Source organism: Protopterus annectens, chromosome 7.part0, assembly GCF_019279795.1.
Source record: "Protopterus annectens isolate FY-2018-M chromosome 7.part0, PAN1.0, whole genome shotgun sequence".
NCBI classification, from domain to species: domain Eukaryota; kingdom Metazoa; phylum Chordata; order Ceratodontiformes; family Protopteridae; genus Protopterus; species Protopterus annectens.
In genome coordinates this window covers 1,058,505,082-1,058,649,260 of record NC_056739.1, presented here as the reverse complement: position 1 = coordinate 1,058,649,260, position 144,179 = coordinate 1,058,505,082, and the positions used below count along the sequence as shown (strand labels likewise).

The 144,179-nt window shown below is 39.7% G+C and overlaps 1 protein-coding gene across 1 annotated transcript; it reads right to left on the bottom strand.

Moving 5' to 3' along the window:
• Positions 1-32,334: 32,334 nt before the first annotated feature.
• SELENOK (selenoprotein K) lies at positions 32,335-90,112 on the bottom strand. The gene is made up of 5 exons (XM_044077613.1): positions 89,574-90,112; positions 57,977-58,067; positions 57,804-57,878; positions 48,298-48,387; positions 32,335-32,994 (listed from the first exon to the last, which is right to left on the bottom strand). Exons 1-4 carry the CDS (start codon positions 89,590-89,592, stop codon positions 48,303-48,305), a joined length of 270 nt encoding a protein of 89 aa, XP_043933548.1. The 5' UTR covers positions 89,593-90,112; the 3' UTR covers positions 32,335-32,994; positions 48,298-48,302.
• Between the last annotated feature and the right edge of the window lie 54,067 nt (positions 90,113-144,179).

Sequence of the window (144,179 nt, the reverse complement as noted above, 5' to 3'; positions counted from 1 at the left end):
ACAGACACACATGCCATCTAATGGCGATGCCTGCTCTGGTTGTTCTTGCTGCCTAATCCACCGTGTTATGTAACAGGTGCATGAAGAAGTTGGTGATATTGGACATCAACAATAGAGTAGATTAAAGTTGCTTCTGTAACTCTAGCATAATGTTTTTTTTTTCCAGAGCAGATAACGTTTGTTGAGCAAGATCCCTCTGGAACCTTATCATATGTGCAATGTAGTTCACAGTGTGGACAGCAAAGCAGCTGGAAGCATACACCTGTTTCTTCAGTCTATCCATAGCCTGGCACTCCTTGTTCCATGGATAGCTAGATGAAGAGGCTTCAGACAACTCTTTCTTGGCTGCTGCTACAATTATGATGGAATCTAGCAGGGAGTTGTAGACAAGAAAGGCTTGTTTTTAGGAGGATGTCAGGACTGACTTGCATGTGTCAGTTTTCTGCTATGATTTCCTCTCAGCTAGTTCTTCAACTTGTCAGCAGGAGGGACCATCCAGGATACAGGAAGAGTTATTCTGTATGCTTCAAACAATACTGGTTTGTCCTAAGAGTTGGATTCATTTGGCAAAAATACCTTCTGTCCCATGAACTCCAGGATCTCTCTGATGGAAACATCCCTAGCAGGGTATTGTGGGGAGGCCTCTTCATCATCTGAATCAGTATTCAATTTACTGACTCCACTGGCGAGTCTAGATGTATCTTCTTGCAAGTCTTCTTCTTAGATGGTTCAGGGGATAAGGCCAAGGACGGTCTCTGTGCTAACACAGGAAGTTTGGGTTCTATGGAATGAATATTCCCAGATAATACCCATGGAGAAGACAAACCCAATGAGTGAGGGTCACAGGGTGCAATCGTAGTTGACGGAACCTGTGGTGCCACCTTGCACGGCAATGAAAAGCTCCTTCCCAGTGCTCAGAAAGATGCCCCAATCTCCAAGGGGACTAAAAATACTACACCTATGGTCAGATCCAATTCTCCAAACAAAAAGTGTAAAAAGTGACTCAGGTAGAATCCTCCAATCAGACTGAGTGGCCAGTACTGAGGAAGGGATCAGCGTCAAGGTCTTAAAGGCTGATGTCTCCAATAGAAGGATTGGAGCTGTCCATCTGATTCCTCTGCTCTGACATCAGGTCCCACAAGGCCTGAGCCAGATAAGTTATATCCAAAATCCCTGGAGCTGATGATATATGGATCAGCAATTCCTGGCCCACAGGATCCAGTTGATCATATGGATTCAAAGGGACTGGATATAATTATGAACTGGTGAGGGAACCTGGATAGGATGAAATACACAGATCCAACTGGCTTTGGAACTCATGGAGTTGGAATGACTTCCATCTGAATCTGGGTTTTCAGGAACATCTGCAATAGGTGATCCAAACTGACTTCTGCGGCACTTTTATATGATTTTGAAACCTTGAAAATGGTTTCTCACTTCTCTTGGGAGAACTTTATATAGTGATAGGAGCTACTACTTCTGGATCTGGAGGAGGGTATAGGCTGATATCTCAACCATGTGGTCTTCAAGCCTTGGGTACCAAAGTATCGGATGGAAGCTTCCTAAACTCTGAATCCTTGGTTTTCAGAATTTTTTCAGTAGACTCTGGCTCTAGAGGAAGAAGCTCTATGACTATGAACTTATTTCCCCCATCAGAAAGGGCCCTGGGCCTGGGCCTAAAGGCAGCATAGATGTTGCTTAAAGAGACTGAGATGTGCAACCCCTAGACAGACCACACAAAGATCATGGTGATCTTCAGGGGAATGTTATGCCCACATTTGAAGCATTTCTTAAAGTTGGTACCTTTCTCCACTTCATCAGTTCCCAAAAGCAATATCCAGCAAACAATACAGCTAAAAAGAAAAAAAACTCTACTTTGATTTAATAGGATAGATATTTATCTTCAGTAAGAATACTCTCTCCTAAGGTCTATAAAACTATACAGACACACAAAACAAGTTTTATAAGATTAACGTTAACTATAAGAAGGATACACAAGTAGAACTTCAGTAAATAACCCTCTATAAATGGAATAATTTGACACCAACTCTATAAACTAATGCTACAGGCAACAAAACACAAAATGGCACCATGGCCAAGAATGGAAGGGCTGAAAAAAATTAAAATGTTATATTTTAAGAGAAACCCTAACTACATCAAAAGTCAAAACTGCAATAAAGAAGGTCAAATGCCCACAGTCAGCTACTACACTAATTTTAATTAAAAAGTAAAAAGTGGAGTACTTATATGCAAAGACCAATCCATAAAGCTCACAGTGGGAGCTCACTTTGGCTTCAAGAAAGCTCTGAAGCTTTTGGCACCCTAATCACTGCTTTTACGTTTCCCTTTTCAAGCCCCACAGTAGTTAGGGTGTGTGGAAGGTGCCCTGAAATGCTGAAAGCTTGCCAAAGATCATATTCGTTGCAGGATATAGCCTATATAGCTTAGCTTACTTCACCAATGACCTAAATATTGAACATGATATAGTATCTTCTAAATCATACTTTTATGGAATAGGAAACGAGACTTGAGAAGAACAATCTAGACCTTCTTCCTCAGTATAAGAAAGCTCTTCCTCCACAGAAGATGAGGGGACCATTACTTCATGGAATGTGAACACACTAGGGTAGAGGACTAGACAGACTGGAAAGCTCTGGAGACCCTGGCTAAAACTGTTTCATTCCTCTTTGGAATCTTTCAACAGTCTGCCATGGGAAGAGGGGATCATGGTGTTTATTTATTTATTTTTTTTGAGACTTTTTTCTTGGGTTTTCAAGCCAAATATTATTGGAAGATTTGGATGTCTGGAACTCTATGAACAAGCCTGTTACCAAAATCTGAGGCATTCTGTCCTCTCCATCGGTCAAAATAAAGCAGGATCTTCCCTTCTCAGCTAATGGATGACTTCCAGGCTGAATGGACGAGTTGGAATGCTGGCCCTTAGTGGCTTCCACAGAGCATCACCAGTGGGACCAGGAAGATCAGACTTATGGTCTGAGAGTTTAGAGACTATCACAGAGTCCCAGACCATATTAGAGAAAACAAATATTTCCCTTCTAAAGCCTCTGTACAGACTTATATTTTTTTCAACTAAAGTGGGACTTCGAAAGAAGATGAAAATGAGTCAGTAGCCATGGATACTCACGCCAAGATCTTCCAATGTCAGTCTTAAGAGTCTAAGACTACTAAACCTAGTACAAATTGTTTTAGGTGTCAATGACAAACAAATGTCAAGACCATATGTCACAATTTTTTCCAAGGCAGAACATGCAGGCCATGGGGAGGTGCTTATATGATTTCTGCTTACCACACATACATTTCCCTGTCTGACAAACATAAGATTGAATTATACTAAAGTTTTCAGTTAATAAAAAAAAAAGAAGGTCCTGAACGTGGTATTTATTTGCCCACAAAACTTTATTCACAGGCAGACTGCCAGCAGTGAAGACACTGAAGAGATATTTGACTAAATGCTTCAACAGGAAAAAGTTCTAAAAGTTTGATGCTCATACATTCTATTTATAACCAGTGTGCTCTCATGCTTTAGCAGATGTATGGTGCATGAGAAAGGCACACAAAAACTTTAGCATACTGGCTGAATGTCTGATATGTTTGGCAGGCTACAGCTTGTATAGCCTTATGCTACTGCAACCATAACCTAATGATGAACACCACCATTTTTTCAGAGTCACAAGTTATTTCATAGACATCAATTAACTTGCAGACTACCAATTTAAAGCTGACCATGCTGTTTTAACTCACGATTGAGGGCTTTGGTGGGAGTTTGAGGGGACACCTCCCACAGGGTATTGCATCTTGTTACTGTCTCAGCCAAACCTAACATTCAAAGAGATGGTGTGAAGTTGCAGTAGTCATGTACCCCCTCCTGAGATCATACTCATCTCAATCTCAAACCTTTTAACATTTGTTCCATATCAGTACCTATGTGGCAACTGCTCGTTCCCCACCAACAAAATGACCCCACACTTTCTCCAGCTACTGTTGGATTACCTCAATCATAGTCTACTTATTTGCAAATATTAGCACTAACTTTACAAATGGCAACCAGTTTTTTTTTTTTTTTTTGGAAAGGTTTCCCACTGAGAACCATCATGCACGACAGTTCACTACAATCTACCATGGGTACCAGGCATTGTTAACTGCAGTTCTTCATACTCTTGAGTACAAGAACTGATTTGGTACCCATTAATTTACTTGTTAACTGGCTTCTCTATCATCAATTTCTTTCAAACCTGATGCCCAACTGTATTCTCCACTTTTTTGTTGCTTTTATTCTCACATCAGTATTGTATTAACTACCATACTAGTAGGTTCATAGGTGTTTACTAGGCTAAAGACCACAAGGGCCTTTTTAAGACTAGCCATGCATCCCAAATCTCTGACAAGTTCTGATATCATTGATAAGTGTAAGCAGGGATTTGGGAGATAAACATTTACAAGCAGGGGCCTGGGAGATTAACCATTTACAGGTTGCCCGTGTCCATTACAGAAATAGATGCCAAACCAGGGATGAATTATGTTCCCCATCCAGCTGTCCAAGCTGCACCTGAATTGGGTAAGGGAGGAACTCTATTTCACATGGATGAGGAGCCTACTCCATAGACAGGGTAGTCCCCGGGATACATACCTGTCTCTCCATCAGATCCTATTTGTATCACAGGCAAGGTTAAGTCTTCAGAATGGGTAACTCCGATGAATACAGTGGAACAATGACTTCCTTGGACTTAGATGCCATACCCCTGTTTATAAGTTGTGTAACATAGAATGATTTCCTCACCACTGTAGACAGGTGATGGGCAAAGGCTAAATTACTGTGTGTGTCCCCAAGTCCCTGACTACTGGGTCAACTCTTAAGGGGTGTCTTATCAATATGATAGTTACCAGGGGTAGTGAATTCCCAAAGGATACTATTATGCATTTCTTGGCATTTCGTTTTAGACCATGGCTCTGACACCAGTGGTTTGTTTGTGCCCGCCTCTTCTGGAGAACATTTGTGTCAGTGTGGGATTCAACAACAGTTCCCAATTTGCAATCATCTGCAAATTTACTCAGCCAGAGACCACTGACATTAGTCTTAACTTCAGAGAAGTAAATGCAAAAATGAGCTGACTAAGGACTGATCCCAGAGGGACTCCACTTGTGATTGCCCTCATTGTAGAGGTGGACTCCCCAATTCTAACTTCCTGGGCCCTGTCTGTGAGCCAGTTGGCTATCCACCAGGTGACATACGGGTTTGTATCCAACCTCCTGAGTTTGTCAACAATGTCCGAGTGGGGTATTGTATCAAATACCTTGGCCAGGTCAAGGTAGAGCAGTGTGAACCATTTTTCTCTCATCCATTGCTATGGTTACCTTCTTAAAGAAGACTACCAGGTTGAGTAGGCATGATCTGCCCTTAACAAAACCAAAACTAGGTTGGGTCCAGTGTCTGGAGGTTTACTATATCTGTTTATCATTTCCATGATAATTCTCTCCATGGCTTTACATACAAGACTAGTGAGATTTAGTGGTCTGTAGATGGCCCATGTTTGTGCAGAGGGATGACTGCTGCTGTTCTCTATTCATGAGGCACAAAACCTGCTTGAAGGCCACAGTTAAATAGTAATTTCAGAGGCCCTGATAGGTCAGGTGTCATGCTATTTAGAAGGCATCCTGGGATATTGTTTGGGCCCATTGATGCAGTGTTCTTGGTCTTTGAGAGAACATTAAGGAACTGTTCCTTAATGATAGCAGGGGAGGTATATTTCATGGTATTTCCTGAGGGAAGGTTGAGGGGGTGAGACGGGTAAAGTTGGAGCTGAATTTATCAGCCAGGAGGTTTGCTATATCTTCTGGGCTCCTTACAGGTGGCTCCATTTACAATGAGCTCTGCACACAATTATGTGTTGCCTTTGAGGTTGCAGAAATAGCTAAAGAATGCTTTGTGATTGTCCTTGGCCGGAGAGGCCAAATTTACCTCAAATTTGGCTTTGGTATACTTTATTTGTTCTCCAAGTTGTTTTAGTTTGATGAGAGTGCTTTTATTCTGTTGGGTGCTGCACCTCCTAATGTTCGCCATAATTTTCTTCCTTCTGTTATACAACTGACTGATTTGTGATTCCACAAGGTGGCTTATTTTTTTTTTAGTTAGTTCTGTGCTTTTTCCTGGTGGGTACAGTTGCCTCTATGCAGCTATTAACATGCTCATAGAGTGTTACTATGAACAGTTTTGCATAGGCAGCAGTGTTCTCAGGGTTTATGGGGGCTTGAAATTTTGCCAGGTTATCAATTAATACCAGGTGGTCAGCCTTAGAGTAGTTCCTGAATATTACAGGTTTTGCTAGGGGTCCAGGTTTTATTTTTATTTCAAGAGAGACCATTTTTGTGGTCTGACCTTACCAGGGAAGACATTATAGCAGGGGGTGTGCAGCACTCTCCCATATTAATAAGGACCAGATAGAGTATGGTTGCACCCCTACTTGGTATACTGACCATCTGGTCCAGGAAGTTTGTGTTTACAAACTCCAGGCATCTCTGTGCCTGTATGTTTGGTGTTGTACATGATTCCCAGTTAATAGTGGCATAATTAAAGTCACCCATGAATATGGTATTGGGCTGGATGTTTAAGTTTAAATACATGGTATGGGTTTCCTACGTCATTGAGGGGGGCCTATGGCTTGTAAGGAAGTGGTATTGGATTTTGCCTATGGTGATTTGAACATGGAATAGCTCAAATGCATTGTCCTGTTTAACTAGCCTTGAAGTGCATTTATTTTTGATGTAAACAGAGACACCACCACCTTTAGTCCCTGCCTGTGAAGTAGCTGGTCTAAATGTGTAGAAGGCATTATAACCTTGCACTGTTAGTGTGCTATTCATGGCTTTAAACCATGTCTCAGTGACCTCACAGATGTCAACATTCTCTAGGGTGAAGACAGCTTCTAGGGAGTGGAAGTTTTTTTGTTTATGCTCCTAGCATTGAGCAGTAATACACTGTCTGAAACTGTTAGCAAAGTATGTTGTATGACCTCTCTTTTACACTGTATGTAAATGAATTCACCCAGGCTCTGTCTGAAAATGTTAATTACCCAGGTATACAAATACACAAAAAATAAAATAAATTTGGATTATGATCAGTCACCTTGACATTGTCAACAGACTGAATTGTGTGGAAATGTGGTCACGTGCACTTATGTTTGAGTACTGTCAAAGTGGTAAGGCTGGTTGAGCAGTTAAGTGTGGGTTTTGGATTGTAATTCTGAATACCTAGGATATACTGAAACTTTCAGCATTACAGGGTGGAAGAGTTGGTGAGGGAATGTGAGTTAGGGTTACATTAAGGGATAGGGAAGGTGACAGATTTAGTGTTATATTTGTTGTTGCATCTGGTATATATATGCTGAAATTAAGTTTGTTTCAGTTGCTAAAGCCAAAAACATTTTGTATATACTGGAAGTTTTTGCATTATGGGCTGTGTGCCTGTACACTAGGGTTAGAGTAAGGGCTAAGAGGACATTTTTTGTTGTCTTTGTCTTGTCTAGTGTCATTTCAAAAGTTTTTCTAAGGAAAATTGCTTGGTTGGGGTTAGCACACATTATTAAGGATAGGCATGGAAACCCCCATCCTTGCTAATGTGCATTAACCCAACCCTGCCCATAATCCAAACTCTACACCTTACTTTAGGAAAAGCCCATGACATAACAATATCACTACTCATAAAAAGTGAGACTGAGTTTAGTTTTAAAGCTTTGGTTCATGGAGCTCAAAAGGAAACGTTTTTTGGTTTTGATGTTTCAAACCTTCTGTAAATTGCTTTTTCAAAATACTAACTAGCATCAGTCAGCTGTGTTTTGATTCTTTTGCATTTCACTCAATAGATGACAAATTCAAGGTTGTCAGATGTGAATAATATTGATTTTTTTAACAAAGGAAATATCAATTGCATGGAATGTTGACACTGCATTACACAATGTGATTTGTTGACCATTTTATTTAAAAAGTCTGAGGCATGTGACAGACTGTATTGATGCATTTTGTTTACTGCTAATTGTGAGGGGAACGGATTGTGCAGTGTTTGAATGTGCACCTATAGGCTTTTTTTCTTTCTTTGCACTCATGTCATATATGCCAAGTCTGGGGTGCATGGGGCCCACCCCCTACAAAAACACTTACAGATGTTTACGTGCTGAAGTTTGTATTTAACAGGTGATTTTCTTTGTTCAGTACTGTGTGCATCTGAGATTATGTCATGGCAATATTTTTTTCTATAAATTTTTTTTTAGGTTCATTGTGTATGTACTCTCAGAGGACACCCACAGGGGTGAAGGTATCCAGAATAGTACTGAGGAAGATTACAGGACAAGAATCAGTAATGGTAGAGGTTATAATGCAGATGTATTAAAGCCAAAAGGACTGCACGCTGTGGAGTTGCTCAGGGATAAAAAGGAAAGTCTAATGTTGCAAAGATCGACACACTACTGAAGTGTGGAATACAAGAAATATGAACCAGTAAGCCTGATGTGGGCAAGAGTGAGATAAGAATAGGCATTGACATCTGGTTGAAATGGGTCAGTTTGCATCAGGAGAATTTTGTAGAAGAAATAGAGTAGTCAGCATTTAATGAAAGGGTGTCAAAAAATCCAAGATTGATTACAACTCTGACCCTCTCAGACACCAAGGCAATCATTCAACAATACAAGTTTACACTCCAATTAGAGATACCGAAGAAGAAGTTAACCAGTTTTGTGAGTATCTGCAGCATGCTCATGGAAATAAAAAAAATATTAAATTCACCACAGATGATTGGAGTGCTAGGTTGGTATTCAAAGCGCGACTGGAGTAACATGCACGTTTGGCCTTTGACTATGAAATAAAGCAGGAAAGTTCTGCAACTGCAATTCAATGAACATAGGAAATCCTTAACAGCCTAAGAAATGGTTTTACACAAGGATATCAAATACCAAAATCAGACTGACTATATACTTTCACTGAGAGAACAGTTCTATACAGACACCAAAAGCGGGTCCGGGCCGGCTGTATAAGCTAGTATCCTGACGCCAGCACTTTGCACATGATGTCAGCCGACGCCCTCATCTTCTCCAGCCTTTCTCCATTCTGATGTCAGTGCCCAGCCCAACCCACCAAAAATGAATGCAATCAGGAAGACACAAATACACCTCACAAATAAGAGAAAAGAGGGATAGGAGAAACACAACACATTATTATTACTGAAACATCTACATTTATGGTAGGTGTACACAACTGTACTATGTTCTTCGTGGTTTCACTGTTGCAGTCATAACTGTAGGTGTGGAATGTCAACTGTGTGTAGATGTGGAATTTTAGATAGAAGAAAGGGAGGCAAGAATATAGAGGCACAGCAGAGGCAGTGTGTGCCCTAGACTTATAGAAGACAAGGGAGTCAATAGTGCTTTGGAAGCCTGGAGAGAACTTAGAAAGTAAGGGAAGATTGTGCAGCTTGGAAAGAGCTCTGCAGGAAAGTTGAAGTGAAAGCAGCTGCAAAGTAGTAGCTTGACTTCTAATGGTAAGGCTGTTTCCTTAGCAGCCTGAGTGTAAATAAATCTGATTCTGAGAAAGCTCGTTTTAATGATAGTTTGTTTATAGATTGGTTTTCCAAGAGAACATTTCTGAAACAACAAACAATTGGTTAGACTTAGTGAAATCTTTAGTCTTTTCCAGTAAAATCGTAGGCCTGCCTGTGCAAATCCAATGAATGCCTTTCTGTAAAATTTATTCTGAGGATTTGGAAAGATTAACTGAAGGTGAATTGTCTGATTTACTTTACCTTTCGAAATCACAAAGGGGCATTGGAGCTAAATTGGTCCTCAATGGAGAAGGTGAATGATGGACTTGAAGGCTCGTTCTACAGCTGTGAGAGCTTGCAACCTGAGGGGTCTCTCGGCAGAGAGACACAACAAAAGAACAGCCTTCCAGGATATCCAGCAGCCATATCTGCTAGTGCAGCAGGCCTGCAAGGAAAAAAAAGTAAGTTTCCAGAAAACATAAGGAGGATCCCAGGTGAGGGGAAAGAGGGGTCCCTTGAGTAAGCAGGCAAAAACCCTCTCAAGAACTGCTTCACCAAACAGGAGGAAAACAGGAGGTGATCAGCCAGAAGTAGCCAGACTCAGCAGAAGCATGTAAAGAAATGGAAGAAAAGGAAAGTCAAAACTAGATAAAAATAAAGGAAAGAGAAAGCTGTAAAGAGAGAGGAAAGTCCCTGTCCCAGACCGAGCCCGGAAAAGCAAAATAATAGAAGCATAGGAACATACCAAGGTATAAACCTAGTCCTTCATCCAAATAACCCGCTTCCAGGCCTAAAAGAAGTTAGAGAATTTCCAAAACACTAGCTAGAAGAAATCAAAAAAAACTTTGGGTTTTGAACTAGGTAAAAAAAAGGGTCTTGAGATGCTTGGTAGTAACTAGGTGTGATGCTGGGAGAATAGCGTAAGGGACCAGTGGAGAATCTGCTAAGGTGGAGTGAACAGAAGCTTTCAGGCGAGGCCCAAACCGTCGAGGATACTTTGAACTGTCATCAATCCTGTTTTATCTTCAGTAGTACCTTCTTTCTTCAGTACCCGGAGAGGTAGAGGCAGAGGAGGGAAGGAGGTGAGGCTGGAAGGTATCTCCTCCTGCTTCTCCAGCTGATGGGATCCATGCTGTTTTGTGGAAGGACCTGGTGCGTGTGCGTAAGTAGCTGATGATTGAGATGAGGCCGAAAAGATCTATCTGGGGACATCTCCTCAGGGGACAAGTCCAAACTTGAACAATCCTGTGTCTAGCATCCTATCGTGAGGATCTGTAAGGTTTCTGCTCAGGCTTCCCGCTAAGAGATTCTGTTTCCTGGAAATGATTGAGATTGAGACGTAGATTCAAATTTAGAGAATTTGTAGTCTGCTGCCCACAAATTGCAAAGGTATGAGGGTAAATGAAATGGAAATGGATGCCCCTTGTGTTGTGATGTAGGCTCAGCACTAGGTTGTGGTTGTAAAATAAAAAGGTTTTGAAGGCTAATTTATTTGGGGTTGCCAGCATTTATTTCTTCAGATTGATGTTGGATTGATGATGGTCCTTGTGGGTGGTCCCTGGCTCATGTCTCTCTAGAATGTAGTGTCCTCCTGCAATAATCCAGGCCCCGTGGTGTCTTTTGATAGGTTGTTGAGGAGACGGAAAAGGTTTTCCTTCTTTTAAAGTGCAAGCCCTGGACCACCAGAGGAACTCCTTCGAGGCAGCTGATCAGAGGAATCAGATCCCAGTAGTAAAAGAAGATGAACAAAGTCAGATATTGAAGCAGAAGATCTTTCTCTGCTGTCTGCCTGAATAAGGCAGTCGTCCAAAAGGGGTAAATCTGGATCCCTGAAGTCTGCAGTAAGCCACTATTTCCAGGAAACAGCTCTATGGCTCTCTCATGGCAGAAAGAGCATCCACTTGAATTAAGGCCTCTGACCATTGAAGTTTTGGCAGATCTGGCCAACCGTGAGTCCTTGGGCAAAGTGTGAAAGTGGAACTTGTAACCTTTAAATAGGTGAAGAGTCCATTGTCTAGATGATCTGTAGGTCTGGCCTTGACCATGACCGCCTCTGCTGGTCTATATCTTCCCCTGAGGTCCTCAGAGGGAGAGGGGCAAAGAAATCCCAGCATCCTAATCCTCATAAGGGGAAAGGAATAGTCCTACCAAGAAATGGAGTTAACTATGGCTCCTAAGTTAAGCTGATCATACCATTTAGAATTAAAGCAAGTCTACTGACCAATCACACAGTTTTGACAATATTTTGAGTAGTGGAGGTGAAAAAAGAATTTATGAGCGACCCCTAACCGGGAAAAGCCAAAAGACACAAACAAACATTTGGTAAATAGGACACTAGAAGGGCTATGAAGTTTGTGATACTGTCTGGAAGCAGTAAAAAAAATATATATATATATATTCTGAGCATAATTACGTTTAAGAAACAAAATGGCTGTGATGAAAGGAGATACTGCCAGCCCAGCTAGCTGGAATTTTGTAAATAATTATATGTCTTTGGTGAATATCGAAATGATTTATACAAGATGCTTATGTTACAGTGTATTAGAACTGTAGGTCATGTGTATATCAAACTGCTTGTACAGATGTGTATGCTGAACAGGGGTTTGTAAAGTGCTGTTTGAAATCTAACCACAGTGTGCCCTACTGAAAGAGAACAGAAATATACATGCACTACACTATTGTAACTGTGTAAATCTAGACATTTTAACAGCAGAAACTGGGATACAGGAGGTTAAACTCAGTCTAGTAAATTTTAGAAAAACAACTGAAATTAAATGACTTTATTGCTAGGCCATAAAAGGTGGTATCCTTCAGTTTGCAAGTGCAGCAAGAGACTGTGTCCATACTAGGAAACTATCTGCATTGCCTTTAGGGTGAATTAATCACTAATCTTGGAAGCATGAAGGAATACAAAAAACAAAATCCAGCACCCTGAGTAGGTGTAGCAAAAAAATGATTTATTATCAACCAAGCATGAAGGAATGCAATTGTTTTATGACTTCCAGCATCTGCCACAGATCTGAGGAGAAGCCTTTGTCTGTATATCTTTACAGGTAGATGTTAAATACAGCCAGCTTCATCAATGGTTGTTTGGCCTGGGAACTAGCAATCAGATGACAGGAAATTATGTCATTCTGCAAGTTCTCAGAAGTAACATTTTAGATTTTAATTTGAGAAGTCTCTTAGTAAGATAGAGCATGGTCTTGGACCTGACAACAACTAGAAGATCCAGTCACCACATTGGCCTTGCTCTATTAGTAATTTCTTAGGTTATAGTACAACTCTACTAGATACAGTCAGGAATATAGTAAAGCTTAGTTTAGTTGATTTTCTTTGAGACTGTCCTGCAATGCTATTTTAAACATTTCCTCAGGTTTTTAACTCTGATGTCACTGTGCATATATATTTAGTATTGCCTTGTTCTTTTATAATTTATTATTAAATATATTTAAACCTTTCATTGTGGCTGATTTGTGTAGAGATATAGTTTTGAGAGTACTTGCATATTTATTTGGTGACACTGTGTGGGCCATTCCTAATAGCCTTGCTCTTGGTCAATCCACCATTTGTGTTAATAGTAATATTACACAGTAAGATTGGACACCCTTTGTTAAGGGCCTTAAAGTAGCTGATGAGTTGATTGGTGGCAGTGGTAACTACCTTAAAGTCTGGAGAAGGAGGCATTGCTAGTAAACCTGTGCCAGCCTCTCCATGGGGTGTGTGTCAGCTACTTGGGCAGGGACATGATGCACTGGTTGGACAGAGGGTGCTGGAGGTCTTGGTTGGTCACTCAGCTGAGATCTTAACTCTATAGCTGTGGCAGTGGGGAGTCTTATTGGGGATCTGGAGAAAGAGGAAGAGGCAAACCCCAGACTGACTGTGGTCTCTGTGTGCTCTTAAGGGAAATTGCACTTGATGCATAGAGCTGCATCTGGAAATACTGTGTGTGTACTTGTTATCCTCCCAGTGAACATCCCCCACTGCCGCCAGTTGTGAAAATTGAGGCTCCATGATTATTGGTCCAGTGGTGGGGTGTCACAATGGCAGTCTACAGAAGCTTTAGAAGTCACAGAGAAAGGGATGGCAAAAGGCAATGGGGTATGGGGAAAATATGTTAAACTGAATGCAGTCTTTTCAGAGGGTAGCAAGAACAGAGGAAACAAGAATTTAGGAATACAGCAAGCACTACAAGAACAGGGGATGAGGCACAGTTAAATAAGCAGTGCAAACAACTGGAAGAAAGACAAGAGATATTGTCAAGAAAGCCATTGATATTAATGGAACCTTCCAGGTGAAATGAGCATGATAAAAAGATGGAAGGGACCTCACAGAAGATAAGTGGCAGGAATTCATATGGCAGAAAACTAGACTGCCTAAGGAAAACCCAAACTAATATATGGATAAAGGATCTTGACGCTATTAATACACAATTGTTTTCTAATCTACATCCAGTCCTGGAGAGTAAGTTTCCTAGAAAGTGAAGTTAAATGGGCCTTAGAAAGCCTTGTTAAACACATGGCAGCAGAAAGTGCTAGAATTCTAGTTGAATTGTTGAAAATAACACTGGCCATTGGAAGGGAATATATCAACCTCCAATTCCACCCCCCCAAACAAAACTCAACTACCTGAAGAACTGCATCTGGTTTAACATGCTACCAAGAGAAACTTTTAAGATATTGCATGCTAAACTCCAGCAATATGGGCCAAGAACTGTCAGATGTACAAGATGATTTTTAGAAAGGGTAAAGGCACAAGAGATCAAATTGCCCCATTCACTAGATAATAGAAAGCAAGAGGACTTCAATAAAAAATACTTCTGCTTTACTTACTACTCTAAAGTCTGTGACTATGTGGACCATAAACTGTACCAAGTTCTTAGAGCAACTTTGATACCAGGGCAACTTATTTATCTCCAGAGGAATCTGCATACTGACCAAGCAGCAACAGTTAGAACATAAAATAGAATAACTAAATGGCTCAACATTGGGAAAGGAGTGCAGTGCTGACCATATCATGCAAAATGCTAGGTTAAATAAATGAGAAGTTGGCATCAAAATTTCCACAGAAATATGAATTTAAAGTATGTTGACACCACTTCAATGGATTAAAGTCAGGAACAGTTAAAAGGCTCGCCTGATGCTGGTAAAAGTAGAAAGCACAGAAGTTAATTTGCTGCTCAACAAGCTAAAATTATTTTGTATAGCACTGAATTTTTAGCAAAAAGATTTTTTGGGGGGGGGATATATTTTCCTTTGCTCAGAGATGAAATTAAAATACATTTGCTTCTAGGAAAGAAATGTTATTCCATACAGACCTTTTGACAATTGTCATACATATGCATGCAAGAACTAGATTATAAGGTTGTGCAACACAAGAATTTATTTAACTGTGGAACTGGAGGAAACTCTTGCAAATCTGTGTACCACAAAATGTTGCAGCAACAATTAAGATGTAACATTTTCCCTTAACTGTTATTAGCACTCTTAGCCATCTAATAGCCAAATATTTGTCCAAGCAGGGAAACAGAAAGGCTAAAAGCATAACAAAAAATCAAAATCCAAGGAAGATAAAGCCACATCATCAGATTAACATTCACTCATCATTCCCTCTTATAAATTAAATTTGACACTGGCACCATGTGGCCAAAAGGTTTATTACACGAATGCACAAAAACTTCCTTTCAAACCGCACAGCACAACTATGTTATAGCCATATTTTAAAAATTCAATTAAAACATGTGTCTTTATTGTGCAGATAATTTAACATGTTTTGCAAAAAAAAAAAAAAAGTAATAAGTAGTGAAAAAAAACACATAATTTAACCCTTTTAAGTTGGGAGGGTGGCCTAATGGTTAAGGTGTTTGCCTTAAAAACACAAGGTACAGGGTTTGAGTCTCACAAGGGATAATTGGGCTAGGCTTAAAATGGCTCGCAAGGGCAGTTAGCCTAGTACTAACCTATGGAGCTAAGTGTTCACAGGCTACTACCGAAATGTTATCATTTATGCCTGAAGGGTTAGGAGCCATTTAGTTCAATTTGCCAGTGAAGCTCCCTGGCTTCAAGCCTGGCATGCCAATTAAATCTGGGGCTACCCTTTCCAAAACAAATTTTTGGCAACATTAGACTTTGGTGGTGGGAATGAAACTTTGTAGTTGACTCAAGTTTTGAAATTACATTTTGCAATATTTGAGATCTCTGACTTTTCTTTATTTTATGGACGGAGAACTCTAAATATGTTGGATGAATGTCTGTTATATCAACCAGACTGCAATCTTCTTGAGCTTTGTCAGTGAGATGGATAAGGACAACATGAACTTTCTAGATGACTTGAACAAGAATTGTGATGTGGGTTTCTTCAACTCCACTATTTACCATAAACAACTTATTCAAACAGTTTACTTCATTTCAACAGCTCACCCCCTGGGGCAGAAGAAAAATATTGGGAAAGGGCTACTGGTAAGATTGTTCAGGTTGGACTCTTAACAGCACAGATTTCTGGAGTGTGTGAATTTTTAAAAACAGTGTTTTTAGATGGGGGTAATTACAGACTTTGATACTTGCTACAAAGAGGGATGGATGTTAGGCTTACAAAATAACTATGCTTGATCAAAAATCCATCTAATTTACCCTGTGACAAGAAAGAGGAAAAAGATTTTTCTGGAACTATGGTGCTGGAATACAATAGTAGAAGCATGTATGTTAAGGATATCTTTACAAAGAATTGGTCTTTCATCTCTGGCACCTACAGGTTAAGTGATAATTTTGGCAATGAGCCAAGGTTTACTTAAAAAGTCTCGTTTGAGATTAACAAAAATGTTAAAGAAATTTTCAATAGGGGTACATACAGATGTGGATCCTGCAACCACTGCAAGTTCATTTCAGACATGGAAAACATTAATGTGGAAGGATATCCACATATTACCCCAGTGTAGTCCAAAGGGGGTAGTATATTTGCTGCAGTGCTCCTCTTGGCCTTGGCATGGCATGAGTAAATGCTGAGGAAAAATAATTTATCATCATCTATATGCTGTATATAAAAACAGTGATTTGACCAATGCCTTGCACAAGCGCCCTTATAAAGTTTTCAGTTTTTGTTTTGAAAAGGGTAGTCCCAGATTTAAGGGGGGAGGAATTGGCATGCTAGGCTTGAAGCCAGAGAGCTTCATTGGCATACAGAATTGAACACCTCTACTCCCCCCAGCATAAATAAAATAGCCTGTTAACATTCAAAAGGGCTACATTATTATTGTTTTACTACTTTACTTTTTTATACAAAACTTTTTTTTTTCTGTGCACAGATAATTTAACGTTTTAACTGAATTTTGAAAATTTGGCTAATGTATTTTGTGTGTTGTGTAGTTTGAAGGAAATATTTGTGCATTCATGTAATTAACTTTTTGGCCATATGGAGGCAGTGGACAGATTTATAAAACAGGAAACTGTGAATGAATGCTTAAACTGAAAGTTCTGGTTTTAGGTTTGAAATGATAGTGCTTGTTAAACTAGTGATGAGTTGTTATCAATCTCGCCTTTATTCTCACTGATGGGTCAGATCCACTTTATCAAATCTGTCTCAGGCATTTCAAAAGCGAGAGGTCTTCAGCAAAGCTCATGGGCATCTGTTCTTAATCATAATGCAACTTCCTAACTTCCCCAGATCCTGTATGCCTCGCTGCAAGCTCTGGGCTAAGTGATTTTTATACTATTAATTGTTATACTATTGTTACAGTTAAAAACTTGCTTTTAGGCTACAATTTCTCCATTTCTATCCTTACCCTGTCTTTAAAATATGTTGTTTCCCTTGTTTGCATCCATTTAAGTTAGAGGACATTTAACCAACGTCCATTTTAGTTAGATGTTTTTTTCTCCCCACTCTGTCTATTCCCTTATCATCCAGTTTATTTAGAGGACGATTATTTAAAAAACGTCCTATTTCTGTGTCCGTTTAAGTTAGAGGACTATTGCTAGTATTTGTGTGTGTGTGTGTGTGTGTGTGTGTGTGTCTCTTCTCTCCTCTTTATTACGTCTCAAAAGGAAGGGGAAGCCTCTTTGCTTCAAAAAGTATGAGGAATGTGGAAAAAAGATGCTCCTTAGCGAGTCACACAGTGTGTGTGTATATTGCTTGGAGCTTCGTCATCTACAAGAATCCTGTTCAATTTGTCATGGGTTTAATCAGGGGGCACTCATGGAGTGCAAGAGCAAGCTTATTCTAGTTGTTAAAACCCCCCTTTTCTCTGGCTATATCTCCAGAATTATCTTCACCAAAGTCAGAGAAATCTCAAAAACATGCTTCTTCAGCTCTGAAATCTTTGGAACAGAAGTAGAAAGCACCTAGACTGTCTGCTCCAATGGAACCTTCGGAGCAGACAGCTTAAATTGGATCAAAGACTTCCTCAAAGCAATCAGAACCCTCAACTCTGAAGTCTACCTTGTCTGAACTCTCAGCTCCAAAGACTTTGTCAACTGAATTTAGGTATAGGAGCTGATCTCCTTCCTTGGAGCCGATCCCTTCTCGGCTCCCGCTGCCTTTCCTTACAAGGCCAGGATCTCCTACCCTTTCTACCTAGTCCACCAGAAGTCTGTCTGATGAAGATGTGGAGAGGGTGGTGCAGAGGCTGCTAAAGACACCGGCCTTGGCCAAATTATTACCGGATCTGAACCCAAATATATTGGATCACACAGTCTTCCCCACTGGCACCTGCACCTGCTCCTTCTCCGATCCATATCTCTGTTACGGAGATGGAAGATTCTGGCAACCAGCTTGTGTCCATCCAATCCAGGACTCACAGGTTCCTTGGATCCAGTATCTTCCCCAAGTATTTCTGTCCAGACAGTACAGGGAACCTCTGGGAGCAGACCCTCTCCAGTCTGGTCCACAGAGCCAGTCTGGATCTCTCTGGATCTGACCCTGCCACTGGAGGATTTGGCACAGGTGAATTCTGCTCCTACCTCTGTACCGAGCTTCTGTCTTCTGCCCTAGAAATGCCTTCGGCTCCAACAACCCATTTGTTGGAACCGGGGTGCTCTTCGGAGCTGGGGCAGACTGCCTTTGAAGTCAGGAGGAGGGTTTTGACTACTCCCCAGTCTAAGACACAGTCCTCCTTGGATCTTCCTCCTAGTTCTGCACAGATGTCTTTGGCTTTTCACATACCCTCTTCACAGGACTGCAGAGACTCCAGACCTCAGGATGTCCAAAAGGGAACTGCCCCTCTTCTGGAACCTTTCCAGAATATCTCACAAAGGAGGTCCCTTGGAAGAGGGTCTGCAAAAGGAAACATTATCACTTTTGATACTGACCTCGACAAAGCAGAAGGATCTCCACTGTCACCTCCTGAAGGTGTCTCTTTTGGAGACATCCTGGAAATAAAGCAGAGAGGTGAGTGGCACTCCATATCCCCTTCGGCTGAGGAGTCAATTTACCTGAAAGCCTTTGGGTCTCGCTCTTCAACTTCTTGGGTGACCCCTCCTTCCAATTAGATTGAGTTAATTTCTCAGAAGGCTTGGGAGACCCCAGACTCCATAGAACCTACTCCTACGAGGCCAAATACATTACATGCCCTACAGACAAGACCTTTTTGACAAAAGGTGTAGCAACTGATGACACGGTCGTGGTGGCAGCTACCAAAAAGGAGCTATCCGAGATCAGTTCCTCTATCCATCCTCCAAAAAAAGGATTCCAGGACCATGGATAGGTACAGGAAGCACATATTTTACTCAGCGACCTTTGTGTTGTCGTCACTGAATTATCTTACCCACTTCACAAAGGTACAGAGACACTTGCTAAAAGAATCAGACTTCCTCTAAGGAGCTGTAGCTGACAGACAGAAAGTCAATGCTCAGCTCGCCACCCTCAATTCAGCCATCAAGTCATCCATGAGGCTTACATCATATGCAGCAGATGGAATGAGTAGGGCAGCGGGTTCAGGCATCTCTCGCAGGAGGCAGGCCTGGATGCACCTTTGCAATTTCACAGAGCCCTTCAAGTCTTACTGTTAATGCCCCTTTTGATGGCTCTTCTTTTTTTGGCCCTAAGGTTAAATAGACACTTTCCAGGTGTGAACAGGAAGGCAAGACCAAGCTGCCATTGGGAGTGCATTTGTTACCAACTACTAGAACCTTCCCCAAAGGTCAGAAAGGTAGTGTGAAAATGTGGTTCAGAAAGTCACAAAGGATACACAAGTTGAAAGTTCCCCTACAGGCAGAGGGGGAAACAATAATGGAAGACGCTTCCCTCATGGCAGGGGAGGCCCCTAAAATCTGGGTTCCAGAGAATCTTTCTTTGGTAGACCTTTCTAGTGCTCCTGAAGGAGTGTCCAATTTCTCGCCTCTGGAGGCAGTAGGGGGTTGATTGTCCCTGCACGGTGAAACCTGCCAAAAGTTAACAAATGACAAGGGAGTGCAAGACATAATATCCAGAGGATACATCAACCCCTTCACCTTTCCTACTCACATAAACAAGTCACTTCCAGACATTCCACCCAATCAAAAGGAACAAGCAACATTAGAAATCAAAATGTTGCTTAATCATCCAGGAAGTCCCCGCAAACCAGAGAGGCTCCAGAACTTACTAGATTCTTTTTAGTTCCACAGAAAATGGGACTGGAGACCCATTTTGGACCTCAGCAATCTGAACAAATCTGTAAAGAAAACCAAATTCCAGATGGTAACACTGCAGTTGATACTTCCATTCCTGGGAAAAGAACTGGATGTGCTTTATAGACCTTCATGATGCATACTACTACATTTGAATGGAAAAGCGATCCAGAAGGTACTTGCACTTTCAGCTAGGAGCCAGTCACTTCCAGTTTCGAGCTCTGCCCTTTGGTCTCACTACAGCCCCCAGTGTGTTCACAAAATGCATGGCAGTAGGGGCAGCTCACCTGAGATGCTGAGGATTCGAGTGTTTCCATATCTGGATGACTGGCTCATAACCACCCCCAATCAGGCATCTTCTACTACCAGCCAGTGACTATATGCTTAATCTCTGTTCCTCCCTAGATATTACCATAAACTTTGAAAAATCTGCTCTAAATCTATGTCAAAACTTAATCTTCATAGGAGCAGGGATAAATGCAATTACATTGAAAGCAAGACTCTTTCAAGACAGGATAGACCATCTCCACCATCATGTAAGATTGGTAATCAGGAAGACGCGAGCCTCTGCAAAACTGGTTCTTTAAGTATTGGGGAAAATGGCTGCGTCAACAGTGCTCGTAACTCTAGCTCATCTTCATATGAAAAAACTTCAATGGTTACTTTCTGCACAATGGTCTATTCTGGAACTTTCAACGTCATGCGAAATCATAACGAATTCCTGCAAAAAGGATCTCCATTGGTGGATTCATTTTTCTCTTACTGTCAAGGACGTCAGTTCTCCTCCCCTCAAACACCAGGCCACAGTGACCATGGACGCTTCTCTGATGGGGTGGGGTGGAGCATTATCTAGGGAAGACAGTTCAAGGCATCTGGTAGAAACACGAGGCTCATTTGAACAAACATCCTGGAGATGAGGGCGGTGCTATTAGCATTGCAAGCATTTCAAGATGCACACCCTCTAGGAATGACAGCAATATAGTCAGAGGATACGTCTGTAGTCCGGTACATAAATGGGGGGAACTAGATCTTACCCCCTTTGTCAAGAAGTTCTGAGGGTTTGGCAATGGGAAACAGCTCAAACTGCTTTCTGATAGCAATGCGCATCCCAGGGAAATCCAAAGTGATTGCAGACAAATTGAGCAGAGCCATTCTATGGCCACACACGAGTGGTCTCTCAGTCAGAAAGTTACATAAGAGATCTTCTGAAAATTGGGACAGCCTTGCTGTGATCTCTTTGCATCACCCACCAATGCCAAATGCAGCAACTATTTTGCTCAGAGTCCTTCCATGGGGGTGTCACCAAAGGATGCAGTTGTTCATGATTGGCCTCTGGGACTTCTTTATGCCTTTCCTCCAATCCCTCTAATGCCCAAGTTTTTACAGAAAGCAAGTTTGTTGGAGATGACAATAGGTTCATAGGTTCATACTAGGCTATCTGCCCAAGGGCATTTATAAGCCTAGCCCATAGTTATTTGGCTTTCGCCACCCCTTTAGTTTGAATAAAACTATGCCTATTATTTTGCTGTGCCTCTGTCAAGCAGTGACACTGAAGTAATCCCTGGGGTATATCTGCGATCCCCCATCCATTGGTCAAGATTCCTCTTGAACAAGGCCAGCGAGGTGCTCTGCCTCACATGTACCGGGATTTTGTTCCACAGCATAGGGAGTCTCTGGGTGATGAATCTGTCCCTCCAGCATGTTCTATTAATAACCGTGTCAAGGTTTAAGTCTCTGTGGTTCTGAGGGATCTAGATTTTTGAGGTGAAGCATATTCATCAAATCAGGGTTTGACATGGCCTTATATGTCAGGCACAGGTCACCTCTGAGCAAGCGGTATGAGACTGAATAGAGCTGGAGTTCTTTCAGTCGGGCAGCATAAGACATATTTTTGAGACCCTTTATCCTTTTGGTGAGGAACTTTTGGGGCCTTTCCAGCTGCTGCAGGTGTCTGGTCAGATGCATTCGAATGGGGCATTGTACTCAATCATAGGTCTAATGAGTGATGAGTACAGGATGACCTCCCTTGATCTAGATGTGAATCCCTTCATGATCAGGTGGGCAATGTAGAAGGTTTTCCTAACTACTTTAGCAACATGAGTGTCAAACGAAGGCTACTGTCAACCTGGGTCCCCAGATCCCTGATGACTTCTTCTGTGCTCAGTGGATTGCCACCTATATGGTAGCTAGTAACCTTGTTTTTCCCGAAGGGTATGACTATGCATTTCTTGGCATTTAACTTTAGGCCATGGCTCTGGCACCAGTTATCCGCTTCTGTGAGGCCCTTCTGAAGGATATCTGTGTCAGATGTGTTTTCGACTATGGCCCAGTTTGCAGTCATCTGCAAACTTTGTCAGCCATAACCCTCCTGTGTTTGCTTGTACTTCAGAAAAGTAGATGCCGAACAAGAGTGAACCCAGGACTGAGCCCTGTGGGACACCACTTGTGACAGGCTTTGAGTCTGACATGGCTCCAGCAACTCTGACCCTGTGGGTTCTGTCACTTAGCCAGTTTGCAACCCATCTTGTGATGTATGGGTTTACATTCAAGCTGATGAGTTTTTGATGATACCCGAGTGGGTATTGTGTCAAAGGCCTTTGCCAGGTCAAGGTAGGCTGTATGGACTGCCTTTCCTCATCAATGGCCTTGGTGACTGTCTCAAAAGTCAACCAAGTTTAAAAGGCATGATCTGCCTTTGACAAAGCCAAACTGGGTTGGATCCAAAGTCTGCAAGTTCCCTATGTCTTTATTTATGAGTTCCATTATGATCCTCTCCATGGCTTTGCAGATGAGGCTTGTAACGGTAATTTCCAGGGTCGGTGGAGGCACCGCCCTTGTGAAGTGGGACCACAGTTGCCGTGCGCCACTCCTTGGGTACATATCCTGAGGTGAGGCTAAGATTAAACAGCTGTCCTAACTGCGGGTTTAATTCCTCATTGAGTTCATGGAGCACACAGCCGGGGACACCATCCGGTCCCATGGATGCTGTGTTTTTTGCTTTGGAGAGAGCAGTTCTCACCTGGGCGTTGGAGATGTTTGGGGGGCTACAATCCTCTGGTATAGATATCTCTCCTTTTGGGGGGGAGGGGGGGGAGAAGTTTGCACTAAACCTGTCAGCCAGTATGTTGGCAATGTGTGTAGGTTCAGTAATCTTCACACCATTTTGAACTAATTCTGAGCATATCTGGGAGTTTCCTCCTAGGTTTCTAACATAGCTAAAGAAGGCCTTATGATTGTCTTTTGAATCCTTGGCGATTTTTCTCTCAAAATTTGCCTTGGATGATTTTATGAGAGCTCTTAGTTTTTTACTTATAATGATCAATAATCCTGATTGCTCCTAATTGGCCTCATCAAATCTGGCTTTCCTTTCTTCAGCCTCACCTTCAGGAGGAACCATAGATTCTGGACCCTTCTCCAGACCTTCCGACTCCCCCATCAGGAATGGTTCATCCCAACCTGGACAATCTCAAACTAACAGTTTGGCTGCTCCAGTTCCCCTGATCACCAGGTTTCCTCTCCAAACAAACATTTTATCTTCCCATAAATCATTTACACAAAACTTGCACAGATGTTCCATCCCTGGTAGCCATCATATTGACAACACACCCCTTAGAGCTGACCCAGTAGTCAGGGACTTAGGGACACGCACACACAGTAATAGAGCCTTTGATCATCACGTGTCTACAGTGGCGAGGAAATCATTCTATGTTGCGCAACTTATAAACAAAGGTATGACATCTAAGTCAAAGGAAGTCATTGCTCCACTGTATTTGGCATTCATCAGACTTAGCAAAGGGTGCATTGTACTCGGTGCTATGTACCTTACCAGGTATATCCAACAATCGGAACGTCCAGAGTTTCCTCACTAAAAAAAGAGAGAGCAAGTAATATGTCCTATGCAGAGTGCCTCAAGGCCCTATCCCTGTATTACCCATTCTAAAGACTTAAACCTTGCCTAGGATATAAATAGGACCTGCTGGACAGAGGTACATATCCCAGACACTACCCAGTCTATGGAACAGGCTCCCCATTCATGTGAAGCAGAGTTCCTCCCTAACCTAATTCAAGTGCAACTTGTACATTCATCCCAGGTTTAGCACCTATGTCTGTAATGCAAACAGGTAACCTGTAAATGGTTCATCTTTCAGGCCTATGCTTACACTTATCAAGGGTATCAGAACTGTCAGAGATTTGGGATACATGGCTAGGCTTAAAAAGGCCCTTGTGGTCATTAGCCTAGTAGACACCTAAGAACCTATCAATGGAAGAGACTGGTTGCACAGGACAGTGATAATAGACCCTTTTTCTGTGCCCATACATTTTATTCTAGAATTTTTGGCAAAACTTTTCAATGAAGGAGCTGCTGCAGCCACTATTAGGATTCAGTTGGCAGCAATTTCAAATTTCCATGTAGGAGAAAATGACTCTGGAATTAAATGTCTCACAGACTGTGTAAGGTTTTCTTAAAAGGAACTATGATAAGGCCCCAATACAAAAAAATCCAACTCTGCCCTGCGATCTGAATCTCATCTTGTCAAACATGATCTGTCCTTCCTTTGAATCATCAGCTACATGTAATTTGAAATATCTGTCCTGGAACACTATCCTTTTAGTGGCTATTACTTCGGCCAAAAGAGAGTTTCAGAATTGCAATCTTTTGTCTACCAAGTCCCCATACCTAGTTTTTCATAAGGACAGACAATGCACTAATCTCGCTTTTCTTCCAAAGGTTGTGTTGGAAAGTAATCTCAATCAAATCTACTGAGCTGCAGGTTTTCTTCCCAAACTTTCAAAATAAAGGAGAATATTCACTGTGCTTTTATGTTCAGTTACATTTCTACTTACATAGAACTTCATAAATTAGGAAATCAGATACGCTCTTTGACCTTTTCTAATATCAGAGTAAGAACTAGTCACAAAAGTTACCTATTCCAGGTGGCTTACACTATGTATATCTTACATTTACAATTCTAAGAATAGAGCTCTTCCTAAATATGTTATAGCTCATTTGGCTAGATCAATAGCCACATCTGCAGCTTTCCAAGTTAGATTATCTTTGGATAATATCTGTGCTATAGCAACGTGGGTGAAATCTCATATCTTTATTACTCATTACAAAGTGGATTTGGTGTCTGGGAAGAGAGCCTCTTTTTGGTTCTGAGGAATACACTCCCATGAGCCACCCAAGAGTCAGGTTGCTTGGGATGCAGTCCCATCAGTGAGAATAAAGGTGCGATTGACAACAAATAAAGAATTTATGTACTTACCATAATGTTCCATGTGTGTTACCCACCTCAACCTTTATTCTCACAACCCACCCTCCATATTCCCTGCCTTTTCTCCTGGGAGAACTGGTAGTAATAACTGGGTTTGACAGGTCTCTATAGCCTCAGAAATAATGCTTTGGTTTATTATATATATATATATATATAGACATAAAAGCAAGTATCCTTATATGAGTTGTCAGGGGCAAACAAGATCTGAGAAAGTTAGGGAGTTGCGTCATGGGTAAGAAAGGATGACCATGAGTTATGCTGATGACCTCAAGGTTTTGAAATGACAGATACAATAGACTGGATCCGACCCATCAGTGAAAACAAAGGTCAAGATGGACAACTAACATGGAACATTATGGCAAGTATATAACTTTTTTGTTGTTGCTTCACCTCCTTTGGCTGGCATTTTTTTTTTTTATGATTTTAGCCACCTCAGGCTGCGCTAAGCAAATTTATCCTGCATGCCTCTCTGCTTGCCTTGTACAGTCATAGCTGGATGGGGTTATCACGTGTTGCTAAAATTTCTAACTATTTAATGATGAAATCAGTCTGAGGTTTATATTATACACACAGTATGTTCCCCAATTGCCCATTCCATGGCTTGTCAAATTTATTATTCTGCTTTAAATGCTATAAAAATTTACTATAGATAGGCAGCATGCTAGTGCAGTCACATGCTTACTAATGCTACCACTTGTTTTTAAATCAAATACAGTTGTTAACTCTTCCTATCTTTAAGCCACTGAAGTGGTATGTGCATGTGTGAGAAACCTCTCTCTGGCAATTCTGATTCCAGCTTCTCAATCTAACTTAGGACATACCTAAATAAATTAAGTAAGGTGACAATATACAGCCTTGTTGCATACTTCCTCCAACATGAGAATGATCTTCTTTCTACATCTACTTCTGCAGTTGACAGCACTCTTTATGGTGAAATAAAGAACTTTTCTTCTTTGATTACACATGCACAATCATTCAGAGCTTGACTAGGAATTTCTGATAATTACTTTAACTGCGAATACATCTGGGTAGACCGCTCATTTACTTTCTTCAGTACCCAAATGCAGTCTACATTATTCTAGGTGGATGATGGACAAATGTGGGATTATTTCTGATGTACCTAAATCCATTAAGCTGCATTTCCCAGTGGCCTCCGTTTCAAGTACAGAATCTGGAGTTTTTTGCCCTGGGTCTCTAGATTATGATTGGTTCATAGGAAGTTACTAGGCTAATGGCCCTCGGGCCCTTACAAGCCCAGCCAAGTTTTACCCTTATTTCCACAATCAGCACCTACTGCCCCTGTCCAAGAGGGACACAGGTGTAACCCCTGGGGTGAATTTATGGTTATCCATCCATTTAACTTACAGAGATGCAGCATTTCCAATAAAGCAAGGTCAGAGACCACCTTGCATGCAAGGCAGAGATTGCCTCTGAGTAGTCTGTATGAAACAGAAAAAAGTGAGTCATTTCAGATGATCCACATAGGACAGATGCTGAAGACCTAGAATTTTCCTTGTGAGGAACCTTTGTGGACTCTCCAATTGCTGCAGGTGCTTGGAAAAGTGCATACCAAAAGGGGAGCTGTACTCAATTATTGGCCTGATGATGGAAGATTACAGGGAGGTTATCTTTTTTTTTTTCTGGAGACAATGCCCTTACTTATGAGATGGAGCAACACAGAATGCACTTAACACTGTGGAGACATGGCGGTGAAAGGTGAGGTTGCTGTCAACCTGAGTGCCCAGGTCTCTCATCACTGAGTGAGTATTTAAGGTGTTGCTATTGATGTGGTAGTTAACAGGAGCATCGTCCTTACCGAAAGGGATGATGAAAAAGTATCAAGGCCATGGATTTGGCATTAATCATTTAAGACCCTCTTGGAGGATGTTGACATCATTTGGAGATTCTATGACAGCTCCAATTTGCAGTCATCAACAAACTTTGTCAGCCACAAACCTTGAATTTTTGCTTGTACTTTGGAGAAATAGATTCCACACAGAGGTCCCAAGACTAATCCCTGTGGAACACCACTGGTTACAGGTCTGCTGTTGGAGGTGAATTCTCCTATTCTGACTATGTGGGTTCTATCAGTGAGCCATTTAGTGACCCATCCACGCGTACAAGGGTTGATACCTAGCTGGGTGAGTTTGTCAATGATGCCTAAGTGAGGGATAGTGTCAAATGTCTTTGCTAAGTCTAGGTAGGCTGTATGCACAGACTCTCCTCAGCCTTGGTGACCGTCTCAAAGAAGTCCACCAGGTTTAACAGGCATGATCTCCCTTTGACAACTCCAAACTGAGAAGGGTCAAGTGCTAAGGTCAATGATTATTCGCTCTATGGCCTTGCAGATATCTTTGTTAATAAGGTCCATGAGGATTCGCTCTATGGCCTTGCAGATAAGGCTAGTCAGGTTAATAAGTCTATAGTTCCTGGGGACAGTGAAAGCACCACCTTTTTGCAAGGGAATAATGGAGGCCTTTTTGCATTCAGCTGGGACAAAGCCAGTGCTCAGACTACGATTCAAAAAAAGAGTACCCAGTGGTGTTGCTAATTCTTGTCAGAGCCTCTGGGATGTTATCAGGTCCCACAGATGCTGTGTTCCTAGCCTTAGAAAGGGCATTAACAACCCTGCTCTTTAGAAGTACAAGGTAGGGGACATATGGCAGGGAGGTCATAAGGTACATGTGGTGGGGACAGGGGAGTGAAGTTTTCAAAGAACCTGTCAGCCTATAGCTTAGCTATGTCCACAGACTCAGTACACGAGGTATCATTAACTACCACTTCAGCACAAATCTGGGCCTTTCCTTTTGGCTAGAGATATAACTAAATAACGGCTTATGGTCGTCTTTAGTTGAGGAAGCTAATTTGGATTCATAGTTTGCTTTGGAGGACTTCACAAGAGGTCTTTCTCTCTTGTTTAAGTCGGGAGTGTTTCCAGTTTAGGGCTCGCTCCCTTTTACTCTTAGATAGCAATTTCTTCCTGCTACTGTAAAGCCTGTTAATATCTGCTGCCTGCCAAGCAGATTTGCACTTCCTTGAGAAGCTTGTTTTGGTTCTATCAGGTATGGCTGAATCAATGCAGTTATACAGGTGTTGGTATAACTCTGCATAGTTGCTGGTTCCATTTGAGGGAGTAGGTACAGAGAAGCTATTTATACCATCCCGTAAAAGGTTAAAATTTGCTTTGGAGCAGCTTTTTTAGTTTAGTTGCTTGGGGGGGGGGGGCAGGTGTGATGGTTACTTCAAATGACACGGATTTGTGGTCAGATCCCACCAGACAAGACCTCACAATGGGGGTGCTATAATGGTCCCTCATATTGGTAAGCACTAGATCCAGGATGTTGGCATCTGTTGTGGGGCTGTGAGCCTGCTGGTCCAAGGCATTGGAGCTAAATTCGAGGAACCTTTGGGCAAGTAAGTTTGAACAAGAGTAATTCGTCCAGTCAATGGGTGGGTTAAAATCATCCAAAACCATGGTGTTCAGATGTATTTTGATAGACTCAAGTAGATCCTAATAGGCAGTTAATTGCACCTGAAGTATCTCCAGGGAATCATACTATTTAACCTCCATTTACCTTTAATGAATATTGATACAGCACCTCCTTTAGTTTTTTGGCCTTCAGTTTGCGGTATGAATGTGTGGAAGGAAATTAACCCGGTATGGCTATGGTGCTCTCCACAGCCTTGAACCAGGTCTCCATGACTGCACAAAATGTCTGCATCTTCCATAGTGAGGACTGCTTCCAGTGAGCGCAGTTTCGTGTAAAGACTCCTAGAGTTTAGCAGCATAACCTTGAGGTTGTTTTTAGATGGAGTTTTTACGTTGGGAATTTTGTCCTTGAGACACTGCCTAAGAAAAGGCACTATGGGGGTGACAACAGCCTTAGCCAGTAGCCGAAATCCCAGGGGGTGACAGATGAAGACCATCTCTGGCAAAGCATAGAGGTCTGTTGATAATGTCACCCCAGGTTGAAAGATACTAGATCCCCTCAGAATGACACCAGAAACTAAGCCAATTACTGAAGTCAATCATTTTCGGTTTGTGTTGAGGCATCATACTAGGTGAAGGTAAAATGCTGCTTAAGGCTAGGGACATACCTGCCTGAGATGCAGTCTGAGAGCTCAGTCAGGTCTCTCTTCATATAGTCCAGAGAGGGTACGTCTCAAGTCATTCACACCAACATGAACTATGACAGAGTCATAACAATACCTGTTGTTGAGAAACTTGAGTGCATGTGTGATGTGGTGTATCCTGGCACCTGACAGCTGACCATGACCTTTTCTTTATCCAGCCTGGAGAGAGGGACATCTGTGCATCTCACAATGGAATCACCTATGACCAATAGGTTTGGTCATGTGGTTTGCCTTAAGGGCTTGATGGGTAAGACACTGGTACATGAGCTGTTGCATGTATTGTGTTCTGCAGGGGAAGTTGTGTGTGTAGTTTGCTTGCGTTTGTGAGGTCTCTGGTGAGGACCTCCACATATGTAGGCATGCATGATGTGGGTTTGGGTGGAGTAGGAGGTGAGGTGTGCATGCTGACAACCCACTCATTGTCATATGTACTAAATGGTGTGAGACAGCAGGTATTCAAGGTTCTTAATCTCACAGACATTGAGTTTATGTGGACTAGGAGAAGAGGGTGGTCTGTGAACATGAGGCAGTTGCTACACTGACTCAGGATGCCCATGTCAACCAAGCTGGCTGGGGAAACTGGGAAACTGTCCATCCACTGTGTTAGGTAAATTTATATGGTCAAGAAAAGAGGTCATACTTGGGAATGGCTAGTGGGTGAGAGGTGTGTTGGTATCTCAGAGGCTAGACTGTGTTCCATCAGAGCAGGAACATGAAAAACCTCTGGAAGACCACAAGCTAAGAGCTAAGGGAAAATTTAACAAGCAAAACATCTGCATCTAAACTACCAACTGTGACTACTGCTATGTGGCAGTGCACAATGGCGCACTACATGCAAATAAGTGCAAACACAGGCCTTAAACAAGAGAACCCTTTTAACTCAAGCTAACCAATAAAAAGATCTCTGAGCACTACTCCAATCACCCTTGATAAGATGGGACCCAGACAGCATTCTCCTCCCACAAAGGTGCAGATGGGCCTTCACCTACAAGGATGGCTTGAATTTGATGCTCAGACATTACAAAACAGACCCAGAAACAGCAAACCTGGAAATGGGCTATGCTACAGCTGAACTAGTATACATACAGTAAAATGCAGCAAAAAATCAGTTAAGACAATTCAAAACTGCAAACGCAAATTAAACATGCACTATAATAGCAAAAGCTGGCAGCAAGGAATGGATGCCTCAGATCATTCAGTATCTCAGTGAAGAGCTGGTTTTAGTGCTCAAGTGACACCAAACAGTTTAGATTCAGCAAGTATGAATCTAGTTTGTGCTATAAAATGCAGAAGAACTAGAAATTCAAAGTGCATAAAAATCAGTCACAACAGCAAAAAACAAAATTTCAATAAAGCAGCGATTCTCAACTTAGAAGGTTGAAGGCCACACTCTCCTGCCACAAGAGTCAAAACCACAAGCCTTCCTAATGTAAAACTGGTTTTAGAGCCCAGGTACCAGAACTAAGACACTTCAAAATACAGACGCAATAGGGATTCAACCAGCTATTTCCAGCTTAGAAGGGTGTAGGCTATCCTCCCCTGCCACAAGAGTTTAGACTACGAATCCTCCCAATGCAAAGTACCTGGTTTGGAACACAAGTGCTTAAATCAGAATAAAGACACAGTATAACAGGCACAATAAGCCTTCACCCAGCAATTCCCAGCTCAGAAAGGCAGAGGTCACTTTCCTCCCACAAGAGTGTAGACCGCAAACCTTCTTAATATAAAATAACTGGCCTGAAGCCCAACTCCTTAAACCAAAGCTGAAACGTTTATAAGTGCTATGTCCAGTTAACAAAACAAAAAGTGCAGACCATAGTGCCTTTATATCCTAAGCCTATTACAGGTGACTGCATTAATATACAACAATACCAAGGGTAGGGGGAGGAGTGTACAGTTTTCCATGCAAGTTTATTGGAAGTCAGTACCTTCCTGATTCATGTTCAAAAACACAGCAGTAGGACCTCTGCCTATAAAAAAGCATGCACAGATCACATAATCCAACACATTTCTTCCCAAAAGAAGAGTTGCCCTTCCCATCACTTGTTCTCCCATAGTCCTTACCAGTCCCATGTCACCAGTGTCAGTAGCTGATCTCAGTCACCGGCAATGTAGTTGATTCAATATTCTCTGTCACTCAAAAACATGCTATCCCTAACACATTACTACTATAGTAGGGCTCAAAAAACATGCTATCCCTACACATTACTACTATAGTAGGGCTATAGTTTGCTGAAAGTAAAAGAACTCTTAATAGAATGCTTACATTTTAGAAACAAACTGAATGTGAAGATTTAGAAATCTGTCTGCTGCCACATGGTTAAAATTTTAATTTAACCTGGCAACGTTCTTAGCTACTTGAATCAAAGGGTACCAAAAAGGTACAAAATAAGTAAAATTATGACAACAGACATTTACATTACACAATTTTTTCATTATGTAATATGGAAGTATTCTTTGCACCTACTTATTTTACAATACAACTTGTCAGGCTCAAAAAATAAGATGTACATTTCTAAAACCCAGACCAACAAATGGTACATATGCACCAAAGACAAAAAAAAACATATCTTTACTATACAGTTTTGAATATGTAGCACACAAAACAGTTGGGCAAGACTTCTTCAGTGCTACTGGGACATTTTCAAAACAGATTAGATCTACAGACACAGATTCTGGACTAACTGCATCAAGACTAACTAAACCATCTAAATGGAGTTTTTTCCAGTGATGCATAATTAAAATGTTAGTTTCAGTTATTTAACAAACAATAATATAGTAATAGAAATATTAAGAGGTTTCTTTTTATTTTACAAACCTAAAAACGGTTCCATATAACACCGTAGTTCCAGGCCTAAGCTGAAAACAATGAAAAGGATTTCTGGAAATCATTCTGCCAACTAGATGGAAAATCAGTCTTGTGTGGAAAATGTATTCTGCACACATTACAAAACACCTAACTGCTGAATATTATAAACAAATGGAAATGATTCATACAGTTTTACATCCCATTTAAGTGTAGGTCTTTTCAAGACATACAAAAAGGTAAACTGATCCTGATGCTATTTATATATTTATCACTGGTCTTAAACCACTCTGGCATCAAAAAAGAATTCCTCTGCTAAATAATTTTATATACAGAAAATCAGTTAGCAATGCAGAACTACAAATACATTCACAGCATACTTTTAAAGTATTGAGAGATCAAAGCTATTTGGTGACTATTGACCATCTGTTGAAGTTGCTTATCTGTTGCACTGGCTCCTACAAATAGGTATTCCCAATACAACTTCATTAATCTCTTTTTGAGAGAGCAACACAGTTATGTGGATGCACAAATTCCCAACTGTAATTCAGCGGAACGCTCTACAGACCATCTTTATTGCCCTTTTCACACCTTATGAATATAAGCATCCAAGTGCCTGCCTTCGTGAAAGCAGGCTTTTACCTGTAGAAAAAGAAAAAAGTGCAGCATTATTCTCATTGTTGTACATAAATGCACATTTGCTGTACATAATGCTCCACGCAACATTCATTTAAGTCTAATCAGTTAATAGCTGAAGGGTTCATGCTGTGCTTCGATCCACTACTTTTATTTGCTACATACAATAAGCAGACAACTGAAATAGCCACCACATAGTAATTTCTTTGACAGTATTCATGCTAAAATGCATTAATTTTAAGAAAGTAATTAATGTATAAAAAGAAAGGAAGAAAGAAGCACCCACACATGCACAAAAAGTAAAACATAAGAAAAAACAGAGTTAGCAAGGAAGTAATGTCAGGGTTGGGTTAAGCCTGTTTAAAATGTCCCTGGGTGTTGGCCTCTGTGCAAACGGGGAAGTAAAGTAGGGATTAATAAGACAGGAAATGTTGCACTGGGATTTGAAAAAAATATATATATATATTATTCCCTTTTCTGATGCTTTCTAAATTAGTTCAGATTTAAAAACAATTTACCTATAATTCTACATCAATTTATGTGGGTTGGAAAAAAAATGGCCTGTGACAGACCCCTGAAAACTGTAGCTATAATGTTCAGTGATGTCCTAACAATTTCAATACAAGTGCAAGGAAGCACCATCAATAATGGGCATCCACTGTGCTGTCAAAACACATCACATACCATACCTAGTTAGCCTTCTGGGTAAGAATATGGAAACCTTCAAGCTGTTTTTCTAACTGTTCAAGATTCCTCAGAGGAAGAATAAAGAACCCTCAAAGAAAGATAATCTCTTATAACCTACTGGCTACTGCAGCAATAAGTACTAAACAAGCTGTGTCTTTTCTCAACCACCACCATGCGCACATCTACTGCAACAGTTTCTAAAAGGTGGTTACCCCCCCCCCCCATTAAAAAGAAAAATACCCATTAGGAGCAATCATATTCCATAAGAACTAGCCAAAATAACATTTTAAAATGGGGCTTGGCAAAAGGAGATTAACAGTGAACAAGCCATCTCCAGATTAGGCCCAGCTCTATGGAACAAACTTTCAGATGAACTACAGTTCAATAAGACACCAAGAACACCTCTTCAATAAAGTAGCCTGTAAATCCTTTAATAACAGGTAAATGAAGACTCCACCAGTGGAGGAGCTTACTGAGCTCTTATTTTAACCTTATTAATTTCAAGTAGTTACAAATTTCCCAGCTTACAAACTTCATACTTTATATACAATACTAAGCACAGTATATATACACAATGTACATTTGTTTGCCGTAAATAATTGTACATGGGAGTGGAAACAAGTATTCAGGGTACTGAGCCCAAAGTACAGTCGCTGAAAATCTCAAATCTTGTTTTTCTTCCTCAGTTGTGTTCATACTCTGTACTTGAGTTTTATCAATGTATTCTTGCCACTGTGCCAGAATTGTGGCTGAAAAGGGTCTCCAGTCTAGCCCAACTACCAAATAAATAAATAAATGCTCATAAAGGTTACATAGTAGTGCTGCATATTTGTGCACAAGACACATCCTTACACTCGCAATCCAAACTACCATACTAGAACAAATCAAAATGCTACATAGTGCAAGTATTTGCTTATCGTGAACACTTCAAGTGCATCAAGGTTCATGGCTGAAACTGGTCAGCTAGGACCCAGCAGACCTAAATGGCCAAGGGAAGGATAAAAATATAAAGCAACTCTCCAACAGAAGTGTAGAATAAACAGGTGTACTGTACCTTTAAGAAGCATTTCTAAAGTCACCAAGCACGTGTTATCTTCAGTGCCATTTTGAAGGTGCAGCCAGAGTGTTAACATTATGTGCAAGTTAAAGTTAGTTAGCCTCATTTATGATGTGCTTGTATATAATAAAGCTGCCTGAAGAACCCATAATGTTTGCCTGTTTTTTTCTTGACCTGGCCAGTGACATGGTGTCAGAACTGGGATTGTGAAGACTACTCTTCAGAGCCACGAGGTGCAGAGGTAATGATGAAAGCAAGTGAACTAAGCAAAAAATGTCCAAAAGCAAGCTAAAGGTAAAGAGAATACACATTAAAGATTTATTTATTGAGAGAAACGGAGCATTACAAGGGCACAAAACTATTACTAAGCAAACAAATAGCACAAAAAGGTTTATTAAGCAAAAGAGAAGCTTAAAAAAAGCTGATTAAAATCAAACAATGTTTGAAACAAGGTTATTTGATAAAACAAATGTGTTTAAAGTAAAATGAGCACAAGGGAGTTAAAATGAGCACAAGAAAGTACAGTGGATAAGAAAAATAGATTAGATGAGCAAAATGAACACAGATGGGGCAGAAAAGGGCACAATGAGCATAAATAAAGCAAGGTGACTGCATGTGCTTTGGCAAAATACTGTGTTCTGGGATAAATTACTACTTCGCATTGACTGAAGCCTTGACTAGCATAATCAGAGTTATTCGAAGTACCTCAAAGTGTGTAAAAGTGCTTACAGTGTGTGTTTATTACTGTGCATTTATTCTGAAGAGTTTTGTGTGTGCAAAGTGCAACTATTTCATGAACTGCAGTCAAGTACTGTCATTTCGAAAAGTTTCTTGCGCATGGATGTGTCTATTTGCAGAGTGCTGCCATTACAGAGTGTTTCTTGCATTGTACAGAGTATTTGGCAAAGTGCAGCCATTTTGGGAAATTACAGAGTGCTATGTACTGTTATTCAGAAACTGCAGTTATTTCGAAGTGTTTCTCACTCTGACCTTCTGCCCAGTTCATTCCTAAAGTATGATTACTTTAGAACAGTTTATTCGCAAATTGCAATTACCTCAAAATAGTTTATTCGTAAAGTATAATCTCAAAATGTTTCTTGCCTTCAGCTTCTATTACCCAGTTTATTCACACTATGCAGTCACTTGAAAGGTTTCTTAAAATAAGGACTTTTACAGTCAAATATTTTACTGTTCATTTTGAAAATTAAGTTAAAGAAATTCAATTTCAGAGTATTACAGTGCCCAGGAGACTTATTTCATAAAGTACAGTTATACAGAGTCGTACTGTGCTACTGTAAGTACTGGCATAAATTTCAACCACGTGTATGCGTATGTACAAATGTGTGTGTTTGTGTACATTTGTAAAAGTCTTCACTAAGATGTTAATATGGCAGACAGATTTCGCAAGCCACAACCACTTGTATTTGATAAAAACATTGCAGAGAAGTGGAGAATATTTGAGCAAGAGTATGATTATACAAGCAGCTTACTCTGATAAAGATGCCCACACCAGGGCATTCATTTTGCTAAACCTAGCAGAGTCAGAGGCCATTGAAGGGTAGTGTTCATTTGTATATGTACCAGCAGTGTATGATGGTGAAGGAGAAAAAAAAAAACTATCGTATTGTTGTGCAGGGTGAATCAAGGAAGACCCAGAGTATTTGAAGTGCAAATTCAGAGTGATGTGTAACCCCCAGGCTAATGTTACATTGCAGAGGCATTTGTTTTACACGAGGGATCAGAAGCAAGGGAAACTTTTGCAGCTTATGTTACTGACCTAAGAAACAAAGTTAAAATTTGCAAATTTGGTGATTTAAAAGAGGAGTTAATGAACAGACTCGTGTGTGGTATTAATAATGCTGCCTAGAGAAAGATTTTGCTTCGTGACAGTGATCGGATGCTGAGCAAAGCTACTGAGATTTCAGATTCATGAAGTTACAGAAAATCACACAAGTATGCTCAACAGTGATAAGAGCATGGTTTCAATAGGCTCCAAAGCTAATGTAGACAGCATGCCAGCATGTGACAGACAAAAGAAGGCCTACGCACATGGCAGCAGCAGCCCCTGCAGGACTTCCAGGTAAAACCCATAGTCTTTTGTACTGGATAACCTTGGTTCTGCACTGAGCATGCTCTTAACAGAACTGGACTTTGAATTTGCTAGAACAGATGCTGCCCAGTACCGTATAGGGTTGAATCAGAAAAAAACAAATCAAGCTTTATTGTTAACTGTCACAATTGTGGTGCCAACCATGAATCCAGAAGAGAAAAGTGCATAGCATTTGGTCAGCAATGCCACAAATTTAAGAACTGGAACCATTTTCAAAGATTTTGTAAAATCAAGTAGACCTCACAGAGTTACAAAGAAGGGTCACTCAAAAAAAGCAAGTTATTCAAGTTAACCTACACCAGTCCGCTTTCTGTGTAGATGGTGTGTCACAGATTGGTGAAAGACTGATGCAGTAGATTTACTGGCAAGAAATGAAGTCTTTTGTACTGTTCAGATCAATGGTAAATCCACAGATTTCAAAGAAGACACTGGTTCAAACTGTAATGTTATGTCTGCAGATACTTTTGCAAAGGTCAGAGCTAGTGAAGAACTAAATGTGACTAGTTGTGCAAAACTTGTTGCTTATGGAGGAGAAGAAACTCAAACTGAAGGCTTTGCAGTACTTTCATGTTATATGTGGCCAAGAACTGTTACGCTATTATTCTATGTAGTTTGAAGACCTGTGCAGTCATTACTGGGTATCACGGACAGTTTGAGAATGAATCTGTTTTCTTTTACCAAAGAAGTTCAAATAAGCACCTGTCGCAGTTCCAGCTTCACAAACACTATTTTTTCATAGTATGCTGATGTTTTCGATGACAAGTTGGGCAAACATCCAATAGTATATACTATGAAACTAGACCCAGAGCTCAGTCCAGTTGTCAGACAAGCAAGAAGAGTTCCCATAGCTATGGAGCATAAAGCCAAAGCTCAATTGGATAAAATGGTACAACAAGGTGTAAGTTGCCCAGTTACAGAACCTACCAAGTGGGTGTCATCCATGGTAGCAGCTCTCGCAAATCTTCACTACGGACTACATTCAGTACCCCATTTGAAGATAATAGATTCTTCAGGATGGTATTTGGAATAAATTCTGCAAGTGAAGTCTTTCAGCGGGCAATGAGGCAATTTTTTTGGGGTTATCCGTGTGCCATAATAGAGGATTTATTGGTCAGAGGCAATGGTGAGGCAGAGTATGACAGAAATCAGAGTTCTAGACAGGGCATGTGATGTGAACTTAAAGCTCAATCCTCTAAAGTGCAAATTCAAACTACGAGAAGTTACATATGTAGGTCATTTATTTACATGTACTGGCTTGAGACCAGACCTGTCCAAGCAAGGAGCCATTCTTTAAATGCCAGCAACTTTGAGAGAGCTCACACATACAAATGTTACATGGTCATGGCTAGAACAGCACCAGAAAGCATTTGAAGTTCTTAAGCAGAAAATTACTACCCCACCAACATTAAGGTACTATGATGTCAAACCAGTAACACTTTCCTGCAATGCTTCAAAATGTGGTTTAGGTGCAGTTATTCTTCAAGAAGCAGGCCAGTACCCTACGCATCTAGAACACTTACCCAGACTGAGATGCAGTATGCTCAAACTGAGAAGCAACTTTTGGCAATAGTGTTTGCATGTTCCAAGTTTCATGAGTATACCTATGGTCGAGATACCCAGATTGAAACTGATCAACCTTTTGGTTACTATTTTAAAGAAGCCTATGCATTCAGCTCCAGAGAGATTACGAAGAATGAGGCTTAAATTGCAAAAGTACAACTTTAAAGTTGTCTATATGAAAGGCAAACGTCTTTATCCGGGTGACACCTTATCCAGACCACCCAGAACTACAACGGAACAGCATGACAGAGAAATTTGACTTTGATGTTATGAAAGTGCGTAATTTTTCTACCACAATACTTTGAGCTATGAGATCATACAATGACTGATAAAGTTTTGCAAAAGCTCGGTCACTACATCAGTATTGGATGACCACCAAAGCAATCTAGTGTACCACCCGATGTGCAACTTTACTTTCCTTACAGATGTGAGTTGTTGATGGAAGCTGGCATTATTTTCAAAGGTCCTAAAATTGTTCTTCCTTCTTCCTTACAACAAGACTACATCCAGATTTTGCACTGTGGTCACCCAGGTTCCGAATCTACCAAGAGAAGGGCGAGAGGACTTGTGTTTTGGACTTCTCTAGTGAAAGACACAAGAGTACTTTCTTCCTGTTCAGTATGCAATACTAAACACTTCAGCCAAGTCAAATCCCTGAACCACCTTGGTCAATAGTAGCTACTGACATATTCAAGTGGAACAATCACTACTTAAGTACTGGTAGACTCTTACTTGAATAGGTCTGAGATCAATCTACTACCTAATCTAACTTCTGCTACAGTCAGTCATTACTAAGTTGAAATGACATTTCTCAGTCTATAGAAATTTATCTCTGACAATGGTACCCAATTTACCAGTCAATTGTTTCAGAAATGATTTTGTACATGTTACTAGTAATCCAGAGTATCTGCAATCAAGTGGACTTGCTGAATGTGCAGTACAGAGTGCAAAACAATTACCTGAAAAGTCAAAGCGTGATAATACTGATGTTTTTTTTGAATTTACTCAATATCAGAAACATACCCCTTGATAATATACTTGGCTCATGTGCTCAGGAGACTTCTATCCAGGAAAACCAGAACATTGCCTATCAGTTCTAGTTTACTGAGGCCTAAAGCTAAAAGCAAACCCATTAAAGCACAGTTACTTAAAAAGCATTCTTTTCAAAAGTCTAGCTATGACAAATCGAGCAGATTTCTTCATCTACTGAAAGGAGGAGAGACAGTGAGGATATAAACAGTGAAATGTTCAACCGGATTGGTCAAGTAACAAGTATATGTGCAGAGCAGAGATCTTATTTTGTTAAATCCGAAGGTGTGGAGTAAGGGAGAAATCGCAGACATTTTCCTGTAGCAGAACTGACATCACAGCATTGTTCCTGTGACAGACCAATTCTCAGAGCAATCCAGATGACATTACTGTTCCAGAGTGCATCTTGACTCCAGATACTGTCCTGGCAGATGGTTCCAAGGTTTCTAAAAATTGAACAGTCAGCAGAGACATTTCCAGTTGCTAAACCACATCCCAAATTTTATGTCACAAGACATGGTCGTATCTCAAAGCCTAATGTGAAATACACAGCAATTTGGACACAGTTGTATATATGTACCTAGATTTGTATAATTGCATGATGAAAATGATTCTTGTGCAAATTGTATGTTTATTAATACCACTGACAATGCCAGACTCATTTCTCAAAGAGGGAGGATGCAGAATAGCAGATGTGCTGCACCTTTAAGAAGTATTTCTAAAGTCTGTGTGTGCATACAAATACCAAGCATGTGTTACCTTCAGTGCCATTTTGAAGGTGCAGCCAGACTGTTGACATCTATGTGCATGACAGCTAGTTTGTAAATAAGTTAAAGTTACTTGCCTCGTTTATGATATACGTTTGTGGGTTCTTGTTCAAGCAGCTTTATTATATACAATGTTCACTTGTTTCCTCCTCACCTGGCGAGCGACAAGCATAATATCAATCTGGAACATATGCAGGTTACATGCCAATGGCTTTAGAATGAGTGTTATGAAAAGAGAATCTTAAATCCGTGCTTCTTTCAAAACACAGCTACCAGATTCTGTTCAGGCTGCTCTGTTTGGTTAAGTGAAATTAAGCAGGAGGTGTATAGGCTGAAAAAAGTATACTTTAAGCAATGGGCTTGTAAGCCTTCTTACTAAAAAAATATTTTTGGAAGCTGTAACATCATAGACATATACATAATAAGTGTTGCAGAAAGTGACAACTACTGATAATACAGCAATAACCCAAGGCTGGGTGTGGGTAATGCTGGATTTATCCATGGTTGGAGTGGTTTGGTCATGAGGGTGAAAAACAAATCCAACAATGGGTAAATCCAGCATTAGTAATTACTTACAGTAATTTGTGCAATATCTTAATAGTAATAAGTGGGGGATTCAGTTTATGGTCAACTATCATCTTCCACAAATTAATTTCCTTGATGTTACCATTATTAGGAATATTGATAACACTCTTGATAGTCAAATATACCATAAATACCCTGAATATAACGCATTACTACATGCCACTAGTTTCCATCTGCAGCACATCATACTCAGTATTCCCAAATCACAGTTTCTACGAATGAGACGCATTTGTTCAACCAAATATACTTTTGTGAATTACAGGCAGGATCTCAAAGAGATTTTGAACTAGGGGTTATAAATATGGATTACATCATATCTGCCAGCAATTGGGCTTCTGCACAAGACAGGAATGAGTTGTTAAAATATAAGGAACATAAGGGGTTGCCCGATATTCGTTTGGTCACTACATTTGGTCGTAATGCTAATTAACTTATGGATACTGTGAATCGACATTGGAACATATTAATGGCAGACCACAGATTGTCTGACATACTTAGTTCTAAATGTTTGTTCTCCTTTCACAGGGGACAAACATTGGGCTCTTATTTCAGCCACTATTAACAATGGACTGAGCCTATTAGATCCAAACAATTAATTACTGGCGAACCACTATATGGGTGTCAGTTGTGGACATTGCACGCATTGTTACATCTAAACAATTTTAGAGTACAAATACGTCCATGGCATAGGACTAACATTTCTGGCTAACTAGCACTGACTGGATTAATTTACCTAGCAACATGCTCATGTTCAGCATTTTATATTGGGCAGACATCTTGACCATTATGCCTACATATTACAGAACATATCAGTGATATCCGGAACAAGAGAAATTCTAATGCTTTATATAAGCATTAATTGAAGCACACCACTGCATGCTTTAGATTTACTATTACAGATAAAATACAAAGAGATAGGACCAACAAAACTGGGTGGCATACCATTTTAAACTATGGATTAAATGAGCAATTATAATTGACCAATGAGATACGTTTTGGTGGTGACCAGGATGCATATAAAATATTATAATGCTTGGATTATTTGTTATTTACACCGAGGAACATTACTGTAGCCCAAACTAGCCTGAATTGAATTATTAGTGGGGTATTGTGTTGGACTCTACCCTTAGTGTGTTAAGACTTGGATTTTGACTTTCCACATTTTTGCGTGCTGGCTCTGCTTTTTTTTTTTTTAGTACAATAAATCCAGCATTACCCAAAGCCAGCCTTGGGGTATGAAAATATTGTACAATGAATAAAGTAATTTCTTAAAGGACATCTTTGCATAATAGCACTATGGTGTTCTTCTGCATAGTTTCTGGATTCTGTCACTTTGATGATGTTCCCATGATTACACAGCACATCAGCACTTTGGAAAGCAAGCAAAAATGAAAGGAAGATCTTGGCTGCTTTTTTTTTTTTTTTTGAAAAAGGAAAAAAGTTGTAACCTCCAGACAATTTACAGGTACGAGAGAGACAGGGTTAAAAATAAAAGGAAAATCAAGTACGTTTCTTTAGTTTTGCAGAACGTACCAGAGATTTTCCTTGTATTCGCTCTGCTCACGCATGTACCTCTCGACCTCTTATTTCAAGAAATGTGGACCACGCCAAATTGTTAATGTTGCTCTTATAAACTTAGAAAGCTGTAAGAATAATTGTGCATTGTCTGAAGAAGAGTCAAACTGAAATGAGTGTCATTATTTAGCGACTTTCTCAGCGATTTGTCAGAAAAAACATAAATTTTATGAGGACTGAAGTCACTAAATAATGACATGCTTTTCAGTTTCAGACAGACTTTCCTTCAGACTAATGCCGGTCTACCATATAACAGAAAAAGGAATAGTATGGTACTTTAGCATATACCAATAGAAAAAAGTCTGGTAGCTAAATTTACAATGGGCACACTGGTTGGTCTGTCCAATCAGTGTGCTCATTTCTGAATGTTAATAGCCAGTATAATACACAGTATTAACACTACGGCAGAAGACAAATATGCCTATGTAGTCTTTAAAGTGCATTTAGCATTCTACATCCCCACAATCTCCACATTTCCCCTCACTTGCTCTCCATCTGTCCCATGCCTGCTTGAATACCTCTGAACCTCTCTCCCTCACCAGTACCTCCCCTCTCATTTGTTCTCTAGCTGTTCCACACACTCTTGAAAACCACTGAGATGCTCTCCATCACTCATTTCACAAGTCCACTCTTTGGGTCTAGAAACCTCTCTGAAGAGGAAGTACTTTAACAGGATCTGAGTGGTAGTCTGTTCCTTAATATCTGTTCAAGATGACACCTTATCTTTCAGACATGATTTTCTTTTGCACCGATATAATGCCTGGACATCTTTTCAGGTCTTTAGCTTGAACAGCCCTGGCTCTTTTAATCAGTCTTTCACCTTAATCTCACACTATTCTGGTGGATTTCCTCTGGACTCTTTCCAGTAAAAAATTATCTGTTTCATGTGTAGGCTCCAGAAATGCCAAAAATAAATCAAGGTGTGGTCTGATCAGGACTCAGAGTGGAAGCACCACCTCTTTGCTTTAGCAGTCTTTCCCTCTGTGCTTGCTGCTGCCACCACTGCTATCTCACTCAGCAACATTATGTTCCAGTTCTGGTGTGGTCAAAACCCATTTGCTTTTCCTGCTCCACCGCCAACAGTCAGACTCTCTTTGAAACTTTACACGGTCTGTTACGTTCACATGTAGTGCTGCACATCTGCAATGAACCTCAAGATCTGCACTCTGCCCGTCTGGCCAAGGTAAGCTTTATAAATCCTTCCTCAGTTTCTTCTTCCACCAGTTCCCCTCTACTGCTGCATCCATTATCTGTGTTATTACTGAAGAAGCTGATGTTGTACACACTTTAAATACACATCTAAGCTAAACACATCTACTTAACAATAAATCTCAACTCACTTTGCCAAGGAATGCCTCCCCAAATCCTTCCTTACTGTTGTGCTTATAATGCTTTCTTCCCTCAGGAATGCATGAAACAAGCATGCAACATTACCAATGGATCCAGAACTGACCCCTGTGGTACTCCACCTACTCACTTTCCCTTATTCCTGATAAAATCTCTCTCATCACAACCATGCGTGTCCCACTACTGAGTCATGCAATCCAGTTCCACAGTTTTAGTCTTGCCCCAAACCTCTCCAGACTCCCAGTCATCCGGGTCTGACTTTGCTGAAGTCCAGCAGAACAAGTCTACTTGTAACATTCATAAAGCTGATAGTGTGTGACCCAGCCCTTTCTGGTCATAAACCAGTGTTCACTGTTGAACTAAAAGGACTACAGTCTTATTTTTTCCCTCCCCACCCCTCCACCCAACTGACACAGACACCACACTTGCTGTTCTCAGGCATTTCTGTATCTGCCAGTGATGTTATGTCACTCTGTTAGGTCTGCTAACTCACTGGCCAGATTCCTAGGTATTCTGGGAGACATCCTATCTGGCTCCTTGTGTTCTGTTGCCCCTAGAGGCAAGACTGTTCTCCATCCACCTTCTCCATTTCCATTTCTACTACTTTTTCTTTTCCCTGCACTCCTCCCTCTGTCCTACCCGTTTTCCAGTAACCCACCCTCCTCTTGCTTTCCTCAGGGAAGGCTGAGGAGCAAAGTATTCATTGCCTCTGCCTTTTCTCCCCCTCAGACTTCTGTGATCTCCCTACCATCTTTGCTTAACCTCTCCAGTTATGGCCCTCTCTTCCTCCATCCTCATCCTGCCAGCTCCCTTTGAACTTGCATAGTATGAGGAGGCTAGCAAAGGAGGTTAGGGCAGCAAATATTGCCTCTGACCTCCTCCCCACTCTCCTCCTTTTGTAGGCCTCATCTTTTGTCCTACTACAAAGCACCACACTTAAGCCAAATCTGGTTACTCTGTTATACGCTTACCAAAAGTTCTCAGTACTGTATCCCTGACACCTTGCCATAACTTGATCACTACCTTAAGTTTGTTTACATAACACATGTTTGACATACTCCTAGCTCAACATAATCCACTATCCTAATATCCCATGCCATCCATTTGTGTACACACACACACACACACACACACACACACACACACACACACACACACACACCAGCTATTGTGTGCATTTTTACTACCATCTTTGTTACACGATTGTGTCTGACCAAGTAAAAATCCATTTTCAGTGGAGGCCTAAGAAAAGCTCTACAAGTACAACCGTAACACAAATCAAAACTTTAAAATAAGATGATAAACGCTTACACATATACAAATACAGATGGCTTACAGACGCAAGATCATTTGCAGAGAATAATTTCTCAGTAGTAGTCTTCTTTGTGATGCAAGTCCTAAAGATTAGTCAGAAACAACTTTTAGTTGAAACTAACCTGAACATATCATGCTATGCCAAAAGAGGGCATATTTTGTTGCAGTAGTGGTAATATGCATTTACTAGCAGAAAACAATGCAGCACTTTTAGAAGTAAATATGTTTGTCCAGTTACAATTAAAAGGAAAAACAGCTTGGACCAGCTCTGAGGTTAACTGTCACTCCGGGAAAAAAAAAAATTCTCATGAAGAACAAGGTAAAGTCCAGTGATCAGAAACGCTAGGCAGGTAATAGTAAGTAGCAAACTTGCTTATTTAGCATACACAAAGCTATCAGAACAATGCCCTTCCTCAGTGTGTTACTTTACCTTGTTCTTTGTACAGTTACAATTACCAAAATTTATACCGGATAACGGACAGCAAAAGGTGACCTATTAAAATAAATGAAACTGCAGATTAAGCACAGCTTTACAAGTTTAAATGCAGTCTTAAATAAAGGAGCAGGAGTTAGTTTTGAACTGTTGTACAGCACTATTTTTAAACAGCAAGTATAAACAGGATTAGCTATAATATTCAATAAAAATCAGACCAGTACTTCATTTTGCACTTATCAGGGTTCACTGAGGCACAAGAGTAAATCTAAAGGTTCCAAGCCTAATTTGTTAAAAGGCACAGCTGTAGGTAATCCAAGGATGATGTTAAAGGTTTATTCTCATTGTAAATGAGAAATGTTCTTTTTGAACTGAAATGGTTCCTCAAGCTGCAAAACGTATCCATAAGAAACATACTTTGTGTGGGGAAACCAGTCAATGGAGCAGTCGTACAAATGCACATCAAATAATAAAAATGAAAACTCTGCTCCAGAACAACCTCTATCCCCTCACTGTCTATCAAGTGACTATGCAGAGGACGACATCTGGAATATAAAAGATGAACAAAAACCAGCTGAAAGAAATCAGACACCTTTCTTATCTGCTTGTAGAGTTTGCAATCCAAGAAGTCCTCTGGACTGAAAATGGATTTTTATGCCTACAGACTAGGCTGCTGTGACCAACATGTCACAGCAAAAAAAAAAAAAAAAAAAACCCTAACAGGTGCAGTCCTAAGTGATTCAGTCTATGAAGCAAATGCATCAGTGATGCGTAATATTTGTTTAAAGTTACTGGGGTTGAAGGGGAATTATAGCAGTGCACAGCCTGTCAAGTAGCAAACTGTCCAGGACCCAACCTTGACCCCCATGCTAGTAGACCCCTGCGCTAGAATATCACATAATAAATTCAGAGAAACTATCAAAGAAGCAGTTCCAAAACTTTACAGACTTGTGTGCGTTTAGCAAATAGTTAATTGATAGGGATTGAAGTCAGCAGTGGATGGTCCTAAGGCTTTCTTGCAGCGCCGTTCTCAGTGTACTTATCCCAGTTTGGGCATAATGCGACACTTCTCTGGCTAGGATTCCTCTCCTCAGAGGAAAATGACCCTCAATTCCTCAGACCTGCTCTCCTCTATAGCCAAAATGAGAAGCAAGAGCAGAGGGGCTGTCATACTGTGGACAGCTGATAGACTAATCAGAGGACATTGGTTGCCCTAACTTCTATATCATGACGCTGGGTAATGAGGCACACAAATGGGTGCACAATGGTGTACTCTGAAAGTTGGTCACCACTTCTGAGATGCCTCTCAAAAATATCCGGCATTTGTTAAGTCATCTTGTTACCTCTCTAGCTCCTGCGTTATACTAGGGATCAGCATTGGGCACACCCCTGGAATGTCCCCTTCCCCTATGGGGGCAATCAGGTATTAGTTATTCCTCCCTCTACAAGACCCAGTCAACTAATTGAACCATGGTCACGTAGGTTACAGTCAGGGTTTCACACCCTCCAAACCTCAGAGTTGCCAGACAGTTTTAAAGAATCTGAATATACCATAAAGCACTGCAGTGAGTACTTAGAAGTCACCTCTGCTGCTCACTTTTAGGATATCTGCTGCACTGAAGCCTCAGATATTTTCTAGCTGCTTCCTATGGAACCTACTTCCACCTTACCAGTGGGGTACCAATTACAACAGAATATGCAGGTCTGCACTGAAGTTTCACTGCAAGTAACATCACTGTACCTATATTCTTACATGGGTACCTACCTTCACCTCAAAGGCTGTGCAAGACTAAAGCACTTGAGCAATTACAACATGCTGTTAAACCAAAAGTATGTCTCTCTCTCAGGCTCTCTCTTTCACATCATTTAAGATCACCTGAAATTCCCACAGGCTATAACAGCAAGCAGCTTCAGCACCTCTTCATTTGAGACAGTATAGCTCATGTTCAGGGGTTATTAGATAATGCTACTACCCACCCCTCAACTATTAAAGCATACGATTCAAGCAGAACCCTTGTGTGAGCTACTCTGATTTATGTTAACCACTGGTGTTCTAGAATGAATCAGCACTGGGTGCACATCCAGTTTACACAAATAACTTATCTTACAGAAAGAAATACTGAATTTGTTAAATGCCCCAAAATCCATGGCTGCTTGACATCTAAAGTCATGACATGGAGCTGTCTTTTGGAAAAGATCACTTATTTGAAGAATGTGCAGTACAAGAGGTCACACAAGTTTCTTCCTGCATTTTTTTCCATTCTCCTGAGTCACTTTAGAAATCAAGTTTTTGCAGCAGGTTAACAACCAGATAATGTATACCAAAGGTCAAGAAATGTAGAATTTTCTGTTTGGTCCTTGTTAGCACAGTGCTCAATTTTACTGTTCAGCTCTCTTGTACTGCAGGCTCTCCTTTATGTAAATAAAAGAGAACTCAAAGGTCAAAAAAGTTTCATGAAAACTGTACTAACCAAAAGGTCTGAAAAAAAAAATCCTATTCGATACATGGACGTGTTAGGGAGGTGGCAAACCACCCTGCAAACTCACACTCCCTTTCATTTGTACTACAAATTTACATCATCAGGACAAAGGGAATACATAAACATTCCCCCCTTCCCAGAGAATGTGTGATCATCTGTTACAATTTCAGAAAGGAAGGGTTTTAGAAGTACAAAACCAGTATTTATTTTACCGAGGTACACCATTCTGTGAACATGGGTTAAGAAGCTAGCATTTGATGAACTGAGTTTTTGTCTACTTCAGTTAGACCCAAGCAATAAATATGCGACCAAGCTTCTATGAAATTACATAAATTCATAAGAGTAAAAATATAACTTTACACTACCTTCCTCATCCACCACCACCCATTGGAGGAGGAGACGGCCCTCCACCCCCGTGATTTATTCTTCCCATTCTACGAGGAAATCTTGGAGGTCTATGGAAGAAAAAAAGGTAAGTAAAATACAACACAACTCAAAGAGTTGTTCTTAGGAAGACAAAAAAAATATACAAAATGGCACTGGAATGAGCAGAATCAAAGAATATATCATGTCTCCTTATGGCAAAAGTCCATGCAACACTGACCATCAATGTAATATTGTGAACAGCGATACTCCCTTCAAAAATCTACTACTAGTATTTTACTCACATGTGCTACCTTTCTTCATGAAGGATTTCTGTGATACACAAACCTAATCCAAGTGGTCTGCAAGCTCTAATGTAGATGTATCCAAAACAAGACCTGTAGACTGTTCTAAAAAGACCTGCACTGCAAACCAAAAAACACCTCTACTAAACAGTTTTGTCCCGAATTTCCAGATACTCTCAATATCCATGGACTTTGTGGGGAAGTACACTTTTCCCCACTTTATAGCAGAATTAGTAAAAATTACAAACATTACCCACTGAAAGACCATACATACCCACAATTCTTAGTCCGTAAAAAAAATTTCATTAGACAATTTCATTTTTGAGTGGGTTAATGAGGTGTTTCTTATGGGTTATTTATTTATTTTTTTTTTAAATCAGCTCACTTCAGACTCAATTTTATTTCTGAGAGCAGAAGATTTTGACTTTTTTGTTTTTATCACTAGTTATTTTACACTCCTATCCTCACATTCCAGTCTGTTACTGACCACTTGTCTTAAATTCTAAGCCATTCTACTGGTCTTAATTTCAAAACAAAGCCCTTTTCAAAACACAGACGATTTTACCACCAACCAATCTTAAGATTTTAAGACCTTAACCCACTTGCTTTGGAGAGCCTTCCCAGTACATACTTCAATTAAACACGGACCTGTTGTGATGCACAGTTTTACATTAAGAACTTGAATTGTCAATGACTACCTGGTAAGCCATACCCCACTGAGCCTTCTAGCTTATCAGTGGGAGTGGTAAGCACTAGGTAGCCTACCACAGGAGTGGTTTGTGGCCCAGAAATTGTAGTTTATGGGCCGTTTGGGCAGTTTTTCCAGCTCTTTCAACTTTCTGGTTTAAAAGCCTGTGTTTGCGCTCATTTCCCGCCTTTCCTGTAACTTGTCTAGTCCAGATACAGATTTGCTGTATCCAGGATTGTTTGTAAGCTTCTGAGCCCCCCCAAACCTTTCTGTGTTGGAGGGAAGCATTCTAGCTTACAGTGGGAGTGATAAGCACTAGGTAGTCTATCTACCACAAGAGCCAGGTACAGATTCTTAGGATTTACCACTTGAATTTGCTAATTCATGCTCAGCACTTGTTCAGAACTTGTTAGCACTAAATAAGCTACAAATTACTACAGCACTCAACCTTCCTCTTTACCTAGAGGAAAACTATTTTTGTACTTACGTTCCTCACTTGCTTAGAGAAAAACAGCTCTTATACTCACTTTCCTAACTTGTCTAGAGGAGAGTAGTTTTTTATTCAGGCATGTCCAAGGGTCAGCTCCCAGTGTTCTCTCTTGTCTATCCGATGAATCTGGGCATCTTGGGGCAATGTAGCAATGTGGCAGTTGCCTCATGTACACAGACAAGCCTCTCCTCCTACCACCTAAACACCACAACCTGTGAGAGATGCACTTATCTAGCCAAACTGGAGGTAAAGCTCTCTACAACCAAGACTGAACTTGACAGTCAAGAGGAGAAGGTAAACACTTGCACCACACCACAACCATCACATAGTCCCAACTAAACCTACACCACCAAAACCCACACACAAACACAAAAACATTTGCGGAGGCTCTCAATAATAATCTGCTCAAGCAACAGAGACCTCCAAAGCAGAAACGCAAGCAACCTCCAACACAACCCAAATGATACATAGCCCACAGCCTCAGTGTGCCACTCAGCCACAGCCCATAAGGCAAAACAATGTACCAAACACACTAGTCACAGGTGTCTCTATAGTCAGGTACACTGATGTCCCACTCACCAGGCTAAACAAGGAGAAGGTTACTGTCAGCTGCCTGTCGGGTGCCAGGATCTGCCACATAACCCACGCACTCGGGTCACTCCAGAAGTACAAATATGACTCCGTCATTGTCCATGTTGGTGTGAATGACCCGAGACGTACCTCCCTGGACTACATGAAGAGACACATGGAAGAGTTCTCAGATCTTGTAGCCCAGGCAGGTATGACCCTAGCCCCGAGTAGCATCCTGCCATCGTCCAGAATGATACTGCAGTACAAGGACAAAATGATTGACTTCAACTGCTAAGCTTCTGGGGTCACTCTAAGGGGATCCAGTATTTGCCTGGGATGACAGTCGATAGACCACTATGCTTTGCCAGAGATGGCCTGCACCTGTCACCCCTGGGATTACACATACTGGCCAAGGGTCTTCATGCCCCTATAGTGCTTTTTTTAGGCAAGGTTCAAATGACAAATTCACCATGTAACAGGAACAGGCAAGCAAAAACTGAGGGAAATGCTACTCAATGCTAGAAGTCTAAACCTCAAAAACGCACTCCCTCGAGGCACTCCTTAAAATGGAGAACATAGATATCTGTGCAGTGACTGAGACCTGGCTCAAGGCTCCAGAGAGCATCCCTGCATTACCAGGCTATAAAACTCATACCATACTTTTTGGCCACCTAACCTGGACCAGAACACCAAAGGTGGAGGTGTGTCCATATTCATTAAGGATATTCACACCTCCAGGCTAGTTGCTCAGCATAATGCATCCGAGGTTATCCAAGTGCAACTCTGGGCAAAACTGCAATCTGAAGTGTAGCTTGCTACAGGATCCCCCCACCATGCCTCAGGATTCCCACTCCTCTTTTCTAGATATATTGGAAAATATTAGGGTTCAACCAAACACCCTAATAATGGTCGATTTCAACTACCTCACCATTAACTGGAAAAACTACTCTTGTACCAACTCCTTCACTCATCGCTTTCTGGAATTCATAAATTCCAATGCCCTGGATCAACTTATCCACCCCCACCAGGGGCAACCATATCCTAGACCTAGTCATTACCAACATGAGTGACCAGTGTTCCACACCTGAATTAAACTCCTCATTGGACAGATCTGACCATAAGCAAATCACCCTAGATATCCACATCCCGCCCCCATCCCCCCATTAAAGAAATCATGGTAAAAAGTTTCTCCAAAGCCAACTTCATGCTTCTTAAGACAGAAGTGATGAACTTCATGACACCCATGCAGATGGATAATACAGTTGACTGCTGAATCCTACACAGATGCACTCTATAAGCACTAGAGTGCATGGATCGTCCTATCCCAAACAGAACCAAAATGCTATCCTCCAAAAAGACAAAGTCATTCTGGCGGTCCCCTGCCATAAACAAACTCTACAACAAAAGGAAAAAACTGTTGCAAAAGAGAGTAAAATCCCAGGAGTGGAGGAGTTCCCTGATCAGCCTCAGTAAGAAACTCAGATCCCTTATAAGATCCTCCAAAGCTAGCTATAAAAGCAAAATCGCCACGGATTCTAGGGACAACCACAAAGCATTTTATAGCTATGTCAAGAATATCAATGGCAACACCCAGATCTGCTCTGAGTTACAGCACAACGGCATGAAAATTACAGAACCATATGATATTGGCAACGTCCTGGCAGATAGGTTCAGTGTTAACTTTACCCCCCCTCACCCACTAAAGGGCCCATATCTATACAGGAAGAATGCAGAGTCCCTGCAATCACAACTACGCAGGTAAAAGCTGCACACACTAAAGCCAAAAACACAGCATCCATGGGACCGGACAACATCCCAGGCATTGCTTTACACGAACTGGCTCCCCACCTAAGCACAATGTTCAATCATAGTCTCACATCAGGCTTTGTGCCCACTGAATGGCGCACAGCAACAGTTATCCCACTCCACAAAGGGGGAGCCACCACTGATCCCGGAAACTATCGCCTTATTAGCCTGACGAGCCTGGTCTATAAGGCCATCGAACGTATCATAATGGAACTCATAAACAAAGACACTGGTAACCTCCAAACCCTGGACCCCACCCAGTTTGGGTTTGTGAAAGGCAGATCATGCCTCCTGAACCTGATCGACTGAGGCAGTCACCAAAGCTGTAGATGAGGGTAAGGTGGTTCACACAGCCTATCTTGACCTCGCCAAGGCTTTCGACACCATCCCCCATTCTGGAATTCTAGATAAAAAAACTCATTAAACTAGGTATAAATCCCTACGTCACAAGATAGGTTGCCAACTGGCTCACTGACAGAACCCACACTGTAAAAGTTGCAGACTCCAAATCTGACTTCAAACCAGTGACAAGTGGAGTACCGCAGGGTTGAGTCCTGGGACCTCTCCTGTTTGGTATCTACTTCTCTGAAGTACAGGCTACTATAGAAGGCCTTTGGCTAACGAAGTTCGCAGTTGACTGCAAACTAGGAGCCATAGTGGAGTCCCCAAATGATGTGGGCATCCTACAGAAGGGCTTCATTGAAACAGATGCCTGGTGTCAGAGACATGGCCTCAAGCTCAATGCCAAAAAGTGCATAGTCATCCCCTTTGGTAAAAGCTCTGTACCCATAAACTACCACATAGGCGGCAGTGTTCTTAACGCCGAATGTGTGATAAGAGACCTGGGACCCAGGTGGACAGTAGTCTCTCCTTTGATAATCACATCGCCACAGTAGTCAGGAAATCCTTCTATGTGGCACACCTAATCACAAAAGGGTTCTCATCTAGGAAGAGGTCATCGTTCCCTCTACTCGACACTCATTAGACCTATTCTAGAGTACAACGCCCCTTTTGGAATGTACCTCACAAGACATCTGCAGCAGCTGGAAAGGCCACAGAAGTAACTCACAAAGAGGATTACTGGCCTCAAACAGATGCCCTACACCGACAGTCTCAAAAAACTCCAGCTTTACTCTGTAACATATTGCCTACTCATAGGTGATCTCTGCCTAACATATAAAGCTATGTCAAACCCAGAGCTGTTGGACATGCTACACCTAAAGAAATTTCAATCCCTTTGAGGTACATGCTCTAGGGACCTAAACCTTGTCACCACAATAAATAGGACATGCTCATACTCTAGGGACCTAGACCTTGTCACCACAATAAACAGGACATGTTGGAGGGATAGATTCCTGTCCCAGAGACTTCCTATAGTCTGGAACAAACTACCCATCTATGTCAAGCAAAGTTCCTCATTAGCATTCTTCAAGAAAAATCTTGATAAGTGGATAAAAAATAGGAAATACACCCAGAGGGATCACTTTGGTGGCTCTGCTCAACAGGGGCACAAGAAAATAAGTTTCTTGGGTGGCGTAAACCAGGTAACCCTGTTGGCTAGGCTTACTTAGGGCCTTGGGCCGATAGCCTAGAACCTACCTGTGAACCTATGAACTAAGCTTTGTGAGGCAGCATGCTGATCAAGTCACTCCCCCAATATACCAGGTTATTTACCTATATCTGTAAACTTCAGTAGTGTGGATTTTCAGCAGCAAGAATCTGCATTAAGGAACTACACTTTCAGAATGTCAGCTTTTGCACAGCTGTTACGTTAAAAGTGCAAAATATACATCTAAGCAATACAGACACCCACCAATTAGAATTCTTGCCTTACAGCACTTAGTGCTCTGGTACATTTTTCAGCTTTCCTCCCACATGAAAAAAATAGGGTCTATATTATCGCATGCTTACAAAAGCAAACGATAATTAATCAATCCCATTTAAGTGAAAGCTTGCAATGTCGAAACCTCAGAACAGCGATTTTTTTCCAAGGGGGAAAAAAAAACTTTAAAACACAACAAAAGTGGGGGGAATTGGCCCCCACATCCCCCTACTTAAATATACCAACTCCGAGATTGCACTACAGTGCCGAAAACGAACAAAAGCAGCCAAGCGAATTATTTCCCAGGGAAAGAATTCACTGAAAAGCCACTTTGCTATTTTGCCTTTTCGTTCTTTTAGGTTCGATCAAGATGCATTCGACAAAATGCATCTGCGATCACACAACAGGAACCAAAAAAAAAAGCCAGCAGGTCAAGCGGCAGTCCTCTAAACTGCCAGATTTTTTGATGTCGCTCCCTAGGTGTAATCCTTAGGTAAACTAACCCCCCCCCCTGATTGGTACTCTGTGTTATGCCCACTAGCCAGGAGGGGATAATGCGCCCCCTTGACTTTGACAAAGATACAGAATATACTGCAAATATATTTAACAGGAAGCATAATGTCATTCATAACTGCAATATCATCAGCATAACTTTTTCAATACAGAATTGATTAAAAATAGAAATGGAATGCAGCATTAAAAAACAAATATCAGTGCCACTGAAATCAACAAGCAATACTGTCAAAGATGTATTAAATACACATTATGTCAAATATCACATCAGCCAGAGTATGAATAAAAATACAGCCTGACAAAACGGAAAGGATCATTAAGTACCAAAATGTGTAAAATATTTGAGAGATCACAACTGGCACAGTCTGAATAAGACTGAAGCCTTAACTAAAAGGAAAAGATAGTACAGTTAAGTAAAAATTACCATAACAGTATATGTTCTAATAAAATAAGCTTGTTATAGCCCAAGCTATTTAGGTCCTAACCCACTGACCAGCCAGCATTCAAAGCTGAAGGGTGTTCACCAGGTGTGTTGTCCTTAGCTCAAAGGGCACTCCATATAAATGAACAGAGAGCACCAGAGTTTTACTGCCAAGGAAAGGCCATCATCCAGGCAGTTAATTGAAAGACTTCCTAGGATGGGGGTGTTATCAAACAACCGTGATGTTGTGAGTAAATCCAGTCCATAGGGAAGCCTGTGGTAATTGTCTTTGGCTAGAGTGAAAAGAAGAGATCCACCGCTGCCTGGGCTAAAACAGAGTCCTTCAGAACAACTCTGAATTACCAGTGGAAAACAAACAGGAACATTCTCATCGATGGAATAAGACATCCATCTTCTAGGCTTGTTGCAAGGAATCCTGAACATAGTTGTCTGCTCAGCTCCAAGAGGAGGCAACCAGATGTAGGTGTTGCCCAAAGCCAAAACGACACACTTGAAGATCCTAAGGTGACGTTTCCACTTATGGGGCTCTGTCCTAGTCTTGCCTAGTTTCTCAGCAATCAAGTTTTGCTCTGATGGAATAGATGAAGCCTGAAGGTGCAACCAAGTCCAGTTTGACATCTCCCAGGCTAGCACAGCAAGTCTGCAAAGAGGATAAGATCTGGTAACCCACCCACAACCACACCGCTGTGGTGTGTTCTGTGTACACTTACTAAGGTCTTGGGGACCAGAGGTGACAAAGCTTTCATTGAGTTTATCCTCTAAAAAACCTACAACACTCAAGTCAGGCTATTAACTTGTTCAGGTTTTGAGGTTCTTTTCTTTTGTTTACGAAGGCTATTTGCCATTTTTTAATCCTGTTTTATGGTTCCTTGCAGCTTGAATTTATTTATTAAAAAGGGTGCCAAGGAGGAAGGGAAATTCCTACTTGCCTTAAACAAGGACAGCTGAAAATGTTGAGTCCCTCCTTGAATCAATTTTCCCCTTTCATTACATTTGAGCATCCTGGCTGCAGGACTAGAGAGAATTTCCTTGTCTAAAGGAGAACTTATTTTAATTTTAAAATCTTCAGGAAGGTTTAGAGGACAAGGCCAAATAAATCAGATCACTGTTTACCCAGAAGCAGCTCTGCAGTAAGAATCAGCAGCATCACAAACACTTTAAAACATGCTTAGTAAAATGAGAAGCAGACATTAGAGGCATTCAAATAATTTCTCAAGAGGAAAAATAACCAACTTAAAAAAAATAAATAAAACTGACCTATGAGCTTGACAGTTTAAAATTCTGAAAGTTGAAGTAGCAGAAGAATGCATTTTATTCACCAACTTGTCAAAGAGGATAGATTTATCAGCAGAAGCAGTTTTAGACAGGAAAATTTTATTTTTCCTTTGTTCACCAGGTTTAATTCCACAAGGCTAGTAGCCTCTTTTCAGGGGAGACCTGAGGTGGCATTTATACCATCACTATTTGGGGAAATCATTGTAGAATCTGCTTTGGGGTTAGAAAACAAATACTTAGGAATCTGAGGTACTCTGTATGATCAGACTTCCTGTAGGCAGGGGGTTGAGTGTTGGGCATCTCCCTTTGTAATAAATCATAATACATTTTCTGCACAATCGCAATTTCATTCTGTTCACACTGAAAAAAATCTTTTTTTTAGGTAAAGTTTGAGAAAAAAAAATCTTCAGGAGGGAAATCTGAAACAGTACCTTCCTTATGATCAGAATGTAAAGATTGTACTTCAGGAATTTCTCCTCAATCAGCATCCTTGTAAAGCCTGCTCTTCTGAGTGAAAGTCAAAGTCAAAAAAAGAAGGAATACTTTTTCTATCCTGAAGAACTAGGCAAGGAAATTACAGAAAGGAGTTTCCTTAGCAAATCTCAGTCTTCACTGTCCATAGAAACAAAACAAGGAAAGGCAAGATTCCCTCCATGTTCAATTTTCCTGGGAAACTCCCTGGAAAATGACAGACCTAGTATGCATACTCATGCCAGATTCAACCTAGATGAGTGAAGAACCTTCACCAGAGACAAACAAGGGTGGTTCTCCCCTTGCCCACCAAGGGCATCGCTACAGCCACAGAGGATATGGTTGTCCCCCAGTTCTTGGGTGCTATAGATGCAAGACCAAAGGAATGAGGATGAGGGAGTGGGAAGGAGCAGTCTGAGGAAACAAGAGCAGCCAGAGACTCATGGACACCTTCTTGTTGACAGGGAGAGTAAAACGAAACAGACTGGTTGCAACTGAGAATGAGACCTCAGACAAATGATACCTGAACAAGTTGGTAAAAGGTAAGGTACAGAACAAGTGGTTCTGAGGAAAAAAGCCATTGACAGTCTCCAACAAGCACAATAACCTTCCCCTGATACAAACCTATAACACATCTAAGAAAATATGGTCATTTACAAAATAGTTGATTTAAGAATTCACACACCAAACATTTAGTTTCCTAGTAAATACATTTTAGAAAGAAAAACACAAGTTCTCTTCCAAAAAAATAAAAACAGTAGAAGGTTTTCTCCAGCAGGGGACTTACAGCCTTGAAGGATTTCTAGCTGATCAACAGTTCCACAGGCATGCTGAAAGAAAGTGTACTTCAGCGTCTAGAAAACTGATTTTGGTGCTTTAAATTATCCTTTTATATGAAGCTCCCTTGAGCTTTGGACAATTAGAGCACGCCCTGTAGATTTGAAGGCTGGCAGGTCAGTGGGGGAAGGACCCAAATAGCATAGACTAATGCAACATCGATTTACTGCTGAACATCAAGTAGTACTAAAATACTTGCAGACATCACAAGAGCCTGAGTCTGAATAAAACTAGACTTTTAATATAGGGGGGAAAATTAAGAATTACCAAAAATATGTAAAATATTTACCCTCTGTCATCGGTATATCTCGAGGATGTCTGACTTCCTCCTCTTGACATATCAGGATTAATCAGAGTCTGAAAGCTAAGGATAGCACATCACATTCAGACGGACAAGCTAATAATTCAAATCCAATAAACTAAATTCTTCAGTTTGATTTTATATGCACTGTAAAAACTTACAAGAGAGCTACAAAGTCCACAATTCCCCAGAAAAAGTCTGTGATAAAGGACAACCTCCAGGGAGACTGCCTTCTGCTATCCAGCATTTGGCCTGTAACAAAACAAACACTATTAAACAATGGCAATAATCAGTATAATTTTCCAAAGAAAAAACAGCACTGAACAAAAATCAAGGTATTGTCAAAAAGTTAAAATATTTTCTAAAATATTTGTACTCTGTACTACATAAACATGCCAATCTACTGGAGCTACACTGCAGACCCCAATGCAATAAACCCATACACAACAGCAAAGATATAGCAATAAAAATGCAGTAAAGAAGAAAATTATGCAACATACCAGGATTTAAAATCATACTGTACATCCTACAAAGTCAGTAGTATAACGTATTTATAAGTAAGTGACATTTAGCATTTCCCCTCAAGGTTTCTTTTTTGACTTTAGCTTTAACACAAGTTCAGAGTCTGGTATTGATTCAGATGTTGGTAAAAATCGATGAGATCATTGGCTAATGGTCCACCAGATCCAAAACCTGGTATGAACCCATGAACTTTACTACAGGTTCTTGCTAGAAGTAACAAACAGGTTTTAGGAGAAGTATCCCCACTGATGGTCTTTTAATGGTCATTTTTTTCTGCTGTAACTGGACTGTGCGCTGCATCCTATCTACTGCCTGCCTAAAGAAAAAGCAGTAAAAGGGGCTACAATGGCTGTATACAACTAAATGCATTATTAAAGAAAAATTATAAGTTAAAATGAAACAAAATGAAAGTAAAATCTGAATGTTTAAACTACAAAGCAATGCAAAAATCTGAGAGGACAAAATCACCCAATTACAACTATTACTACTATTTTTTTTTTTTGAAAAAAACAAAACACAGTGCAACTCCAACACAAGCAATATGTTTATTTTGGAATAAAAAATTCTGTTGTAATGACCCTTGAACAATTTTACACCTACTGTGTACTGTATGGCATTCATTTCATAGTTTTGCAATCTATTCAAAACAAAACTCCATGAACAGTTGTCAAAACCCTAAATTTGCAAGCCAGACACCCATAACGTTCTCTGCAATTCCTTCTACTTAATGCCCCTCTCCAGTTTGTGACCTTGCAATTTCCTTTTCCTAGTATATTTGTTGATAGCATTCCCTGAAGACTTCTCTAACTCTGCTGTCATCTTCTATGATTTCTGCCTCTTTTCCCCCTAAATGCTTAACACTCACATTCTCCTTTTATACTCTCTCTAGACGGTTCTCCTTACCAGTAGTCCTAGCACAACCACTGCTCTACATCCACCAGTCATCTTGTCTTCTAGTTCACTTAGTACCACTTCTGTCCATACATTTCTCTTGTATCCTGCTCATTTCTCCTTTCATTTTTTTATCTCATCATGCCAATTTCACACATCCCCTCTCATGATCTCTCCCGCAACTGCTACTTTGATCCCATCCCACCCCAACCATAGTTTCCCCAAATCTGTCTCAGCTAGTGTTAACCACTCAGTTTTTAGATTTCTTTCTTCTTTTCCTGACCTTTCCACTTGCAGCAGATTGACCATCTACACCCAAACCTCTCCCTTTGTTGTGGTTACTGTCATTGCTATTGCTAGACAGTACAACATGCATCTCTATCTTCTCTACCATTTTACAGTTTCCTCCCTCCCTAGTATCCTATCCTGTCTACTGGCTTGAATCAAGCAGTTCTGGTAATGTGCACTCCCTACTGTCAGTGCATCTTTCCCTCTATAGATCCTCAAATTCTCTTTCATGTTCCTTTCCAAGTAAATTTTCATATTTATACTGTGCTCTTTTTTGCCAAAGTGTCTTTGGCTCTAGTGTGACACTGAAGTCACCACTTTTGGATTTCTCCTCCACCCCCTTTTACTTTATTCCATTATTCAAAAAAACAAAAAAAAAACAAAACAAACTGTAAAAGTCCTCTTGATCCTCCTTTAGGACACAACAGTTCCCAATTTTCCATCTCCTTCAGTTTGTTCTTCCCTGTCAAATAATCCATCTGCCCACTTTTCTACACCTTTCCAATCACTACATTATTCCCTTTTTATTCTGCCAAAAAGTGTCCATTTCCTTCTTGCCACCTACTGTTTCTCCCACAAGGTACAGTGGGCTTGCGATATTCCTTCCTTTACCATTAAATCTGGTCTCCTGAAGCAGTGAACATCCTCTTGCATCCTTCTGATTTTGCTATGCACTTCTTTTTGATCTTGTGTGAACCCCACCCACCACAGTTACCACTTGAAGTCTCTCTTCCTTCCTTTCTGTTCTCTTCGGTTTCATACTCCACCGCCCCCTCATCACTGCCTTTGAATGACTCAGCTCTCCTGGGATCTCCCTATTGAGCTAAACTTTTTTGGCCTTCACTTACGCGCATCTACCTCTCCCCTCACAGAGAGATTTGACTCCCTCCAGCATATGATTTGAGCACCTCTGAACTTGGATTTTTCACCTTGCCCCTCCACCCAAACTTTGTTTTGGCTATGCCCTTTCACTTGTCGCCAACTGACTTCTATCTGCATCAAAAGAACAACAGACCATGTAACAGCAATCTGGTCTATTTGTATTCCTTCCTTTCACCAGTACCTTTCGGTTACTGCTGCAGCACAGTGCAGCTAAAAAAAAAAAAAATAAAATATATATATATATGTGTCCCATGTTCATAGATAACATTAGTCCTTTTGAATCACATTTACCTCCTTTCGTCTTTTCATTTCCATTACTTTAGTCTCTGTTCTGACATGCAGTGATGACTCACTGCCTGCATGCAATGGAGTTTATAGCCTCTTAATGCAGCTCGTGCATGGTGTCTCATCTTGTACTCTCCTCGCTTCCTGTATGACCTAGCTGCCAGTTCTTGATGGCTTTCCTCAGGTTCAGTTTTCCTGCCACAGTTTAATTTTGCTTTTCTTCCTTCAGCCTTTAAGTTCAGCCTGCTCTGGCCTTTTGAGCTCCAGATCTGGGTGGGTCACCCCCACCCCCCATCAACTCCCTCTCCTACTGCTGCTTCTCTCTGGTTCTTCAACCTCTGCTTCTGCTGCAGTCAGGCTCTACTTATCTTCAGGATTTTAGCTTTGAGCAGCTTCTGCCAGATTTTTCCTTTGCTCTTTCCTTGATTTCTTTATCTGCTATGCCCAGGATCTTCCCCCTCCCCCCACAAGAGTGCAAGAGTGGCTTTATCTACTCTCTCTTTAGCCCCCCCCCCCAACCAGGTTCATCTATGTCAGGTGCTCTCTGTGATCCTTGTATTTCTAGCTCCTCTCCGATTCCTTGCAAGTTTGTCTAGTTATTTAGAGTGGATATAACAAGATTACACACCCTTGTTAAAATGCCAGGTTTTTGTGATAAAAAAAAGAGAGAGACCACAACAAATCGTTTCAAAACATTTCCCACCTTTAATGTGACCTATAACCTGTACAATTCAATTGAAAAACAAGCAAATCTGCTAGGGGAAAAAAATAAAAAAATGTAAAATACGCTGGTTGCACAAGTGTGCACACCCTTAAACTAATACTTTGTGGAAGCACCTTTTGATTTAATTACAGCATAAAAGTCTTCTTGGGTACACACCTGCCATCAATTAAAGAGACTGATTAACCCCAAATAAAGTTCAGCTGTCCTAGTAGGATTTTCTTGACATTTACTCAGTTGCCTGCTACAGCAAAAGCCATGGTTCACAGAGACCTTACAAAGCATCAAAGGGATCTCGTTGTTAAAAGGTGTCAGTCAGGAGAAGGGCACAAAAAAATGTCCACAGCATTGGATATACCATGGAACACACTGAAGACAGTCATCAAGACAACAGTGAAACAGTGTCCTGTATTCTCCATATGTGCATGTGAAGACTGTCATTAAAAAAGTGGAGAAAATATGGGACAACAGTGATGTTGCAAAGAACTGGACGTCTCTCCAAAACTGATGAAAAGACAAGATGAAAACTGGTGAGAGAGGCTGCCAAGAGACCTACAGCGACACTGAAGGAGCTGCAGGAATTTCTGTCTACTGGCTTTGTACTACACGTGACAACAATCTCCCCCGTATTCGCCATATGTCTGGATTATGGGGTAGGGTTGCAAGACAGGAAGCATTTTCTCACACAGAAAAACATCCAGGCCTGGCTAAAATTTGCAAAACAATACATCAAGTCTTCCAAAAGCATGTGGAAAAATGTGTTCTGGTCTGATGAGACCAAGGTTGAATGTTTTGGCCACAATTCCAAAAGGTACGTTTGGCGCAAAAACACTTTGCATCACCAAAAGAACACCATCCCCATGGTGAAGCTTGGTGGTGGCAGTATCATGCTTTGGGGTTGCTTTTCTTCAGCTGGAACTGGGGCTTTAGTCAAGGTGGAGGGAATAATGAACAGTTTCAAATACCAGTCACTTTTGGCCCAAAACCTTCAGGTATCTGCTAAAAAGCTGAAGATGAAAAGGAATTTCACCTTTCAACATGACAATGACACCAAGCATACATCCAAAACAAAAGAAAATTAAAGTTTTGGAATGGCCCAGCCACAGCCCAGACCTAAATCTAATAGAAAATCTGTGGGATGACCTGAAGAGGGATGTGCACAAGAGATGCCCTCACAATCTGACAGATTTAGAGTGCTTTTGCAAGGAAGAAAGGCCAAATATTGCCAAGTCGAGATGTGCCATGCTGATAGACTCCTACCCAAAAAGGTTGAATGTTGTCATTAAATCAAAAGGTGCTTCAACAAAGTATTAGCTTATTAGCTTAAGGGTGTGCACACACAACAAAGTATTAGTTTAAGGGTGTGCGCACTTATGCAACCAGCATATTGTACTTTTATTTATTTTTTTATATTTTTCCCCTAACAGATTTGTTTTTTCAATTGAGTTGTGCAGGTTACAGGTCACATTAAAAGGTGGGAAAAGTTTTGAAATGATTTATCGTGGTCTCATTTTTACATCACAAAAACCTGGCATTTTAACAGGGGTATGTAAACTTTTTATATCCACTGTACATGCATTTCATTGTGTCAGTTGCTCCAGCTTCAAAAGCAATCAACCTTTGTAACAAAACCTTGCATTTCTCCTTCTGTGTGGAACTTCTGTTTCCCCTTCCACTCTACAGTTAAATAACAGAAGAGCTAATCCATGCAGGAATTATCTTGGTTTTCAGTAGACAACAAATCAGCTATTCCCTATTTCTAGTTTAGACAGTGAAATCAGTAGAACCATCCACCAATTTTACACATATACCATGAAAGGGCATCAGTTTAAATGTTCTGGCTTGCCTCAATTTCTTCTTTAAGTGTGCAGCTCTGCAAAGAACGTCAATGTGTTTCTTTGCTGCCCACTCTCATACCTCCCATTATACAAACTCCGGATTCTTCCATTATTAGTTCTTTTAATCTAGGTAAGCATTTTTCCAGTTCTGTAACCAGGATGAATTACCCCCTACTGTCATTATGTTGCATCTTTTAGATCCATTTTTCCTGTTTACTATTATAGCTCCCCCCCACCCCACCCAGTCAGCCTTCTACTGCATTCCTGTACCACTCTCCTCAGTGCTGCTCCGTCCCTTTCCCAGAGTCCTGGATTACTTCTGTAATTTGCCACTGCTCCGAGTGCCTGTTTTGCTCATTTAAGCCTAAATCAGTGACCACCTCAACTTCTGTTTCTCCTTGTCCTCCATCCTGTTTTTTCTTCTTCTTCTTCACCAGGAACTGGTACTTTTTCTAGTCTCTTTGTCCAAAGGTCTAAGCCTAAGCAGTTATCTTGCTTGGGTTCACCAACATCCTCTAGGCTGAAGATTTACAATTTACAATTACTTCTGGAAGGATATTGAATGCTTTGCCAGATCAAGATAAGCAGCATGGACATATGACCACTGTCCACCACTCGACTGATCTTCTCACACTGCCAAAACATAGCAGGCATGACTGAGCCTTTATAAGTCCCATGGTTGTGGGTCAAGTCTAATGATATTCTTGATACCATGATGGAGACTGTGTTTTGTGGTTCACGAGACTGAAAGGACAGTAGTTTAGAGCATCACTTGTGGATCCAACCTTGTGGAGAGGCACCACTGCAGCAGTGTGCCAGGATTCAGGATCATAACTTGTAGGAAAGTTTAGGTTAAACAGTTTAAAAAGGGCTTTGTAAGTGCACGCTTGCCACAGTTTATCATCAGGACACAAACAGAAATAACCTTTAGGACAAGTTCCTTTGGAAAGACAAGAGGTGAGTTTCTCAGGGATGACTGGAGCTTTGAGAGTTTCAGGGGAGAAATTGGCAGCAAACTTGTTTGCCACAGTATGGCTTCCTACTCAAACCCAAACAGCATCACAGATATACTGGCAAAGTTCAGAACAAAGCCGAAATTTTTTTTTTTTTCCAGTTTTCAACATAGCTGTTATAAGACTTGCAGTCATCCTTTACCTCTATACATCTACTGTATAGACACACAAACTTCTCATGCTGGGGAGTTATGGCCCAACTCTGAAGGAGTAGAAACACTCTGAAGGAGTAGAAACTTGCTTTTATGTTGACTGACCACTACAATGTATTTATCTTTTGAATTTCCCCCTATATATTTGGCTTTTAGTAGGGACTGCCAACATGGATGCATTTATCTAGATTGGCAAGCTTAAGGATTTTTATGCCTGACTGCAAATTCAGGGGTCAAATGCAGGAATATAAAATAAATGTCATTGGTAAATTCAGAACTTGTCTTGTAACTGTTTAAGGTTTACCTTTTTGAAGTCTATAAAAAGGGGTGGTGTTGGTTACTGGACAAAAGGAAGTTGAGAGCAAAAAAGTCACAAGTTGGTGGTCTGACTTATCTAGTTAAGGGCAGATGAGGGGCATTGAAAAGAAGGGCTGTGTTCACAGGAACCAGGTGAAGAATGTTTCTGCCCCTGGTGGATTGGAGGACAATGTGATCCAAATAAGTTTTATTTATCCAGCTCAAAAATAATGTGCATACCCTTCATTGGTGATGTACATGCTCTTATCTATGGAGGGATACTTGAGGTCAGAGAATTACAGAGTTACTTATACCAATACATTCAAGAAATGCTAAGAAATATACATTATCTTCTAGGGTTATGGATAGGGATCAATAACAGGCAAGTCAAACTTTCAACATATAGTCCAAGGCAAGCTGGAGTTCTAAGTACTCATTGTTGGCATCAAGATTGAATGGATGGTCAGTCTCAGACAGACTTCACTACAGTGTCCAATGGGCCTAAAGGCATGCTAGGAACAAAAATCCAGGCACTGAGCAAGTTCTCTTTTTAGGTTTGAAATACAGGTCAATAACTAAATACAGTAACATGTTCCAGATCAAGTAATTTGTCTTTAAAGATTCCTGGTAGGGAGAAGAGAGCTTGATACTGTCTGATTTGGAATCATATTTATTTGTTAAGCTGGCATGTCCATTAGATGGACAGAGCATAAGAAAGGCATGATGGAGACTGCAAAAGCTTTAGGCAATATGTTGAAAACTGAGTGAAAGATGCAAGTCACCCTTTGTAAAGCAAGATGGGCTGTTGCATATCATTCCAGGCTGATTTCTACTAGACCCTCCTAGAATGACACTAGCTACTTAGCCATCTGTTAAAGCCCAGTTATCTTCTCCTTACACACACACACACACACACACACACACACACACACACACACACACACACACACACACACACACACACACACACACACACACACACACACACACACACACACACACACACACACACACACACACACACACACACACTCTCTCTTTCTGAGTGAAAGGAGGATTCTGCTCAGAACCAGATTATTACCCTTATCGGACACTTGCATAGCAAGTTCGAGCATATCTTTTGCATGTCCCTCAGGTTTTTATGCACCAGGTCATTAGCTCTCACACTGACTATCATATCATATAGTCAAGCTTGTTAGGGGACAGGGTCTTAAAGGTCATTGTTATATCAGCAATCCTGACTCCAGATAGGAAGCAGACTAACCCTGTCCTTGTCCAACCTAGTATGTGTGTGGAACTGCTATGCCTTGCAATGGGGCTCTCAATCACCAAGCCATTCACAGTAAATCACCCCCACCCCCCCAATCCCTTACTTTAAGTTGATTTAACAGATATGCCTGTTTGGTGATAATGAAAAACACCGAACACTAACGGCAAACCCAGAATAGCAGTGACGTGGCCTGCATTCTAAATTAAAGACTACGGCTGCAAATAATGGAAAACACCGAACACTGTAACGGCAAACCCAGAATAGCAGTGACATGGCCTGCATTCTAAATTAAGACTATGGCTGCAAATAATGGACAGTTGTGCAGGCACAGCCCAGATCTGGTGGGGAGTGGGAGGTATACAATGAAAAACATTATCTATTACTGCTTTACGATGCATTTACAATTAGACAAGCTTGAGAAAAATGCGTGTGAATTAAGGAAATAAGTTAAAGCTACATAATCAGAAATTCAGAAATTAAAGTGCTAGTTTTCAAACGTTTAGTTCCAATTCCGGTGAAGAGTAAGAAAGTCTTACAGGCAGAAAATAACGTTAGATCTTACCATAACATTCCATCTGTGTTGTAGATCTTCATTCATTCATTACTGATGGCCGGTACAAAGCTCGTGCCAGCCAAAAACTCTCATCCCCTCTCATAGTCTCTTCAGATCGGGTTTGCCCACCCTTACAGTATAGAAATAACAGTGAAAGTAGGAGGCTCTGTCTGAGCAGGTAGGAGATCCTAAAGTCCACCAGGAGTCCAGGCAGGGGGAAGGAGGGCAGGAAGTAATGAATAAAGATCTACAACACAGATAAAGAAGTTATGTCTTACCATAACATTCTATCAGATGTTGTAAATCTTCATTCATTCCTTACTGATAGGAACGAGTCCCCAGCTACTAGAGTCCTGGGTGGCACTAAGGAAGGACATTCCTGAGTACCATAGAACTAAAATATGCTAGTCCTCTGGAGGCCAAATCCAATTTGTAATGAGTGATAAAGGTAGGAGGTCTTGCCCAAGTGGCTGCTGCGCAGATATCATCCAGAGGCTCTGGAATGAAATGCCACTAAGGTATGATCTAGTAGAGTGAGCCTTTATTTTGGAAGGCAAGGACACTGTTTTGATGCTAGATGAAAATGGCATTTCTGAGCCAAGAAACAGGCTTACCCATTCTGGGTCCTGCAAAGGCCACAAACAATTGATCCATTTTTCTGAAAGATTTAGTTCTGTCCAAGTAGAAACGAAGTTGCCTATGAACATCAAGGGTATGCAGAAGGTATTTTCCACTATTTGAATGGTGGGAAAAGAAAACCGGAATGTCAACAGATTGGTTAATGGAAAAAACAGAAATGACCTTGGGCAAAAAGGAGGAGTCCGTACGTAGAGAAACTCTTTCCCTATGAAAAATCAAGTATGGTCTCTTGACACTCAAGGCCTGCAACTCAGATACTGCTCTCACTGAGGTAAGGCCTACTAGAAGTAAAGTTTTCCAAAACAAAAATGTTTTATCACAGGAATTAGAAGGCTCGAAGTGAGGACTCGTTACAAACTGAAGCACCAAAGTAAAGTCCCATGGCTCTATAGGAGGCTTGATAGGAGGTTTAACATGTAATACTCCTTTCATGAAGGTTTTGCACAGTCTGTGTGACATAGATGAATTGTCAATTCCATTGTTAAAGTTTGCAATAGCCACTAAATGCACTGCAACTGTCGATGCTGAAGCTCCTGCGTGCAACAGGGTATTGAGGTATTGTAGGATCTTCTGAATAGGCATCGAATAGGTGTCTATGTTATGTTCTTTGGCCCATCTAGAGAACCTAGTCCACTTACTGGAATACATTTTTCTGGTGAAAGGTTTGTGGGAAGCTAGGATCTCGGGGAAAAGGGGATGAAATATCAGGTAGCTTAGGTTTGTGGGAAGCTAGGATCTCGGGGAAAAGGGGATGAAATATCAGGTAGCTTGGCAATCATCAGAAGTGGAGAAACCAAGCTGTGAACTTGTGGCTGTGGAGATTGGGGTGAATCAGTCCCAGAGTATGAGACAGCAGACCTTGGGATTGATCCAGGATCCATGGGCTGTGAATCAGGTGAGGCCATAGGAATGGGAACCAGACTTGATGGGGCCAATAAGGTGCAATGAGGATCACTTTGCTTCTCAACCTTTGAGGTTTCTGTAGAAATTTTGGGATGAGGGGAAATGGAGGAAAGGCATACACTAGACCCAGGGGGCAATTGTGTGTCAGAGCATCCCTCAGTAACTTCCCCTGAAGGGGGAATCAGGGCAAAATAGCTTCTGCATTTGTTGTTTAGGGGTGAAGCAAACGGGTCGCAGCAAGGCCTGCCCCAGCGGCAGAAGACCTGATCTGCTGTTATCGGATTGAGGGACCACTCATGAGGCATCAAAATGTTCCTGCTCAGATTGTCTGCAATAAGACTGGAACTCCTGGGAATGTGCGTGCTATGTGAAAGCGGTTGGAAGCCATCGCCCAATGCCAAATTCTCATGGCTTCCTGACACAGGGGGTAAGACCTGGTTCCGCCTTGTTTGCTGATGTACCAAACAACTGACATGTTTTCCGATTGAATTGCAATAGTCCCAGAAGGAAGGGATGTGTGGAACGCCTGCAATGCTAAGAGAACTGCCCTCACTTCCAGGACATTTATGTGCAAATTGGCCTCCATGGGGGACCAGGTGCCTTGGACCGCCGTGGTCCTGGGCTGGGAAGAAAGAACGATCGACACCAAAGATTTGTTTTTAGCTCATCCACCATAGCATTTCTTTCTTGCAAAGGTTTGTAAGGTGCATCATGTGGTCGAGTGGGTGGGTTAAAATTGACCATTGTAATGAAAGGAACCATTGTAATAGTCTCATGTGCAACCTCCCCAGTGGTACTAAGGTAATGGTTGTTGCCATAGAGCCCAATAGTTGTAGTATAAGGTGTGCTGGTACAAATGTCTGCGGGAGGAGGACTTGAACCTGGTTTCTTATTTTTGAAAGCCTGTGAGGAGGAGGGTAAGCTTGACAGGACGTTGTGTCAAAGATCGCTCAAATGAATTCAAATGCTCTTGCTGGAGACAGGTGTGATTTGTCCATGCTGATAGTGATACTTAGGCGAAGAGCAAGGCCTTGAGTGTAAGAGACTGAGAAGGAGAAGATTCCTGGTTGTGGCGGTAAGAAGCCAATTGTCTAAGATATGGAAACACCTAGAATCCTTGTAGTCAAGAGATGAACTACTAAGACTGCCATACATTTGGTGAACACTCTGGGGGCTGTTGAGAGACCAAAGGGCAGTACCCTGAAACTGATGATTGGCTCCCAGCTGGAAGTGGAGAGATCTCCGGGAGCATTTGTCCATTTTTATGTGATATGTGCCCTGAAGGTCTATAGAGCACATCCAGTTGTCCTTCCCCAGAAAGGGGAGAATGGATTGTACCATAACCATCCGGAATTTTTGATGTTTGATGAATTTGTTTAGTAAGCCGAGATCCAGGATTGGTCTCCAGTCCCCTGCCATTTTTGGCAATAAAAAGAACGTCGAGTAAAACACGGATCCTCTTTGGTCTGGCTAAATACGCCTTAAATAATTTGGTGTGCCAAACATTAGTCCTCAATGCTCGCATAGATTTGCTTAGGTGCTGAAAATGGTTCTCACAACTTGCTGACCCAGTGGTCAACAGGGATTCCTGATATTCTTGTCCATCACTAACCAAGCCAAAAACCCTTAGGTCATCCTTATCTGCTGATAAGCCTTTCAACAATTTTCTATTGTATATTAGAGATATCTAGTGAGGAGACAAACCTAATAAGAAAAATATACACATGTATATCTTACTGTATATGGTTGCTGATGGTGCAAAGAGGTGCAGGGATAAGAAGGGAAACACCCACTAATGCATGTACAATGTATGCCTTAAAACATTTACACCTCAAACATGGTACATAACTCTTGTCCATAAAGAATCATGGGTCTACAAATTTTAGCAAGATGATGCATCTCAGAACATTTAAGTGGCATCAGAAACAAAAACTTACTAGTGCTATATTTAAGCACACTATTAATCATACTAATTCTACTTTTATATTCATGGTCATTGATAAAATTTCAGGTAATAGGGCTAATAAAGCCGGATGGCATGGCCTTTTGGACTCCAAGGAAAATAAGTGGATTATCAAATTGGGCGCCCTGTTTTCACCTGGCTGAAATGAGCATTTGTAAGTAATTAACCAATGAATGGTTTTCTTGGTTTAAGTCACATGTATTTAAAACACTTGATCTCAGTACTATAGCAAACACTGAAGAAGGCTGTGATTTTATAAGCCGAAACCAGTTTGTTTGAATAAGTGCTTTATTGTCTAAATAAATAATTCCACAGTTCGTCAGTCTGCTGACTCTTCCATTTTGGCGATTAGGCTTAAACTGGCCCTTCAGTGCAGTTAGCCTAGTACTTACCTATGAACAGGTGCACCTCTCTCAGCATTAAAACAAACAAAGCTCCATAAAGTCAGAGTGCTCAGACTCCTATGTTCCAAATAATTTTGGCAGGAGGTCAACCTCTTCACTATTCACAAAAACCTCAGCTATGACCTAGAGAGTACAATCTAGTGTTCAACAACTGCCGTGGCACTGACTCAAAATTTAGTAATCCCGCGCTACCTCGTCCATCCCCACCCCACACAACCTTCCACCACCATAACTTCCTTCTGTGTTAGAGTGGTCAAAGCTACACGCATTGCACCATTACTTGAGGCAAATGTTCTAGATGCGTCACCAACATCTGCCAATGGCTCAATCACTGCATAGAACACTTTGTTCTTCCTAGTCTCCATATTTACAACCTCTCTCTCACCTAACCCCTACCTGATCAATGGAAAAATACCCTGGTTAGACCAGTACCAAGCAACAAAACAGTTAATACCTCTTAATTTCACCTTACCTAATCTATGGAAAACTAAATTTAGTCAAACCACTACCATAATGTAAAAACTCTCAATTTCACCCAATCTCCAGAGAACCAACCTTAGGGAAGATTGTACAATAGAACAGTATATCACCTGGTATAAAACCATTTACTACAGTACCATGTCTTATCCTTAAGGCAACATGGTTTCTGTTCAGCAAGGAGCACTTTGTTCTATGGACACCGATGAATTTTGCATAACAAATATAAGGGTCATCTTATAGGAATCATACTCATACAGTCAATCTATTCCTTTGAACTGGTAGACCACTCAATCTTCTGCAGTCATGCTGGACTTTGGAATAAGTCACACAGCAGCAATAGCCTAGTCTCCCCAACTTCCACTGTAACAGAGCTTTTAGGGTAAGGACTATCTCATCCTTTTCCAAACAGGCAGAGCAGTATCAAAGGAAATTTGTAACCTGGGCAACACCCTACAAATAACAGACAGTCGGCTAGAAAAACAATTTATAACACTGCTGTTCATTTTGGTTTGAAAAATGTAGTACATACTGCAAAGACATGGTTTTCAAGCATACACTGATTCATTGAATAAATTTGTTTAGATACAATATTTTATAGACTATTTTTGGTTTTCATTTATTTTGTTTTGTACGATTGTGTGCTCAGTTTGTTAGTCTTTACTGTGCACTTGTGATAAAGAGACAAAGGCATAATACAAAGGTAGCTGGGATGGGCCTAAAAGTCACATTTCATGAGTGCACTACCTCCATAAACAAGCTAAACAAATCCTGCCCCTTAGACAACAAATCACTGTGACGCTAGCCTAAGCAGCAACACTAACAGGAAAGGCCAAGCTTGTAGTATCCAACTATGTGACTTTTTTAAATAAAAGCTTCTTAAACTTCTCCTACATTAGCTTACTTGCTTCACTTCACTAGCCCTTTCAAAAATTTTCCTAGATACGACTTTCCCGCATGCCACTCTGGGACAAGTAAATATTCACAGTGCTGTGTCACTATAAGCTCATTACGTGCCCCATGACTACTTCAAGTGAATGTTGGACACCTTCAAACTCAAAGACTAATTGGCTGCCTCGTTTACCTTATGCAGCCACTTCCAAGACCGCCAGAATGCCCGACACTTTCTGGTCTGGAGGTGTCTGCCAATTTATGAAAGTATCATTTTTTTCTACTCTTCCAAAAATGTATTCACAGAACACAACATGAAGAGACCATTCCCTCCCACCTGCAAGTACTTGTAACTAACAGATTACCACTGTTAAATTCTGCTCTCATTCTGTACATACCCATGTCAGATGTGGACTATTCCTAGTCTCATACTACTACTTTCTTGTTCTTTCATTACGATTGTTGCATTCTTCATTTTTCAGTCTATATATGAGCAGGTTACATGGTTGAATGAAAAACTATAAATGTACAAATCTGCCAAAAAACATATCAGACAATGAAACTTGCATGGTGTTTTTGATCTTGCTCCCAGACAGGGAAAACAGGAAGTCCAAATTCCATCCACAAAAAATATTTCTACCTTTCTGCTATACGTAGTTTTCATTTTCTTAACCTAGAGTAACTTATTAATTCTTACTAATGATCAATATATTTTAATCTGTGTTGCATCCAATACAAATTTTGTTAAATGGCACGTGCTCAATATTGTGCATGCATAACCAATAAAAGAAATTAGCGAAGTGATAAACTACAGATGCGACACAAACCACATTCTAAATTTCTACATTCAGACATCACACAAACTTCCACAGTCGTGAGAAAGTGGTGAATACATCTTTACCATTTTTTCTGATGCCTGCATTGGACGACAGTAATGGCTACTGTGGTTGAAAGGCATGATCTCTTACAGGACTGAACCAGCTTAAGAAAGAAAAACATTAAGTGTAAAACAGGCACTGTCTGCATTATTTAAGGTTAGTTAAGAGCACTCTAGAATGGGGTAAGACACCAAGAAAAAACTTTGTAAGGTGAAGTTATTTCAGTGTACAACCCAACAAGGTACAGACGGCTGAACAGAATTCTGACAGCACTTTCCATATCCCCCATTTCAACTCTAAAAATCAGACAGCTGAAATTGTTTTATATGGTAATTTTGCACCATTAAAGATACTTTCCTTCATAATTACCACTTATTCTGCAACATGGTTGAGGTCTTCTACATTTAAAAGAAAAAAAAAATCAATACTTTGTGGATCCGAATTAGTTTTATTAACGGTTATTGTGGAACAGTGAAACCTTTATAAAAAAAATCATCTTCTGTTTACATATAATGATTACTAGATCTGCATCCTCTATAAACTGTACAACAAGGCTGATGTCTTCTAAATTTAAAAGAATGAAAAAAAAAAAAAAAAAAATCAATACTTTGTGGATCCGAGTTAGTTTTATAACAGCTAGTTATGGTGGAAAAGTGAAACTTTTATAAAAACTGATCTTCTGTTTACATATACTTTATGATTACTAGACCTGCATCCTATATAAACTGTACAACATGTAAAATGGAACATGGTACAGGAAAGAGAGACTAGGCGTATACTGCTTAATATCTACAACTAAACAGTTTACATACAATTTTCTAAACTGACAGTGACAATACTTTCAAAAAAGCAGGCTACAAACCTAAAGCATGCAAGCCAACCTAAGAAATGGGTATAGGACAGAATAAATCATTGCTACTACAGGAAGAAGAGAATACATACTACCAAAAGTTATGAAGGAATATATTAACACTTGCTATCAAATTATGTTCAAGTTGCTAGGGCAGTAGGTAAACAGAATTTTACATTTAAAAAAAAGTAATCAACGTTTTAGCACTTGAATTTGCTTATTCATGATCAGCACTTGTTCAGAACTTGTAAGCACTGAATAACTACAGCACTCAACCTTCCTCATTACCTAGAGGAAAACAGTTTTGGTACTTACTTTCCTCACTTGCTTACAGAAAAACAGCTCTTGTACTCACTTTGCTCAAGGAAAATAGTTTTTTATTCAGGCATGTCCAAGGGTCAGCTCCCAGTGTTCTCTCCTGTCTATCTGATGAATCTGGGCATCTTGGGGCAATGTAGAAAGATGAATCTGGGCATCTTGGGGCAATGTAGAAATTGCCTCATGTACACAGACAACCCTCTCCTCCTACCACCCAACACTACAACCTGTGGGAGATGCACTTATCTAGCCAAACTGGAGGTAAAGCTCTCTCCAATCAAGACTGAACTTGACAGTCAAGAGGAGAAGGTAAACACCTGCACACCACACTCGTCACATAGTCTCACTAAATCTACACCACCAAAATCCACATATTAGTAACACAAAAACATTCGCGGAGGCTCTCAATAATAATCTGTCTAAGCAACAGAGACCTCCAAAGCAGAAACGCAAGCAACCTCCATCCCCCAACACAACCCAAATGACATAACCCGCAGACTCAGTGTGCCACTTAACCACAGCCAATAAGGCAAAACAACGTACCCAACACACTATTTATAGGCGACTCTATATAGTCAAGCACACTGATGTCCCACTCACCAGGCTAAACAAGGAGAAGGTTACTGTTAAGCTGCCTGTCAGGTGCCAGGATCAGCCACATAACCCACGCACTCAGGTCACTCCACAACAAGTACAAATATGACTCTGTCATTGTCCAGGGAGGTATGTCTCCGGTCGTTCACACCAACATGGACTACATGAAGAGACATGGAAGAGCGCTCTCTTGTAGCCCAGGCAGGTAAGACCCTAGCCCTGAGTAGCATTCTGCCATCACCCAGAATGATGCCGCAGTACAAGGACAAAATGATTGACTTCAACAATTGGCTAAGCTTCTGGTGCCATTCTAAAGGGATCCAGTAACTGTCTGCCTGGGATGACATGATCAACAGACAAAGATGCTTTGCCAGAGATGGCCTGCACCTGTCACCCCTGGGATTCCGGATACTGGCTAAGGTTATTGCCGCCCCCTATAGTGCCTTTTTCAGGCAGGGTTCAAATGACAAATTCACCACCGTAACAGGAACAGGCAAGCAAAAACTGAGGGTGATGCTACTCAATGCTAGAAGTCTAAATCTCAAAATGCACTCACTCGAGGCACTCCTTAAAATGGAGAACATAGATATCTGTGCGGTGACCGAGACCCGATTCAAGGCTCCAGAGAGCACCCCTGCACTACCAGGCTATAACTCATACCACACTTTTAGGCCATGTAACTAGACCGGAACACCAAAGGCGGAGGTGTCCATATTCATTAAGAATATCCACACCTCCAGCCCAGTTGCTCAGCATAATGCAGCAGAGGTTATCCAAGTGCAACTAACTCTGGGCAAAACTGCAATCCAAATTGCAGCTTATTACAGATCACCCACCATGCCCCAGGATTCCCACTCCTCTTTTCTTGATGTACTGGAAAATATTAGGGTTCAACCAAACACTCTAATAATGGGCGATTTCAACTACCTCACCATTAACTGGGAAAACTACTCATGTACCAACTCCTTCGCTCATCGCTTTCTGGAATTCATAAATTCCAATGCCCTGGATCAAATTATCCACACCCCCACCAGGGGCAATAATATCCTAGATCTAGTCATTACCAACATGAGTGACTGGTGTTCCACACCTGAAGTCAACGCCTCATCGGTCCGATCAGACCATAAGCTTATTACCCTAGATATCCACATCCTGCCCCCACCCCCCATTAAGGAAACCATGGTAAAAAAATTCTCCAAAGTCAACTTCATGCTTCTTAAGACAGAAGTGGTGAACTTCATGACATTCATGCAGATGGACAATACAGTTACGACTACTGAATCCTACACAATTGCACTTTATAAGCACTTACATGAGTTCATGGATCGTGTTATCCCAAACAGAACCAAGATGCTAGCCTCCAAAAAAAGGAACCCGATCTGGTGGTCCCCTGCCATAAACAAACTGTGCAACAGAAGGAAGAATCTGTGGCAAAAAACAGTAAAATCCCATGAGTGGAGGAGCTCCCTGGTCAGCCTCAGTAAGAAGCTGCAATCCTGATAAAATCTTCCAAAGCTAGTTACGAAAACAAAATTGCCACGGATTCTAAAGACAACCAGAAATTGCCATGGATTCTAAAGACAACCAGAAAACATTCTACAGCTATGTCAAGAATCTCAATGGCAACACTCAGATCTGCTCCGAGTTACAGCACAATGACACTAAATAAACAGACTCAACTGATATTGCCAACATCCTGGCAGATAGGTTCATTACCCCCCCCCCCTCTCACCCCCTAAAGAGCTCATCTCTATACCGGAAGAATGCAAAGTTCCTGTAATCACGGCTGCACAGGTAAAAAAAAAAAATCACACTCTCCAAAGCCAAGAACACAGCATCCATGGGACCAGACAACTTCCCAGGCTGTGTTCTACATGAACTACAGAACGAACTGACACCCCACCTAAGTACCATGTTCAATCATAGCCTCACCTCAGGCTTTGTGCCTGCTGAATGGCGTACAGCGACGGTTATCCCACTCCACAAGGGGGTGCCACCACGAACCCTGGGAACTACCACCCCATTAGCCTGATGAGCCTGGTCTGCAAGGCCATGGAACGTATTATCATGGAACTTAAACAGAGACATTGGTAATCTCCAAACTCTGGACCCCACCCAGTTTGGGTTTGTAAAAGGCAGATCATGTCTCCTAAACCAGACAGACTTCTTTGAAGCAGTCACCAAAGCTGTTGACAAGGGTAAGGTGGTTCACACCGCCTATCTAGATCTTGCCAAGGCTTTTGACACCATCCCCCACTCTGGAATTATAGATAAACACACTAAACTAGGTATAAATCCTTATGTCACAAGAAGGGTTGCCAACTGGCTCACTAAACTAGGTATAAATCCTTATGTCACAAGATGGGTTGCCAACTGGCTCACTGACAGAACCCACACTGTGAAAGTAGCAGACTCCAAATCCGACTTCAGACTAGTGACAAGTGGAGTACCACCAGGTTCAGTCCTGGGTCCTCTCCTGCTTGGTATCCAAGTACAGACTAACACAGAAGGTCTTTGGCTAACGAAGCTCACAGATGACTGCAAACTAGGAGCCATAATCAAAACTCCTAACGATGTGGACATTCTACAAAAGGGCCTCACTGAGACAGATGCCTGGTGTCAAAGCCATGGCCTCAAGCTCAATGCCAAAAAAGTGCATAGTCATCCCCTTTGGTAAAAACTTTGTACCCATGAACTCCAACATAGGCGGTAGTATACTTAACACCAAAAGTGTGAAAGAGACCTTGAGACACAGGTGGACAGTAGTCTCTCCTTTGATAATCACATCGCCACAGTAGTCAGGAAATCCTTCTACGTGGCACACCATCACAAAAGGTTTCTCATCCAGAAAAAAAAAAAAAAAAAAAAAAGGAGGTCATTGTTCCCCCCTCTACTCATCACTCATTACACCCATTATAGAGTACAACGCCCCTTTTGGTTATGTACCTCACAAGACATCTACAACAACTGGAAAGGCCACAGAAATACCTCAAAGAGGATTAGTGGCCTCAAACAGATACCCTATGCAGACCGTCTCAAAAAACTCCAGCTTTACTCTGTCGCATATCGCCTACTCAGAGGTGATCTCTGCCTAACATACAAAGCTATGTCAAACCCAGAGCTGCTGGACATGCTCCACTTAATGAAATCCCAATCCCTCCGAGCTACACACTCTTAAGGACCTAAACCTTGTCATCACAATAAACAGAACATGCCGGAGGGATAGATTCCTGTCCCAGAGACTTCCCATACTCTGGAATAAACTACCTATCTATATCAAACAAAGCTCCTCATTAGCACCCTTCAAGAAGAGTCTTGATTGGATGGGAAATAGGAAATTCACCCCGGGGATCACCTCTGTGGCTCTGCTCGACAGTGGCACAGGAAAATCATTTTCTTGGGTGGCAAAAGCCAGGCTACCTTTTTGGCTGGGCTATAGCCTAGTGCCTACCTATGAACATTTAAAAAGTTGGAAAATTAGAATAACTGTCCAATGCAACAAAAAAAAAAAAATAGTAACTACACTACATGCACTAATGTAAGGGAAACAAATCTTTATACCTCTTTCTACAGACAATTCAGACAATGTGCCATGTAGTACAAGAGGACTCCGAGGAACATGTGACAGCAAACCAATGATATAACATGGAAAGGAAGATGATACACTTTTCAAGTACCATGCCGCCATGAAAAAGAACATCTTACAAGAAATATATCCAGTCCAAGAAATTAAACACAAGTTGAATACTTTGGCAATAAACTACTGGCATCTGAATCAATGTGGAAACCAATAATAAAGTTTATGAATAACTTAAAAACACATTTTATATTTAACAATCAATGAAAAAATGGCATTAGCCGATTAGCAAGCCGAACAGTCTACCTAAAATACAATTGTGTTTTAACAGGCTAGAGAAGTGCAACTGAACGATTAGTCCTACAGTGTCTTTGTATTACATCCCACTTTTTGTTAAAGCACTGCTAGAAGCAAATGACGGTTTTCAGTCACCTGCAAAACTTGGCGGATATGACAAAGATTTTAAGGATGGGTATATTTGCATCAGGTGGTACAAAATTCACAAGGGGGGATTACCAAATCTATACAAAATAGCCTCCAACATTCCATGCCAGTTTCCCCTCTGTTTTCTGAATGCTGTTACATTTCTCTAACTTTTCATGACCACTACTTTCCTGTTATTCTATTTTGAAGATTTTCTTTACACTTCTGACTAACAGTCTGACTTACTAATCCAGAGCTTCACAGTATTTCTTCCCGATAAAAACTTGCCTTCCTCCTAACTCTAAGTGAAAAAAAAGTGTCAGGCTGTCAACATCAACCCACCCCACCCCCATTTTTACATTGGGTCGGGGTGTTGTATTACATGTCACATTCTCTTTTGATTCAATGCCACACTCCTGTAGTCTTCAACACTCATGCTTAACAGTTGCAGATCTTTTCACACAATCCACCTCTTTGCTAGACGGCCTTGTTTCCGCTTGTCTTCTTCCTGCGTCCCATGTTTTCACCAGATTGTCTTCTGCTTTCTACACACATGCCTGATCCACCATAATCTGTTCTCTGAGGTTTTCTGCAATTGAGTGGAGATGCTTTGTCTTCTGCTCTTATGTCCTCATTTCTTCACCTGTCTCATAGCATGCATCCTACCACCCATCTCAAGTACTTAATTTCCATCACCTTAAGCTTCCTCATCTGCTCTGCCTTTACTGCCAAGGTTCCTGTACCATACAATAGTACTGGCTGCACCACTGTTTGGTACACTTGCTCAGCCTCTGAGATTCTTCTGTCATACACTACACCTGACACTCTAGCTTTGACCTGTTCATTTGGGACTTCCTTTTCCTGAAGCACTCCTCCGAGACACATTAACCTGTTCCACTATCTTCCCTTCTTTCTCAATTCTCAGCTTCTCCGGATTTCCTCAATGTACTGTCATTACCACTGTCTTATATGCACTCCATTTCATCTTACATGCCTTCAGTTTTGGATTCCATTCTAGTATCCTTTGCCGAAACTCTTGCTCAGAGTCTTGTCTGTAATGCCACATTGATCTGTCCCCTCCGCCTTTTCTGCTAATGTAATCCATCACTAGTATGAACAGCAGTGGGCTAACAGCTGATCCCTGATGCACACCCACTCCCATCGGGAACCACTCAAGACATATTACTGTTTATACACTTGAGCCCATATGGTCCTTGTACACTGGTAGAATTAGTGCAGGCAATGTTTCTGGGACTTCAAACCACTGCAGGTCTGGCCAAATCAGCTTTCTTGGACCCTGTCATATGCTCTCCCATGTCTAGAAATTCCTAATTGGACTCCTTCCTCAGCTCTATAGCTTCTTCTCAACTACATGTCTCACAACGAACATTAGGTCAGCTGTGCTGCATCCTAATCTGAATCCAAACTGCTCATCTCACTTTCTGTTACTCTGCATATCATTTTATCACCCTGTCCAGAACTTTCAAGCAATGTGAGAGGAGTTCGATACTTCTGTACTGACCACAGTTGTGGATGTCCCCTTTGTTCTTGTACACTGGCACGAGTATGCTCAACTCTCTAGTCATCCGTGACACACCCTTCTCTCCACACTACTTACCCTCGGCCATTTCTCCCCATCCCACCCAGCATCTTTATCATATCTGCTGCGACCTCATCTGAGCCTGCTGCTTTCCCTGACATTTTCTTTAGTGATGTTCTTACTTCTTCTATGGCGGGCTCCTCTTCGCTCATTGTAAGCTGTGCCTGGGACAATACAGCTTGTGTGTGATTTTCTTCCTTCGGATGCTGCTGGACGTACTCCTTCCACCTGCCTTTGATGTCCTGTGGACTAGTGAACAGGTTACTGCTGGCATCCCTTGATCCCTTGTGAAGGGTCTCAGACCATCTTCTTTACCTTACAGTCTGCCTTGACACCACGGTCACTTTTCAGAAACTGGTAGAGTACCTTTGACACCCTGTTCTTTGCTACTGCAACTCCATTAGCCTCAGTTAGAGAACCATTATTCCTTTCTCGCCTTTTCCATCTTTTCTCTCACTTTTTTCCTGCACTCCTACTTTCTTTTGATGCCTTTCTGGACTTCAGCATTCCACCACCAGCTTTCCATATGTACCTTATTTCCATACCTGGCTCAGCCACATATCTGTTTTGTAGTCCTCATACACGCCGTTTTGAGGAACTGTCATTCTTCAACTCCACCTATTTCCTTCTCTTCTCAGGGTGCCAGAGCACCAAGTAATTCCTTGAACTGTTGCACTGTCTCACTAGTCAATTTCCGGGTCTTTAGCCTGTTCTGACTACTGCTTGCATCTGATTTTGGCAACCAGTGGTTTATGCTGTGGGATGAATGTTTTGCTGGGGATGACTTTGCAATCACTGACTGTACCTCAGTGCCCTTTCCTTACTAGGAAGGAAATCTACCAGAGTTGCAAGTTAGCCACTCGTGTATGTAAACTTGTTCCCGTTTCTCTTTCTGAACCACGTGTTGGCCATTATCAAGCCATTTGTCAGAAAGAAGTCTAGAATGACCTCTGCTTCATTATTCTTGTTGCCCCACCGATGTTGACCCAGATAGTCTTCATATCCTGTTTTGTCTGTCCAGATGTGCATTCAAGTCACCCATTATCAACACCAATTCACATTGTCCTGCTTTACCTATCAGGTCTTGCAACTATCAGAATGTACTCCTCTCTTCACTATCACAACCCTACTGTGGGGTATAAGATTAGATTACGAATACTGTCCTATTAGGCTGGAGTCGAACTGCCACAAGTCCGTCGCTAATTCTGATGATGGTCCTCACTGCTTTCTGAAGCCTCTCTTTCACCACAATTCCCACACCATTTCTAGCCTGCCCTCCTCCTAAGTAGTAAACTCTGGATCTCAAACCAAGAGGCTTTGCTGCACTGCCCTTCCCTCTTGTCTCTTGGATACATAGGATATCCATTCCCCTTCATACTATCATGTCATCCACTTACAAGCATAATCTTGTCAGTGAACTTACAGTGACTGCAGCAATTCTTAGCTCATGGCTGACAGGATGACTGGTTTTATGTCCAGATTCCACTCAGAGCTATCCCAGGTAACCCAGGCTTTTGTCAGGTGGTGCTATGAAATATAGTCTGCTTCTAGTGAGGACCACCTCAAATGACAGGATTAAAATGCAGGTTTTGGTACACTAGTAATCATTATAAAAAATACTGGAGCATAGCATAAAAGCTGTTAACACTTCAACATTTCACAACAAACTGTCTAAACTCAGTCCTCACAGAGGATTATGGTACAGGCTTACTCCCCCCACCCAAACACCCTCATTAAAATGATCACTTATAGGTTCATAAAGCCACAGTGGTGCAGAGGTTAGCATTGTTGCCTCACAGCAAGAGGTTCTCCTGTTCGATTCTCAGCTGGAGTGCCTTCTGTGTCGAGTCTGCATGTCCTCCCTGCGGTCGATTGATGTTAAAGACATGCAGGTAGGTGCGAGCGTGAATGGGCGTGCCTTCTTTGAAGGTTGGGTGTCAGGCTGGCAACTCGGCCCCGTAAAAATTCACTGCCAATCATGAGTGGACCAGAGTTCCACTGTGGTGACCCCTAACCGGGAAAAGCCGAAAGAGAAGAACAGTTAACAGCTTAAGGGCTCTTAGTAGCCTAGCCAATATAACCAGATTTTTACCCAATATGGCCACTAGGGGCAAGAGAATGCCATGGATGCGTGTCTGTGCACAGAGCATCTTACATATTACCCCTGTACACAAGACATAGGCAAACATACAGAAACGAAAAAAAAAACTTTCTTCCATTAAGAGACAAAATACATCACACAATTTTCTTTGCTATCATCTGTCCAACATTACAAACAATTGTGAAATTTCTGCCTTCCTTATACCGCACCTCTCTTCCTGATCATTATGCATGTATTGTTATCACAATTTCCAATTAGTATGCAACTTGTTCCTTCCCTTTTCTAAAGATCCCTCTTCTAATTCTTTTACCTTTTTTAAAAAATTCAATACGGTTGGTGTAGACTTTGATTTTCATTTTCAAGTAAGTGCTTCTTTGGTAGCCAACAGAACTATGTCTAGGCAATTCAGATCTTGTATCCCATCTCAGAAGGCGGCAATTCAGATCTTGTATCCCATCTCAGGAAAATAATTTCCTTTACTTACAGTCATTTGCTCATCCAATATTTCTGATAGAGTACTCTGAAAAATTGTTCAAATTTGCCAATGCATTACACTCCCAAAACATATGTTCCCAGTTACTTCTTTCTTCTCCATCACACATATGCAAACACTTCCAAGCAAGGATCCTAAACCTTCTAGACTTGGTTGCATACTTGGGAGCCGTACATGTTTTCCCAATTGTTTTCTTGTAAATTACTTTTCCAGTCTTCTCAATCTTTTTTAAATCTACTCATGATTATTTTTTATGATCATGCAATATTTTATATGTACTACTAAATTATCCCTTTTTAACAGTTGCTTCTGTTCTAGATTCAACTAAAACTCAACTAGAGCTGCTCTTTCACTTAAAACTCCCCTATCCCTTTCTCTTCGCCCATACTCCGAGATGAAGCGCCAGTAGGGAAGGCAGTCTAGCGAGCAATCCAAATGTCTTCCTGGTTTCATCCTATTCCTGCTTAAGTTACTTGCTCCTACCATCTTGGCTCCTTTGCCAGCTTTATTCAGTAAATTCAGGCCCCACTCTAGCCCATTTCCTGTACCCCTAGGTACAGGCTTACTCTTAAGATGATCGTGCCATAGATTTCTATTAAAAGGAACACATTTTGCTTTTTATGAAACTTGATATTAACTTGCATTTTACCTTGTATGTGTTATTGGTCATGTTTAAGTCAGTATTCTGCCTTTTACCAGTTCAGCTTCTCTGGCTATATTTATTGCTTTTTCTAAAGTTAAATTAACCACATGCATTAAAATGGGCGACACTTCCACATCAGCCTGTCCACTCACAAATCTAACCCTTATACATTCAAATTCAGGTGTCATCAAAACCACAACTTTCTACCTGTTCAATTAACTGTCTCTCAAACATTTCCACACATACCCCTCTCTGCTTGTATATCTGTGAAAACATACTTGTGAACTATATTTTTTCTGGCACAAAATGTTCACAGAATTTACTAAGTACTGACTCATGCAACAGCAAATGAGAAGTATATGGCCTTGACCCTCATTGCCCACAGAGTACAAAAAACAGGTTTACTGAGATTTCTTCTTATTCTTTATCCAGTTTTACTGCTATTCCAAAAATGTGCAACACTGTCTCTCCAGGCATGTCAACAAAATGGTTTCAAGGACTCAAAAAAGCTTTGGTGAATTAAACATCATTATGGCAGAAGAAATTTAGGTATTTTTAATCACCATATATTTTAAAGTCATTAATTTCCAAGATATTGTAGTTTTCAGTAATGGCGGTCATCTCATAGCATCTGTGACCATTTGGCATGGTGGTGTTACACGAGGCATTTTCAGTGTTCTTTCATTCATTAGAAATATACAAAATTTGTATCTATATAAAGTAGTGCCATGAAATAGATTCCTTCTAATCTCAGAAACACCAAGACTTAGCATTGGTTTCAGTACACAAGTCATTTTACTACAAAACATGTCAGCACAGCATAAGCTATTTTAATACTTCTATCTCACACCCAACTACCCAAAAGCTCAGTACTTGCAGTCCATTATGGCACAGACACTGTACAAGGGGAAAAAAAAAAAACAAATTGCTATTACATATATATCCGGTTGACGGCTAATAGAGGACAAGATTTGAATGAGAGGGTTTTCATTAAACCTGCCCTTAAAACCAGGAATTTTTTTATAAGTAGCAACAATTCATGTCTAAATGAGAGAATTTTTTATACGATATTAAGTCAATATATGCAATGTTTTCATTTTGAAATGTATTGGAATACATTTTTTTGATTTTGTAATGTCCATTTCACGTAATTGATTGTTTCTTATTGACCGATGGGTGTACATCTTGCCCAATGGGTTGTACTGTTGTCTGATTAAGCAGCATCTCTGATTGAAAGCACTCAATAAATGATTTTTAGCTTTTTATATGTTTTGCTGTTTGTACTGGGAGCCACTGCCTTGTTTCACTTTACATGGGGTGTTTGGACATTTTTATTTTGTAGTGAGTGAACCATGTGTCTTATCCACTTTTATCTGTGGTTTGTAATCTGTGAAACATGTTGACTTTCTACTCACCTTTCAGATTTAGAAACTTATCAAGAATGAGACCTTCCAACAACAAGCCTCCAGGTTATTCAAAAATATATCAATATACAACCAAAAAACTACTCAGATCCTCTCTTCCAACCCCCCCCAAAACTAGGCTTCAGTGCACAGACCATGCTTTCTCAGTCCTTGGTCCCAAACTTCTCTCTTTTCTCAATCATCAGAACTAAACACAACTGTACTCTCTGTCTCTTTGGCAATACAGCAACCTCCGCCTACCTTACTTCCCTCAATGTAACTTGCTCTAACTCTGCTTTTTAGTTTTGATTCTTTCAGCATACCATCTTAGACATCTCACTATGTATATAATGCCATGTAGCTATGGTCTTTAGGTCCTCAAGCCAACGAGGATATTCACTTTGTAAACAAATGTATACACTGACATTTACTTTGTATATGTGATTTATCGGGTTACCTTTACATCATTGAACATTCAAATTTCGACACTGATATGATAGAGACCACATCATCGAACATTTAAATGTTCGACAATGTAAAAGTAAATAAAAGAAACTAATCCAAAAAAGAGTAAACTGTTTATAGCAAGGGGGCAAGCCCCCCTGCATCCCCCATGTGGGGGGCTGTGCCCCCCCACTCCCCTACTTAAATATTCCAACTCCGAGACCGCACTACATTGCAGTAACAGGAAATATTCCCATTCTGCGCTGTACAGAGGGTCCGTATTCCGTCATTTCCTGTTACCAGAATATAGTGCGATCTCGGAGATGGTATATTTAGGTAACAGGGTGACCGGAATACACGGGGATCACGAGACAACCTCAGTCGTCTAGTATCTATCCCCAATTTTAAACCCTCAGATTGTCGAACATTTAAATGTTCGATGATATGGTCTTCCCCATATCAGTGCTGATCATTTGAACATTCGATAATCTGAGGGTAACCAGATTTATCTACTGTGTTTAGCTCAGAACTTCCACTGAAACAAGTCCAATGGAATCTGTGCTCTACTCCTGGTAAAATTCAAAATAAAAAATACTGCAAGAGTGTTGCTACCTGTGAGATTTGTACAACTAACTCACTGCAGCACTAATAAGAATTTATGAAACCCTGGATCACAACCATATTTACTTAGACACAAAAAAATATACACCTTGCACAAGCTTAAAACTGTGTGAATATTTGTGTGATAGTAGCGAACACTGCACTGCAGTAGTGTGTTTGTGGACTGCTTAAAATGTGACGGCATTAGTATTGTTTGACAGTTGCTCACGGCTGTTGCAACACACTAAACGTTATAACAAGGAGTGTTTTCTAAAAAGATGTCTCAGGCAAACCCCAGCAAACAAACAAAAAAAATTAGTAGGGGCACTAAGCAATCTTTCACTTGAAATACCAACATAAAGCATGTCTATGGCTGTGTAATTTTATAAATTTTGCCCTGTCCCTCAAAGTGTTTGACTATAATTTTCAGTGGCTTGCAAGAAAATCAATGTCAGACATTAGAACTTTAAAACTCAAAAAAGTGCCCAAAAGTAAAACCAGTAATCCAAATATAGGCACCGGAGGCCAACCAGATCCACACCATAGTTTATTAGTGGAAAAACCACCAAAGCACATACGAAACACACCAAAGTACATAAATGCTATTCATATACTTCCCTTTATGTTTCCGTCTCAAAGAACTTCATCAGATGAGCGTACTAATCATGAATGCTCGTTTAAAACCTTATTACCCCCCATTTAACCAATAGATTACACCAATTATTTAAAACGGCAAGAATAAAACAGCACAATTGAAAACTTCTTAAATACATTAAATCTGAACTGAAAATTAAATTTATGAAGCATGACAGTGTATAATGACATGTAAAAGAAATGCATGCAAATGTTAAAATAGTTATGAATATAAAGCAATGAATAGGTCTGAAGTAAAATGCAAAATTACATCCTGTGTGTGTAAAAATACAATGGCACCATCTACTGGAAAAAAACATACATCACACTATTAAAATCTGTCAAAGTTAATAAAATGCATAAGCATATAATACAATGGGTCTACACCTAAAAGACTTGATTTAACAGGTGGAGTGTATATTGGATATCATTTAAAAAACAAAAATGTTTAAAATGTTAAAAATTTTGCTGATCTAAGCTTCAGTACAGGCATCAATGATACCATGTTGTTTAATCCTGGGTGGTTACTGGCATCCAGGATCAGTTTGCCAGTAAAGCTCCCTGTAGTGTCTATAGGTATTACTTCAATTACAGAAAAAAAATATTCTGCACCTTTACATAATTGGGAATGTTTATACAAGGCATTGTTTTCATTCATTCTCCTAATATATCTGTGTTTGTACATTCTTTGTTTTAACTTTGTCTTTCCCACATAGAATGAGTCGCATGTATTACATCGGGATATGGATATATATATATATGTGTATGTATACATGTATACACACACACATATACATACATTTTATATATATATATATATATATATATATATATATATATATATATATATATATATATATATATATATGTATTATACACATAAAAAAAAATACACCTTGTGTTACAGCTAGCATCCCCTTTAGTGCTAATGTACTTATTTCTGCATTTCAAATATACTGCGTCCCCTATCTGTATACATACACACTGGGGACAGTTACCACATTTATGTGTACCTTTCTTCTTACTTAAGAAAATTCCACAATTAGTATAATGTGTACCATCCTCCAATATATTCTTGATATTACGACCCTTCCTGTAAATGTATTGGTTTATCAAATATAATATTTAAAGCTGATATCTTAGCAAATTTGTTCCACTCATTCTCAGTAACTCTCCTCACCAGTTTAGTTTCCCCATCAAAGGTGATAGTTAATGCAGATTGATATGTTTCACTTTCAATCTTTTTGTCTGGGCCAATCTTATTTAAAATGTGGTGTTCTATACCCAAAATAGGAGCAAACCTATTTTCCAAGCCTCTGTTACTTCTGCACATATCTCGGTCAACAAATTGCAAGGGCAACCTCTAGCCTTAAACATATTCATTAAAAACTCACACTCAGTTTTAAAATCCTTGGCATCTGATGTCATCCTACTGGCACAAACCAACTGTCCCTTTACCACCCCTCTTTTCTGATAGGGGGGTGTGCACTGGTGTAGTGTAGGTATGAATGCGAGAATGTCTTTTTCCCCATGTATTTTAGATTTAAAGCCACTGTTAACCATTTGTATGTTTACGTCTAAATAATTTAACTCTGTACTGTTAAGTTCATACGCAAATTTTAAAAAATTAGTAGTGTTTAATAGGTAATCTAAAACTTTAAACTTAGCCTCTGTACTGACCCAAAAAAGCATATATCATCTAAACAACGACCATAAAAATTCTAATATTGCCTGTACTCAGAATTAAATGTGTTGGTTTTCCCAATATAAGAGAATATTGGCATATGTGGAGGCACATGCCCCCATTGCTACCCCTTTTAATTGTCTACAATACACTCCTTTAAAAAATATAAAATTGTTCTTTAAACTAGATCCATTAAAATTAAACAAGTATGAAATACACTAAAAGGGATGTCCTTAGAATCTGCAAAAGATTCTTCAAACCGTAAAAGTCCCACATCATGTGGTATGTATACAAGTAAATAAATCCACCACATCCATGGTGATAAAACTTACTACATCCTTTATAGTTCTGAAAATGCCTGTTGATGCAAAACCAGTTGTTCTATTAACTTTTAACATATGTGCTTTTAACTCCTATTTTTGCCTTGTCCTTCCTGAAACTGCTTGGTTTTCTGTTAAATAACAGAGACTTACGGTCAGTCTAATTACAAACATTAGAATTTCATACTTCTTAATGCCTGTAAAATGCACCTTAATGTTAAGTGGATTACAAAAAAAACTTCACAGGTGTTATACTGACATGACATAGATGGGGACACAGGCAATACTGGCATCTTCATTCTTTAACGGGGCTTGCACATGGTCCACTGTCTCATCTGTGCATTTTGTCTCATACATACATACACCTACATTTTTTCACACAGTCCATTAGTATCTTAAATCGGCTTTCACAGCTAATAAACAGGCAAGAATGTTTCCCTGCAGTTTTGAATGGGACAAAACTGGTCTTGCTGCTGGTCCCAGTTTAATCAATATTAAACCAGGTTTTAGGAGTTTTTCATCCAATATCTCAACAAAATTACACCCTGATGTTCATATCTCCCAATTATACAAAAATTACAGCCATCCATGAAAATAAGTTTTCCCTGCTCTAATTATTAAAGGAAGCAACAGAGCTTTATCGGGGCTCGGTAGTCTGCAGAATACTTTAGAAGACAATACACGGGGAAGTGGGGGGGGGGGGGTGGACAAACACAAATGCTTAACATTAACATAACATGGCAAGTACCTCTTTCTGAGAGCCTTTAAACAAGTTAAATTGCTCACATTCAAAACAGATTTAAAGCAATTGACAGTTTCATTAGCTTCTGATTTTAAGACAGAAATATAAACACTTTAATCTATAATGCACAATACTGTAATCTGTCCAGTAAACTTTGTGACCTAAATTATTCTAAAAATAATTATTAAAGTCTAACCAGAAAAGAAAGGCAAAATGAATAATCCTACACATATAACTTTTAACATCCAGCTGCCAACAATTTAACGTCCCGTTATTAAAGACTAAAAGAAAGCTGTATATTCCTCAAGGTAAACATCGGAGAATCGTAGTTATCCTGTGCGGGGAGACAGACAACTTGGACGCTGAAGCTCGAAAGCTGAACACTCTTTGTTGATGTCATTTACTTAAAAATTCAGTTCAATAATTTTCGAAAGACAACATATACAAATCCACGTCTGCTACTTACCATTGGACACGTACACCATACTGTTTCACTAGACCACATCAAGTAAGTTTATTTCTGTTCCGGGTACAAAGGAAGACAAGCTTCTGGAAATGACGTCTGTAAAACCGGTGCAATTTACATGCGTCACAATCTATGGGAAGTTTAACCCCTAACGATACTTACTGTTGAAAGCTTTATTGTGAAGAGATTTCTTCCTTTCTGAGATATTCCCCCACAGCCACAATGGGCTTCTTGTCTTTATCGTTAAGTAAAAAAACAGAGATGGTAAAGAACTTAAGTAAGACTCAAAACATAATAAGAGTGAGATTGTTTGAAAAAAAACTGTCCTAATTGTAAATTTAGCTGTAGTTAGGGTTTCTTGTTCTAACATACCGCCATATCTCTAAACTGTCTAGATTTTTGGTGTGTACCTCATAAAATGTGTGGTGCTCTGGCATATCACTGGAATAATCTGAGGACTGGATTAACTACATAATGACATAATTTGAATTTCAGGCTTCAAATCTTTCAGAAAATGTTTGTTAAAACAAGCTGTTACTGTAGCAACCTTCTAAGTTTACAGCGGCAGTATTTAAAATATGTCTCTATGTCAGGCTTTGTAACCGCGGTGGTGGTGCTGCGGTAGCGTTGTCGCCTCACAGTAAGACGCTGTCCGGCTGGAGTCTCAGCTAGAGCGTCTTCTGCTTGGAGACATGCGTGAATGGGCGTACTTTCGTTGAAAGTTGTGCGTCAGGGCTGGTAACTCGGCACGTAAAAATCAACTACCAATCATTAGTGGACCGGAGTTTCGCTGTGGCGACCCCTAACCGGGAAAAGCCGAAAGACGCAACAACTCCAGATTTCATACACGAAAAGGTTGAGAAGTATGCGCGGCCTCTCAAGTGTACCTCATTACAAAGAACGTACCTCATTTGGGGGTCTTAAAAAGTTACTTCCTCGAAGGTCCACATTGAAAGGGTCTGACATACATTCTGTATCAGGAATTTTTTAACTGATATCCATGGTAAATAGAAATTAATCATGTTAATTTGTTAAATGATTTTTATGTGTAAAACCAGCGTATTTCAACCATCCTATGACCTTCCTAGTCTAAGTTGTTAGTAAGCCGTTGGTATCGTACTGACTATACTATGTGTTCTACATTATAAGGGCTGGTGTTTCTCATTTTGAGTTTGTAACTTTGAGAGCTATGTGTTCTAAGCAAGCAATAATGCTAGGCAGGGCGTGTGTTAATGTGTGTCCTTAGCTTGGCTCCATTGTGCCAACAGTGGTCACCAAATTGGCACTGTGCACAAGCAACATTAGTAATTAGCCATGATGTTTGAAGAGTCACGATTGGGACTTCCCTAACTTGTCTCCCTACTCACAGATGGTGTGACCCCATAGGATGTTATATTAGCTGAGGTGTGTAGTCCCCTCAGGGCAAACCTAAGATAATCATTTGAGAAATAAGGGAGGCATTCAGAAAGACAAAGTATGCAAATGATTTACACCTGATTACCAAAAGTAACCACTGCCAGTTGTATTAGGGGAATGAGGGCAGACTTGACCGGATCGTTTGAGAAATAGGGGAGTTATTCAGAAAGATGAAATTTGACAAAATAAGTCAAGCATGTTCACTACAAGTAACCAACTATAATGTTTGGTGGAACACTGTATCACCCTTATGTTATCTTTTGGTTAACTGTATAACCAGATGAGCATTTATTCAATTGTCAGTTATTAACACTGGACTGAAAGAAATTTTACTGTAGTAAGATACTTACTGCTAAGCTGATTGGCTCACCGCTTAGCATTTTATTTAATTTCATAAATATGTACAATCATATAGTAGTAGGAGAAGGTGTAATTACTTTTTTCTTCATTTAGAATGTAACAGAATCATTTTTTTCAGTTAATTATATTTTCTTTAATGCTGTTTACATGGAAGGTTAGTATTCCTGTGGTAGGGGTTAGGAACCCTCTTACAAATTGTACTAAACAATACAGTTTGGAGATACTGTTAATACGTGATATGCTTACATTGGGAAGCACCAGGTACTTACACAATATGGTATTTATAGTGCAAAACACACTCAGAATTGTTCTGTGTAAAGTAAAAAGTGCTTTCCTCTCTAGCTATCAATCCTGACACAGTGGGCAGATATGGGGCCTGAATGGAGAGAAGATAAGTCAGCAAACAAAAGAGAGTAGTATTGCTGAAACTGAATTCATCCTCAAGTCTTGATGAGTACCTTCATGAGGTGGACCCTGTTTTTCACAAAATCTCACCAAGATGACACTAGTACTGTATTTATATAACATATATCATGGACAGAAATAGGTCAAAAATTAAAAAGATAGCTAGGCGCACAAGACCCAGGATAAAAAAGTGCCCAATCCTGGTAGGCACACTGGTGCCAGGACTGGAAAAAATGACAGTGTAGAATCCTCAAAATATGGAAACATTCCTACAATGGGGCCAGGCCAGGCCCTGGACGAGGATAGGCCCCCCATTATAGAAGGAATTAGCAGTCCACAAAAATTAATAGGCCAGAGAAGAGCCATAAAGATGATAGAGTAGACTTTTGAGGATAGGAAAGAAATTATGTATTGCTACTATTATGCAAAAAACTCAGAATTTCTAGACACAATATATACAAAAAAGACTGAGAGAAATTAGAAGAAAGAAAAATACTTCCACAAGGAAAAAAACTGTCAGAAGCCTCAAATAAAAATGTGTGTTCATTAATACAACAGATATGTGAAAATAGCATATAGACCAAGAAACTGATCTGTTTGGAAAAAGAAGCATCTGATTTTTGAAAAGTATAAAAAATATGGACATGGGGAAGGAAGAAAGATTTGATATGGTGCAGTATTTATGCAAAGGTGAAAGCCAAATTAATCAGTATAAAGAAGGAAGCCCCAAACATATTTGAGGAGAAATATAGGCAAAGGCATCCAGATATGAACATTTTCACAATAAAAAAATAATGGCACAAAGAGGGCATGTAGAAAAAAAAAAAGATTAGTAAAGTAGAAGTAAAAAAAAAAATAGAAATTGAAGTTGAGTGCCTGAGAAGTGAAGGATTTGGTGTAGAAGGTCTAACGCAGGTTACATCACAGCATAATGGAATGAGTCCCCAAATAAGGAGAAACAGGAGGATCAGGAGACATGGGACATGGGAAAGAAAACAAGATCTAATATGGTGTAATATCTATGCAAAGGAGAAAGCAAAACTAATCAATGCAAAAAGAGCAGCACCAAAGGTATTTGAAGAGAAATAGAGGCAAGGAATCCAGCCATGGAAAACTTTACAATATAAAAAATAAGAAGACAGAGGAAAAGTATAAAAGGGGATTAGGAAAGGAGAAGTTAAAGAAATAGAAACTGAGGTTATGGAGTACCTGCAAATTGAAGGAATCGGTGAAGAAAATCTAATTCAGAAAGCACCACAACAGGATAGAGCAATAGACATCCAAATTAAGGAGAAACCAGTGGAACAGGAAGCAATTGCCCAGATGCCATATGAAGATATTTTGGAGTCTTCCACAGGAAACCAGTATAAACGTTCATGTGAAGCTGGACAACAAGGAAAGGAACAGCAACTATGGAAACTCTGACACAGTCAGTGTTAAGGAGTGATAGGTCAGTGAGTTCCCATATGACAGAGCAACAGATGGCACACACACCTCCCAACTCTTGGTTTTTTTAGTTTTTACGAGTTTCAAATGAAGGGACGAAGATTCGAGTGGGCCCCTTCAGTTCAGATTGATTTTTTTTTTTTTTTTTTTTTTTTTTGTGCTGCTGCTGGCCATGCGTCACGACATCAGCATGGTCTCATCCACCAGCCACAGCCAAGGAATTGAGCTCAAGGCTCACATCATCATTCCGGCTGCCGGCCAGGAAGCTGAAGTGGGTGGGGGGATGGAGATTGCGAGCTGGGTGGGACAAAAACGTGTGTGTTCTCTTATGCTTACATAGCTTGGAAGTGTTGATATGAAAAAAAAAGGTTTACTGTGATTAGAGACATTTATGTGAGAACCTGTGTAGTGGAGGACTGTAAAAAGGCTAAGGCTTTTCCATCATGTGGGAAAAGGCTTGGTATGTTTGAGAGCTGGAGCTAATAGTGGAAGGGACTCACCAGGATATTAGTGTGGAATTTTTCTTGAGGGCTATGCACATAATGGGCTTTAAAAATGATGGTAAATGGGAGAATAATAGCAGGACATTGGAATGGCTGCAGGGGAACTCTGGTGCCATGTTTTTGTTTCTGTTCTTCAGTTTTTTATGCTCAAAGTTGCCATTGGGTGGGGTTGCATAATTATGTATGCAAATTAGATGTTAATCAGCGTACAGATTTGTACCTATTTTTCATGGGCCTTTCCAGGTTGAGAGGTATGATGGCACAGGATGACACTGAAGAGAATGTGCCATAGGAAGATGCTATAGAACTTTCTATAGAATGCCCACAGGAAATGAAAAACAAAAAAAAGTGCCCTCAGTTTAGAAGAAAATGAGCTAAGAGAAGAGTTGTTTAATTTACTAGAGACAGACACATTAAGATCAGTGAAAGAAATAGACTGCAGAGGGTCGATAAAACCCAAAAAGTCAGAAGTTTGATAAAACAAATGAACACAGTAATTAGGACTGTCCATAGAGATCCATGCGATACAACAGAAGTAAACAGGATATATTACTGTGCAGCTAATTTAATAACTGATAAAGTTCTTCCACAAGAACACAGGGTAGTAAGGGAATGGAAGGGGAGAAATCAAATGCCATCATGGAAGTATTGAATAGAGAAAACTATACAGCAATTAAGACAGGAAGTGTCACTGTTAGAAGAGTATAAAAGTGTGAACAGATCAACAAAAAATACATAGAAAGATAGATATGATAAAAGCAATGCACAGTATTAGAACAGATCAGGATCTATCATGCATTATCACAAATAAACTAAAAATCTCAGCACAGGTGGAAAAAGGTAGAAGTTAGACAGATGAATATAAAGGAAAAGTACAAAATAAACAATATATTGATGACTCAAAAAAGTTTTATAGAGAATTGGGAAACAAGGTAAAAGGAATTGAAAGACCACCAGATAAAGAAGAAATAGATATATTTTGGAGAAGTATTTATCAAGATCCTGTGGAACATAACAAAGATGCTAAATGGCTAGAAGAGGCAAAAGAAAGAATGAGAAGTTTAAAGGTGCATGATATGAAATGGGATGAAGTAACAGCCAGAGAGATTGAAACAAAGTTAAGACAAGCCTCTAATTGGAAAATCCCAGGCCCAAATGCAGTTAAAAATATTAACTGGTTAAAAATATTAACATCTTTGCACAAAGATTTAGCCATGAGTGAGAACTATTTATATGTGCACCCTGACCAGACACCAACCTGGCTAACAAAAGAAAAAATAATGCTCCTACTTAAGAGTGAACCTAAAAATTATAGACCAATAACTTGCATTCCGACGACATATAAAGTATACACTGGAATTGATGCTGACAGAGTTTATAGTCATTTAGAAGAAAAATCAGTTATGGCAACAGAACAAAAGGGCAACAAAAGAAAGTCATATGGAGCAAAGGATCATCTGTTTTTAAATATAGTCATACCGGAGAAGTGTGAAAAGGGGAAGAATCTAAGTATGGCATGGATTGATTACAAAAAAAAAAATTGATAGCATCCCACATTCATGGATAAGAGAGTGCTTAAAATGTATAAGATACACCCTACACAGATTGACTACATTAAAGTGACTGTGAAACAGTGGCAGACCACTTTGCAATTAAGCCATGATAAAGGACAAATTATTATCCCAGGGATAAAAATTGAAAGGGGGATATTCCAAGGTGACTCTTTGTCACCGCTGCTATCCTGTCTTACCCTTAACCCATTATGCTGTCTACTTAACAGCTTAAGCCATGCCTATAATTTGGCTCCTAGAAAACAACAAACTGTAATGACTTCTTATCTTCTCTTTGTTGATGATTTAAAAGTGTACAGCTGATCAGATGAGGAACTGAAAGCACACTTGCAAGTTGTCAAAACTTTTTCAGATGATAGAATATCATTTGGTCTTTATAAATGTGCAGAAGCAACCTTTAAAGCAGGAAAACTGCAGCACCAAGAAAACATCAGTTTGGGACAAGAATGTGATATGAAAGAACTTGAGCAAGAGGAAATGTATAAATATTTAGGAATTGATAAAGGATCAACAATAAAACATGAACAAATGTGACTAAAACTTAGTAAGGAATACTTTAGAAGACTTAAATTAATCTGTTGGACAAAGACTTAAAAGAAAAGACTTAAATTTAAAACATGAAAAAAAACAAGGTTCACTATAAAAACAAAAATTCAGCTATAAACCTATTTGCTTATTTACAGTTTTGGAGTGAGTTTTGGAGTGATTTAAAACATGTAAACATGGAAAACAAGAAAGACAGGAAAAAAACAAGAATATGATTTAAAAAAATCTAAAATTAGTGCTTACCAAGATTCCCAAAGATTATATACTCCCAAGGAGGAATGGGCCTTCTACAGTTGATGATGAGTAGCAGACTGCAGTCCATATCATGAGACTGTATCTGCTGACCTCACAAAACTCCAAAAGTTTTGAAAGGAAGAAAAATGAAGAAACATAAGACTTCTTAAATCTACTTCTACTTAATGAATTGAAGCAGCAGGAAGGTGTCAAGCAGGAGAGGAGTAGAGACCAATCAGGCAGCAGCAAGCAACTGAAAAAAAAAAAAAAAAAAAAAATATAAGGTGAAGAGGACCAGAGAGAGAGGCAAAGGAAAAAAAAAAAAATGCATAAATATAGTTGCAGTTCTAGAAAACCTCTGGAAGAACCTCATGTTGATTAGGATAGAAAGCAAAAATGGTTAAGGAGAGATGAATTCAAACCAAGACATGAAAGGTTAATACTGGAGGCCCAAGACAGTGGGATACATACATGTTGGTTTAGAAAGTCCATTGAACATGTGGGAGAAACAGACAAATGTAGGTTTTTTTTTAAAACAGAATTGGAAACAGTTGCATATTTCGTTGCTGGTTGTAACATACTAATGGCAGAAGGACTGTATACTGAAAGGCATAATAATGTGGTAAGACTGTTGTGCAGGGGATTGTGCAAACATTATGGCACTGAAGTGGCTGAAAAACACTGGAAACAGAACCACAAAGCATAATAGAAAATGAGGAAGTCTACATCACATTGGATCACCCATTGCCAACAGTTCCAAAGACAGATGCTAGAAACCATGTATAGTGGTCCATGAAAAGAAGACAAAAGTAGCATTTGTCATTGAATTCACCACACCCAGTCACTACAGTTTCTTACGTACAGTGAAACACAAAGTCATAAAATATCAGGACTTGTAGGCAGAAATGAGAGCAATGTGGAAGAAAGAAACCCAGACAGTTCCAATAGTAGTAGGAACAACAGGCCTTATAAAAAAGAATCTATAATAATATTTAGATGTGTTACCAATACATGTAACCCCATATAAATTGCAGAAGGAGTCATTACTAGGCACATTGTGGGTGCTGTGAAGAGCACTTCTGATTAACATCAAAGATTGAAACAATACTAATTTCATGAACTTTAATTGTACTCTGACTTAGGAATGGGGTCCATTCCCGGCATGGTATTAGAAACCCAAAAGACTTGGTGAAATTAAAAAAAAATAGGCAGATATAAGTAGACAGTATAAGCTGTCTTTAAAAATATGGCTATTGCTGTCATGTCTATACGCTGTAAGTAAAAATCTAGCTTGTTTCAGAGTTATTTTCTCCAGGCAATATAAAATAATTTAAGTAACTAAGTTCCCCAACCTTAAGCCTAGTCTTAAATCTAAAACCCGAAACTTATCCCTACAAAAGTAACCTTAACCATGAAGCACTAATGTTAAATCTAAACTTAATAGACTCAGAGTTTACAAGGTAGAGTCAGTCCATGAACCATAATCATGTTATCAATCCCTACTCCCAAGGCACTTACTACATCTAGGAGGGCAAAAGAAGTTAAGCCTGGGATGACTTTGTAGTCACCTTTCCAAACATCAACATTTGCCTTAAAAGAAGCAAGGGTATCAGCCTGTTTTATATCTAATGGAAGATGATTTTGGAGATGTGATGCCTTGAGTAATAAATCTGGCCCTCCAGTGTTTCATATTTATTTGGTGAGGGAAATTCAAAGCTTTAGTTTGAGTGGCTGTGGAGTCATTTATTTTGTGGAGGTACAGTACATTGGGCCTTTAAGAACACAGACTGCTAGACATAAATCGCTCCTGAAGATTGGGTAAAGCACAGAGCTTCAAGCCTGTCTTGTTAGCTGAGGCCTTTAGTCTGGTGATCTTTATAGTTAGGAACCTCTTGCTTCATTTCAGCAGTATGATGTTCTGGGATTAAAATGCTAAAAAGGACATTATATTCTGTAATTTGTATGATAAGGGCACAGTATGGAGGAATGATTACTTTTGACTTGCATGAGATACCTTTGGTTATTGCATGGTGTGGCTTGAAGGATTTCCTGATTACTGTTGCTATTCCTCCTACATGGTGGTGAAAGGAGATAACTAGGTGACTGTATCTATCTGGAGTAGGGTGCTGTGTATACTGTAAGCTACTACCAAGATGTATTTACCATTTGCACCATGCTTGCCAACCATTAAGCCTTCCCTTGATTCTCCTTAAGGGGGACTATCATCCAGGCAGCCACAAGAGTGCTTTGTGCTATTGCTGGCATCCCAGCAGTGAGAGGTTTTATATTTTTTATGGCTTGACCCTCCCTGTGGCGGTGACATGAGCATTTGCATCACTGCAAGGGCTGCCTAAGCCCCTTTGTCCATGCACACATGCTTCCTACATATGCAGACAGGGGCTAACATCACTGATCAGGGCTGCCACTCCCATGTTTTTCCAGCACTGACTCCCAGCATTATGGCAGGCTTCTGGCATGCAACTAAGGTGTTCTAATCAGATCTGTGTTGTGAGCTGTGTGAGAACCACTGTTCCTCCCCCCGGATGGGTGCATCCCATCTTCTCTGCCTCCACTGTCAAGCACCTGAGCCACTCTTTGAACTTGGGTTACCTGGACTGTAATCATGGCTTTACCTCTCTACACAACTCATGCAGGCTAGGCCAGAAAATTTTAACCACTATTGGGCTGGTTAACTATTTGCACAAGGCAGTTAGCATTTACTAAGTATAAGAATTTGTGGGTGTACCCATACTTTGTGGTGTATGTGCTTTAGGTTAGTAATTGCCAATTGAAAAAAAAAATCACTCATCAGAAAGGTGTTTTTATTTAAAGGTAGTTCAGTAAACACATTTAGAAAATTCTCTTGGTCCTCCTCAGACATGGAAGGTGAGCTGTATCAGGCGATGAATTAATACTGGTGGTTTAGATTCAGAAAACTTTGCTAGATAGTACTGAGCAAATTTGATCAACCAGTGGCCAAGAGCATGGTGTGTGCAATTCAGAAAACACAGCTACATGATGTCATTAGGCCAAACAGTGGCTAATGACTGTATAATGAGTTGCTGTGTGTGATAATGAGGCAAACCAAGAAAGCAGAGTGATTCAGAGTCATTCAAATGTCATACAACAGATCTGTTCCTTATTATTTAAAATCAGCCATATGCCAGTGTTCAGATGGAGTAGATTGTAGAATCATGTTAGGATTGCCACAGCCATAGTAAATGTTTATCCATATGAGGCTCTTGTAGCAGCTGCTATACTCAACCATGTGCAACATCACACCTGGAGGAGCCAGGTCATCTGACTTTGTTTAACATTTCGTGCCCTCTACAACACCAGTACAGTAGACTGGTACTGTGTGAACAGGGACACAAGGCAACAAACTGTGGAAATGTGACATTTTCTGCAGCTCCATGGAAGCCATGGTGTAAATGTTTCAGTGGATACCAAGGTATATGTTGCTTTACATATATTAGCTACAGGGACCTTTCAACAACATACTGGGAAACAGCGGGGGTATCTCAGGCCTCTGTCTTGGGAATACTCCCATCAATTTTTTCATGCCATTCTTCAGGTAGTGTAGAAGCATATATGGTTCCCACATACTACAGATGAGATATGAAGGCAATCCCTGATTAAAACTTGTTCAAAATATAATAGGAAAGCATTTCCTGTGGTAAGACTGAAAAAAAACATCATATAAGAATTTTAAAAAGTCAATTTAAAATGTTAAAAGAATGTCTTAAAATGTTAGTGGTTTCCATTGTTCTCTCGTTCATATCATATCCATTAAGCATGGATTTAAATTTAAATTATTTTAAATGTTATTACAAAAAAAGTTTTCCATTTATTAATATTATATATCTACAATCATTACTTCTAATTATATCTTAATTATAATAATAATATCATACAATTTTATCTAATATATATATAAACCTTTATACTATAAAAAAAATATACTATATATAATCATATATATTCAATAAATGTTAATATTAAATAAATATAATATATATAATATATATGTGAATATAAATATAGAAGTAAAATAAACAAAAAACTAAATATAAAATTAAATAATAATAATATATGAATATATTCTATATAGAGAATATATAATATAAATAAAATTAATTTTTTCATAATCATATATATTCATAATAAAATCAACAATTTATTCATAAATAAATATATATATATTTTATAAGTATTATAAAACTTCATATCAAATAAATAAAATTACTCATATTATAAAAATATAAATAATATATATCTAATATCTCATCTAATATGTATTTCTAGTATTAATCCCTTGTTAATAGTGCTCTCATAATAGTTACCATTTCTCTTAGAGCTCTGCATTGTCTTCCCTTCTAGTCCTTCTAAAGTATCTGTAAGACTCTTAAATAAAAATGATAAATGCATTACCTTCCATTTGACTCTACTAGGGCATTATTAATATATATTTTTTTGTATGTAGTAATAGGTTGTGTAGGCCATCTGCTCGGCCAGAGGTTGTCATACCCACATATACAACATAAAGAGTCACACATCGCGCCAGATATATAATATTATATAATATCAGTAGCATAAAAAGTAGGTGTAAAATTATAACCCTGTCTGTATATTTCATATGACTGTTGGGACACAAAAATTAACACAGACACTTATTATTTACATGATGGTTTTCATCGGCCTATATATATCCATTTCTAATATAATATGTAGTGTTTTCTTTCTATTGTTAAATCCTCTTTTCAGATTTGGATTACAGTTATATCTGGATGAAGGTATGTTCATCATCACCACATTCTTGTTATCTTTATTCATACTTCAGTAACTTTTGAATATTTTTATAATCTCTTTTCATATATATATTTAATGATATATTGTATTAATATTGCATATAATGCCTATATTATATATGATATAACTTGGCTTCAATTTCACTCTTTACTACAAGCCAATTTAATTTATTTAATATTAATTATGTATATATTGTATTTGCCTATACTATAAATAATTATTTATGAAAAAAGCATTCATTTCCCTTAATTCAATTACATATTTTAGTTTTTTCATTCATTTTATTATGGTTTTTTTCATGGGTTTTTCACAATCACTATGTTAGGCTCATTATGGATAATATGGTCACAATTCAGCAGGAATTATGTAATAATGATGTTAACAATGTCAGTATGTTTTTTTTTATTGTTTTTTATGTAGTTATTATATAAGTGTCAAAAGAAGGTAATAAATATTTTCATAAGAAGTTGAGGGACTCAATGTTTTATTCCTTATCTTAATGAAATCTTCACATCCCAACCCCAACTCCCATTCCAAGAAATCTATGTCATCCACAAATCTCCTAAAATAAAATCAATTGTCATTAGGATCTAAGTCCCACTTCTGTAGTCCATTCTCCCATTCATAGACATTTAGATTACAAGCACTCCCATACCCCATTGTATGCTCACATTCATCTCTCATCATGAGTGAAATTGTTATATTAAGTATAAGGTCTAATAGAGCACATATTACAAACTGATCCATTCTGATTTCACATTGATTGCCCATTCAACAACCATTAAACACCTCTTCAACAGCATTTAACCGCTTCATACTTGAACAAATCCTCAAATCCTTTAGTGACTAACAGTGTAACCTAATTCTTTTTTCAATCCATTTGATGATGAGTCAAGATCTTCCAACAGTTTTTTATATGAATTTTTAGTATAGTAGGAAATTTGTCTCTACCAAAGGAGCTATTTTATATTGCATATTAGATGCATTTCTCGGTCACCCATAATTGGCTTGCAATATAGGATATACAGTGGGGGTATATCCTATATGCATTTTTTGAGTCCCTTTATGATGGGGGTTATTTTGGGGGCTTTTTTATAATTTCTAAATAATCATATAGCTGTTTTATCAACTCATAGAGATCATATATCATATAGTGAGTCTTCTTTTATCATTAATATTATTTCTGGTCATTGCTTACTATTCATTAGATATGCTGTATCATCAATCATCATCATCAATGTCATATTATTTAGGAACATCGGATTCCATTATTACCACCCCCTCTGTGTGTAGGTTTAACATCCACATCATCATCATTATTGCACTCATCATCTAAATGATATGTTTTTTCGTTTTATTATAGAACAATTTTTTATGTGTTTTTTCTTTTTCTCTAAAAAATAAATAAAAAATCATTCATTCTATAATTCTATAAGAAGCATTCAGCCAGGTATTGGTGGAGTAAAGTTAAAGCACTTTTCCTTAGCCATAGGTGAGGTTCACACATTCATCAACACATTCATTTTTTTGAAACAGTCTCAGAGCCAACCTTCTTCTAAATTTCCATTCTCTGAGAAGAGTCTCTGAAGACTCACCGCGAGGATATATATGATAAGCCTTATTGAGTAATGAACATTCAATTTCTGTTAATTCTAAATATTGAAAAGTAAAAAAAACAATTCAAATTTTTTCTTTTTTCTTCTTCCTGTTCTCATCTCTCTCCTTCATCTTGCTCTTCCTTCTTGGCTGGTGGGTGGGGCTGGGGTTGTTTGTTTGTGGGCCGTGAGTGAGTTTAAAAAGAAGCAGAAGTAGCACACACTCAACTTGTACCTTCTTTAGGTCTAGCTCCTGTTGTTAGACATTTTAAACCTGATTTGTTGGTAAAGAAAAAAAAAGAAGATGAAGAAGTAATAATATCTTCTTGAGTGAAGTTGAATAAGTAAGTACACCACTGTTAGATGTAATAATTAACAAATTAACAGGGGTCATGTAGTCGATTGTGTTGTTATTTTCATTATTAGCCGCTCAGTTTAGTCTACAGTTACTATACCTACGTTATACAAAAAAATGAAAATATTGAATTGCATTAAAATCTCTATTATCTTTTTTTTTTTTTTTTTTTTTTTTACTTACTACAGATGAGAGAGATAATTCTGTACAAGAGCTCTATGATATACCCCATTTCCCTGTGGTACTGGGGCCATAGACTGTACTCACATTGAAATAAAGGCCCCACCTGGTGAGCTGAGGTACGTGAACTGCAAAAGGTATCACTCCATCAATTGCAAGGTAATGAACAAAGAATCATCTTCACTGTATATCCAGGCCACCTGGGTAATTTTCTTGATTCCCACATTTGGCACATATGTGACCTGTACCAGTGGTTTACAAGGGGTGATATTATTGGTGATGCCAGGTATGACCTGAAATCCTGACTCATTACACCCATCAGAAATCACACAATCAGAACCAGTGGTGCAGCCATGTGCTGTTACTAACCAGAAACATTATAGAGCATGCTTTGGGCTATTGAAAGAACACTTTCATTGTCTGGATTCTTCCAGTGGTGCAATGCAGTATGACCCTGCCTTGTGTGCCAAATTTCTGTCCATCTGTGCAATATTACACAATATTATACTGAGGAAACAGTTTCAGCATGGTGGACTCTTGCAGGGCCAGCAGTTCCTAACACAACAAGAAGTGGAAGCTGAGACAGACAAGAAGTCAGAGGAGGAAACAGCAGCAGGAGATGGTCATACCATATAGAGACGGACACAGTATGCTGTGGCACTAACAAAGAGGCAGTATATTCCGCATAGCTTTACATCATAACTGTACAATAGTTAAGCAGATACACTACAGTAAATAATGATCAGGCATAGGTAACCAAAGTAGCAGTGTACAGAGAGTCAGGAGTGTTTAATGCTGAAAAGGACTGGGGTCAGTGGATGTGTGTGTTATATGCTGGATGCTAGGGCGGTGAGTGTGTGTGTGTGTGTGTGTGTGTGTGTGTGTGTGTGTGTGTGTGTGTGTGTGTGTGTGTGTGTGTGTGTGTGTGTGTGTGTGTGTGTGTGTGCAGGGACGCAGCTCAGTAGCTGGTGCAGCAGTGTGGCTCGACCTACTGGAGAGATTCAGATATTCAGAGTGTGCATGACAGAGTGATCAACTTCCCGTGCACTCCCCTGCCTATGAGAGCTGGTGATGCCAGGGTTCAAACTGGCTGTACCATGACTCTGGCTAGATGGTGGTGTGCTATGTGACCTCAGGTTAAGTTTGCGAGAAGATGTGCCAGCATGGTGATGACTACAGCCAAGAGTGGGACCTCTCCTGGGAGTAAACACATCCATAATTGATATTGCTATGGAAGTGGTAGTACTATGGGAGCAGGATCTTCCATGGCCATATTGTCTAAGATTTAAGGTTGTAGATGACCAGTTGCCAGGGTGACCCCTCACTCCTGACAGGTGAGCCAGAGCAGACTTTGCATGTTCCACTGTGTCATTCAGTCTATCCAATGAATTGCAATGACATGCATTCTTGTAGATCAGTATGAACAGCCTGGATCACCTTCACCATCTCTTCTGTGGCTGTGGTGGTATTAACCTGTGCTTCCATGATATCCCAGCACACAGTTTGGGTTCTGACCACCAACCTCAGAGAGATGGTGGTAATCATATTTCTGATGAGCACCATTAGTACCCCCCCGGTGGACCTCATTGCCCATGAGTGCAAGGGGTACAGTCATACATCTGTCTACTGGGAGCCACTACACTTACCTGAACTGTAGTGTCCCCATCACCCTGTTGCCTCTCAGTTGTTTGTGTACCTTGGGTATCCACAGGCATACAGACTGTGTCCATGATCTGTGCAGGGGATATGGCCACATGTAAAACACACACTCTGCATCCCCTGACTGTGCCAATGTATTCTTGCCATCATTATCAGAGACTACAGGTCCTCTAACATCAAACAGGTGCAGAGCCACATGCTAGTGCCAGATAAAGAAGCACCTCTGAATTCACCAAAGAAATAAATATCAAGTGTAAGTATGACCCAGCACCACAACAACATATGCAACTGATATCTTTACAGCTATAAACATAAGATGAAACCCAATACCCCTAGCCATACCTTGAGCAGATGATTATGGCAGTTGGATCCCTGATGTGCCTGTATACCATAAACCAGTCAGATTTAATGAACTTTAGATTGATTAAGAGGGAAGGAGAAGTTGCAGCTATTGTTTCTATTAAACAGAACTACATACCTAGGGCATCTGGAGTTGAAACTCTCAGGGGCTTATCCAGCTTTGTGCAAACATTCAACACTGCGGGATGCTGTGGAGGTGGTACTGTCTTTAAGAGAGGCCAGGGACACTTCAATCTCTGTAAAAGATGGCTCAGTCAACAGCACATCACCTGTTGCTCTACATTCCTGTACCACAGCTTTTGCTGTGCTGATGGCACCATGGATCATATCTGTGGTGGTAAGGCAGACCATTTCATAGCCATGGTTCTGACCACCCACCACATTTACGTTATTGAAAATGTTAGTCCAGACATAGTTATGGTAGGGCTGGTTGGCTTCTTTAACAGGAATTGTCATCACCCATGGAAACAAAAGGCCTGCAGCATAACCTCATTTTCAGCATCAGTGAATTTGCAGTTAGATGTTGATAGCGCACCAGATTCAACACTGTTTTGTTCCAGTGGCACAGGAATATCGGGAAATAGGTGGTAGCGGGCATAGTTCTACTGGTATGGAAAACAGTGAAATGAATAGCCTTGTTCCTGTATGGGTCTTACTAATCCTTACACAACTACTATCCTACTAGGCCATATTGTATGCTGTATTTCTACCTGACAGTTAGATATCTGTATCCACAATTTAAGTATATGTCAAGCATGTATATGCACTGAGCACACATTCCCCACAAAACAAGAACATAACTGCAACTGAACAAGAATACATGACCATTACAATAGCACTACTACAAAGGATATGCCTAATGACCTATATGTAAGTCACAGAAAACTTAAATACTATTGAACATTACTCTGAATATGAGCTCAGGGGTGTGTTTACCATCTACCTTAACAGTCCTTTATTTATTTATTTATTTATTTACTTATTTTTAAACAAGAAACATCTTTATTAAATTATCCTGTATGACACAGATAATCTTACATTTATATAAAAGAAAATAAACCATACCAATACAATTTCAATTGCAAACTTTATCCATTACAATCTATACTGACACAACTGTAGCTGCAAACATTATACATCACTTATAATATATCCAGTTATTGTCAGTCAGCCATTACATAGGTCATTCATATCCTGCCTTCTTTTAAACCTTGTTCCTCCTCTGCATGTAGTGATCCCACACTTCCCATTTTTCCTATGTAATTTGCTCCTACCCTTTTCTAAAGATCCCAGTTCTAGTTATTTTATCTCTGTTACTATATTCATTACTTCTAGTAAAGTTGGTTTAGACTTTGATTTCCATTTTTTAGTAATTGCTTTTTTGGCAGCCATTATAATTAGACTCAGTGAAGCCTAACTATGTCTAGGCAATTCTGATTCTGTGTCATACATAGCTCAAAAAAGTAATTTTCTTAGTTACACCTATTTGCTCACCCAGCATCTCAGACAGCAGTCTGCAGGGAATCTTTAAAGTCTGCCAACCCATTACTCACATTTGCTCCCAGTTACCTCTTCCTTCCCCATCACACCTCCAACATTTTCTGTCTACCAGAGGAAAAAATATTTGGAGTCTACTTGGGATATAGAAATACCTATGTTAACACTTCCAAGCAAAGATCCTAAATCTTCTAGACTTTGTTGCATATTTGAAGGACATACATACATCCCCCATTGTTTCTTTATGAATTGCTTATCCAATATCTCTTCCCAACCTTCTCTAATCACCTCTGATTGATTCTTAAAGTTACCATGTGATATTTGTTATGCTCTATTAATTATTCCTTTCTTAGCAGCAAATTCTGTTCTAGATTCTGCTAAAAACTCTACCAGTGCTGGTCTTTCATTTAGGACCCCACTATTTATTTTTCTTTGCCTATACTCTGATATCAGTCCTTGATAGGGAAGGCAATCTCTAACCTGCAGTCCAAATAAGTTCTTGGCATCTTCCCATTTCATTACCTTTTCCTCTCTAGTTATTTGCTCCCAATACCTTGGTTCCTTTGCTAGTTTTCTCCAATAAATTCCAGCCCCCTCTTGCTTATTGTCTACATCCCTAATTGTAGACATGACTATTGACAGAATCACTTTTCTCTATTCCTGTGTTAGCTTAGTTCTTAGAATATTTTCTGCTGCTTTATGAATATAATATTTTGCATAATTATTGCTATTCTTCTTAAAGGTCTATATCCAAAATCCCAGTCTCTGCTTTTTTTCTTGAGCTTCCTCTTTCATCATCATCTATTTCCACTTTGAATTATAGTTTTCTGCTTGTGCCATGTATAGGGACCTTAACTGTGTTCCTTTGAAATATCCCTTTAATTGGGTAATCCCAATCCACCCTGTTCTATTGGAAGAATAAGCTTATCCCTCTTGACTCTTGCGATCTTCCCCTCCCAGATAAAACCCTTCAGCTAATTATTAATTGCTATCCACAACTTCTCCTCTAGTTGATAAAAATATGCCTGACTTTTGTATACGACTAAAGGGACTAAAACATTTTAACTGCTTGTATCTTACTATTGCTATACATATAACAGAGCTTCCATTTTCTTAATTTTTGTATTATCCTTTGTTTAGTCTCTTCCCACGTATCCTTAGCTGCCACACCAGAATCATTTTAATCCATACTCCTAAATACTTAATTTTGTCATGTCCCCACGAGTATGGATATTGCTGAACCAATTTGTATGTGGGTACATAATTTACTGCTATTGCCTTTGTTTTAGTTTGATTAATTTTGTATCCTGAAAAGATTTGAAACTGTCTCAATATGTTCCACAACACTGTGATGTCTCTTTCTGTTTTTTCAGGTATGAAATAATATAATCTGCAAATAGAGCCAGATTTTCTTGACTACCATACCAATTGTATCCTTGAATTACTGAGTCCCTTATTTTCTTTGTCAATAATTCTAGATATAATGCATATAACAAAAGGGAAAGATGATACCCCTGCCTGGTTCCTCTGCTCAAACAGGGATTATCAGAGGAGACCCCACCCACTTTAATTTTTACCTCCGATTCCTTATATATCCTCTTAATCAACCATATCATTTTATCAGGGAATGCAAATGCTTCCACTTTTGTGGTCATAAAGTACCAGCTTAGTCTGTCAAATGCTTTCTCAGCATCAAGACCCACCAACAAGAGTGGTATTTTCTTATATTCTGCTTTCCTCTGTATCATCAGTGTTCTGTTAATGTCAAATGTTTGCCTTCCCTCCACAAAACCACATTGATCCATATCTATCAATTTTGGCATAATTTTTGCCATTATAAACAATTTATAATCATGGTTTAGTATTGAAATGGGCTTGTACGAAGCTGTATCTGATGGATCTTTACCCTCTTTAGGTATTACAGCTATCACCGCTTTTTTCCAAGATGCTGGTACTTCTCTTAAAATACTGTTAAACAAAACCTTCCAGATCTTTATCATTTTTTTCTCTCCTCACTTCCAAACTTCCCCAGGAATACCATCTATTCCTGGGGACTTTCCTGTAGATTGTTTATACATCACCATTTTTATCTCATCTCCTTCTATCCTAATTGTTAGTAACTGAGCCTCCTCTACCTCTAACCTTGGCATATTAAATTCTTCCATAACCATTTCTATTTGTACCTTTTCTTAATTTCCATATTTATCTGCTTTATACAGACTTTCACAGAATTTCTGAAATATCTAATACTTCTACAGGATCTCTTGTTATCTTCCTTGTCATAGACTCCCTAACCTTGATGTCTACTTTTTGTTGCCTGAGTGATTGTGCTAAAAGATTTTGTGCTCTAGAGTTATTATCAAAAAACAGTTGCTTAACAGCAATCTTTCTAAACTCATGCATATTATCTAGGTAATCCCTTATTTTCTGTTTAGCATTCTGCAGTTGCTCTTCTTTTTGCTCTGTGAGATTCCCCCTATTATGCATTATTTTAACCTTTGTCAGTCCTTCTAAATAATTCTTGTTATTTTTTAAACATATCTCTTTTTCTTTTATTTCCACCCTATTTTTAAACTCCATTTTAATTTTATCTCACTCCCTAGCTATATTTTCAGAAGAAATTTCTGTCTTCTCTATTAACTCGTGAATAATTTCCACTACCCATTCTTCAAATTCCCCTCTTTTCCACACATAGGTGGGAAAGCACCAGTGTCTCATTTTTATTTCATTACCCTGTGTTTTTATTTTAGTTATTATTGGTGCATGATATGAAATAGTTATTAGGTGCATATCAAGACCTTCAATTAAATGCACATGTTCTTGTGAAATGTAAATTCTGTCTAACTTAGCCTGGTTTTTGCATATTGAGGAATAATATGTAAATTTACTCTGAACTCCTAGTACTGAATTCACATCTTCCATGACAAATATTTTCATAAATGTCTTTAAAAATCTACCCCTCTTTGTTATATTTTCCTTTCTAGATCCCCCCAGACACATCTTCACTTTTGCAAATCAAATTCCAGTCCCCACCTATAAATAATAATCCTTGCTGAAAGCTGATTATTTCTCCCAAAATTTTCTTAAGCTCCATTATAGCAGTTTTGGTGGAATATAAATATGTCAGTGTAATATTCTTCCCTTGCCAGTAGCCCCTTAGTACTACCAATCTACCATTATTGCCTTTTTATCCTATTCTATTACTATTGGAGCTCCTCTTACAAGTAATATAAGTAGTCCTCTCTTCATTTGCCCTAGGTATTCCACTGTATAACCTCCCTGAAAACCTTTCTTTATCAAATTTGCATGTTCAGTTCTTCCCAAGTGTATCTCCTGTACCATAGCTATTGCCTTTGTGTTACATGCACATACTGTTTGGCAGGTTAATCTTTTATACAGTTGTTTCTTGTCATCTTCATTTGAGCCTATGTTACATCTTACAGAACTTTTTGTTTTATTAAAAGCCCTCAAACAAAAATACACACACACACACACACACACACACACACACACACACACACACACACACACACACACACACACACTACCTTCCTAAAACCAATTAACTTAATAATAACACATAAAAAACTATTTACATCTTCAAATATTGAAGTTTTACCCTCCTAACAGGAACAAATGTTCCAAACTGACAGCCACACACACTGACTTGAGCTAACTTAAAAGAAAGTTTATCCATGCTAAAATGCATGGTATAGCCCTTGGTTCTATTGTCTGGTTTTGTCTGATCTTTATAGCTCTCTCAGCTGGGAAAGCACTTGAATACTTTCAGAAAACATTTTCTCCAAGCAATTTCTCTTTATCAGATTGCCTGCTAGAGAAATGAGAACCAGACACAAAACTGTTTACTAGAAAAAAAAGCATTATAATATTCAATATTCATTTTCATTTACTTGCTTTCTCTTAAAACCTGTTACTAGTTTAAGCTAATTGCCTTAACCCAGTCATTCCCCTATGCAAGAATGAAAAAAAGCATACTCATTTTTCTTTTGTCATGCTATTTTAACCAGATCTTTCTTTTTTTACATTGCAGTGCCTACATTTCTTAAAACTGAACAAGGAGAAAGAGAGAAGAAGGGAGAAAACAAAAACAAAAAGAAAAAACAATAGTAGCACCTATTTACATTAGTATCCCCATTATACTTAAAATATCTGAAATAACTTTACTTTATAACATGCAAAGAACATCATGCACTATTTAAATAGTGCTATTAAAAATGTCTCTTCTGAGTGTTTTTCTAAACATTAATGACATGAATATGCTTGAGTCCTCTACAAGTTTAACAAAGTCTAAATAAGTCCAATAGTTACAGATTTTCATGTTCTCTCAAGTTTCACAAATATGATTATTGCTTTGTAATCTCACATTTGTCAGTTTCCAAGTTACTGATTTTATTCTCCAAACATTAATGACATGAAGTACAGCATATGCTTTAGAGTCACGTACAAGTTTAGCAACGTCCAATAAAGTCCAATATTTCCAGATTTTCTTGTTCTATTTCTGTTCATCTCCTTCTCCCAAACCCTGTCTCCGCTTCATTTCCAACATACTGTCAATTCTTCTAGTCAACTCTTGTGATTTTTTCCCTCTCCTAAGCATTTTCCATTGAAACAATGGAAAGGGTTTCACTGGCACAGTCTCTCTGTGGTCTTTATTACCAGAAGAACAAGAAACAGAATCTTCTTCTGTTTCACAGCTCACTCTCAGCTCACTTTTTGTTGGGCAAACTTTTTTATTTCTTCCTTAGCATGTACTTCATCAAAAATGATCCCCCTCCAGGAATATATATTTTGAAGATAGCTAGGTACAGTAATTTGAACCTCATGCCTGCTTCTCAACATTCCCTGAATAATGGGATAAATTTAATCCTCTTCTGTCTGGTGTACAATGTGTAGTGATTCTCCTCAAACAATCTGTTGTCTCCCACTTTTAGTATTTTGTCCTTCTGCCACAGTTGTTTAAGAGTCAACTCCTTCTGCTGGTAAGATTGCATCTTTACTATTAAAGGTCTAGGTTGTTTTCTCATAGCCAGGTTTGAAGCATACACATTATGTCCCCTTTCAATTAACAATTCCTGTTGTAGAATACCAGTCCGGTTCTTATTAGTGCTTTAATGAAATTAATATTGTTTGTTCCTTCCAGCTTCTTGAGTACAGCAGAAAATCTCTGGTTTTCCTTAAGTGATCTGTCCTCTAATTCTATTAATTTTTGAAACATTTCTTCTTGTGCAGTTTCATATTCAACCAGCCTTTTTTCATTTTGATCTCTGGGATTTTTCAGTTTTATCACCTTATCTAATATCTGTTTAAAGCTTCTTCCATTTTTCCAGCCTTTTATTGTTTGAGTTGATATACCCCATCAGTGCTTCATTTATTTTAGTTAGGTCTGTGTGGAGTTGCCTTATACTTTTCTCTAGGTTACTGGAAGTCTTGTCTGGAGCTTGCACTGCTTTTTGCTGAATGGCTACAGTACTTTTCCCATCAGTGTTTTTTCAGTGCCTTTTGCAGCTGATTTTCCTTCAGATCCTCTGTATTTCTTTTTTCCTGGCATCCAGACAGTGCGCTTACTAGCCAGTTACTGAAATTTACCCATTACTCTAGGTCCACTGGCTTTCTCTGCTAGGTTTCTGTTTTCACACTGGGAGAACAAGAATTAAGCTGTTAGTCAATGTGCAGCCATCTTGGAAGTCCCTACCTTAATTCTTTATGTCACTACATTCATTACATTTGGAATGTTCCCATTAGTACACTTTTGGACAACCCATTTAGACGTTCTGACAAACTGACATCCCTTTCATGCCTCAGGGTAAAGATCAGTCAAAAAGCTACCATTGTACAAAGTCATGGATTTGTAAGAAACAGCACTTAACCCATTTAAGCAGATATCTTACTCAGGAAGAAAGATGTCTTCATAAGCACCCACAGCATGATTCAAACTCTGGCTGCTAGAGTTTATTTCTGTAGCAGGATGATGATGTAAGTTACTTGTTCACTCATATGGTGTAGATTCCCCCATCTGGGCAGCAGGATTATGCTAATTAGTGCTCAGCTCATCACTGTTTCTTAATCACTCAATTTGTGTGATGAGCACACCTGGTAAGCATCTTGCAGATTTCTAAACCATGCCATGCACATGCCTTGGTCACTGTGGGTAGCATTGTGCATGCACAATTAACATAATATTTTAAATCTGAATGAACTCTCTTGCCATATTTAACCATCTGTAGATGAAGCCATTGTAGAGCATGTATTGTCGACAACATTTACAGGGATGGAGAATCGCCATGTTTCACACCTTAAAGTGGCATTGGAACCATAATAATACAGTACCTATATTTTCTGAATTTGCTATCAATTGTGCAAATGAGATGCCCATCAAAGCCCATCATGAGATGTGATTAGGGCACCAGTTCTCTGCCATCTTTCTGTGAGATTCTTCAAGGTGAGATATTATGACTAGAGAAGAAGCTGGTAGTGCTCCCTTTTAGAACACAGAGGTAGAGTGATGAAGAACCCTAGATTTTTCTGGGATTCGTTCATAAGGAGTACATCCAGAGGCACCAAGAGCGTTATAACAGCACACACAGTAAAAGGCAGAAGCCTGGAATAGTTTGGCCAAGGCTGCCATCATTGCAGTGATATGAGGCACTGCAATCATGCTCACCTTCACTGATGGGAGAAAACAGTTAAAGCACAGTCACCACCTCCCTACTGTAAATATACTGCCTGTTTTAGCTATCCAAATAACCTGCCCTAGTGTGCCATCCAGAAATGTTACATTATGCATTTTTATGTGTCTAGTCCCTGAAGAAATGAAAAAGAATAGGCAGATGCACAGGAGAAAAGTGTAGCACCTAAGAGAGTGCTGGGGTGAGTTTATATGCTGTCATAAAACTGTTTGACTTTTAATAATAGCAATAGTAGGCATTAAAAATAGATAACTTTCAGATAGCAGTGCCACACTTGTCATTACTTACTGGTATTGCTCAAAGGTACTAGAATGACGGAATGTTGGAAGTGTATTTCTATATGCCATCTCTTGTGTAGTTGGACATGTAGATCTTCATATTAAATTTCTTTGTTCTCACATTGTGAGACTGCCTATGGGTTCAATTCCCCTGTCCCACAGCTGCACTGTAATATTTCATGTATATATTTCTGTTCAGTAGTATCACTATACCAGTACATAGTTCAAATATGCAAAATCTTAATTAGTAGTTTGGTGGACATTTCCAAATAAACAATAGACGTTGCTGTCCTTTGCCTGGTACCTGTGATTGAAGTATGTATATCTGAGCAGTATGTTTACTTTGTATATGTACAATATTTTCAGATATCAAAGTATATTTCTGACCACAGACACATGCTCCTCTGCCTAAATCACTCCTGCTGTTAATCTTCTATCATTCAGGCTGCATGTGAGGATGGATTCTGGTTTATGCCCTACTGTTTATATTTGTGTGTGCTTCTATAAATATATATATATATATATATCTGTGTGTGTGTGTATATATCTATATATAGCTATATCTATCTATCTCTATATATACACACACACATATATATATATATATATATATATATATATATATATATATATATATATAATATAAAATGTTATGCTAACTGTGCATGCACAATAGTACCCGCAGTATGTATAGAATATATATATATATATATATATATATATATATATATATATATATATATATATATATATATATATATATATATATATACACATATATATATCTAAAATATGTGTGTGTGTGTGTGTGTGTGTATATATATATATATATATATATATATATATATATATATATATATATTTATGTGTGTTTATACAGTTGATATTTTCTTTGTCAAACATATTTTTGTTGAGTAAAATAAAAGTTGGATTGTATATTCAAAAATCAGGTGATTTGCAATCACTGGCTTCTATTTTTGTGCAAGATCACAGTACAGTGGGGATAAGGGAATTTACCCTTTTCCCACTGTAATACAATCTCAGAGCTGGTATATATAATTAGCATAGAGCTTGGGGGGGCAGTGCCTCCCACATGGTGAGTAAAGGAGGTTTGCTCCCCCTGTAAAAACGGTTGATGTTAGTTTTATTTTTTTTAATAGGTCGTTGACTTAGCATTTTATCACTTGTAAATAAATATTTTATTTTTCCAAGGAAGGGATATGCAGCTGTATTATATATATATATATATATATATATATATATATATACACACATACACACACACATGCACACAGACATATACATTTTATTTATTTACTTATTTGGCATTTGTTTACCGGGAAAGCCCAACTGGGTATGAGCCCATTTTCAGGGGAGGCCTGGGGAGAAAAGTTCCACAGTACACATTAAACAGAATTAAAAATTGTTATTGCCTTAATATTTATAACTATTGTTCAAAGTAGTAGAATATATAAAATACAATAAAAGAAAAATAAGCAAAATATAATGGCAAGCAATAAAGTTGATCATACATTATATACAAGATAGAAGAGAGTTCCTAATGTGCCTGTTACATAATGATGCATGAAAAATATACAACAGAATAAGTAATAGGTCATACAAGCCATATACTTTTTTCTGGCAGGAGAACTAGATAGTAAATTTCAGTCAAAATCTGGGATAGATAAAGGTTAGTGTAACAATATAAAGAAAGGACATTAGAATGTTAAGGAATTAAATGGAGGTGAGGCTAGAAAGTAGGTAAAGCAGAAAGGGAAGTAGGATATATGAAGCGAATGTCTATTAAGCGCATGGAAGTAGGGAATAGAAAAGAGTACGAAAATGGCAAGGAGCATGGGCAGACCCAATTATTGGTTACATGTTCTTCTAACCTAGACCTGAAGGAATACCAGTGGGGTATACGTCTGGTTGCTTCTGGAAGGGTATTCCATGATTTGGCAACACAGTGAGAGTACACAGTAACCCCGTTAGATCGTTGAGGTTTGTAAATAGATAGTAGACACGTGTGACAGGAGCGTAGGTCATGAGATGGAATATAGTGTTGAAGTAGTGATGATGTAGTTTGTGAAATGATGAGTTGTACAGTAATTTTTGTGAGATAATGTTAGCTGATTAAAGATGAGAACGTGGGGTAGTTCAAGACAATTTAGGGACTCGAGAGCAGAGAAATGGTGAGAGTAGTGGGCCTGCCCTGTGGCAAATTTGGCTATTTTATTATAACATTGACTAGTTTTGCTTTGAGGGAAAAGTGTTGATTGGCTAAGATAGGTGAAGCATATAGAAGGGTGGGTAAGAGATAGGTGGTGCAAGGGTTACTCTTGTGGAGTTGGGGATGAATTTCTTAGCCCTATACATCATGCCCAATTTTTGATTATTTTTTTTATGATGCTGCTGATATGTAGGTCAAATTTAAGATTGTTGTCACTAGTTACACCTAACAGTTTTGTATGTGAAACCACATTGATTAAAGTATTGGTCAGAGAAATAATAGCAAAGTTAGAGGCATCTGGAGAAAAGAATTTTGTTAAAAATAGTAGAAGTGTAGGGTTTTTTGGGTTAAGTAGTAAATGGTTGCTGACGAGCAACTTAATGGAATTGAATGCTTCTTGCATTAAACTGTGTAGATGAGAGAGAGTCCTGGTAGAGCAGATTAATGTAGAGTCATCAGTATATTGAATTAGGGTGGCTTGTTTGCTTGCAGTATTAAGATGGTTAATAAAAATGTTGAGAAGAAGTGGACCTAGTATTGAGCCTTGGGGTACCCCAATGCTGACAGGCAAGTAAGGAGAGAATTTAGAGTTCCATTTGACAGATTGATATCTATTAGGGAAATAGCTAGTGAGCCATTGTAAGGATGTTTTGGTTAAGCACAGAAGAGCTAGTTAGGATAACAGTTGGGGGTGGGAGACAGTATCAAAGGCTTTGGGTAGATCTAAGAACAGAAAAGAGACAAGGTTTCCTGAGGCACAAGCTTTGTTAACAGTGTCAGCAAAGGATAGTAGAGCAGTGATTGTGCTGTGTGCTGGTCTAAACCTATGTTGGGTGGGGGAGAGAAGATTACTGTCAAGTAGGTACTGAAGAAGTTGTTTATGGAAACATTTTTCTAGAATTTTTGATAGTGGTGAAAGAATAGCAATTGGCCTATAGTTAGAGATTTCTGTGGAGGTGCTAACTTTGTGGAGAGGAAGGATGAAGGATTTTTTCCACAGGGAGGGAACATAAGACTCCTTGATGGATCTATTAATGATTATTGAGACAGAGAAGGCAATTGAGTCAGCAGACATTTTTAGAAATTCATTAGGAAGATTGTCTGCAGAGGGGGAACATGGCCTGAGCTTGCACAGGAGGGATTTGATAAAGGAGGTAGGAAGAGGTTGAAGGGAAATGTGGAGTGACAGGTAATAGGAGGCTGAGAGAGGGTAGAGGGAGATGGAGGGAATTTGTTAGTGAAAGAAGCTATGCTATCAATGAAGTAATAATTAAATTGAGTTGCTTTGTCAGGGGAGGTACTTACACCGGATGGTTGGGGGAGGACTGACTTCCTAGGTTTAGGATTTTTATGATAGTATGCCAGAAAGTTTTTGGACCGGATTTGTGCTGATCTTGTGGCTTTGCATAGAGCTGTTTTTTGTCTAAATTAACCTGTTTCTTTACAAGTTTAAACAGTGCTTTGAAGTGCTGTAAATTACTGTGAGTCTTATGTTTTAGGTAAGTTGTCCACGCTTTGCCTCTTGCTTACATGAGTAATCTGGTATAGACAGAAAGCCAAGGAGTATAGCTGGTTTTGACTCTTCCTTCTGGTCGGAGATGAACTATCTAAGGTATTTAGGAATGTAGAATTAAATTGTTCAACTGCATTATCTAGTGGTAAGTATTTAAGGAAGGACCAATTGATGGAGTTTCGTAAATTTGTACAGGCTTGCTAGTCAAAATTGGATAGGTTTCGTACTGTCTTGTAGGTGTGTTGTCTACATGAATGTGAAATAAATCTAGTTGTACAGATGGGGTGGTGATCACTGAGGCTGGAAGTGTTATGGACTGAGAGAAATTGTTAGGATGGGAGACCAAAATCCAATCAATTATTGAGCCATTTTGGTTTGCGGAACTGGTAAAGGTTGGGTGAGTAATTTGTTGAGAAAACCCAAATAGGTGTATATTTGTGGAAATTGTAAGTTAGGTTTCTCCCAGTCAATGTTGACATCACCTAATATTACTTTTTCTAGAGAGATATTTTGTGATACCCAAGACAGGATACTTTCCAGAGTTGATAAGTTATTGCCAGGGGGTATGTATAAAGCTATAATGAAGAGACTTTTATTATTGTTGAATTTATGGTAGGTGATCAGTAGTTCGGCTTTGTCAAAGGAGGGCATGGATTGGTTGTGAGGGGTTAGGGAAATTAGAAGCAGGATATATTACTGCAACACCGCCTCCTTTTCTTTTAAGTCGGTCAGCTCTGAACATATTAAAGCCTGGAGGAAGTACTTTGTTATCCTTTATATGTGGTTTAAGCCAGGTTTCAGTGATTACTAGTATATCAGGACATTGTGCAGTCATCCAAGCATGCAACTCAGAAATTTTGTTGTGCATGCTATGTGCATTTACTGTGATAAATTTAAGCATATTTTGTGTACCTGGAATATGGGTTGAAGATGTGGATTGTGAGATGTTCGGACCAGGGTTAGGGTGGATGTCACCACAGAGTAGGAGACATTTTAAGATTGTGTAGTAAAGATAGGATTTCATTTTGGTTAAATTGTCAGAAAGTATAATGTTAAACAGGTACAGCTGGGTGTGAACCAGTTTGGGTTTAAAGAACAGTATATTGCCTGTGTGAAAGAGATGAGTGGTGATGGTTAGGGAGTAGTGATTAGCGTTATTGGTGTAAGAGGTAGTGTCTGTATAAGAGCTTAGAACAGGTTAGATAGGGACCAGATATGATGATAGTGAAGAGAAGCAGAAGAGCATTAGTGATAGGAGAGTAAGGAGAATCATTTTAGATTAGGGATTATTAGAGAGTTATTTAGCAAACTATTTAAGTGGATGATTTGAGGAGAGTAATAAAGTTTGTAGAAATGAAGGAAGGGAAGTAGTATGCAGATAGGGTGCTAGTGTGATATTAATAGGAATATGTTGGGAGATGGAATGTATGGATGAGGATATTTATATATGTACACACACACACACACACACACACACACACACACACACACACACACACACACACACACACACACACACAGGTTTCTGAAATTCCAGATTACGTATTATTATTAAAAGTGTTTCTGTTTAAATGTATTATCATCTTCTTAGTTAAGAATGCAATTTTCATCATGTCTGTATTCCCCCTACATGCTCTCTTTGTCAGTATCCTTTGTCTTGCACGCATTTATTTTGTTTATTGTTTTGTTTCTCTGCATTTCTTTTACTGCTATGTGCAGCAGAAGAGTAACATGCACCTATACCACTGGCAATTGGTGATAGCCCCCCCCAGAGTTGGCAGCTATAGCGTCACCTCCTCCACTGCCATTAGAAACACTTGGCACATTCTGAGCCCCAGACTGCAACAGTTGCTTCCTGCTGTACCTGTGCTTCCTGAGTCAGGTAGCCCTGCACTGGAGGATGGTATGGTGGTACCTGTCAGTAGCAGTAGGAGTGGAGGTGATACCTATGTCACCCATCAGCAGTTGACACACCTTGTGTGGATCTCAGCAGGAGAATGGATGCCCATATTGGCAACATGGTGATTATGCTCCACTGCATTGTTGAGTAGCATCCTTGCTTAGCACTGTCTCTACTTTCTGAGTCAGAGTGACAGTGGTAATTTCCCACTGGTCTCAGTTGGCAGAGAACGAATCTATGAAATCCCAATCCAGTTCCCCAACCTGGTGTTCCTCTACCTTTTGTGTCCATGCTCACCTTGTTGGTGTTACAATTTTCCCTCCTATTGACTGCTCTTTCTTTTTGATGTCTCCTTCATCACTGTGTTCTCCCTCACACATTGAGTTACTTCACACCCTGTCAGTCTTTCCCTGCTACCTAGCCTACACCTTTTACCTTCCTCTTATTTCCCTTCCTTTCCTTCCTCAATTTTCCTTTCTCTTAAAATAATGGACACTTGTGCCAAAAAAAAAAAAAAAAAACATGTCTCTCAACTGTCTAGATTTTTGCATAATATCAGGATGTTTAGCTCCTATTATTGTTCTGTTCCTCATTGAGGACTGAAGTTAGTGAATAATTATACACATTTGTGTTTCAGACTTCATATCCTTCACAAAATACAATATACTGCAAAATCTGTTATTCTACCAACTTTTTACATTTATAAGAACAATATATAAAGTCTGCCCCTGATTTTTGTGACTTTGACCAGAATTCTTGAACTATGAAGTTCAGAAGTATGCTCTTTTCCCACCTCCATCCTACTTATTCATTATTTTATCACCTTCTGTTCTACCATCTACTTTCTTCCCTTTTTCATATTTGTCCTACACCCCCATTTGCAACCTTTAAGCTGAGCAAAAATATATAAACACACCACCCATGACCAAAAAGAACTTCACAATCATCATTTTCTGATTATATTGAATGTAATAGGTCACGGAAAGCATCTTCAATGCTCATGTATGATACTGACAATGTACAGCACTGCCTGTTATACAGAAACAATGACATCCAGCCAGAATCAAGTCCTACATAAAGTGGTACTGGCTGCCATGAGTCATGCAAAGGAGCTGAGCACCTTTTCTCTGTAGTTGACAAATGTGATATAGAGTAAAGCTTGTACCTTTAGTCTAACTATTTCAATAGCTCAGTTTGTTCATGAAGTGATTTGTAGAGTGTCAGTGCACTGGGTGGAGGATTTCAATCTTGTTAGAGTTGTATGCTTGCTTTTCACTTTTCTGTGTTCAGTCAGCAGATGCATAGCATTTACCTGCTATGTGCTTTCCTGACACCTTCAGTAAAAGTGTGTCTGTGGCTCACCTTGTTAATGGCAGTGTTTGGTAGAAGATCATTTAAGAAAGAATGAGTTCAAATATCTTGAGGCCTATCTTTTTTTCTGCTTTCAGTCTACAAATGTGCAACATAACCTGCTCTGTGCTTCCTGGCACCTTCAACGTGAGAGGTTCTGTGGCTCACCTTGTTAAGGAAGTATGGGGTTCATAGGTTCATAGATATATACACTAGGCTAATGACTACAAGGGCCTTTTTAAGCCTAGCCATAGATCCCAAGTGTATTCAACAAGTGTGGTGCCCTAGAGGTTATTTTAAGGGTATGTGTAAGCTAGAGCATGCATGTCCAAACAATTACAGTTTGCCTGTATCCATTGGAAACATAGTTGACAGATCAGGGGTAAATTTCTGATTTCCCATCCATGAGTCCAGGTTATGCTTGAATAGGGTCAGGGAAGACCACTGCTTTACATGGATGGGAAGCCTATTCCAGAGAAATGGTATTCTCTGAGACACATACTTGTCCTTCCAACATGTCATAGGATCATAGGATCATAGGAGGTTACTAGGCTATTGGCCCTGAAGCCTTTATAAGCCTAGCCCAGAGTTTAGCCCATGTTTAGACAAATCAGCACCCAATGTCCCTGTCCAGCAGGAACATGGGTGGAATCCCAGGGGTATATTTTCTGTTTCCCATCCAGTTATCCAGGTTGCACTTAAAAAGTGGTAAAGAGGTACTCTGCTTGATGTGGAGAGGAAGTCTAGTCCATAGATGGGGGAGTCTCTGGGACACAAATCTGTCCCGCCAACAAGTCTTGCTGATGTCACAGATCAGGTTGAGTCCACCCGTGCTGGTTACTTGAGTGGAGCTTGACTTGCGGATATGCAGCAGTCCCATCAAGGTGGGGTCCGTTATCACCTGTATGCCAGACAGAGGTCACCACTGAGGAATCTATATGAAACTGAGTTCAGGGATAGGGCTTTTAGCCAATCTGTGTATGGTAGATGTTTGAGGTCCTGGATTCTCCTATTGAGGAACCTCTGTGGTCTCTCCAGTTGCTTCATGTGCTTTGCGAGGTACATGCCAAAAGAGGTATTGTACTCAATAATGGGCATAATAAGGGAGGAATACAGGGATGTTATAACCTCCTTGTCCCTGGATGAGATACTCCTACTTATGAGGTGGGCCATGTAGAAGGCTTTCTGTACAACAGAACAAACACGATGGTCAAAAGTCAGGTTGCTATCAAGCTGGATGCCCAAATCCTTCACGACTGATTGAGTGCTTAGGATGTTGTTATTAATGTGATAATTTGTGGGGACGTCACTCTCCCCAAAGGGGATGATGATGATGCATTTTTTTGGTATTCAGCTTGAGGCCATGTTCTGGCACCAGTCATTTGTCTGAGTGAGACCCTCTTGGAGGATGTCCACATCACTAGGGGGAATTGATGACAGCACCCAGCTTGCAGTCATCTGCAAACTTGGTCAGCCATAGCCCATTGGTTTTGGCCTGCACCTTAGAAAAGTATATCCCAAATAACAGAGGCCCAAAGACTGAACCCTGGGGTATGTGGCTTGTTGCAGGTTTACTGCTTGAGGTGGCTTCCTCTATTTTGACTGCGTGGGTTATATCAGTGAGCCAGTTTGCTACCCATCTAGTATCATATGGAATGATGCCTAGTTGAGAGAGTTTATCTATTATGCCTGAGTGGGGAATAGTGTCAGAGGTTTTAGCCAGGTCAAGGCAGGCGATGTGCATCGTCTTTCCCTCATCCATGACTTTGGTGACTGTCTCAAAGAAGTCGACCAAATTTAGCAGACATGATGTCCCCTTGATGAAGCCAAACTGTGTGGGCTCAAGTGTTTGGAGGTTGCCAATGTCATTCTTAATGAGACCTATGATAATCCATTCCATGGCCTTGCAGATCAGGCTAGTTAGGTTGATGGGTCTATAATTTCCCAGATTGGTGGACACTCTACCTTTGTGTAAAGGGATGACAGTGGCTGTCCTCCACTCAGCTGTGATGAACTCAGTATTCAGGATTTGGTTGAATAGTGTGCCTAATGGTGCTGCAAGTTCCTGCCTGAGTTCACATAGGATGCTGTCTGGGATGTTATCGGGTCCCATGGAGACTGTTTTTTTTTGCCTTTGAGAGAGTAGTGATGACCTGTTCCCTAGATGTAAGGGGACGGGAGCAGGTACTGGGGATGTCCTGATTTACTGATGGGGAGACAGAGGGGTAAAGTTTTCGCTGGAAGTTTACTATATCTATGGCATTTGTATATGTGGTGTCCTTGACCACCAGTTCTGAACAGATCTAGGTGCTTCCTTTGAGGTTGCAGACATATGTGAAGAAGGCCTTATGATTGTCTCTAGTAGATGTGACCAATTTGGACTCGAAGTTTGCTTTGGAGGATTTCAGTAGTGCTCTTATTTGCTTTTTCAGGCTAAGGAGACATTGCTTCCAATTGGGCACCTGCTCCTTCTTGGTCTTGGACAGCATTTTTTTCCTTTTGTTATAGAGTTTATTTATTGCAGATGTCCACCAGTCAGGTTTACTCTTCCTTGCAGAGGATGATTTAGTCCTGTTGGGTATACCTGATTCCATGCATCTATATAAATGCTCGTATAGTGTTTTGGTGTAGTTTTGGATATTGGTGCCAATTACTACAGAGTGGGAGGGGGCTGCAAAGCTATTTATACCATCCCTGAGGAGGCTGTAATCAGCTTTGGAGAAGTTTTTATGTCTGATCCTAGCTAGAGGGGGTTTGGGGAGATGGTGACTTTGAAAGTGACCGCTTTGTAGTCAGATCTTACTGGGGAAGATGATGCTATAGGGATGCTGCAGTGGTTACTCATGTTGGTTAATACCAAGTCTAAGATATTATCACCCCTTGTAGGGATATCGACTAGCTTTTCCAATGTTTTTGAATTGACAAAATCAAGGAATCTCTGGGCATTTGTATTCTGGCATGAGTAGCTCTTCCAGTCTTTGTTTGGGAAGTTAAGGTTACCCAGGATCAGGGTAAAGGATTGAATCTTGATAGATTCAAACAGGTCCAAATAGGCAGACTGGGCATCTTGAGTCAGATTTGGGGGCCGGTAGCTAGGTATGATTTGAATAGGAGTCTTGTCAATGGTTAACTGCACCTGGAGTGTCTCCTGTGCATCATACTGTTTGACCAGCCTTGAGGTGTGTATGTAAATTGAAACTCCAGCTCCTTTAGCTTTACTGCCCATAATGTCCTGTTAATATCTCTAGCAAGGTTTAAGTCCCTGGATTCGGTAGTATTGATGCTGTTTGTTTTCCATATGTGCAACAGGTTCATCACAGTGGGATACTGGAGTGTCTTGAATGTCTGTCATAGATAATCCCTCAACAGTCTGTAGGAGACAGAGTATAGGGATAGGGTTTTGATGTGATTAGCATAGGACATGTTGTTAACCCCTGTATTCTTCTTGTGAGGAACCTCTGTGGACATTAAAGTTGCTGCATGTGCCTGTTCAGCTACATACCGAAGAGGACATTGTATCTGTGATGCGACTGATAAGGACTGAGCAGCGGAATAAAGACTTCCCTGGACCTAGATGCCATACCTTTGCTTATAAGTTGACCAACACAACATGGTTTACTTACTACCTTAGACACATGTAGGTCAAAAGTTAGGTTACTGCCTACATACAGCCCCAAATCCCTGACTACTGGGTCTACTCTTGAGAGTGTGCTATCAATGAGGCATTATCCTGAAGTAGCTGACTTCCCAAAGGGTACTGTTCTGTATTTCTTGGCTTGGAGTTTTAAACAGTGCCTATGGCACCAGTTATTTCTCTGTGTTAGCCCTTCCTGGATCCATAGAAGGCCTGTCCTTATACAGAGGGATGACTGTTGCAGTTTTCCATTCACATGGCATGAAGTTTGACTGGAAGCTGCGGTTAAATAGTGGCTCCAGTAGTCATGATAGGCCATGTTTCAAGCTATTTAGAAGGCATTGAATTTATCCTCAAGTCATTGTGAGTACCTTCACAAGGTGGATCCTGTTTTTCACAAAATCTCACCAAGATTACACCGATATATAGACAGTATGTTATATAGCATATATCATGGACAGAAGTAGGTCAAAAATTAAAAAAGATAACTGGGAGCACAAGACCCAGGATAAAAAAGTGCCCAATCCTGGTAGGTGCAGTGGTGTCAGGACTGGAAAAAAAAAAGACAGTGTAGAATCCTCAAAATATGGAAACATTCCTACAATAGAGCCAGTCCAGGCCCAGGGGAGGATGCCCACAAAACTGATAGCCCAAAGAAGAGCCATAAAGACAATAGAGTGGACTATTGAGGATAAGAAAGAAATTATGTATTCTTACTATTACATAAGAAGCCCAGAATTTCCAGGCACAAGATATACAAAACGATTAAGAGAGAAATTAGAGGAAAGAAAAAGCTGTCAAAAGCTTCAAATAAAAATTTACGTTCATTAATACTACAGATTTATGAAAAATTTTATATAGATCAAGAACCTTTGATCTGTTTGGAAAAAGAAGCATCCGAGGAAGTGTGAAAATACAAACAAAATCTAGAAATTTTTGAAAGGTATAAAAAAAGAAATATGGACATTGGAAAGAAAGAGAGATTTGATGTGGTGCAATTTTTATGCAAAGTTGAAAACCAAATTAATCTATATAAAAAGGCAGCCCCAAAGTTATTTGAAGAGAAATACAGGCAAAGGCATCCAGATATGAAAAATTTCACAATAAAAAATAATATCACAAAGAGGGAATATAGAAAAGTAGAAGTTCAAGTTATGGAATGCCTGCAAAGTGAAGGATTTGGTGTAGAAGGTCAAACACAGGTTACATCACAGCATGATGGAACTAGTTCCCAAAGTAAGGAGAAAGAGGAAGATCAGGAGACATCTGAAGAAGAAATATGGACATGGGAAAGAAAAAAAGATTTAATATGGTGTAATATTTATGCAAAGGAGAAAATAAAACTAATCAATACAAAAAGAGCAGCACCAAAGATATTTGAAGAGAAATACAGGCAAAGGAATCTGGATACAGAAAACTTTGCAATACAAAAAATAAGAAGACAAAGAGGAAAAGTAGAAAAGAAGACTCGTAATGGAGAAGTTAAAAAATAGTAGCTGAGGTTATGGAGTACTTGTGAAGTGAAGGATTTAGTGTAGAAAATCTAAGTCAGAAAACACCACAGCAGGATAGAGTAATAGACATCCAAATTAAGGAGAAACTAGTGGAACGGGAAGCAACTGATTGGCCGCCATATGAAGATATTTTGGAGGCTTTAACAGGAAACCAGTATAAACTTTCAGTTGAAGCTGAACACTAAGGGAAGGAACAGAAAACTGTGATAACTCTGACACAGCCAATATTAAGGCGAGATAGGCCAGTGAGTTCCCTGTATGGCAGAGAATGGATGACATATGATGAAACTGAACAGAATGTGCCACAGGAAGATGCTATGGAACTTTCTGTAGAGTTCGCACAGGAAATGAAGAACAAAAACATGTCCTCAGTATAGAAGAAAATGAGCTAAGAGAAAAGTTGCTTGATTTAATAGAGAGAGAGAGAGATATTAAGATCAGTGAAAGAAATAACCTGCAGAAGGTCAATAAAATCCAAAAAGTTAGAAGTTTGATAAAACAAATGAACAGAGTAATTAGGACTGTACATAGAGATCCATGCAATACAACAGAAGTAAACAGAATATATCACTATGCAGCTAAATTCATAACATATAAAGTTGTACCACAAGAACACTCCGTAGTAAGGGAAAGGAGGGCAAAACTGAATACCATAATGGAAGTATTGACTAGAAAAAACTTTAAAGCAATTAAGACAAGAAGTGTCACTGTTAGAAGAGTATAAAAGAGGGAACAGATCAGCAAAAACACTCAGAAAGATAGATGTGATAAAAATCAATGCCCATTATTAGAATGGATCAGGATCTATCTTGCACTATTGCAAATAAACTAAAAATCTCAGTACAGGCAGAAAAACTTAGAAGATGTGCAGATAAATATAAAGGAAAAGTACAAAATAAGCAATTTATTGATGACCCCCAAAAAGTTCTATAGAGAATTGGGAAACAACACAAAAGGAATTGAAAGACCACCCAAAAAAGAAGAAATAGATACATGTTGGAGAAATATCTGTAAAGATCCTGTGGAACATAACAAAAATGCTAAATGGATAGAAGAATTAAAAGAAAGAATAAGAAGTTCAAGTGTACAGGATATGAAATGGGATGAAATAACAGCCACAGAGATTGAAATAAAGTTAAGAAAAGCCTGCAATTGGAAAACCCCAGGCCCAGATACAGCACCTAACTTCTGGCTAAAAGTATTAACATCTTTGTATGAAGATTTAGCCATGAGTAAGAACTACTTATATGCACAGCCCAAAAAGACACCAGCCAGGTTAACAACAGGAAAAACAATGCTCACGTGTAAGTTATCCTAAAAATTATAGACCAATAACTTGCCTTCTGATGACATATAAACCATACACCAGAAATTATGCTGACAGAGTTTATAGTCATTTAGAAGAAAATTCAATCATGGCAATAGAACAAAAGGGTAATAAAAGAAAGTCATATGAAACAAAGGATCATTTGTTGCTAAATAAAGTCATAACGGAGACCTTGTTAAAAGGGGAAGAATCTAAGTATGGCATGGATTGACTACAAAAAAGCATTTGACAGTATCCCACATTCATGGATAAAAGAGTGTTTAAAAATGTATAAGATATACCCTGCACTGATCAATTACATTACAGTGACCATGAAACAGTGGCAGGCCACTTTACAATTAAGTCATGATAAAGGACTTATTATTCCAAGGATAAAAATTCAAAGGGGGATATTCCAGGGTGACTCCCTGTCACTGCTGCTTTTCTGTTTTGCCCTTAACCCATTAAGCTATCTAATTAACAGTTTAGGCCATGGCTATAATTTGGCTCATAGAAAACAACAAAGTGTAAAGACTTAAAACTGTTTATTTCATCAGATCATCAGATGTGGAACTGAAAGCACAACTGCAAGTGGTTAAAACTTTTTTCAGATGATATAAGAATGTCATTTGGTCTTGATAAATGTGTAAAAGCAACCTTTACTGCAGGAAATCTGCAGCACCAAGAAAACATCAGTTTGGGAAAGAAATGTGATATAAAAGAACTTGAGCAAGAGAGAGTGTATAAATATTTGGTAATTGGTGAAGAATCAACAGTAAGACATGAACAAATGCAAATAAAACTCAACATTTTAGAAGGCTTAAATTAATATTAAAAACAGCACTGACATATAGGAACAAAGTCCAAGCTATAAACCAATTTTCTTTTCCTTTCTTAACTTACAGATTTGGAGTGATTGATTGGCCCTAAAATGTGTTGGACAGGTTAGACAGGAAAACAAGAAGGATGCTTCATACTCATTAAATGATTTATAAAAATCAGTGCATATCAAGATTGGGCGGCCACGGTGGTGCAGCGGTTAGCGTTGCCACCTCACAGCAAGAGGTTCTCTGGTTCGATCCTCAGCTGGGGTGCCTTCTGTGCGGCATCTGCATGTCCTCCCTGTGGTCGCGTGGGTTTCCTCCGGGTGCTCCAGTTTCCTCCCACATCCCAAAGGCATGCAGTAGGTGGATTGGACACACTAAATTGGCCCTAGGTGTGAGTGTGTGCATGCGTGTGCCTTCTGTGGAAGGTTGGGCACCGGGCTGGCAACTCGACACTGTAAAACTCCACTGCCAATCATGAGCGGATGGTGATCCGCTGTGGCGACCCCTAACCGGGAAAAGCTGAAAGACGAAGAAGAAGAAGTGCATATCAAGATTATATATCCCAAGCTCTGAAGGATGTATGGGCCTCCTAAAAATTGATTACATGTATAGATCTGCAATCGTGGGACTGCACACACATATCTGTTGACTTCACAAGATCCAAATGTAGTGAAAGTTCTTAAACATGAGGAGATAAAGTCTAAGATGACTTCCCTGCTTAGTTTAACAGAAGTATATCGGCATCAAGCAGGAATGGAAATCAAACCTGAAGTAGATAAAAATCAGGCAGCAACTGAATGTGCCAGAAAGAAAATAAATGAAAGAATATAAGGTGAAGGAACAGATGAGAAGGAAAGAAATGCAGAAAATGCATAAATATAGCTGCAAGTATAGGAAACTCTTGAAACAATGTTATGTTGATCAGGATCAAATGCAGGAATGGTTAAGGAGAGGTGAATGTAAACAAAAGATGAAAGGTTCATATTGGCAGCCCAAGATAGTGGATTACATACATGGTAGTTTACAAAGTTCATTGAACATATGGGAGAAATGGACAGATGTACTGTAGGAAACAGTCACACATCTTGTAGCTGGTTGTGATATACTAATGGCAGAATAATTGTATACTGAAAGGCATAATATTGGGGATTGAAGTGACTGAAAAACATTAGAAACATGAGAGCCACAAAGCATCATAGAAAATGTTGAAGTTTATATCATATGGGATCACCCACTACCAACAGTTCAAAAAATAGATGCAAGAAAAGTAGATATAGTAGTCTATGAAAAGAAGACAAAAGTAGGATTGATTATTGAAATTGTTACACTCAGTGACTACAGTGTCTTATGAACAGAAAGACACAAAGTCATAAAATACCAGGATTTGCAGGCAGAAATGAGGGCAATGTGGAAGAAGGATACACAGACAGTTCCAGTAGTAGTACAGGCAACAGGTCTTATAAAAAAGAATTTACAATCATACTTGGATATGTTACAAATACATGTAACTCCATATGAATTGCAGAAGAAGTCATTACTGGACACATTGTGTGTCCCGTGAAGAGCACTTTTGACTAACATCAAAGATTGAAACAATATTAATTTCATGAACTTTAATCGTACTTTGACTTAGGAATGGGGTCCATTCCTGTCATGGTATTAGAAACCCAAAAGACTTGGAGAAATTCAAAAAAGGCATTATGTGATACTTTCAGGGACCTATCAGGTCTATATCAAAATTCCGAAGAGGTACAACACCGAATGTGAAAACATCGAATCCAAAATATCGAATGGTGAAAATAGCGAAGCCCCAGAATATCAAAATCTTACATAGGGCAAGATTTCGGTGGGCTGTTCCATGCCTTCGCTATTTCCTCCACTGGGTTAGGGTGCAGGTTAAGGTAAGTGGATAGTTAGTAATTGTTAGAAAAATATGTATTAATGTGTGTATTAGCAATATGCTTAGTGCATTTAGAAGCTTGAAAATAGTTAACACATTTATTCTATTTCATACTGCATAAATCTGTACAAACTGCAGTTGCTTTCTGACCTTGTATTGTTAGCTAAAATCTTGCTTGTGCCGTGGAAATTTACTGAGAAGCAAGTGATTTCTGCTTGCGTTAAGAAAATAATGAATAGAACAATACTACTTGTATGAAACTTAGACAAGAAGTTCCTCTGTGCCATGAGAAAATACAAAGCTGTAGAAGTTACAGATAATTAGTACAAAGCCTGCTTGAAAATATGAACTGCAATCAGCATTTGCTTGTATCTGTATTAGAAAAGTACCTTGAAAAGTAACACTGTACAATAGATGCTTGTAAACGAATTAATGATCACCAAGGCCAGGTTGTTTTTCTGAAAAGTTTCTCACAAATCTAGTCATGTCAACAGAAAATCTGAAGTAACATCTGCTGTAGAACAATGCTAAAAGTTGTGTTTGATTACGTCAGCTTAGAAGGCCATGTCTTGTAAAATAGTATAAGAATGAACATACTTCCTGTTAGTTAGACAAATCCTTGTATTTGCATGTTTTTGTCTCCTTGCCGCAAGTAAATTTAAGTGCCTTAACTGAACCTTACGTGTATTGGTCTTTGAAGTTTTTTCCTTTGACAGATTGGTCCTTCGGACCGGAAACCTTCACTTTGCCTCGGATCAGACAGGCCAGGTAGCTTGAAACCATATGGGGAAGAAACCACATTGGTTCTTCTTATTTGAAAAGTCCTCCGACTGAATTGTCGTACAAAAGAGGCCAGCCACTTTCTGATCTGTGACTGAAGGATGGGTTTACTTGAACCAGGTGATCAATCACGAAGGCTCAGGCAAGGTGAATCTATCTTCTTTTTCTGTTTTAGATCAGGGACTAGATTTGTATTTGTTCTGTTAAGACTTTATTTATAAGTCAGGGACAGAAAGATTACTGTCTTGTCATAGATCAGGGAAACAGAGCAGGTAGGCAGTCATTCGGAAGTGACTATAAAAATATCCTGGTACTACGTTAAAAATAAGGTGTTACGTAACAATTAAAAGGGTAGAACAAAATGGGTAATAATTGTACAAAAAGGTCCTAAAATCCGCCGTTAACCGAAGACGCGAAATACATGCAGTCACAGCGTGCTGATAATATTAAATACTACTCAAAATGGGTTTATAAGTATGAATTTGATGGTAAACTAGAGAAATCCTCACTTGTCAAACTTGTCAAACAGCTTAAAACCAATTCTAGAGGTCGGGTAAAAAAGCAACGTCAATTAGGAATTCCTCAGGCACACAGGTGGATTGAGGAAGTAAACCGAAGGGAACAAAAGAGTAATAATTCAAAAGCAATATTTTTAGATAAAGAGGACAATAACTTAGTAATAGCATCAGCCCCTCTGCCTCCTTTACCAGAATATGAGGCAAGTGAACAAATTAGTCCACCCCTGCGATATCCTGCTGTCATTGCAAGTAGAGACATTACAAAAGCGAAACCGTTTGTTAGAGATACCGTTGAGACCAGGTATCGAACACGGGCAGGAAACTCAAAAGGGGACATTGAGTTATATCAAATGGGTAGAAATTCACGATATATGAGTGAAGAAGAAATATGCCCACTTATAGAAGTGCCTAATCCTCAGGCAGGGCAAGAAGGTCAGGACCCAACTATTCTAATGTATAGACCCTGGACTCCAGAAGACATCTGGAAAGCCACTGAGGGAATTCCCCATCCAACAGTTAATTTTAGAAAGTTCTTAGAAGATTTGCAAGGAATGAGGCTGAGTTATAATTTAAACAGAGAAGAGGTAGAAAAAGTAGTCAGACAAATTGTGGGACCAGATTGGCACATGATTAGTGGCGACTGGAATCCTCGTGATATTGCGCTCAGGCTCCTCCCACATAGCAGCGCAGAGTTAGACAACAGAGTGAAAGGTCTTATAGGTTCATAGGTTCATAGGTTCATACTAGGCTATCTGCCCAAGGGCATTTATAAGCCTAGCCCATAGTTATTTGGCTTTCACCACCCCTTTAGTTTGAATAAAACTATGCCCATTATTTTGCTGTGCCTCTGTCAAGCAGTGACACTGAAGTAATCCCTGGGGTATATCTGCGATCCCCCATCCATTGGTCAAGATTCCTCTTGAACAAGGCCAGCGAGGTGCTCTGCCTCACATGTACCGGGATTTTGTTCCACAGCATAGGGAGTCTCTGGGTGATGAATCTGTCCCTCCAGCACGTTATATTAATAACCGTGTCAAGGTTTAAGTCTCCGCCTTGTGGTTCTGAGGGATCTAGATTTTTGAGGTGAAGCATATTCATCAAATCAGGGTTTGACATGGCCTTATATGTCAGGCACAGGTCACCTCTGAGCAAGCGGTATGAGACTGAATAGAGCTGGAGTTCTTTCAGTCGGGCAGCATAAGACATATTTTTGAGACCCTTTATCCTTTTGGTGAGGAACTTTTGGGGCCTTTCCAGATGCTGCAGGTGTCGGGTCAGATACATTCGAATGGGGCATTGTACTCAATCATAGGTCTTATGAGTGATGAGTACAGGGGACGATGACCTCCCTTGATCTAGATGTGAATCCCTTCATGATCAGGTGGGCAATGTAGAAGGTTTTCCTAACTACTTTAGCAACATGAGTGTCAAGCGAAGGCTACTGTCAACCTGGGTCCCCAGATCCCTGATGACTTCTTCTGTGCTCAGTGGATTGCCACCTATATGGTAGCTAGGGGTAACCTTGTTTTCGAAGGGTATGACTATGCATTTCTTGGCATTTAACTTTAGGCCATGGCTCTGGCACCAGTTATCCGTTTCTGTGAGGCCCTTCTGAAGGATATCTGTGTCAGATGTGTTTTCGACTATGGCGCCCAGTTTGCAGTCATCTGCAAACTTTGTCAGCCATAACCCTCCCGTGTTTGCTTGTACTTCAGAAAAGTAGATGCCGAACAAGAGTGGACCCAGGACTGAGCCCTGTGGGACACCACTTGTGACAGGCTTTGAATCTGACATGGCTCCAGCAACTCTGACCCTGTGGGTTCTGTCACTTAGCCAGTTTGCAACCCATCTTGTGATGTATGGGTTTACATTCAAGCTGATGATGATACCAGAGTGGGGTATTGTGTCGAAGGCCTTTGCCAGGTCAAGGTAGGCTGTATGGACTGCCTTTCCCTCATCAATGGCCTTGGTGACTGTTTCGAAAAAGTCAACCAAGTTTAAAAGGCATGATCTGCCTTTGACAAAGCCAAACTGGGTTGGATCCAAAGTCTGCAAGTTCCCTATGTCTTTATTTATGAGTTCCATTATGATCCTCTCCATGGCTTTGCAGATAAGGCTTGTCAAGCTAATGGGATGGTAATTTCCAGGGTCGGTGGAGGCACCGCCCTTGTGAAGTGGGACCACAGTCGCCGTCGCCACTCCTTGGAGTGCATCCTGAGGTGATGCTAAGATTAAACAGCTGTCCTAACTGCGGGTTTAATTCCTCATTGAGTTCATGGAGCACACAGCCGGGGACACCATCCGGTCCCATGGATGCTGTGTTTTTTGCTTTGGAGAGAGCAGTTCTCACCTGGGCGTTTGAGATGTTTGGGGGGCTACAATCCTCTGGTATAGATATCTCTCCTTTTGGGGGGGAGTTTGCACTGACCTGTCAGCCAGTATGTTGGCAATGTGTGTAGGTTCAGTAATCTTCACATAATTTTGAACTAATTCTGAGCATATCTGGGAGTTTCCTCCTAGGTTTCTAACATAGCTAAAGAAGGCCTTATGATTGTCTTTTGAGTCCTTGGCGATTTTTCTCTCAGACTGAATCTCTGAGAAATGGAAGCCTAGGGCAGACTGGACTTGCATTAATCAATGCATCCAACAGGAAGGTGAAGCTATTGACCGATATTATGCCAGACTATTAGAATGTTTTAATAACCATTGTGGAATGCAGGTTCCTGAAGATCAGACACACGATTCCCCATATGAGCAGCAGTTAAAGAATGCATTTTTGAAAAGCAGTATTGCACCTATAAGCAGCTTTATTACAAAACACATGGTAGATCATCGTACAAGCAGGTTACAGTCATTGCTTGAATATGCTAGACATGCCGAAAGGCATTTTAACAGCAAAAAGAAAAAGAAAGCCCAAGTATTTTCTGTAGAAGATGGAGAAGACGTTTATGTAGTACAGTCCGGGAAAAAGGGCAAGAAAAATGCCTAGGGAAACAAACAATCTGATCAATGATCAGAGGACTTTGAAGGGCGAAAGAAAAGGGGTGAATGTTTTAAATGCGGTAAGAAAGGACACTTGGCAAGGGATTCCAAGAAAAACAAGAAGGCAACCACGGAGGATAAGGAGGGTGAGGACTGACTATATGATAGTCAGGAATCACTAGAAGGGGATAGCAGAGAAAGGACAAATGAGTATGTGATAGAGGGAGTAGAGAATGTGACAGAAGAAATAGAGGAAGTGCAAGAAGTCACGGATAGTGAAAAAAATGAAATATTGGATTTGGCTTTATTGAGCTTAGAGCTCTATTTAACAGACACGAAACCAGAAGTTACACTCCTGGTAGAAGGGAGGGAAGTCAGATTCTTGTGTGACTCAGGGGTATCACGGACCCTGGTACATCCCTCCAAACTGCCAGAGAATTCAGAGTCACCTGATTACATATTAGTGAAAGCAGCTAATGGACAGCTGTATTGGGAGCCCCTCTCCCATAATATTGTGATAACTGATCCTGTTTCAGGATTGACCCAGAAAAGCAGAATTGTTGTATCTGAAAAATGCCCAGTAAACCTCTTGGGCAGAGACCTTATGCAGTTATTTGGTATAGCAGTAGTTCCGATTATGCAGGGTATGGAAGCACAGCGACAAATTGATACCTTTGCAGTGCAATCGGAAGGTGAAATGTTTTATTGGTACAGCCAGGACTTGGTTATGACTGGTCCAGGGGTGGTGACCGAAGAGTTGATGAATGTAGCCATCAGCAAGTTCCCCTCCCTTGACATTGATAAACAGCATTTGTTGCACTGTACTCTGTATTATTGTAATACACCAGGACCTGATAAGGAATATGAGCAAGAATTGTTTAGAAATCGTGCAAACAGATTGGTATTACGTAATCTGTACTGGGACACAGAAGGGAACAGTGTAGCCAGCTGTTCATTGCCCCAGGAGTTATTTGCACTTTATAAATCTAATTGATTACCACATGTTAGCTTAACTAAGGACAAGAATGTAAAATGGGTAGACTTAGGAGAAAAAGTCATGAGATGGGAAAAACAGACAGAGTTAGAACTGTCAGAACAGGGAATACAAATGCAGAAGCAGAATTGGATAACTCAGACCCACCCAAGTGTACACTTGCAGTCTAGCAAGGACAGCTGATTAGCACTCCTATTGAAGGAGGAAGAGAATGCCTTACAGAATATACCAGAAAATCTCTGGTCAACAGGAAAATCAGATGTAGGACTTATTCGTACAGCAGGACCAGTTACTATTACACCAAAGTCAGCATTTAGACCACAAAAGAGACAGTATCCCTTAAGAAAAGATGCAGAGGTAGGAATCAAACCTATTATAGCAGCTTTACTTAAGGAAGGGGTGCTGGTGGAATCTCCTGATTCACCATGTAACACACCCTTATTTCCTGTTAAGAAAGCGAATGGAGATTGGCGTATGGTCCAAGATTTACAAGCTATAAATGACACAGTAATACCAAGGGCACCTACGGTGCCAGACCCACACACCCTGTTGAATGATTTAAAATCTCAACAGAAATATTTTTCTGTGGTAGATATCAGCAATGCGTTCTTTTCGATACCAATACACCCTGACAGCCAGCATTGGTTTGCATTCACATTTCAGGGGAAAAGGTATACATATACGCGACTACCACAGGGGTATTGCGAAAGTCCAGCAATATTCTCACAAGAAAATGGCAAGCAACTTGGCGGGATTTACCCCACCAAGAGGTAGTCAGATTTTGCTTTATGTTGATGATATCCTGCTGGCGTCCCCCACCCAGCAAGATTGTAAAGAGGATACCATAGCGCTATTACAATTTTTAGCCACTGAAGGACATAAAGTAAACAAAAATAAACTGCAGCTTTGGAAAAAACAAGTTAAATACCTAGGATATGTAATATCCAAGGAAGGCAGGACATTAAATGAGGACAGAAAAATAGCGATTTTACAAGCACCAAAACCCATTACCAAGAAGGAAATGATGTCCTTCCTGTGTACGACTAATTTTTGTCGTAGTTGGATTCCAAACTATGCCTTGGAATCTGCACCGTTGACTAACCTGATTTATAAAAAGCCTATGGCAGCACAGGATTTGATACAATGGACACCAGAAGCAGAATCTGCTTTCTGCAAACTGAAACAGTTAATAGCGTCCTCATTAGTTTTGGGATTACCAAACTATCATAAACGTTTTTTCCAAACTGTAGATTGTAAGCAAGGTTATATGACATCAGTGTTAACACAGCAGCATGGGGACAAGCAATGCCCTATTGCTTATTATTCATCACAACTGGACCCAGTGGCATGGTCTTTACCTCACTGTGTACAAGCAGTAGTTGCAGCTGCAATGGCAGTACAGGCTTTGGCCTCAGTAGTGTTGTTCCACCCTCTCACATTGAGAGTGCCTCATGCAGTCACGATTATTTTACTGCAAGAGAAGGTAGCATATCTTTCCCCTGCTAGGCATCTTTCCTGCATGACTATATTGTTGAGCCAACCTCATACGACAATTGAACGTTGTATGACTTTGAACCCTTCTACCTTACTCCCAACCCCTGCAGATGGCACACCACACAGCTGTCTGCAGGTGATTGAGTAAAAGACACTGCCTAGAAAAGATCTTACGGATGTTCCCTTGGATGATGCCGAGGTGACATACTACGTGGACGGCTCATGCAAAAGGGGTCCTGCAGGACAGAACCTAGTAGGATATGCAGTAGTTTCTGATACTGACATTATACAAGTGAAATCTTTACCACATAGTTTATCTGCACAGGCAGCAGAATTGATTGCCTTGACACGGGCATGTATGTTAGCAAAGGGTAAATGTGTAAACATTTTTACTGACAGCCAGTATGCTTTTTCTACTGTACATGTTTTTGCGCAACAGTGGAAAAATCGAGGAATGATCACATCTACTGGCAAACCAATCAATCATGCACAGTTTATTTTAGATCTTTTAGAATCTATTCAGTTACCTCAGAAAGTAGCTATTTGTAAATGCACAGCTCATACCAAGCAACAGGACAGAATTTCAAAAGGTAATGCGAGAGCTGATACAGCTGCAAAGCAGGCAGCTTCAGAAGTATCTCTTTTGAATGAGGAACTACAACCCTCTGAGATTTTAGACTTAGAAATGTTAAAGACAATGCAAACACTTACTATGCAAACTGAAAAACAAAGATGGGTAAAATGAGGAGCAATTCTTGAAAAGGGGCTGTACATCTCTAAAGAAGGGAAACCGATATTGCTGTCTAATTTGTTTAGATATGCAGCTTTGTTGAGCCATGGGCAGTGCCATGTCTCAACAGGGGGGATGGTACAGCTGGTGAACCAAGTGTTCACGACGTATGGATTTACAAACTACTCTAAAAAATTTTGTTCGTTATGCCACATCTGTAATAAACATCATGCACAAGGGGCGTTAAAGCCCAAGCAAGGGAGTTTCCCTATACCACCGTATCCGTTTCATACTATTTGTATGGATTTCATAGAGTTGAATAAATGTGAAAATAAGAAGTATTGTCTTGTCATTGTAGATATGTTTTCCAGATGGGTGGAAGCCTTTCCAACTAAAAATCCAGACACTACGACTGTAGCCAAAGTTCTTGTTAAAGAAATCATCCCTAGATTCAGCATTCCGGAAAGGATCTACAGTGACAATGGCACACACTTCGTGAATCAGACCATACAGCAGTTAAGTAAACATTTTTGCATTTCTCTAAAGAATCATTGTGCGTATCACCCACAATCAGCAGGGCTAGTAGAGAGGCATAATGCAATTTTCAAGAGTAAGCTAAGAAAATTAATGATTGAAACACAGAGAAACTGGGTGTACTGTCTGCCCCTGGCATTGTTGAGCATGAGAACTGTTCCGAATGCAAAAGGATTGACTCCTTTTGAAAAGCTCTTTGGAAGGGCTTACTATATACCTCAGTGGAAATCTCTCATGCCCGCAGACCAGGAAGATGACAGTACATCAGCAGAGTATATGCGTAATTTGTTAAATTCTAAACATTTGTTGCAGTTAAATTCTGTTTCAGATAAAGAACGAACCAGACCATCAGAAGTGGCAGTGCCCCCTGGAGCGTGGATCTGGCTGAAGATAGTTAAGAGGAAAAATTGGGCATCTCCAAAGTGGGAAGGTCCATATCAAGTGCTTTTGTCAACACCCACTGCAGTCAAAATTGCGGAACGTGCCTCTTGGATCCATTTGACGCACAGTAAATTAATTAAAAACTTTGAACTGGACAAAAATCTTGTTACATGCCAAGAGCAAAAATGATAGAGTCCAGAAGAAACAGGAATGCAGAACAACCCTTTCCTCAGAAGTATTGCATAATTATCCTGTTAACTGTATTAGTGAAAATAATCTTTTTGTTGTGGCCTTTTTTTTCCCAGCCACGCAGACTGAACTGAATAAACGTGAAGCATTACTCATAAACTGGCATCCAAACTTTAACACTTACCAGGCAATTAAATATGTGTATGCTGAGACTTTCAATGTTTTGAATTGCTGGATTTGCACAGCTTTGCCGACAGCATACGGGGGTTATTAATGACTACGGTCCCCCTAGGGGTCAATGAGACCTGGGAGAACTTGATTTATGATACCTCAACCATTACAGCACAAGATAAAATAGCACTGCACTTGTCTGTTCCACAAAAGGGAACTGTGTGTTTTTATAAAAATTATACTGTTCAGGTGGGTTGGAGCAATTGCAATGCGACTGTTCCTTATAGATGTTACACTAAAGGTAACAAAGTAGATCTTTATTGTAATACAAACTATGATTCATTTATTGGATTGATGCACAAAACACTTGATGAAGTAAAACATAATTCTGTTCTTTATAATCAGCTGTCTATAATTGATAGAAAAATGTTTCATGCAGGGCGAGTGTACATTCATAGCAAGGTTGCTACTAAAGTAGAGGATTGTTATTTTGTGTGTGGCAGAAAGGCATACAAATGGTTACCTGAGAATTGGTCCGGCAGTTTTTTTTGGGTTACCTGGTTCTGGCCATATGACACACTGCAGTTTTGCCTCATGGGAAAATTTGAAATGTCTGAGAAGTCGTCAAGAAACTTGTAAATCCAGTGGGACAAATCGATGTGCGTTGGAAACACATCACTCTCTGGGTAAAGGACTGACACACATGGACTTGAGTGATAGCATTGTATCGTGGACAGGCATATTACCAGCATATGGAGCAGTGAAATCGATCTGGGAGCTGAGAAAACTGTCAAAACTTCTCGAAGTAATGAGCAACGCAACTTTTTCTGCTCTCGAATTGGTGACTGATGAACTAAATGCTATGAGAACTGTAGTGCTCCAAAACCGCATGGCTCTCGACTTCACCCTAGTGGCAAGAGGTGGTATGTGAGCTTTAATCCAAGAAGAATGCTGTTCTCGTATATTCCTGACCATAAACACGAGATAGACAATCATCTTGAGGTAATTCAGCAAGTGTCGGCCATGACCAAACCAGGCCCAAACCTACTGACGGACTTTTTCCAGAAATGGTTTGGGGGGTGGGGTACCATCCTAATGAACATCCTGATTGCCATTTGTGTAGGTATGCTCCTACTGGGAGTATGTGTTTGTTGTGGTATCCCCTGCATGAAAAGACTGATTAAAGACCTTATAGACATGTCATTTTCTGAAACCTTATATCAAAGTACTGAGTTTGAAGAACTGTTAAAAGACTAAAAGCTTTCATAAGTTTAAACTGAATGACTCTCTTAACTGCAAATCCTGAGTGGAAGAGGTTAGGAGAAGAAAACAAACTGTTTATGCTTATCTTGAAAGTAGAATAAAAGTATTACTAGGGGGGAAATGTTAGAAAAATATGTATTAATGTGTGCATTAGCAATATGCTTAGTGCATTTAGAAGCTTGACAAGAGTTAACACATTTATTCTATTTCATACTGCATAAATCTGTACAAACTGCAGTTGCTTTCTGACCTTGTACTGTTAGCTAAAATCTTGCTTGTGCCTTGGAAATTTACTGAGAAGCAGGTGATTTCTGCTTGCGTTAGGAAAATAATGAATAGAACAATACTACTTGTATGAAACTTAGACAAGAAGTTCTGCTGTGCCATGAGAAAATACAAAGCTGTAGAAGTTACAGATAATTAGTACAAAGCCTGCTTGAAAATATGAACTGCAATCAGCATTTGCTTGTATCTGTATTAGAAAAGTACCTTGAAAAATAACACTTTACAATAGATGCTTGTAAACGAATTAATGGTCACCAAGGCCAGGTTGTTTTTCTGAAAAGTTTCTCACAAATCTAGTCATGTCAGCAGAAAATCTGAAGTAACATCTGCTGTAGAACAATGCTAAAAGTTTTATTTGATTACGTCAGCTTAGAAGGCCATGTCTTGTAAAATAGCATAAGAATGAACATACTTCCTGTTAGTAGTTAGACAAATCCTTGTATTTGCATGTTTTTGTCTCCTTGCTGCAAGTAAATTAAAGTGCCTTAACTGAACCTTACGTGTATTGGTCTTTGAAGTTTTTTCCTTTGACAGTAATGTATGTGTGGTTTAGTGTGGGGTTGGGTTTTGTTAAATGTATGTGTGTGGTTTATTTATTTTGGTGTGCATGTGTTGGGTGTATCTTTCTCGGACAGCGAATTATTTCCCTGGGAAAAAAATTGCTATTCTGAGAGTTAGATGTTTTCAATATTCAAAATTACAAGTTCGAACATATGGTGTTCGACATTTTGGAATTTCGAATATATGATAAAGACCCGACCTATCTATGTATTGTTCTTGGCTTTGGAAGGTGCATTTAGGGGGGTCTCTATTAATTAATCAAATATGTATGCATCAAACACTATTCACAAAACTCATTTCAGAGAACCCTGGACTTTTTACCAGGGTTAGGAACCAGTCACCCACCAACACTCCAGAACAGACACTGCACCAAATCAAACCCACCCAGGTGGGGGGAATTCACCCCCCAACTATATATACCAACTCTGAGCTCTCACTACAGTGGGGAAAAGGTGTGGTGATGGCCGAGTGCTTCCTAACCCTGGGAAAAAGTCCGAAGTTCATTGAAATGAATTTTGCTGATTAGCGTTCGATGAATACATATTTCGATTAAATGATATAGCCCCACATTTAGGACCTGTTCCCTAGTTGATGCTTGGGAGGTTTGTTCTATGGTATTTCTAGTGGGGTTACTGGGGAGGGGAAAAATTAGAGCGGAATTTGTCAACCGGTAGATTTGCTACACTTTCTGGCTCCATGTGGGCGGCTCCATTCACAATTAGATCTGCACATCATTGAGTAAAACATTTGAGGTTATGGACATATCTAAAGAAATTTCTGTGTTTTTTCTTGGGCTGGGAGGGTATTTTTACTTCAAAAACTGGCTTTGGTTGATCTGATTTGTCCTGTGAGTCTGTTTGGATTGTTGAGAAAGTTTTTATCTTTTCTGAATTTTGCTATGATTTTCTTCCTTATGTTGCACAACCTATGGATGTCTGGATTCTACCAGAGTATAGTGTAACTGGACAGAGTTGATTGTTCAAATCCCCTCAGGGTTAAATATTTTTTCATGACATTCACATATAGTACAGGTACACTGATCAAACTCTGACAATGTCGGGACTGATGTAGATCTGTATATCATGTTACTTTGCTACCGTGTCTCAGTTTCACATATTCTAAGTTCAAGTATTCCAAACTGATATCTGTGTGTATGTCATACCTCCTTTTCCACTGTGTTCTGCACCCCTGCTTTGCTCACCAGGTCCCTTTGCAACTTTCTGTCCATTTCTGTTGGCATACTACCACCTCTATGCTCCACCCTTAGCCATCCTAGCTTTACATCCTTCCATAACACAATTTTCTGCATATCTGTTGCCTTGAGGTACAGTACATTAGTACCTTGCTTATACTTTACTCTGGCTGCAGGCTGCTCTAACATGATCTTGGCATGGGTCCCTACTGGGACTGCAATGAGAAGCTGATCATCACTCAAACTGGCCTGGCCACATGCATTGCTTATAAGTATTAAGGCTTGTTGCACATGCACTGTACACAGTGCTGTTTACCTAATGAGCATACCTGGTTCTTCTGAATTAGCAGAAATGTGTCTTATTAATGATAATTTGAAGTCTAACTCTGTGTCAGTTATGGAGAATATGTCTAGAGATAATTGTATCTCCGACAAATATCGATATTCCACAACAAAATAGGGACCAACACAATGGTAAACTTTCACTGTCACAGCAATATCAAACACTCAAAAAAATCCAGTGTAAGGAAACACTTGATAGCAGCTTCAGTACAACACCACTTCTTTAATAAAACACAGAACAAAACATTTCCTTTTCCTTTTATAATGAAGCTTAATTGCATCACATACACAGCCAGCAATTAAAATCTTCTCTAAAACTTAAGACATTTCAAATGATGCATGAAAAATAAAATTTAAGACATTTCAAATGATGCATGAAAATATATTTCCCCAAACAGTTAAATGGTAGAAAAGCATCCACATAGAACACACCTAAAAAATACATTCAAGCACATAAATTAATTTCCGTAAAATCATCTGTTTCTTTTTCAAAACAGGGTTTAGGCTTACAGCCATATTAATTCCAGGTTTAGCATCTGCTTGAAGTATTACTATTCACTTATTCATTTCTAGACTATTATTATTGTCATCTCATCTTCCTCAGGAGTAGCTATGGGGATGCCCATAGCCAATGTATATGCTAAAATTGGAGGTTGGGAAGAACAATGTGTGTGTATAATGGCCCACCACAATATGCAAGAAGTTATCTTTTACAAGCGTTTTGTGGATGACATATTACCGATTTGAAAAGGGGATAGGGTTGGTTTAGATAGTTTCATTGTTTTATTTATCATGCATCAATTGAAATGTCTTAAATTTTATTTTTCATGCACCATTTAAAATGTCTTAAGTTTTAGAGAAGATTTTAATTGCTGGCTGTGTCATGCAATGCAATTAAGCTTCATTATAAAAGGAAAAGAAACTGTTTTGTTCTGTGTTTTATTAAAGAATTTTCATTGTATTGAAGCTGCTATCAAGTGTTTCCTTACACTGGAATTTTTTTGTGTTAAATATTGATATTCTCCCACGGTTTTCAAGAGGCATAAATGCTTGATATGCATGAAAACTGAGTGCTGTCTTTATAATAAAACCAAGTTTCTGTTAAAGCAGGGGTATGTTTTTTTATTTAAATTGCAGTAGAGCTTCAAGTTCCACCAGTTTATTGTGAAGATTTCTGTCATCAAGCAATATAACCATGATGTGGTCTAGACTGGAAATTAACCTTTTTGTTATGATGGAATATCCAAAAAATGGATTTGGAAAAGAAAAACTACTATGAGGGTAGCAATGGCTTTGGTCGATATGTAAAATCCATGGATCAAAGCATGCATGACATCCTTGGCAAAGCAAGCTGGGCTGTCAGTCATCTCATACCAAGCTGATACCATACTGGATTACCTCTAGAATGGTACCAGCATTTTGGCCATTTGTTGCAGCCAATTATCTTCTGTTTGTATCTGGGCATCATGCTTGTTGAGGGTAATTTTCCAGTCAGGGCCAAAGTCTTACTCTTGCATTGAACATATGCATAGCAAACACCAGAAGATCTCTTCACCCAGCCTTTTGGCTTGAGCACATCGGGTCATTCACACTTACATCAGCTACCACCAGGGTATAATCATATTTGCCCTGTATGCATAACTGTAGGGTCCTTATGTCATCATAGACTCTGGCACTGGAAAGGTAACTGTCACCCTGTCTTTGCCAAGCCTAGTAAGGATAGATTCAGTGTACCTGAAGATGGAGTCGCCACTAACTAAGCATTTCTGTTTGGATGCACATACTTTGTGGCAGTTGAAGGTTTGCATTCTGCAGCCTGCAAGTGTAGTGAAATAATGTTAGTGGATTGCTGCCGAGATTCCTTAGGCCTGGTTCTTGGAGGGTTAGACAGTGATTGTTTTACAACCTCAGGATGTGTTTCTCTAGTTTGATCTTGTAGATATATGGGTAAGTTTATGTGTTGCTTACTAACCACTTGTGTGAGTGTGTGGTCTCCAGGTTATGCACTTAACTGCATATCTCACAAATCATGCAATGCTGGTTCAATAGTACTAGGTTGTTGGTGAGAGCTATGCAGTTTCTGCAATGTCTCAGA

Bases quoted from the DNA above. Each gene is read 5' to 3' on its own strand.
- SELENOK (XM_044077613.1), bottom strand. The intron at 57,879-57,976 runs GTAAGTTTTTAC...TGCTATCCTTAG, and splicing joins GTGGACTTTGTAGCTCTCTT to CTTTCAGACTCTGATTAATC. The intron at 48,388-57,803 runs GTAAATATTTTA...TTTCTTCCATAG, and splicing joins AGATATACCGATGACAGAGG to ACCTCCAAGATTTCCTCGTA.